The sequence below is a fragment of the Pezoporus occidentalis genome, unplaced genomic scaffold (genome assembly GCF_034315485.1).
Source record: "Pezoporus occidentalis ecotype Australia unplaced genomic scaffold, CSIRO_AGI_Poc_V1 ctg55, whole genome shotgun sequence".
Classification (NCBI taxonomy): domain Eukaryota; kingdom Metazoa; phylum Chordata; class Aves; order Psittaciformes; family Psittacidae; genus Pezoporus; species Pezoporus occidentalis.
In genome coordinates this window covers 1,564,464-1,691,060 of record NW_026915888.1, presented here as the reverse complement: position 1 = coordinate 1,691,060, position 126,597 = coordinate 1,564,464, and the positions used below count along the sequence as shown (strand labels likewise).

At 42.6% G+C, this 126,597-nt stretch overlaps 1 protein-coding gene and 1 long non-coding RNA gene across 3 annotated transcripts; one reads left to right on the top strand and one right to left on the bottom strand.

Annotated features, from left to right (window-relative positions):
• Positions 1-41,893: 41,893 nt before the first annotated feature.
• Positions 41,894-45,570, top strand: LOC134173721 (uncharacterized). Of its 2 annotated transcripts, none has more exons than XR_009968372.1 (4): positions 41,894-42,562; positions 43,125-43,213; positions 44,669-44,803; positions 45,410-45,570. It is a non-coding gene; the product is annotated as an uncharacterized LOC134173721 (long non-coding RNA). The 2 variants fall into 2 exon arrangements; XR_009968371.1 differs by having other exon boundaries at positions 41,897-42,562; positions 44,730-44,803.
• On the bottom strand, positions 44,783-122,576 carry TRPC7 (transient receptor potential cation channel subfamily C member 7). Its single transcript, XM_062638045.1, has 14 exons — positions 122,324-122,576; positions 121,345-121,616; positions 113,224-114,001; positions 91,210-91,392; positions 74,997-75,161; positions 70,755-70,971; positions 64,778-65,011; positions 62,342-62,606; positions 56,536-56,731; positions 54,486-54,707; positions 51,575-51,655; positions 48,683-48,736; positions 47,291-47,366; positions 44,783-46,530 (listed from the first exon to the last, which is right to left on the bottom strand). Coding segments are annotated over exons 2-14 (2,616 nt in total). The 5' UTR covers positions 121,347-121,616; positions 122,324-122,576; the 3' UTR covers positions 44,783-46,387.
• Between the last annotated feature and the right edge of the window lie 4,021 nt (positions 122,577-126,597).

Here is a 126,597-nt window from a genome sequence, read left to right as displayed (position 1 = left end):
TCTTTAGTTAATTACTTTATTGTTTCTATTAGCCTGTAGGAAAAGCAGGAAGGCATCGGGGGGGCTGAGTGCTACAGATAGTCTGGACAGTCCTAATGCTTCACATATTTCAGCTAAAAGTTTGTTATAAACAGCTTCTCTGGAAACATTGCCAACTCTGTAAGGAGGGGGGATACTCCAGAAGATGCACATGGATGCGGTAGCTGTGGGTGCATTTTCTCCCTGCACAAAGTGTGGTTTTGGGCAGCCCTGTGGTGCTTTGCTTGGTGGCTCTGAGTCAAACTGGGTAGAGGCGGAGAAGGAAGGGCTCTGCCAGGGCTCTTGGTGGCTGTGTGCTCATCCTCTACCTCCCTCCATCCCTCAAGTCCATGGGGATGTACCCCTGAGGCATTGGAGGTGTCCCTGGAGGCAGATGGGACACTTGCATCAGTCACTGGGGTAAATCCTCTGGGTGTTTTCCAAGCACCCTGTGTGCTCACAGGCTCAGGAGTGCAAAGAATAGCTTTTTGGCTGGCTGAAGCTGATATAGAGAGGATGAGAAGCCCAGGGACAAATCAGATGTATTTTCTGCAGCACTGTATCCAGGCTTAATCTTTAAAAAGCTAAATTGCCATAAATAATACCTTAATTGCAAAAAGAAGAGCTGATCCTTTCCCTTTGTTCTCTTTAATTTGGGAAAGCATTTAAAGTTCCTGGTAATTTTTCCTCATTAACTTATTTAGTAGTTTTGTTCATGTTTCTTGTTTTCTTCTTTTATTCCCCCTAGGTTTTCAGCATTTAATGACTTGTTTTGTAAGGTTTTATTTAATGTGCACTGGCAATGATGCTGCAAGTACAAACACAGAGCCTCTGACACTGGCTGGAGCTTAACAATAATAAACCTTTGAGTGTTGCAACTTCCTGGTGTGTTTGGCAGATGGGTCAGTTCCAATGGCCCTGGTGGCATCACAGGGCTGGAGAAGGTCTCTGCAACCTGTGCCAGCGCCTCAGCACCCTCACAGGGAAGAGCTTCTGCCTAAGAGCTCATCTCAGTCTCCCCTCGGGCAGGTTAAAGCCATTCCCCTTGGCCTGTCCCTACATCCCTTGTCCCAAGCCCCTCTCCAGCTTTCCTGCAGCCCCTTCAGGCCCTGGAGCTGCTCTCAGGTCTCCCCTTCAGGAGCCTTCTCTTCTCCAGGCTGCCCCAGCCCAGCTCTCTCAGCCTGGCCCCAGAGCAGAGCTGCTCCAGCCCTCGCAGCATCTCCATGGCCCCCTTCTGGACTCGCTCCAACAGCTCCAATCCCTCTTGCCTTGTTGCTCCAGCTCTGGGGCACGACTGCGGGGGGGGGGGGGGCTGATAAAGAAGGAGCCTGCAACCCTCAGCCCCTCTCCACTGCTGCTCCCCGGGCTGGCAGGGTGATTTGCGTTTGCTTTAATGATCCTTCAGCCAAGCTACCACCAGACACGGTACAAATCTTAGTGGTGAGAAGCGCTTGGGGTTCAGCTGCGCTGTGAAAGTCTGGAGCTTCCCCCCTTTCCAGCCTGGTAAATAATGCATGATCTCTCACTTGTGTGCTTACACAACCCCTACGGTGATAAATATCAATGGAAGGAAATGAAAGTGGAAAGGAACGTTATCTTTCTCAGTAATGCAACCATTTACAATCTGTGTTACGATCCTCCTGCTCTTAGGAGTGAGCAGCAGTCGGGGGGATGTTTCTCTTAGCAGAGCAGAATGCAACAAATCACGGGCTGTAACTTCCCAGTGACGCATAAAAGCAGCCTTAAAACCATATAAAGGAAAGAAAATAAAAATAATATACAGAGGTCACTTCCTTTCTTTAATCACCACAAAGGAAAGTGCCTATTTCCAGGTGCCTGAGAAGCAGATATTAAGGACCTCTGTTTTTCCAGGGGCACAAAACTAAGCACTAGACACCTAACCTGGGGATCTTGCCTTTGGTGCTGAAGTATGGGGCTGAACGCCTGAAGAAATCAGCCCAAGTGCTGAAATGTCTTGAAAATACTTTGCTTCAGAGCTTGTGTATATCCAGTGAGGTAAAACTAGCTTCTAACGCTGGGTCTCTCAGGGCATGTTTGCACCCACTGAAGCAGAAGCATTTAGAAGGTTTCTGCATAAGTCTGAAAACCAGGAGCTTGTGTGAATTTGGTCAGGGCTGCCTCCGGATCTTTTGCTGTTCTTTAGGTTGTGAGGAGCTTCATCAGAGGATGGGGATAAGCATCCTGCACCTCCTGCCATTCAGGTAACCTTTGCCACTGCTCAAGTGGATGTCGGGATATAACTCTGGCTGTTTGGGAAAGGTGGGAGCATCCCAACCTCCCTGCCTGCCCTCCCATCACCGGTCCAGCATCCTGCAGCAGCTCGGCTGCACCCGTAGTGAAAGGTTTTGTATCTGTGTGTGGTAGGTGTGTGGATTCCCCGTGTCCTGACAGAAACTCTCATTTTCTTTCTGCAGTAACTCAGTGTGCACAGAAGGGAAAGCACAGCCTGAGTTCCATGCGGCCAGGAGTGGGTGGGTGCGCATCCAGTGGCGCTGTAGGGGATGCAGCATCAGTATATCCACATGTAGAACATGAGCAGGAGGGTGCTTTGGGAGTAAAAGCAAAAGGTGTAATTGTAGAGAAAGGTTGTCTCTGGTACCTCCTTTACCCTTAAACTGATTCCTAGCCACAAGCACTGGTGGGTGCAAAGAGCTGGGTGCAAAAAGGGGCTGCAGTTGCTGCTCTGAGCAGGACAAAGTCTTCTCCCAGCTCATCAGGAGTGTGTCAGGCTGCTGCTCTGGGGCTGCCCAGACGTGTTGCCTTGTGACTGTCTCACTCCTGTCTCTGCAGCGCAACGATGCTCCCTGGGGCTGGCTCCTGCTGCAGCCTGTCGCTACCCAGGAACAGGTATGTGCCTTAACAGTGCTACAGTGCCTGTATTCCCAGCTTTTAATCCCGGTTATTGGGGGTTGAATTTTAGTTAAGAGAAGAAGGGAGGAAGTGTAAAAACTCACTGTGAGGTTGTAGTTTTGAACATGTTTTGGTTTTGGTACTAGCAATCCCTTACCAACCTGCAATACGAATAGAGGGCAATGTCTGTCCCATCCTGAATATACCCTCTGGGGATCAGAAGCCGAGCTGGGGAGGCTGTGGGGAGAACAGCGCTTGTCATCTCTCTCCTATTCATGTCTCTTCTCAAAGGGAATAAAATGAGTCTGTCTGTAGGCTGCTGCACAAAACACTTCCCACCTGTATATATAACCCTCCTCCTGCCTGTTCCACTGCTATGCTGTGATGCTTCATGTTTAATCATAACATTAGCTTCGTTGTAGGGAATTCAGATCAGGAGGGACTGGGGGGTCCCCATCATCATTTGATGAAAGTGTTGAACTCTCAGCTAAAAAATCCTCTGGCATTGCCCTGCTTCTCCCTATGTTAATTTTGCCAGCATTAGCAGGTTGGGGTGAGACAGAGATCATTTGGGAAGCTTCCCAGATCATCACAGGGCTCTTTTATTAGCCGAGCCTGTCTTTGTTCATGGCTTCTTGCTCATATAACTCACCAGTCTGGTGTCAGAGCTTTCTTGCAGGCAGCGGGACATGCTCTGTCAGTGATGGGAAGCTGCGGCTGTGTCTATCAGACGGCAGATGACAGGTTGGGCAGACAGGGTTCCTCTTTCTCCTCTGGTTATTGATTCTTGCTTTGGTTTTGTAAGGTCAATATCGATGGTAACTTTCGAGGGGAGTCAACGCTGAGTAGTGAGGGTGAGTTATTAAACCGAGGTGATCCCATTGGCTTACATGTGGGGTTTATCTTACCCAGCAGGGTACCCCTGCCTCCCTGCACACACGGGTAGCTCTGTGATCAGGTTCTGTGCAACAAGGTGTCTATATTGCAGCCCCTTTCCCGGCTTGAAAAACACACTTAATGATAGTTCTTTACCCTGCATAGCTCTGGAGGATTAATTACTGAAGGTGCTAAGTGCTCTGGTGCTGTAAAAAGGACTAAAGAACCACCTAAACCAGGGTGGAAGAGGGAGCTGAACCCTGGGGGTGATGAAGCTGAAATCCTTACAGGTAATGACAGTCCCTAGAAGGTTAAACCTTTATCCCATTGCTCCCACACAGCATTCCTGCCCCTGCGGTGCAATCCTCACCTCCGAGCAGCATTGGAGGTTGCTCTGTGTGTGCTTCCCTGTTCTGTAAGTTAATAAAGCAAATGTGCTGCTCAAGGTGGGTTATTTATTACTGGTCTCCGTGTGAGCTCAGCCTGCTTGCAGTGTTAGCTCAGAGAAACAGTGACGATATGAACAGAGCTGGATGCTTGGTGCCCCTCGGTGATGGCAACATCAGCTCAGGTTAGAGAGTGAGCAGCACATCACCCTTCTCAGGCTGGGCATAGACCTCAGAGGTTTAGATAAACTTTGTTTTGGGTAGTACCAGACTCTTAGTGCGCCTGGCTACTGCTTTAAGGTATGGTTCCACCTATAGCTGTAACAGAAATGGAAGGAATACGGAGCACAGTGTTCCTCAGCAGGCCAGGGAACTGGGGAGCTTAATTGTGTGCGTGCTGCTTGATAAAGGACAAAGGTTTTATGATTTCTAATTTGCCATTCAAAACAGCCTGACTCAACAAATCACATTGCTCATTGCTTTTATCTCCAAGGTCTTTCTGGTGTCAAGATAGAAACCTGTAAAACACACGGAGCATCTCCGGGAGCGGTGGCTGGCCCATGGCTGGGAATGGTCAATCCTCAGCGGAGCCCAGGTTTCCATCAGCTGAGCTCTCGTGTTCCACACAGAAGTAAGTTATCTATAGGATGGCAGAACAAAAGGATTTGTTTCAATTTTTTTTTTTTATTAAATCCTTAAAAAAACTACCTTTCCCTTCTTTTTATGCTCTCCTAAACCACCTGCAGATGTCCAAGGAAAGGGTAAAGTTGCAGTTCTATTCCTATAGTTTTAATTCCTATGGCACAGCTGATGTGAAAGATTTGCACTGCTCATAATTGCCCAGAAAGGGGAGAAAAAGGCTCAGAGACCTGTACGTCAGGTTTCTGTGTCTGTTATTCCTTATTCTGTGATGGAGTCTGGATCTTGGAGAAGGATTTGATATATATTATCAATGCTCTATATTTAGGCTGCCTTTAATTATGTAAGTGACTACACAATGTCTCAAACCTGGAGCAGACCCAGGCTTGACTCAGATGAAATCAGTTGATTTTTCTCATGTTCCAGATTCCTAAGGCTCCCCATAAACCCTCTCCTTGTCCCTGTGGGAGGTTGCTGACCCTCTTGTTCCTGTGGGAGGTTGTTGACCCTCTCCTTGTTCCTGTGGGAGGCTGCTGCTCAGGCCTTAGTGGAAAGCCAGATTTGCTTCAGGTGGTTTGTGTGCTTGTATAAGCCAGAAGAAAGAGGAAAGCTAGGCAGAGATGGAAAAGGAGATCTGTGAGCAGCAAGCCCAGCCGGCAGCATCTGCTGGAGGGGAAACCGCTCTTACTCATCTCCTCTGTTCTCCTGTTAGCATAGCTTAACCTTGTAAGTCCTCTCCACCCCTTTCATTAAATGATGGCTTGGTGTCTTTGGCTCTCATTGCTTAAGACTGTAATTATGATTAGTCAAGGCAAGGTAGCTGCCCATGGTTGCCAAATGGGATGGGAATGCACCATGCTGGAACAGCCTGTGCTTCAGGAAGCCTTGGAGAGCTGACCTCATCATCGTAGGGTTGTGGCTTGCCTTAGGCATGTAGCATCCTGGTGCCCACTGGCTGCCACTGAGGGAAGACACGAAATACCCTCAGCAAAGATGGGCTGAAGCTTGTGCTTGCTGAATGTGCTTGGAGAGAAAATCTATCAGCATGTGATAGGTTATTTTAATAAGTTAAAATCTTATTGCTTCTGGAACATCACAGAGCAAACAAATTGTTTTAAATTTCATTGCCATAACTTCATGGAAGTAAATTTGAAAAGCTCAAAAGGCAGGATCAGGATAACAATATCATCTTCTTCACATCTGTAACAGTGCTCATGAAAGGGAAACTGCAGCAAATACAAAGCAAACAGGAGTGCTTTCAATCTCAGCCCCTTGAAATACCTACAGTGCCCCCCCTTAATAAGGCATCACCTGCCTTCTAACTGTGCACAGAAAAGTGGTGGTATCAAGTGCTGTTTCTTTTTGAGGTGAAGCAAGAAGATGTTGTTACTTAGTCCTGTTCCTTGCCCAGATAAAGGCAAATACATTCCCATTGCATCTTAATTGGTTCTCAGCCCGTGCTGGTTGGAGGAATACAGTATGGTATTGTCATTAAAATTCATGCTGTATAATCGGTACAGTTCGTGCAGTTTGAACTGCAAGCAAAAGGACGTTTAACTCTGGTTAATAGTGGAATTATCTAACCCTTGGCATCATTTAACCTGCTGTTACAGTTTTAAGTAGAGAGAAAGGTTGAGAGGTTGTGATCATCAAGAGAAAGAAAATTACATTGGGATCAGAAAGAGGAAGGCTGTGATCTTCCTCAAAGGCTATAGCAGGCCTGCCATTAATTATGAATGCTCATTAATTATAACAGATCATCTGCCATAAATCTCTGTAACTGAACTTTTGAACTGAGCTTCAGGAGGGCGATTTTGACAAATGCAGGAGGGACTGCCCCTTGTAAAGTGCTGGGCTTTCTCTCTTGTGGCATCCCTCTTTAAAGTTAAGCAAACTGACTGATGAAGGTAAGAAACTCATTCTTTAGGAGCTCAAAGTCATAAAATTCTCTCAATTCCCTTTGCGACAAAACTGTGAATTGCAATTGGAGGAAAGAGATTTTTCCCTGTAATTTTTTTTGGTTGCATTTTAAAACTCTCTAATTGTTCCCCAAGACAGTTTCCTTTGTGTTGTGCAGTAAACTGATTTGCTGAACTGTCAGGAACCCAAGAAAAAATCTCTAGGACAAAAGCTATCATCTATTCTTAACAACCAAAGGAACACTCTATTCTCCTTACTAAAACCCAGCACAGGCTGTTTGGTTTAACAGAGAGCTCTGCTGGCGTTAGAATACACAAAAACATGCTCATAAGAAAGAGGGGGATAAATCTTGGTATTTTTGTTTAGCATTTATACCTCTTGTCTTCTCGCTGAGGTGCTTCTGCCTTCTCTTTTTTTGTGCTTCAGGACCCTTTGCTGAATGTTTCTACGGGTAAATTTCACCTGAATTTCATAAGCTCATTTTTCCCAAGGGCATTTTTGTGTCCCCATCCATTTCAGGGGAATCCTGGAGAGTAGGGAAGGGCCAGAGACGTTTGCCTGTTGGACCTCAGGAGGGCCTTGTGTGCACAGGCGGTGATGACTGCGTGGTTGCAATACAAAGAAATTGGGTTGTTTTTATCTAGCTTTAACTACAGTTTTTAACTCTTCCAGTGCCAGGTTATTCCTAGAGCTGCTGTCATTGCTTTACCCTGTGTTGCATTTAGCTGCAGCATCACAGATCTATGTGTTATCCGTTCTATAGCCTGCAGGTGTGCATCTATTCGATTACTGAAAGACTCCTATAGAATTATTTTTCCCTTTGATATTTTAGAAACATCTCATAAGGCAAATATGTTGCATTGATATTTTTTAGTGGTTATTTAGAGAAGAAAGTGTTTGGCCATGCTTGAAAATACCACCGGGCACCTATTTGCATGGGTAGGTGCCTAAATAGCTGTGAAAACCGACCATCTGGTGGTGTCTCTGGACTTGGAGTCTCAGGAAATATGTAGGCTACTGAAAAGAAGAGAATTTAAGCGCATATGTTGCCTTTGGTGATCTGCTGAACTCTTAATATCTCCCTAATGTGTGGAGGAAGAACATACAAAAGACTATGAAAAGCACCAAAACCTTTGTACTGCCTGCATGTGTTTTACAGATAATGTCATGGAAGATCAGCAGGAAAAGAGTATTTTCTACCAGTATTCTGCCTTCCAATTCTAACATCCCTTAGAGCCTTACACAATAAAGAATTGCTTACCTGGTGTCTAAATCCCATTGCCAATTACTGCAAAGTCAATGGAGACCTGAAATACTTTTGAGCTACCTCAAACTGCTTCTCTTTCTTAAAGATTTTTATTTTTCCAGCCTTTTCCAATTGAATTTCAGATTTGATCTTTTAATTTATGTGAAACTCCTGGGCTGGCTATAAGAGAAAGTTTTTCCTCAGCATGCCGGAATACAACCCATTCTGATGATGGAAATCAGTCCTGCTTTATACATGCCTTTATCTGGTGCAAAAGACAGAAGCATTAATCCCTGGCTGCAGGATATTTTTTGGCCTGTGCATGGTGTCACTGCTGCAAAGAGATATGAAATCAATTAATTCAGAGCGGGAGACCGTATTTTGCCAGATTTGGGAGGAGGATCCCACTGAGATCTGGGTAACTCCCAGTGCTGCCATGTTGGGTCACTAGATTCAATAGACCCTGAGGAGCAGTGGCAAAAAAGCCCTCCTAAATGTAGGATCTGTTCCAGCTTCTACAGGAGAAAGCCTGGGACAGGGATTTAGTAAAATTATTGTGACTTTCCATGCTGATTCTATAAATACAGGACAATGCACTGATCCTGAACCTCTTACGTGACCGTTTTCCTGCAGTGTTGGCAGTATTTAATGCCAAAATTAATCAGATACTCACTGCTGCCAGGCCAATTCCCTGACATGCACATTGTCAGGTAGAAATCCAAATGTTCACCCACTCTCTAAATCAGTTTATTTCTCTCTGCCACCATCAAAATCCCATGGCACATCTTGTGGGATCATGTGGGAGAAAATCACATAATCTCTCCTTTTCACTCTGATGTAAAAAAACCTCCATGATTCTCAACTGTATAATCATTTCCTATAAAATAAATTACTTTATCTGTCTTAATACTGTCACTCTTCTGTTCTCCAGTGATCTCCTTCTTCCATCTGTGTGCATAGCTGTAATCTTTTCTACACCTACTCTATGTACTCTCAAGTGTCAAAATCTCTCCTCAATCATTTGTGTCATTAGTCTCTTATTCCTGATGGGATAGCGGGCAAAACATCACAGTTCCTCAGGCCTCTGGATCATTCCTGGGCTCGTTTTGCTATCAGGAATAAGGGATGACTGAGTTTTATGTTTGGTCACCCGAAATGTTCTGCTTGTTACTCTTGAAGAGACTGGGTGTTTTTATTGCTCGGCGTGTATCTTGTTTCCACCATGACTGCTGCTGCAGCAAAGCGGAACTTCAGGAGATACCCACATTACCCAAATCCCGGGGAAGTTGACTTACTTTTTCTTATTGAGTAATTCTGTGTGACTCACGCTTTGCCCTCTGATATAATTTTTTACATTCATTTGCAGAATAGCGTTCAGACAATTGAGCTTACTTACTCCAACCACCATCTTTTGTAGCGAGACAGAGCAATCACTTCCTTCTTTCACAAAGCCATTGCAGGAGCAATGGAGGTGACCCGTAAATGAGGAGCATCTTGTTTTCCTGAAAATACAGATTACACTGGGCGAAATGAAATAACTCCGGGATAAAAGAAACCCTCTTGGGAGCTATGCATCTTCATAGTTTAATGTGACAGTGTGCCTCTCCTGCTGAGCCGTGACCTACTTTGCTCACAAAATGCTCTCATTACCTTCCCCCTGTTGCAAGACTGTCATAGCCTCAGGAATTCTTCACCTTGAGATCCGAAGTCTCAATCACTAACAAGCGGTCCTGCCATGGTTTCCTTGTGGATCAGTACATCAAGCGCTGCCCTGTTTATTGTGTCCCATGTAAATCCCTCCTCTTCTCCTACAGTTGCTGTTTGTTTAATTTCTGGTCTCTGCTCCAGGCTGCCCCCAGCATCCTCCCCTCAGGTTCAGAGCTGGGTAAGTTTTGCCGTAGAGTGAGAGATTTGGATGCTTTTTGGGGACTGATTTTTGTATCGGCTCAATTAAAATGTTTTGCTCTGATGGTTCAAAGCGTTTCTCTCCCTCCTCCTCCTCTTTCCTTTCTTTATTATTGAAAAGGAATCCTCTTCCTCTACCCAATATATTCTGTGCATGGCAAACAGGAGACAAGAGGTTAAGTGACAACAGCCGTGGGAGTGACCTACAACATATGGGACATTTGGTAATTATCCGGTTTATGTTATGTAAGACAGAAAATCACACAGCTCTGTTAAAATATGTAAATAGAGGGAAGGAAAATGATGGCAAATGACTGCTCCCAAAGAGAAAGATCCTTAACTGTATGTTCCTATTTTTTTTTTTGCTTTCCAACAAATGCCTAAAATCCGCTTATTGAATTCAAGTTGTGACATGGCAAAAGCCTGGCTTGGAAAGGTATTTCTTTAGTGTGAGGTGTCCCTGCCCATGGCAGGGGGGTTGGAACTGGATGATCTTAAGGTCCTTTCCAACCCTAACTATTCTGTGATTCTATGATAAAAGGTGTTTGGAGCATGAATACCCACAGTTAAGAATGATTTGCAAGCATGGGACTGCAGGGGCTGGCTGTAAAAGGAAGCCTGTGCTGGTCTAGATCTGCTTCCATTGGAGCCAGGGGAATGAAGACAGAAGGGTGAGTTGTGGACTTTCCAAAATCCTCCTGCTCTCAGTGTGTGGTGGTTTATGTCCAAATGAGGCAGGCACTTACACTTCCAGAGGGGTGAAGTCATCAGAGTAGAGAAAATTTACAGCAAGGAGATCTGTAAAGTTCCATACAGAATAGATCTCTAGCAGAGAAAATCAGGACGTTCTGTCCTACCAACAATGAATATTGCGTGGAACACTGCAATGCAGTGCATGGGATGGGGTGAGCCTGCAGAAGACCCAAAATGAAGCTGTTTCCACTGTCACCATTTTGGTTAGAGTTTCTTTTTAGAGCAGAACCTGATGGTTGCTGACCTGTCTCGAAGATCTGCTCTGTATCCCACGTGCAAACTCTTGTCTTAGTTAAACATCACAGCCCTCACTTGTAAAGACTTGAGTCTGTCCGTCAGGTTGTGCATTTGTGACTCACAATTGAAGGGTCTGATAGCAGCACTCTCATCCACAGGGGAATTGGGCTCCTTGGGAGGACAGCTCCGAAGAGCTGTGAGGAACTTCTACCCTGGCTCTATGGGGATCATTGGTACCTGCCTTGGTGCTAGGAGAAACATCTGAAATTGGTGGAATTTCCATTCCTGTGATTTCTATATGGGAAATTACTTACGTTGTTGAACCTAGTAATTCATTGGAAAACCAGCTTGCATGCATAGTGGTTTAAGTACCATGAATTAATATACAAACTCCCTATGGAGGCTGGTCCAGTGTGTAATTTCCTCCCTGAAATTGGAACTTCGAGTTATATTAAAGAGTCTTAGTGCGCATTTATCAGCTTGAAATTTGGATGTGACTATATTGTTGGGAAGTAGAACTGTTGTATAATAATATATGCCACTATTTTTTAAGATGTGGGTCTTCATAATTGAAGATGATGTGTGCAGAAGTGGCACAGTGAAAGTCAAGGTATTTATAGACCATTAACAATACAGCCCAAATGCTCAGTTCTGGAGTATTCTGTTGCAGTAAGGTAGAGCCTCCCATATTTGAAATAATTAAAAGTCACCCTTTGCAATAATTCTCAAACTCTTTACTCAGTGGTTATGAATTCATTTTGTGTTATGCTTTGCCTGCTTATGCTACTGCTTTATTTGGATTTACAGAACTCATCCTTGCATATAGCAAGAAGCTGCCTGCACGGTATCTTCTAGGAATAATAAGCTGTAATCTGCTGTACTCAGGTTAATAAATATTTAATTATTCCCAGTTCCAAATACTCTCTGGGTGAATCTCAGCAGCTCCACTTTCTGAAAATAATGCCTGATTCAAGGACGAAAATTGTCCTCCACGTTATGAGAAAGAAACACAACCCAGCACTGCCCTTCCTCAAGAACCCCCGAACAATTGCAGAAGCATTGCTGCATTTTCCTTCACATGTGATGTACTTGTACCCATTGCCACACATTGTATTGAGAGGAGTTTCTTTGTAAGAAGTACATGACATGTAATAAATAACTCCTTTCTGAGCTTGCAGGAGCCTCAGTATCTTCCATGGCAGCAGATCAAATAACAACGTCCTGTGATGTTCTTACCAAGGAATTACATGGAGCTCCTTGACCAGGAGGCGACTGTGGTGCTGTGATGGAGGAACAATAACCAAATCCCTTTTGGTCCCACTGCTCTGGGCTTCTCAAGGCCAGCCATAAGGATGAGAGGGTATCAGAAGAGGAGGGTGTGGAGTAGACAAGGAACATCTTCCTGGTACCATCCAAGGCCATCTTGATCCTCAAGAAAAATACTTCATCCAACAGCCAGCTGGCTGGGTTAAAAGTAAGTCTGGTGTGATATGCAAAAGCAAGTGGAGGGCACTGGTTTATAGCTCAAAATACAGTCTATCACTGGAGTTCATTTATCAATAGTGTGTCGCATGCTTCTTGCTTCCTCATTTTGAGCTGTTCCTTACTCTCAGTTGCATTCATTGATTTCATCAGGGCTACTTGCACTCTTAAGTACAAACTGTTGTAAGTAAGGGTAAGGCAATTGTACCCTAATCCCTCAACTGCGATGGACTTTTTGTCCATCCCCTAAAATTTTGATGCCTTCTAATCAAAGTGGAAAAGTGAATTGTGTAAAAAATCTTGGGCTTAGTTAAAAGACTTATATATATAATAATTGTGAAGCTATCTCTCAAAATGCTTCAGATTCACTTTTCAATATGCAATTTTCATTCTATTGAATTTTTTGACATATGGTTACGTAAAGCATCTAATAGCAAACTCTATCCATTTCCACCTTCCAGAAGGCAGTAACTTCAGGAGTTAATGTGGGATTATTTTTAGTATGTATTCAAGTTTGTTCATGCTGAAAGGTGGTACTTATCTTTTGTAATTTTAGAGTAGTTATTTGAATAAAAACATGAGTGTGGTTTTATTTTAACTGCCATGTGACATTTGGGAGCTGGTTAAAACCTCACCCAAGATGCAAAAATCTCAGCATTTTTACTTCTCAATGTCTCAGTGGTGCATAACATACCTGTATATGTGTTTGGACCCATAAATGCATTAAATACGAGTAATCTCCTTTATGCTAAGAGAATATTATACCATAAACAATGAAAACATCCATCGGCCAGAAGAAAATGCAATTTTGAGTGCTCTTTGTAGGAAAAGCTTGACGTTCAATTGCCCTTTTGAGCACAAATTCCGTATTAAAGTGTCACCAGGGAAATGGTTAGATAAAAATCTGTGCCTGAGTATTTTCCCTAGAGCTGGGTAAATATTTCTGTTAGCCAAGTAACTGAGCCCTTTTTCAGTTCATAAACTGTGCAGAGGTTGCAAGTTTCTCATGTTTGGGGGTCACTGTTTAGATAAGTCTTAGGCTGTTGTTTCTGCTCTCTGATGGAAGAGTGGAAAGCGAAGGGTCTGCAAAATCAATGTGTAACTTTGGTGGAAGGAGTTTGTTTGTGCAACAGGGGTTTGTCTGGGACAGGCAATGGTCACAGAATGTATTTTGCCCGGTTTTCTTTGTTCTGAGTTTGATTTACAAGAGAGGGAAAATAAACCTCCTCTTTAGAGATAACCGTGGGTCTGACAGGGGGAAAAGCTATGTAGTAAAACTCATAATTGAGTCATGGTGATAATGAGGTTGTAGTTAGGCAATGCCAAGTGGTCCTCCTTCCCTTTGCAGGCAATGCACTATTGTGCATTTTGCTATTCAAGATAATCTGGGTTGCTCCCACTTTGGGGCCTGTATGCTACCTCTGTGCAGCAGCATCTTGCAGAAGAAAACATACCAATATTCAGACTATTGGTGTATTTTACAGCCTCTTTCACAAGTGAACATACAAAAGTGTTTGTTCTCCTGGGTTCGTTGACAGTAACGTTTAAAGAGGAATTTCATGATGCATTTCTCCCAGTCTATAATTCTATTCGGTGCATTTTGAGAGCATTTCCCACCTCATGAGTCCTAATGGACCACAGCCCTGGATGTGCCTGTTCCCTCGACAATAAACTCTTCTAAGTCCCAAGCAGCATTTGGCAGTTGGGATCACGTCAGCGCTGTAGATCACTGGAGAGCAGATTCACAGCAACACGTCACTGTGCAACCAACTCACAGGAACAGGAAAGTTTATTCCACTTTCCCCTTGCAGCAGCTGAGAGGTAACAGCCCCATTACTGTGAGCACAGGCTGTGTCCTTAGGCAGAACTGGCCATCTGATGGAGGAGGCTGGAGCCAGGTCTGCTCAGGGCTCTGCTTGCCTCTTCAATGGTGTCCCAGCTCTAATATGTGCCTTCAGGTCTTCCTTCCAGCTGTTTTGGCTCCCTGCAGATGACAGCAGAGCGGGTGTCTCCAGTTCTCATAATACATGAAACAGCTTTTACTCCATCAGGGATAACCAGGCTTGAGCCCACCACTGGCTGCCACCTTTGGTGTCAGGGCAGAGGAATGTGAGCTCATGAGTTCATTTGAATGAATAAACTCATTTCAATGTGATCCTAATTTCCACACCAAACGCATGTCTTTGCCTAATCCTTCACCTGAATGGAGTATTTCCATGTCTTGTTAGTGGAGCTAATTCCAGAACACTGTAAAGAGGTCATGGACTGAGTGATCTGTCACTGAGTTGAGAGTCGACGACATGCATGGATGCAAAGAAAATCCTCTCAGGAAGTCCTCTTTCACTCTGTTACAGTTATTTTCTCGTCCATTTGGAATTTCTTAGTGAGAAGAAGCTGCAAGAGATGCTCCCTCCCTCTTAGCATTGCTGCTGAGTGTGAAATAAACTTCTGTAAAACTACTTCAATGAAGGAACCATTTCATGCAGGTCATGTGGGAGCTGCTGTGATATTTGTACCTTAATTTCAGTGTCATTTGGATTGTGGTTAGTATATTTAGCTCCAAGCAGGTTCCTGTTTTCTCTTTACCATATATTCTTGCTAAATTCCTTATCTTCAACCTAACATGAAAGCTTCCTTATAGCAAAGCTCTTATCAAAGACTCTCCTGTTCAAGCAATAGAATCTCAATGTTTTGGTTTGAGTTGGTGTTTTTGCAGCCAAATATTTCCCCCGTCTCCCTGCTGGCACAAAAGTCCATGTGAGCTCCCCCTGACCACTGTCAGATATGGACCCTCCAGGACCTGCCATCACTCCTGTCCCCTTCTGGCTCCTGCTTCAGGTAAGCTATGCGCAGTGTTGAACAAAGCCTCCATCTAACCCTTGTTAGAACCATTTATCACGCAGCTCATGGGATGCTAGCCTGCATCCTGACAGCTTGGTTACATTCTCTAACACCTCCCTGACCTACGGCTCATTTGAAGAGTGGCCACTTGGGCAGGTTGGACCTGGGGCTGTCAGAATGCAGCTTTCCAAGTACAGCAGAGAGGCGATTTATCAAGCACACTTGGACAAGCAGAAGAAACACCTCCGTGCACAGCTGTTTCATCCCCACTGCCAAGTCAGGGCATGTAATCCCCTGGCTATGGAGAGAAATCAGGCTGTGTTTCTTCAGCTGCTTTGGAAATACCCACAGGTACAATAGGATCCTTGAACTTGATAATTCTCTGTGTCTTTTGATGTGGAAAACAGTTGCTTTGTATTGTGCTTGTCTTCCTCAGGAAGGTGCCATCTCTTCTGCCCCTTCACCATTCAAAGGTGCATTTTAATCTTCACATAGGGAGTTTGTTAAACATAAAGGTCACCATCACTGGTCCACCCTCGCAATGACGGTTTGTATACACCAAGAGTCAGAAAAACATTCCACTTATATGAATAGCTGCTGTTTTGATCCCTTCTCCAGGGCACCTCTTCTCTTCAGCCCCTGAGCCCTCCTCATCTTGCCAATCTGTTCACTGAATTAGTAATCAATAGACTGAAGCCATCTCCTTTCTTTCCACCTGCATCCTTCCTTCCCCTCAAGGGCTCTGTCACTGTTCCTGCATCACTGCTCACAGAAATTGCTCTGTTCCTGCTGCTGGTCTCTGCATTGAGTTGTTCTGCATTCCTGAAGCACTGTTTAGAGAGGGGTTACCTGAACCTGGAGGAACACCACCATGAATCAGACCCATTAGCTCCTTGATGTGTTATTCTTTTATTCAGCTTCTCTAAATATATTTGATGGGAAGTGACACGGTGAGACAGATCCAAAGAGTCAGCATCCAGATGTCCCCAGCTAAAGCCGTGGTGCAGCACGTGAGTTACGTACACACAAGGAAACAGGCTCCTGTCCCTCTGCTCCTTGCTGCTGGAAATGTGAAGTTAGCCAGGAGTGATAGCAAGACAGGAACGTGCCCCTGCTCCTATTACAAAAAGTCTCAGTACATGTTATTGTCCTGGGTGGCAACATGGCAATCAGCAGGAGCTGCTGGCAGCAGGTAGATGGTAGCTCTTGGGCTTTGGAGATCTACATAACACGTTGCTTTGGTTTTGAGCTTCAAGAAAGCAAGAGAACAGCCCAGGTTCTGCTTTCGCAGGGGAAATGATAACAAGCTCTTGGCAGCGGTGCCAGGATGTTTCTAAATGGATTCTTCCTCCCTCTGCCTTTGAATCTTGTGAGAAATAAATTGGTATAATTTGTTTGTGAATTAACATAATGTGGTTATAGAGATATGGAAGGGCTTTGCCAGGCTTAGTCTGTTTATAACTTGTGAGCAAATAATTTAATTAGTGGGAAGCATTTATACCAAGTGCATGTGAAAACTGCTAGCTGGGATCTCATTCCAGGCTCTGTGGCAGCCCAGCTCACGCTAATACGGAATGAAGCGGAATGATGGGCAACGGGTCAAAGCCTTCCTTAGGCACATTCACTTCTGCTCCCTAATCTGGTGTCTGGTATGTCTGTCATAGCTCCATATTTCAAAGGTCAAGGTGAGAAGTGGTTTTTATCAGTCTTTATGGCAGCATCGGCACTTGCAGTAGGAGACAGGATGCAGAGAGGATGTGGGAGGAAGGACCTGAAAGCAGCTCTTCTGTAATTCACTTCAGGTGGTGATTTTTCTTTCCTCTCTAAAGGCCCCAGACACCTCAGAAATAGAGCTGGTCACAGCATTCACATGCCTCTCTGATAAACTAGGAAACATGGGCGGGGGGGAAAACTCAGCTCTTGTTTTTTTTCCCCTTTAATCCCATGTCTGGCTTTAGTTATACAATCCATCAAGAGGTATCTCCCCAACACCGTTATTTAGGCTGAAGCAGCAGACTCACTATTAGTCTTGAAAGTTCATTAGATAAACAGATTTTGACATTTGATTTGTTGTAGCCAGTGGAAGAATGAATTACCGAGCAAACACTGCGTAGAAAGTATTTAAGCAGAGGAGAAAGCAGTGTCCTTTGCATGGGATCTGATACCAGGGCCATATATTTAGCATGGTCTGTTTATTTTTGTATTGGGTAAGATGAAGTGCGCAGTTTGTATTGTTTGCTTAGGGAATAACTTAAACAGAGCTAAGGATGAAGCATCTGTCGAACTCTTCGGCCAGTAAGCAGTCTAAGATGTTATTTTTATTAAACAGACCCCAACCTTGTCCTTTTACATCCCTGCTGCTGAGAATAGAAGATGCATGAATTATCTTCAGCAGAAGGCACCAGGCATAGCTGTGCAGGAAGAAATGGCTGCTTTGTTTCAGAGCTAAGCATGCATCTAGATGATTTGCGCTGTGAAGGAAAGGAATGAAGGGTAGAGCTAAAGCAGTTGGGCTGCAGAAAAACAACGGGTGTCAAGTGAGTGAATGCCTGAGGTACCACTTCCAAGAGAAGGTGGGGTTGGGCTGGGGGATAAAGCATTTTCCATTAGTGCTGGTACATAGAATCATAGAATAATTAGGGTTGGAAAGGACCTTTAGATCATCCAGTTCCAACCCCCCTGCCACGGGCAGGGACACCTCACACTAAACCATCTCACCCAAGGCCTTGTCCAACCTGGCCTTGAACACTGCCAGGGATGGAGCATTCACAACTTCCCTGGGCAACCCATTCCAGTGCCTCACCACCCTCACAGGAAAGAATTTCCTCCTTATATCCAATCTAAACTTCCCCTGTTTCAGTTTTAACCCGTTACCCCTTGTCCTGTCACTGCAGTCTCTAATGAAGAGTCCCTCCCCAGCATCCCTATAGCCCCCCTTCAGATACTGGAAGGCTGCTCTGAGGTCTCCACGCAGCCTCCTCTTCTCCAGGCTGAACAGCCCCAACTTTCTCAGCCTGTCTTCATAAGGGGATAACACGTCCTCATGAGAGATGTGCCATGGACCACTGTGCTGGGATCCATGAATGGCAAATACACATGCCATGCAGGATGAGGAAACACAGCTGGGTTTGGTATCAAAGAGCAGTTTGGGGCTGTTGGGGCTTTGCTATCTGCATCTCACAGTGCTCAAAGCTGCCTGGCCCCGGCCCTGCCTCCACCTGCCTCTGCCACTGGTTGATTTGGGCCAGAAAAGAGCATGGCCTCAGGATCTGTGGGAAATGAAACACTGTGGATAGGATGTTAAAAATATCCTCTTTAAAATCTTCTAATTGTCGAGAAATTCTGTTTCAAGCCCAGGTAAGCCTGGGAGAGGTTATGGACGTGCTGCTGCTGAGTTATTTTCATTGCTTTTTAATTGCAGTAGCTTCTGGTAGAAAACCACCCTCATCGAGTGCTATTTGAGTGGACACAAGGTATAGCTATGGAGAACCTTTGCCTGTTTTGTTCTTCTTTGCTCTCCCTTCCCTACATTCCCTTCAGACCTGCAGTGATGAAATCCTAGGGTGAGCTGGGGCTCTGAGTTACTACTACCCTGCGAATATTTGATGTAGTGAGAAGACATAGTCAGAAGACAGACATACAGCAGAGCTATTTTGATTCTTTCTAATGATGCATGTGGAACATTTGGGTACCAATTAATTAATTATGCTCTTTATTTGGTCTAATGGGAACTGTGGTACAAACAAAGGAGATGAGGCTGGGACTGAGCAGCCTTTGCTGGGAATCACAGAACAGCAGATGCCAGAGGTTTTGCTGAGAGATTGATTCTATTAACTATTCTGCATCAAGAGTGCTATATATATTTGGGAGCTGGGAGGGTCAGACCGAAGAACAGAAGTGGCAGACGGGATAAGGGGGAAGATGATTAATAGAGATATAAACAAACAGCTTTGTATTAGCTCCTGCTGCATGATTTGAAGTGTGTGGAGTGAAGATGGAAGCAGCAGGAGGTGGTGCGAATGGGAAGGGGACTGAGAGTGGTGTGAGCTAAAACTTGAGATGACAACTAGGGATGTGAAAGCCCTCAGCTCCTTTGCTGTTGGGTCAGGTGCTAATGAGAATTGCGTTGGCAATGAGGATAAACATGAACATGATCCCCAATTCCCTGGAGCAGGCTGAGAAAGAGGGACAGAAAAAGAGGAGCTGTAGCAGAAAAGCATTAAGTAGACACCCAGACAGGCATAATGATAGAGAGAAACTTTTAGATCAGCAAGAAGCAGTGGGGAGAAGCCGGTTCAATAAAAAGCTGATGATAGGGAACCACAGGGATAGCGTGCACTAAATGACATCATTTACCACTCTGCTTGTTATCACTCATTATACCACATTATGCTGTTGGTCCTATTATATGCTGCTTAATGCAAATCTGGCCCCTGCTGTGTGAGGCACAACACACCAAAAAAGTCATTCCTTGCCTCAAGGAGTTCATGATGGAGAGTAAGGAGTGTTTCTATGAGGAGCTGCATCTTCTGTGTTGGAGGCTATGGAAGGCAGTGCCAGGTGGACAGCACGTTTCTCAGGGTTTATGGTTTTATAACAAAAGCAAATTGTATATATATAGTAGAACTTACTGTTGGCTGAGTAGATTACAAAGAGAACCTTGGGAAGTACGGCAGGTTCAGTTTGTTGAGGGGGAATGATTTGGTTTGGTGGCATAGAGATGCTGGAGGTTTCATTTGATTGGAGATTTCAGTAGGCTACGAATCTTCACCCATTCCAGCTCAGAGACAGACCCTGTGTGCTTTAGTATATTTGAGGCTTTCACTTGAAAATCGGCAAGTCTTGGCAGCTGCTTTTGCTTTCACATGGTGGCTTCTTCCAATGGGGAACCCCCAAATTCAGCAGGTGATAAATGCCGGGAAAGAGAAGGATTCAGGCAAAGTCCTGGGATCCAAAATGCTCTCTTTGTAAACAGCTCCAGGAACTCTGAGACTAAGGGAGGAGCAGAAGTCTGCAAGAAGCAATGGCCAGGAGGAATCTGGGATCAGTCCAGCCCCAGGGTGTCCACTGGTGGCTCCTGTGGATTCTTCCAAAGAGGGAACTGAGAAGGACCCATTTAATGTGACAGGATAAATGGCCCTGGTCTAAGCAAAGAATAGAGAATGTGCAAGGAACCAGCTACAGATTCTAACTGCATTTAGGATAAATAAGAGACTTCTGTTTGCAGCCCTTGGTAGGAGGGAGCTTGAAGACATGTGGCTGTTTATAAGCAAAAATTGGGTTTGCTGGCAGGGAGCATCGTTTGTTAGCTTTTAATAGGGATGTATTTGATGATAGCAGGGAAGTGAATTCTCTGCATGGCTTGTAGCTACAGAAGGATGCATCGCAAGCCTGAGGTGCCCTTAACTACCCCAAATAACTCTGTGAAGCATAAAATTAGACCCAAGAGAGAGGAAGTTTCTTCTAAATTCATCTCCTGTGGTAATTGGGGTGTGGGTACTCTTTGCAAGAATGGCAGGGGAAGATACGAAGCTCAGTGAATTTCAGGGTATAAATTAAACTGCACAAAGCCTTGTCACACTTCTCCATACATCAGCGTATGTTTAATTCATACATTTAATGGAGCAAATTCAGGAATGTGTAGCAGTGCAGAACTACGCTGCCCTGGCTCCTGCAGGGACTCCCTGCTACAACCTCCTGGAGGAAAATCCAAGCCGTAGGCTCTGCCATTTGTATGCTGAAATATATGTTGAGGTCAGCCACGGAATGGGCGTGAAAACAGTGCAAGTCTTTCAGAGTAAAGGACTCTGGTGGGAAATCCGTGCCAGCCCCATAGGGCCTGGTCCGAAGAAAACACCCACTGAGGAGATAAAGGCTGAGGCCAGAGTAAAACCCAGTGCTCAGTTCAGTCACAAGGAAATTGCTCTGACTCAGTTTCCTCAACTTAGTTGGGGTTAACTGGTTTTATTTTGAAGAATGGGCTTCGTTCTATAGAACTTGTCATCTTCCATTTATCTCCATAAAGCCCCCATCAGCTGGAGACTGATGTTTCATTGCGCTTCACAATGGCAGAGTTTTCCCCTCTCAACTGTCAGATTAACCATTATAGTTAGTGATAAATACTGTCCAGCAGGGTTAAGTCATTCCACTTGGATGGCTTTGACTTTGCTTTGCCTGTTATTAATTTCCATGCATTTCAGAGTATGCTTTATGCTGATAAAGCTGCTTAAAACGTTTCCTCTAAAGCTATATCAGAGAAAGCGGCGTCTACATAAGCCCTTTGGAATAGCTAATGTGCCATGGCTTTTGCTATAAATATTTGGCAGTTCATTATTTTCACTGAACCTCACAAGTGGGTAGGTATTGATTATTTTACCAAGTCACAAGGGAAAAGTCTTGGATACTTGTGTACATTCTGAATAAGCTCGCAAAGCAATCTGCTGCTGTCAGTCTGGCCAAGTGGGCGATCAACTTCCTCAATTCTCTACCTTCTGCTTCCTCTTGAGTTTCTGTGGTTTTCTGCTTTATGTTGGAAATGAGTTTGTTGCCCATAAAAGGCACTTTACTATAAGGACTGACCAAGAAAACTCTCTTCCATCCCCAAATCCAGAAAAGTTTTTCATACCAGGGAAGAACTTAACAATTGTGAGGTTTACGGGATAACTATGAGGTTTGGGGTAGACCAGATTTAGTGGCTCCATCTGTATGGAGCATCTTCTCACACAATTTAGAATCATACAGTCGTAGAATGGTTTATTTTGGAAAGGACCTTAAGATCAACCAGTTCCAACCCCCCTGCCATGGGCAGGGACACCTCACACTAAACCATGGCACCCAAGGCTCCGTCCAACCTGGCCTTGAACACTGCCAGGGATGGAGCATTCACAACCTCCCTGGGCAACCCATTCCAGTGCCTCAGCACCCTAACAGAAAAGAACTTCCTCCTTATATCCTATCTAAACTTCCCCTGTTTAAGTTTGAACCCATAATCTGCCCAAATTATCCTTGTTTATCATCAACTTCTCACTTAAAACGCCTGCAGCCTCTGGGTGACAAAAAGCTGGTCAAGCATCTGCATGGGCTGAGAGTTGCTTGAGGGTGTCTGTCCACACAGTTACATCCAACTTCAACATTCTGACTGCTGATTGATTCCCTGCTACCACCTCTAACAAGCCCAATAAAGCAACCAAAGAGCTGTCAGTGGTGTGTTTTGGGCACCTTGGAGCAAATGTAGCACGCTCAGCTGCTAGTGAAAGCGCTGTCAGCTGAAGGACACGGTGCGCGCTGCACTGGTGACATGCCGTCGCCTCTGGGGCGGTTTAGTTTGCTGCTTTGCTTTTCCCTGTCATTTCCCACACAGACATTATTTCCAAGGTCTCATGTTCAGTTAGGGAAGTGCATAAAAATCCTTTCCCTGACAGAAAAAGACTCAACACCACGCATGGGCTCCTCCGCGGCTCAGGAGGCTCACAGACAGCCTGGATTAATCCTCACTTTTCAGAGTGGAACATTTCCCTTATTTCTGAAGAATCAGGAAGGAATTTGCTAATTAGGGGAAAAAAAAACCAACCAAGGTCTATCACCCTGGGGAATGTTTTAAGAAATCAGAAAAGTGTCATTCTTCAATGACAAATGACACTTAGTAATGACAAAATAATGTTTCCTAGCAGCAGAGGTTATTTGCTGCTGGTGTTGCAGATGTCTGGAACTCTGGAGGACAAGAAGAGCTTTGTATTGGCAGATCTGTAAAGAAAAAAAACCCGTATCTGCAGCTTCCTAAGGGGAAAAGGAAAAAGTAAAGCATGTGATTCATTACTTAAAATAAGACAGTGGGTAGGAAGTGAGGGAAGATGACTCTCCTCCCTTCAAATGGAAACATGTCCAAAGACCCATCTGGAGTGTCTGGAAGAGCAGGCAGAGCTGATACTGCCGAGTTGCAGCTTTTTACACTACTTTCCACCACACCTTCACTGCTCTATGAAATTGCCTTTGTCTGAGCTCAGTTTGGGGACTGGGTTAGGCTGAACTGGGAGAAATTCGTTTTAGGGGTGAGCAGGAGGACTTAATGTGAGTGCTTCTGGCACTGCTAATTCACATCCTGGATGTCTTGCTCTGATTTCTCAGTGCAGACGAGCCCTGAGGACCTGACTTTGATTATCTGAACCCAGCAGTTCCAGATTACCTTAATGCTGTGCTGACTCCATCTGGGCTGCTCGTGCAGGAGGGGTGCATTAACCACACAGCCGAGCGTGGCCAAAGGCAGCAGAGATCGAATCAGCTCCAGGTACTTGGTGAAACCCTGGGAAATTGCCTAGTCTGGTATGAAACTGCACCGGGGGAGACTGGAGCAGCAGCGTTTGCTCGTGATGGATGAGCCCTAATTTATTTCCACTGTAAGAGATTTGGGAGACAAGGTTACCCTATAAATAATGTTTTAACTGTAATTTTGTTAAATACCCTTCTCCTGAAGGGAAAAAGAAACTGCTGCCTTCTTTCATTATTTCAGGTCATCAGTAATGCATCCTCAGGCCCAATGCTATCATTTATTTTATACAATATATCTGTATTTTTGTGTAATGTGTGTATATATGCACATATATGTGTATATGTAATATATGTATGCTATATGTTTATCAGGAGAAAGATAATTGGTGGAGTGATGCTTGATCCAGCTAATAGGTCCACTAGAGCCATGGACAGCCATCACAGCTGTACCCACTGCAGGGTGGCACATGCACCATCCCTGTGGGACAGCGTGTAGCATCTTCAGGAATGTGTTATCCAGGCATTTGCTTCTAAGAGGGTTTCCTCTGGCTCATCAGAAATGAAGAGATGCTTTCTTCCTGGCAAGGGACGAGCAAAAGGTGACTGAAATCAGACATCACAGACACCAGCATGGAGAGGGAAGGGGACAGCTCTGGGTGCATGTCCCTGTGTCAGTATGGCTGATGCCAGGCTGCGAGCTCAGTGTTCCATGTGGCACGTGAGAGGTGATTTCGTGCCTGAACCTTTTCCTATAAAGCCTCAGGTATGGTTCTGGTCCAATATGGGGCAGAAGAAAGGTGGACAGGTGACTTCCCATCCTGACTCCCTGATTCATTCTGATTCTTTTCACGGGGGGAATGGGGCAAATTCAAAGCAGGGGCCGTTGCTGGCAGATAGTGTGGCATGTGCAGCACAGGGACTGCTGTTTCCCAGGACTGCCTGTCGTTTGTATTCTCTCTGTGCTGGTGATGTATATGCCTTCATTACCAAGTGCCTGACCTTTACTGAGCAGCTTGTCAGAAGCTGAGGTTTCAGCTTGGCAGTTGCTGGCTCTGAAATGTTACCGGGTGATGCGCTGGGAGAAGGGTGAGCTGCAAACACAGCCCTTGGAATCCTCCTCCTTGTTCTGGGGGCATGTAGCAAGGGGCCATAGACTTTTCTCTTTCAATGCTTGACAGTGGCAAATGCTGGCTGTTTCTTTTCCATGTGCCATCACAGATGCCCTAGCTGGTGTTAGGTTTCCCCAGCAAATGGATGGAGCAGTATTTGGTTTCAAGGTTGAATTTTTGATAGGAATTTGGTGCTTGATGCTACCGTATTGATTTTGAGAACAGCCCACTGTGACAAACCTGCATGTATTTTAAAAGAATTATCCTCCCAAAGACCCTTTCTGTAGCCTTATTCCTCAGGTGCAATTTCTGAACAACAAAATAAACATTTCTACTATTGTATGGCAGGAGGACTTTAGAAAGTGAGCCTGAGTCCATAGGGATGTGTCAGCCAGCAAATGGGTGACTGACATCTCAGATTTGGGTTTCTTCTCTTAAACAATGAAAGATATTAACCTAAAATAGATAAGGAGTTTGTGATTCAAAAGAAACAAAGAAAAAAGAGGTATTTGTTTAAGTCTGTTTTCAATGAATTAACAGACATGTTAGAAACTTCGCTGCCTTTGAGCAGATTTGCTGGAGCCCGGTGCGAGTCCTCCCAAAAGCAGCATCATCTGCTTTATGAATGGGCATATTGCAAACCCTGTCTGGAAAAACTGTTCTGACGGGATCATTTGGAGGTGTTTTGGCCAGGAGGACTGCCCAGGGTAATGTGGTGTGGTGCAGGTTTAGTGATGAACCGCAAAGCAATCCAGCTTGTTTGCTGGGCTCATCCCAGAGATGGCTGGAAGGAATGGGTGAGCTCCCTGGGCTGCCCAGGGCAGGTTGGTCCTGTTACCAGCACTCACCCCAGCACCCCCAGGTCTGGGCTATGCCAAGCTTGAAGGTAAGTCCTTGGGGGTCATCTTCCCTGTGGGATTTTGGCAGCTGCAGCACATGGAATCTTGTAGCAAAGCAAGTCTATCTGCTTCCCCAAGCTCAGGCCTGCCTCTTCCCTTGGATCAGATTCAGACAATGAATGATGTTTCTCCCATGCCTCTGAGAGAGAGACATTGGAGAGTGGAACACCAGGAACTTGCATCAATAGTCACTCAACATCTCTCCTGGAAGCCTAACAACTGCTTGGAGGACAGAGAGATGGAGGTACCATGACATGACGAAGGTCACTGATGGCTATAATACATAGAATCATAGAATCATAGAATCATAGAATAGTTAGGGTTGGAAAGGACCTTGAGATCATCAAGTTCCAACCCCCCTGCCATAGGCAGGGACACCTCACACTAAACACAAGGCTCTGTCCAACCTGGCCTTGAACACTGCCAGGGATGGAGCATTCACAATTTCTTTGAGCAACCCATTCCAGTGCCTCACCACCCTCACAGGAAAGAATTTCCTCCTTAGATCCAATCTAAACTTCCCCTGTTTAAGTTTTAACCCGTTACCCCTTGTCCTATCACCGCAGTCTCTAACGAAGAGTCCCTCCCCAGCATCCCTATAGGCCCCCTTCAGATACTGGAAGGCTGCTATGAGGTCTCCACGCAGCCTTCTCTTCTCCAGGCTGAACAGCCCCAACTTCCTCAGCCTGTCTTCATACAGGAGGTGCTCCAGTCCCTGATCATCCTCGTGGCCTCCTCTGGACTTGTTCCAACAGTTCCATGTCCTTTTTATGTTGAGGACACCAGAACTGCACACAATGCTCCAGGTGAGGTCTCACAAGAGCAGAGTAAAGGGGCAGGATCACCTCCTTGGACCTGCTGGTCACGCTCCTTTTGATGCAGCCCAGGATACGGTTGGTTTCTGGGCTGTGAGCACACACTGAAGCCGGCTCATGTTCATTTCCTCATCGACCAGCACCTCACATGATGATGGTAAAAGTGAGACACCCCGACTACAGGGAGATGATATTAGTGTGTTTCTCCAGGCAGTGGTGAAGTGCAGTGTGATGATATTTACAGGTTTTAACTGGATTCTCAGTGCAAGAGATTACTTCCATCTTTAGACTCCCAAAATCCCCCTCTAAACAATCTAAAAACATTCATAGAGAAACCAAGGAATTACTGGTACTAAAAGAAGGTGTTTGGAAAGGTTAAAGCAGTGAGTTGTCCTGCTCTAGAGGGTCAGAGAAACTTTAGGTTGGGTCATAGCTGATTCTTGTCCATCGAGGAAGTCTGAGATGCACCATGCCATAGCCATGTCACCACAGTTCAAGGAAGGACATCCTTCAGTCACAGCTGTATCTGCACACAGGGCTGGGGTCAAGCTCCCTGATTCAGTGCAGTTGTCTAATGGGAAGACTAACACAAGCGGTGGGAAGTTACCTTAGCTGCCAATTCACTTGGCTAAAAAATGCATTCCTGTCTCTCTGGAGCGCTGCTGCAGATGGGAGACACTCACTGAGGAGCAAAGCCCAGAGGTTTGGGTTCAGCAGGTCCCATTACTGCCAGGTTAGAAGCCTGGAAAATCACAGGCTGCAGAACCAGACTTGGCTTAACCTCAACTACAGATGTGCTGCTGTGATGAAGGGTGCTGTTTATGTGCAGAGCCAAGTCTGTTGTGGGACTCTCTTCTTCTTGTCTGGACTTAATGAAAGCACCCAGCAGCGCGGATGACTGAGCGAATCAGCAGTCAGTTAAGTGCATCCTGTCAGCAGAAGGTGATTTTAGTACTAGGCCAGTGGACTCTCACTAATTAAAATAAACATTTATTATTTGGTTTTGGGATTCTTTCCAGGAAGAAAAACACAGTTTGGAAAGGCTTTCAGAGCCGATTGCCTTCTGCAGCCCGGTCTGTGCTTGAGACCAACTCAAGGGGCATCTGGGACAGGGGAAAGGAATGGAAGGTTGAGGAGGAATAAAAGGTGTTGAAAAGCTCAGATGAGCCTCAAAGCTGGAGGAGAAACAAATCAATGTCAGGATTAGAGAAAGAACAGGCAGGGAGGGAACAGAAAAAGGAGCAGAATAAAACTGAAGATGACAGCCGAAACATGATTGATTGGGAGGGAGGGGGAAAAAGACAGCTGAGTGACTGGTGGGAGTAATGGTGCAGATCTGAACCCCAGGAAGTGGGCCTGGACATGCTGGCACTGGGGTTGCTAGGGGTAGGCTGGAAGCATTTGCCAGGATTGATGTTGTGTGGTGGTTGTTGTGGGTGGAGATGGGGGAGATGACACATGGAGGCTTCCTCTAGCTCTGGTTGTGGTCAGGCATCCCATGGCCCCCACCATCTGCCTGCATCCCCCGACAGCCTTCATCCCAAAGGGACCCCAAGTAGAGACTTTACAGTCTCTACTGTAAGACCTTATATATATGACCTTATTCCGGGCCTCTTGCCAGTACATACTGAGCACTTGCATCTTGCCAGCAAACTGGCCTGGGTCACATACATACTGAGCACATGCAGAGCCCAGGGCCAGCCCCAGCCCATGCTGCTCTTGTCCTGCTGTGGTTGCTTGGCAGCAGAGATCAGGTAAATACATCTTCCCTCTGGGAACTGGGAGGAACTCCATGGTACCTCCATGGTCAAGGGAGTGCTCTGACCCCAAACCCACATCCTTTAGGGGCTTCCCTTGCTGAATAGATGAGCTTTCATGGTGGCTGCTTGCTCTGCAGGGACCTGTGTCTTCCCCCATGGCTGCAGAAGAGGCAAGCCAGCATTTACCCATAGTTTCTGCTCTTTGTTTAGCTCCCAACAGAATAAAGAGTGGCTGCTCTTTTGTGGGAGGTGTCACTCTGAGGGCAGAGTGAGGAAAATGTAATAGCTCTTCACACCATCTCTGTAGAGAGAGAGAAAGCAACTCAGTGAAATCACAGTTTTTCTTATCGCTTGATGTTACAGCTATAGGAATCAGGGGAGAATGCACCATTCAAACCAGATTAAATGCTGATATAATCATTCAGATTTTATATTGTCCAATAACCTGTCGAGTGTCATCAAGACTAGACCAGGCAGTGCAAAGTCTGTGATTAGAGGTGTGACATTGCTTGTGCTCTGCAAACCAGTGACTGCTCTATTAGAGCATCTGCTCAAACGTCCTGTTGATGAGGGAATGTTTCCTCCCTCCTGTGATTATTTCACATTATAGGGAAATCAGAATCTGCTTCTGAAACAACAGCTAGAGGCACTGCCTATTTTTAATAGGGTGTTTATGGAAAGATGCCTCAGCACCTCCTACATGGTTCTCTGCTCCCACTGAGCAGCCAGCACCTTGCCGGATGAGGCCCTGTTGTTGTGTTGGCATCAGTTACTGAGGAAACTGCCTCTTTAGAGATGGAGCATCTGTTTCTATTAGCAACAGCAGCTTCTGCTTTTAAGTGTGTGTTAGTGCATTAAAGCTCCTCGTTACTGAATCGTGTTTGTTTGTGGGCATTTGCAATCTGAGGGCTGCATGGTGAGAAAGGGGTTGCCACAGGAGAGCAGGTTACTATCAGTGGGACAGATGGTGGTGGAGGCAGGAGACGGGAGAGCATCATTTCCATTCACCTGTGTAAGAGCTGGGCATCCTCTCTAAACCCACACTCACCCCTCCTATAAAACACAGTGGTTTGAAAGCTGGAGATGAGCCTGGTGATCCACAAGGAGCAGGGTCCTGAGCACTGTGTCCCAGCGCTGCCACGAGAGCCCAGGGCCCTTCTGTGTGTCCAGAAAGCTTCTCCCAGCCAGCAAGGGCAGCCGGATGCTTTGGATAGCAAAGGAGTGAGGTAACATGGGAAAGCTCCTGTGGGGCAGTTCACTTTCAGGAACAACAGGATGCTGCCAGTATGTTCCTGTAGCTGTTCCCGGTAGGTACACAGAGACGGAAATGATTTCTGCCACGATGACTAAAGCAGCGCATGAAGAGCCTGTGTCTTTACCTGCCACTGTCAGAGCTGTGCTCGCACCAACCTGCAGGAGGGTTGGCACGGGATTGAAGCCAAGCTGTTCATTCGCTCCGGTGGGCTGGGCATGGAGCACAGCATCTGCTCTGCCCTCCCGAGGATCCGCACGGCAGGGAAATCCTATGGGGATGCTGGATGTGGGAGGCTGAAACGCTGCAAGGCAAGAGCGGTCCCAGTGAGAAGCTGCTCTGTGCTTTTGTTCACAACGCAAACAGACCAGAGAAAGGAAAGGCGCAGCTTTCACTGGGGGGCAGCCGCAGAGCAGTTGGGAAAGTTTTTTCCTGTTTAGCTGGAGGAGTTCTGGTGCCTGTCTCAAGGAGACCTTTCCTTTGGAAAACAGGCTGCAAGCACCAGGACTAATGGTGTGCGAAAAAGAATAGGGTGGAAATCGCCACTGAGATGAACGTCCAAAGTGAGCCGCAGACTATGTGAGCCACAAGACCATGTGAGCTTGTGTGGTTAATTCTGCTGCCGTAAAGCTCGTATCTATAAAGTACCAGTGTTTTCTCCTCAAAGAAAACTAATCCGGGTGGCAAAAAGGGTGCCTGAGGTGAAAATGCACTGTGGTTCATCTCAGGGTCTGACTTCTCCTCGCATATGAGCATTGCTCCTACAAAGAGCAACCATCATTTTCCTCAATAGAAGAGCTAAGTTCTTCTGACTCAAACAGTTGTGCTGGAATGACTAAATCTAACCAGGCCGGAGTGGTTGTTAGCTTATAGCAAGTCTTGAAAGCTGAGCCAAGCTCATAGCAGTTAAACCAAGTCGATTAATATGTATGAATCTTTGAAGCGGTCAGTCCTTTGCAGAGAATCTATTAGGCCCTTTTGGACACGGTTGTGAGTCCTGCCCAGCTAAGGTTGCTCCATCACCACCAGGCTCAAACTTTTCTCCTTGTGGATCTGTATTCCAGTTTGTTTCCCTGAGAAGGGAGAAAGGGACCACATTTGTGTATTGCCATGGTTGCAAAATCTGGCATTCCGAAAGCGCGTCAGCTCCCTTTGTATGTTATTGGGTCAGCTGTGATGGAATGAGGGGTAAAGAATGTGTCTGAGCCCGTCAGGCAGCCATGGCAGGGGGGTTGGAACTTGATGATCTTAAGGTCCTTTCCAACCCTAACTATTCTATGATTCTATGAATGTTCAATGAGAGAAACATTTAAAGAGCACAGCCAGGAGGGTGCAGAAACCCTCTCCATGATGCTTGCTGTAACTCCTCCACTGTTGATAACTGCTGTCATAGCCAAGATACATTTAGTGACCGCTACCCCATGCGCTGAGCTAGCACAGGACACTTGCTGGCTGTGTCTGCATCTCCAGGTGAAAGCAAAGAACCCTGGGGCTGGTGTGGAAGGAGGGGATGCAAACAACATCTTAAATCCCTCCAGGCAATTCTCTTGTGGGGAATTCTGACAAAACACGGGTGTTCGAGCCATCCTTTAAAAGAGGTACAACACTGCAATGCCTGAAGAGAGCAGGACTGCCGCTGTTTGGGAGGCAGACAGCAGCCGACTCCTGAGGGTTTCCTAATGCTGGTGTGTCCCTCAGGACTGCTCAGCAGGCAGCTTAGGGAATAGTTTCTGGTGGGATTGCTGCAAAACCTTATTTCTACATGCTGTTACAAAGCAGTTGGGAAAAACAGCAAATGCCGCTGAGACTGCTCATCGCACTTCTTATATACTCTCATCCTGCTGTTCAAAACTGGATATTTGTTGGTTTTCTCTTCCAATACTCTTGTATCCTTCTAATCTATTCTAATATTATGCCCTGGTGCTGCCAGGTACGTGATTTTTATCAACAGCCCCTCCAATGGATGCCATTGATGCTCTGCCCAATACAGCAGATGGCAGCTTGGAAAACATAATCCTATGGGGCCCTGCTCCAGAAAAGCACATCACAGAGCTGTACAAGTACCCCAGGGCCTGCAGTGGAGGGGCTGCCTTCTGTGCTGGCTGTCTTCAACCTCCAGTGAGGCTGGAAGCAAAGGGGTTAGGTTGGGAGGACAGCTGGGCTCCATCTCTAATCACCATCACCTTCTGCAAGGAGTAGGAAGCTGTGTTGAAACCTACATGCCTGGAAATAAGCTTTTCCTGAGCAGCCTAATGCTCTGCATCCTGGATGAATGATTATAAATGCGCTTATAATTATTTACCTAATTGCAATATAATTTTGCTAGCACTTCATGGGATTAAACTAACAGCTGTGGGAATGAAGCTGTAATGCAACACGATAGCGGGATTCGGTTGAGAGGGGCAGTGGAAGGTGCAGGGGTGACGTTAAGCAGGCAATGAGGATGCTTGGGTTCTGGCTGAGAGAACTCCTGTTTATAAATGCAGCATCCACTTCCCAGGAAAACATTTTTGATGTTGACTTCAGACATCCTCTCGCTGAGAACGGCCCAGCCTCCTGCTTGCCCAGGAGACAATAGAAGGAAAACAAGCACAATAGGTGCATGTGCTAAACACTTTAATGAGCACTTCCACACCATTCTCCTGTATTTCCCCACATCCCCATGAGTCAATAAGCACCTCATGCAGCTTTCTAGATAGTGCGTAATAAACTGATGCAGCTGTGGACTATCCCAAACATTAGCTCTCATTCACTGAATAAGTGGTAGAAATGCGAATCTGTTCTGTTCTGTATTGTCTCAGTGTAATATTCCTAGTGATTTCTTTGCCTGTGTGAGCTTTCTACAGTGAGATTATACTTAATATAGTTTAGATACAGTAACACAAGTGTATGCTGAAGGTACTGTGACAGATTCTGCATGTGAGCAATGCACAGTTGATGTATCAGCACCTGCAAACAGAAAAGAGTGTGTCTGTGGTCTCTGGTTCATTTTGAATAGCAAGTTGATGGCTGTAAAACAAATTGCCTATGGTTATGCTTCAGCTTCTGCTGTCACCCAACTTCATGTCCTTCTCCAGCAGTGCTCTGTGCTGCTGCTCTGTGATGCACGGAGCACTCAGTATAAAGTGCTGCAAGTTCTGTAGCAGAAATGCAGCATTTATAACAGTTACTTGGGACAGTTTTATCTCCTGCTTTTAAATCATGACTAATACATTGCATTGTATCTGGGTGTCTTTCATCTCCAGCTCTCCCTTAGATATGTGGTCCACATAGACTTGCACTATTCCCGAACCACCCAGTCTTCCGATTCATGCAAAAGAAATTTTAATGATTTCTGTAAATGGAAAATGATCAGGCTTCAGAAATGTGTTTATACTTTAATACTGTTTGCACACAACCAGTAAGAGGATCTGGAACAAGGGATGTGGATCGCAAAGGCTTGCAAGAGAAAATGGATGTGAGTAAAGAGAACTTAAGTTCCACCCTTTCAGACATTAATACATCAGAAATGTGCTGGTTTGGGGTGAAATTCTGCCTCAACGTCCATTCATGTAGATCTGCTGAGGCCAGATATTTCAATAGAGCTGGTCGAGCTCTGAGCTCTGGTTGCACCAGCTCAGAAACTGTTTCGATCATTCCTGCCACTCTGCTGATTCAGATCTCACTTGGCTCTTTCCGTCATGCTCAAGGTTGTACTAAATGCTCATTATTTTTGCATGCTTTGGAAGTGTGTGACTTCAGTTATCATTTGGTGCAAGAATACAGAAGTAAGGATTGCTGTGACTTTTCCAATGGAACAGTTTTACAGAAGAACTTTCTCAGATTGGGAGCACACCCCTAAAAGCATCGTTTCTATTGGGAAAGGTGATTGCTCAGAGTGTGGGAGACCAGGGTACATTTTTCATGCTGCCTTTTCCTCCCTCCAGTGTACACCCTTAAAGCTGCTTCTGCTAATCTGGGGTTAGTTTCTCACTTGGCTGAACCTGTTGGAGGAATTTCTTATTGAAACGGGCATTTGAGCCTGAATCTCTTGCTCTATATCCATGTTAACAAAATCAGCAATGCTTCCCAGCTCTGGGCATCCCTACCTCAGCAATGTCCTTTCTCCTCCTCTCTGGGGATTGGTTTTCTTGCAAAGACAAACCAAGATGCTGAGGCAAGAGCTGTGACAGTGTTATTCTGATCTCAGTGACTGCTGTGATGTACCTGGTGCACTTCCAAGCCATGTCCCACAGCCTGTTGGCCTGGACCAGGTGCTCGTGACACAGGGACCTTCCTTTCATTTCTCTTTGGGATAATAGAAAAACACTTTTAGGAAGTTCTTCACTTCATCCCTCTGCCAAATCAGTGCTTTTGATGGCCAGAAGACTTTGGAGTTCATCATACAAACAATGGGGAAAACTATGATTAAAGTTATAAAGGGCAACGAGGAACAGCCTCATTCTGCCAAACTGGCTTGGTTGGCCACTCGGTATCCCTTTAAATCAGTGCTGGTTTCTCCTATGTCAGTAATATTTTATTTATGTTGTATTACATTTCATCAGTCTCCATGCCAACAGTTCATGCAGGAGCAATGTGTCATAGGACGCTTTAAATCCTCAGAGATATGAGCACTTCTTTTGGATAGTGTCATTAAGTCAGATTTGTTTTGTCCATTGTTGTGCAGTGTCAGAGTCAAGGCTGGACATGTCCCTCTTCTGTCCCATTCCATGCAGCAAGAACTGAAACCAGCGTCAAGTGTCATCCACGACTGACACCAAATCCATAGGGAAATCAGAGCCTTTTGCTAGACCAGATGATAATTTTAGGAAAACACAAGGGTTTGAGTAGAACATCCTTTCCTCAGGACACATATAAACTTTTGCTTGTGGAGTTGCACCATCCTGGCTACACCACTGTTACTGCTCTCATTCCTGTGCAAGTACAACCTATGTAATGATTTTATTGTTTCCCTGTTCATGCTGTTTATCTGAACTCTAGGTTCCTATCTGCTTCTGCTACTGTCAAGCAAATCCCTCTGATGCTGGACTGGAGAAGAAGCCACTGGAAGGGAAGACAGAGGTCAGCTTAGCTCCCTTTTAACCACATATGGGTGGTCAGAGTTCTGATTTATGCTGCAGATTTGCTGGGATCCATGTAAAGTGCCTTCTAGAAGAGTTATCCAATGTCTGCTGCTGAATGTCCATTTGTTCTTCAAAGTTATTTTCCTTCCCTTTTATCCTTCAGTGGGAACGCTTCTCAGCACATATCACCCTGCAGAGCACAGGTAGCAAAATGTATTCTATGAAGGATATTCTAACCCTGTGCTTGTTGAAGCCCTGTGTTTTCCAGGTGAAGGTGTGATGACTTGCTGCTGAGCCCACAGCTGGGACAGGATGAGCTGATTGCTTCATCTCCCTTGGCTGAGAGGCATTGGTACTTGCTACTTCTCTGTCAACATCTACCAGCCTCACTGGTTCAGCTGCTTTTTTGAATGTGTGTGTTATCTATCAGCATAAATAAGGGTCCCATTTGTTATTTCAGCCTTTAATATATGTCTGGTAAAGACCAAGAAACAGTACTTGATCCCACAGGGCCAGCAAGAAGGTAATGACTCTCCTGGAACTGCTCAACTTCCACCCTGCCCTCTCTGGGATGCTCACACCAGCACCAGGGAAATGAAAAGAGCAGTAAAAACAAGTGAAAAGGTGAGTAGAAATAAGAAAGTAAACTATTCAGGTGTAAGGAAGAGAACAATAAGCAGGAAGGTAAAGGCAAAAAGTAATGCAGTGTCAAGGGAAAGAGCAGCAAAAAAGTGTGAGTGTGTTTCTCTGTGTTTAACACAGAATGGATTGTTATATGAAATGCAAAATCTGGGTAAAATAATGTGTCAATGAGGGCAATTTGATGTCAAATAGAAAAGACACAGCCCTCAAAATACTTTAGACCCCTGGGGCCTAACAAATTCAAGCTTTCTCCTACCATATTCTTAAAACACTAAGTCTGCAAGACTCAGGGAACAGTATTAATCACAGGTGTAGCCAAAGGCAGAGATCCAGGAATCACAACTGCCTTCATAAGCGTCTGCACCAGAAAGGGATTAAACAAAATGAGTTTACAGGAGAAACTGTGGTGTTAGCACATAACACCCCACGAAGCAATTTGTCCGTACACAATGCCTCTGTGCAAGAGAAGGGGAAGGAAAAGACAGACCTGGGCAACAGCCTCAGCTTATACACATAGCTGCATTGATTTTCTATGCCAATTAATGCCAGCTAAGAATACATCCCCAGAGACCACACAGCAAGAGCTATAGGCAAAGTTGCCTTGCTTGAGGCTACCTTTGCAGCCTCATGATATCGACCCTCCTTATTTGCTTCTGTTTCTGTCATTAAAGAGCCACAGTAGGAAAAACCACCAGTGTGATGTCCTGACACTTGCAATGTCATTGAGGGAATACCTGTCTGTCTCAGCAAGCCAGATCAATGCCCTGAGCTGCTTACCTTTCTGTTTGGTTTTGTTCTTTGCGAAATAGAATGGGTGGCCTTGCTTATTTGTGCCACTTGGCAATTCCTTTCTGGATCAAATCAGAAGCAGCCCAGTGACTTTCTGATATGGCAGGATTAATCTGGCAATTGAAGAGGTTCCATCCTGGTCCTGACAGTGATGATTTTGTGATACCCTTTTAAACTGCACTTCTTTTCCTGCTCCGCAGGTACTGGGGAAATAAATGAGATCTGCATTCCTTTATGCTGATGGGAGGGCATTTGATGATTCACTGTCTTTGAGGGTGCTAACAGCCGTCCTTTACAGGTCTTGTGTTGGTTTAATGGGTAGTTTGCAGCTGTGGGATCGTTGCTCTATTTTGTAGTTTTGTTCTATTATTAGCTATTGAAGGAATATGAGAGTACCGGAGAGCATCGTATTAAACTACCAGTTCCTGTATTTATGGGCACCACCTGCGGGTTAAAACAGATGCTGTCACTCTGCAGAGTTCCCTTCAGAGCAGGGGAGATATAATGAATATGTGATCAAGGCACCCTCGCTTAGTCCCATTGTGCAGTAATTACAGATGGAAGCATTTCTACACAGGCAGCGTTGGCTCAGGGAAAAGGAGCAGTGCAGAGGGTTTGCCCCACATGGCAGGATACAGCGATGGAAAGCAAAACCAGTCCCAAAGCCTTCAGTAGTTCCAAGATGGGAAACCCTCTGCAGTCATTACGGCCTCTTGCACGGAGAAAGCTACTGCAGGAAGGACCAGCAGTACCCTCCAGGGCAAGTAAATACCCTGTAGTTACCCTCTGGGCATGTAAATACGCTGTGGGTAGCAAAGCAGCTGCTTATTACAGTGACCAGAACCATGTGTATAATAAAAACTCTTTCAGTGACCTTTAGTGATAATTTCAGCTCATTCTGCCATGGCTGCTGGGTATGTTCCTGCTCCTCCAGAGGTTGACTGGGACCTTTGCACCCACTCTGTACGTGAAGGAAAATATATTTACCTTGAAACCAGCAGAGTAAGCTGTTCTTTTGGAGGAAAATTGGAAGCATTGGAGCTAGGATAATGCAGAAATCTGCGGCAGAGCCACTAGTTTATGTTCCTTTGTGTGTGTGGGCAAAAGGGGCAGAATAAATGATGCATCCAATACAGAGCAAATCATTTAGGTACCATGAGGCTTGGCTGAAATACATAAGAACCCTTCCTAAATTTCCACTGCTTTCCCCTTTTTGCCTTGCAGGAGGTGGCAGCATCCTGAGCCCGGTACAGCTCCAGCCGCAGCAAGTGCTACACTGGAAGGCAACAGAAAAGGTCTGAGTGAGTCATTTGAGCGTTGTCATTGATGTTAACTGTAGTTCTGTTATCTGGCTGCAGCCCAGCGCAGGTTGACATGAGCTGGTGGTGTGTGAGTAGTGGGTTTATGGTGAGTCAGCTCTGGAGCCGGGTGGCCTTTATGATGCTGCTGCTTAAGGTTTGATGATAAGAGTGTGCTGTGGTTGATGATAAATATTATCTTCCTCCTTCAAACGATGTGGAACTGCAAAAGTAAACATGAAGCTGGAGGCTAGTGAGAGAAAGGCAAGACACGTCCAGGCGCTGCATCTCTGCATCCCTCGTATTCTTACAGAGCCCTCATAATAATAATGAATAAAGCACTGTTCTTCCAAATCCCTTCCTAAAATAAACCATCCAGATGGCTGTAAGTGAATACCTAGTCATCAAGCTGAGTAATGCTTATTTTGAGTGCATCAACCAAGAAATGTGTACGATTGTGCTGAATTATGCACAGTGCAACTCAAACAGATGCACACGCAGAAGCAGGAATATCACAAGTGTCAGACAGCAGTGGTTCACACTCTCATTCTGGTCCTGGTCTACAAGACTGACCTGAGAGCTATTTAAGGGTGTGTAACATGTAATGTATAGGGAGGAAGAATGTCTTTTTCTTTCCTACAGCTTTATAGGTACTGGAATTGCTCAGAAATAGGTACTCGGTGCTAAGCGAAGTTAAATGTTCTCGCTTTTCTTTTGGGGAGGATGTTGGAGAGGACAGAAGGATTTTCTTGCAGGCTGTGAGAGCAAGGTTATTTGCCTTTTCAGGCAATACCAGGATCCTCTCCCCTCCTTTCCCCTGGAGTGTCCAATTCAAACCTGGGAAAATGAAATCCAGAAGGATTTCATTCCTTTCAGAATGAAAAGGAAAGCGCAACCCAGGTGCTCTGCAAGGGCTGCCCGTGTCCATAGTGTAAATAGAGCAAAACATACATTCACAGAGATGCCTTCCAGCCAGCTCTGCCCAAACTAACAAGCTTGTTTAGTACTTGATCTGAAATGCCTGGTAAGCACAGAGGTGTGCTTGATTGCTTTTAATGGGCACACTTGGTGGGATGGCTTTCAGCAAGCATCCTCACAAGGTCTGTCCAGCTGAGGAATAAAAAAGGCCCATGTTGGCTGGCACCGCTGCTGCATGTTTCCTGACTTTACTCCTCAAAGCTCAAGTAAAACACTTTCTGAAGGGAACCCCCACTGTAGCATTATGGAGGCTGCTTCAATGTGCCCTCCTGGTGCCAGGACACATGGGGGGCTTCAGAAGCTTCAGCTGAGAAACATAGCACCTGAAAACCAGTTTGTCCACTACACAACCCTTTACATACCTAAACTTTGTGCTAAAATGATAGCAATTGCTTTATTTATTCTTTTTATTCTATTATTCTTTTATTAATATTTATTTAATTATTCTTTATTAATTTTATTTATTCTATTTATTACTTTATTTATTCTTTTTCCTGAATGCAATCTTTATTACCTGTGAAATCAAGCCCCTTCCCTAGCTGAAAATATGTGAGCAACTTACTTGTATGGGAGGATTATAGTGGTATAGCAGAAAAATAAGCCTATTAGAAGCCCTTGAGGCATAAATTCAAGCCCTCATTAATCTCTGTGGGCTGCATCTCAAATCTGAAGTTTTATAGGATGTGGGTGGTATTTCCAAAGTGAGTTGCTGGAATTGGTTGGCTTAGAGGATTGACTTAGATGATAATAGTATGCTTCTGAGCCACAGCCCTCTGCCTGAGCAAGATACAGGCTGTGATTTATGCTGTGAACATCACTGATATGGGGCTGTGCCCATAGCATGTAGCTGGCTTGAGGTCCCTGCAGTTCTAGCACTGGAGGGCAGAAGGGCTGTAGGAGCATGTGAAGGAGTGGGACAAACACACAGAGCTGTTGGTAGACTCATTTTGAGTTTGTGTCTCTGCTTTACTCTCCTTTTCAAGAAAGAGTTGAACTTCCTTAGCTGGGGCAACTCGGGATTTTTACTGTGAAATCCCAATTAAAATTGAGGAGTGTGGTGGATGTGTCATCCCAATAACTGTATCAGTCCTTTCACCCAGCTCTCAGAGGAGTCCCTTGCCACTGACAGTGCATCCCTTGCCACCGACAGTGCATCCTGTACTACTGACAGTGCATCTTGGTATCACTGAAAACCTAAATGTCAGGAATAAGGTAATGCTGGCTTTGGCACAGGAGAGGTGCAATTCACTGTCAGCTTTTCCCTGTCTCTTAATTGCATCTGGGAGCATCAGGTTCATTGGTTTAAGCTGTCATAACACAAAGATTTGACTCACTGCTGCAAGAAGAATGGCAAGAAAAAAGCTTAGGGCATTTTAGGTTATGACTGAAGTGTTATCTTCAATCAAAGACAGACTGTGCCTAGAAAGAGTAAAGTCTAAAGGTTAAATTCCAGCTCCAAGAAGGATGCAAGCTGGAGGGATTCCCTGTTAGAATATGAAAAGAGCTGTTGCTGATTTTGCTATCACAAGTGTCCTGGTACCTCAGATCTAGGAATGTTCCACATTTTGTTAGAAATATTACTAAAAATTGAAGGGTGGATGAAGAAATCTCTGCTTATTATGAGAGATGATAACAGCAACATGAGCTTAAGTTTAAAGTTATTTCATTTTGGCTTAGGCAGGTACGGATTGGAGGAGAACCTAATCTTCACCTCTTTAAAACAAGTATAAAGAGCTGAACCTGCACTTTGGGAAGCAGCAGGTGGAGATTTGGCCACAGAAGGTCTGAAACCCAAAGTTCAGCTGAAGCTGATGGAGCTTTTTGTCTTTGTTTTGTGCCCGTGTGAATGAGTGTGAGAGCCTGAAAGATGTGATCCCCTACGGGCAAGGGAGACCTTTACCAAAGTAAAAAGCAAGATAGTGAAGAGACTGAATCCGGAGTGCATCAGTCAGCTGGAGAAACATCGCCTTTCCCCCTAACAAGAAAGCTGCAGTTCAACATTTCTTTGGTTTAATAATACAATTTCCTATGAGCCAGATTCTTGTGGCTTTAAGCATTATTAAAGCCTGTAGGCAGGTTGCTATAACGAGCTGAAGAAAAACCCCTGCAGAAAAGAGGTTTCTTTTCTCCTATAGCTTTGGTTTCACTTCAGAGCATCAGAGGCAGAGCTGCGGATTACTGGTTCATGAGCACAGCCTGCCGGCTCCAGCCGCAACGTGCAGCGGCGGGCATCTCCCTTCTTCATCCGCAAGAGTTTGTTGTGGAGTTCGGGGATGCTTTGGTTTGTTTCCCTCTGGGAACAGACGTGCCCATTGAAATCCCTGTGAGACACCCACAGCCTTTATTCGGAAGCATGGAGAATAGATAGGAAAACACCATGCAGCTCTCTGCAGAGACAAGAGGTCTGAACCTTTACAGGTAAAAGACAGAAAAAAGCTCCTGAAACAATGGTAAATGAAGAGTTTCTGTCCTCTCCGGCTGCCAGGATGCTTGGGGGTCCTTAGGGATTGTGGGGTTATTGCAGGCTGTGGCATCAGTTAACATCACCAGGCACAATGATTCCCATTACCTGATGATGCTCTCTCTGGGCTATACCCAGTGTTTAGGTTTGAGGCTGGCTTTCAACAGACTCTGTGCCACATTTAACCCCTCGTGTTAGCTCTGAGCTAGCCAGTGTGTCTGCACAGCCTAGGGAAAGATTTGCATTATAGGCTTCAGGTTGGATGGTCTTGAGAGTGTGACATGTTTTTTTTTTTTGGGGGGGGAAAGACCAAAATAGAAGTCCCTAAGCTGGGAGCTCACTTGACTGGCTGCAAATGCAGAGCTGGGAAGGTGAGTGTGGTCTGCTGAGTAGCCTGTTGAAGCAGTCTGTCCAGGCTGGCTGCAGGCATGACTGATATCAATCAGTGCTGGTCCTAAGTTCATTTGCCCAGCAACCTTCTTTACAGGACAAATTCTCTTTTGTTATTTGTGTTTGGGATTCATCATGCAGATTTGGCACATTTTCTTGTACAGAAAACCCTTTTGCACAAGATCATCTTTTTTAATTTGATGGAAGCTTTTGCCTTCAAATGAAGACCTCAAAGTTATCACTATCGGTCCCACACTGCCTCAACACACGGGCATGCTGACACCTAAAGCTGTGCCCACCACAGGGGCGGCTGCTGGAGGAGAGCCCAGAGCTGGGGCCAGTGACTGCCACATGGAAATTCATCTCAGCACCAGACCCCCACTCTCCTGCTGTGTAAGCCCTAATTAAACCCTTGCAGCAGAATAATTAATCATTAGTAGGGGAATTAAATATTAGTCTCTACTGTAGTAAACACTGGTTATATATTAACAAGCTCGCTAGCTATCCATTAACCTTTTAAGCCCTTTCAAATCCTCTTTATCATGCTGCAGATTTGAGTTAAATATCTGTCTGAAATGACCTTAAGTGAGTGCCCTTTTACTTGCTATTAAAGGCATTAAAAATTCCAGAGCCAGTTTAGTTATTTTGTCCTTTCTGGTTGTTATCATCCTTTCTATTTGGCTTTATTTAAATTCAGCTATAGGGAAGGCTTATCACACTATTGCTATGGAGCCATTATAACTTCCCAGAGACTGAGGGAATCACTTCCTAAAATGATGAGTGATAACTGAGGCAATGATTCTTTTTTCCCCTTGTTCTTGTGCTGCTTTGCATCAGGCATTGGCAGATCTTACACCTCACACCGGAGTACATGCCCTACATAGATGCAGAACAGAGACCACGGGAGAATGAAGTTAATGGGCATATATAAGACCCAAATCAGATTCAGAGCCACAGTCCCATTTTTGACCTCTGACTTCCAGCTTGTTAAGGTAAATCCCTGGATTTCTCTTGCACCTCTATGCTCTCATTGGAAGCTAGGGCTATTTCTTCTCTGCTCTCTATTCCTTTTTACTAAAAATGTAAGTAAGTTGCTTAAGGCCACAGTTTGTGCAGGCTGGTGTCCAGTATCAGATCTCCCACCTTCAGGGTTTATAGCCCTGCCACTAACAAGGTATCATAATGGACGTGAACCAAGTGAGAGAAGAAGGGAGCTGTGGGACGTGCTGACCATAGCATCTAACTCTGCAGTGCTGAGAGATTTGTAGCCAATGCAAGGGCAGAGCTGCTTTTAGGGGTCAGGCTGGGTCACAAGGAAAGTATTTATGATGTCTAGATAGAGGAAACATCTGTTCTTCCCATCTGAAAGCCATGTTGCAAGACAGTCTTGGTGGCTTTGGCTATGAAGTCATGCTTTCCGTTCCTTACCTGTTTGTTAGTCAGGAAAGCAAATGCAAGCCAAATGAGGATTGGAAAGACCTGTTTGCCAGGTTCCTGCTTGGGGTGGGAAAGGCAGCAGAGGTGTTGCCCTTGATGATGCTGCCTCCTCCCTCTGCATCTGCAACCCAGGGCTGCAGCACAGACTCGGCCCTGGTGCAGGCAAAGATCCGCTGTCAGCTGGAGACGTGCTTGAAACGCTGCCCGCACTGCTCTGTTCTGCATTTGAGGTGATGCCCTGTGTCCTTGCTGAGCGATCCTTAATCTCTTACATCTTTAATCAAGGTATTTTCTTTTGGACTGCTGGAAACGCTTTTCTCATGTGGATTAATTAGAAATAACACCTAGCTCTGACAACTGAATCTGCTGTGAGCTCCGGTCAGGGTACAGGCAGTCCTCTAAGCCATTCCTCATGACACTGCTCTTGCTTCTTACTTACTTTTAATCCCTGTTGTTTGGGAGCTGTAGGCTGTGGTCAGCCGTTCTCAGTGGAGTTACAGGCAGAATCAGTGCAGCTGCGAGAGCAAAGCTACGTGTGAAACCCAACCTCGTGCTGCTGAAAGCACTGGCCTGATTCCAAATGCCCTCGGGCAGCCCCTTTTCTTTCAGGATTTGCACCTCTGCTCAGCAGGGGTTCCTGCCTTAAAACCTGGTAGTTCAGCTATTTGGAGTCGTGGTAATGCTTTCTCCCATTTCCTCCCTTTCTGTTAGCAGCAGCAAGGTGTGAAACTATGGTCTGAAGTCGGTAAATCAACACTGACTAGTTAATGGCTTTGATCTGATCTTCCTCAGGGTGTCTGTTTTAGTTTGATAAGCCTGTGGGATGTGCAGAATTAGGATGATCTCTTGGAGCATATTCACCCTTGTGTGGGTGACTTCAGGTTAGTTTCATCTTTGTGTTGACCCCTCTCTAACATATTTCCCACAAAAAGTTCTAATTCTGTATCTACAAAGAGTTTAGACAAAGCTCCGTTCCTTTGCAGTATGAATTTGTCCAAGGAATATTAAATCCTATATTTTGAAGCCAAAAGTAAGAGCTGTTACAGACTGGATCAAATCTAACCCAGCAGGTGGGTGATGTCTCATCCCCCACCAGTGATGGGAGATGGGACAAGGGACCTGCACATCTCGGGTCTAACCCAATCTGGGACCTACTTTGATTTTTCCTCTCAAGCCCTCTCTCAGGGGTCTTTTAGTAAGGCTTATTCATTTTAACATCTTATAAACAGAGCCTGGAGAACAAACCATGGATTTAACCGTCATTGCTGCTGATAGCACATTACTACATAGTGTGCAGCTTCCTTGGGTGTGTTCCTGGGACCAGATGAGAGAAGTGCTCTGATGAAGTGGGATTTTGCTTGTCATGAATATTTTTATGAGAAGTCTCTGTGCCTTGATAGTTCCTGGAATGCAAATGCAAAAGGGGAGGAAGCAGGTTTATTTTCTATGGTGTTTTTCATACATCTTTTAGTCTACTTTTGAGGTCCTAGAAAAGATTATGCTCGTTCATTGCAAATTCCTGTGGCAGGGCAGCTCTGCTTCACTTACAGAGATGCTACAAGGGCAGCAGGCAGTAGCTGATGGGTCAGGGTTATACATCCTCCTGGGCCCATGTAGTTCACCAAAGCTGTTCACAGTACAGTGTTATTTCTGCTGACCAGAACATGCAATATTCAGCAGGAGAACATGCTTGTTGGCATTGCTGGACTTTCAGCAATGATGGAAACACAGGTCTTTCACTGAGTTGCATTTAAATGTACAAAATATATGTAAGTAGGTAAGCTCATCGTACTGTTTCCACTTAATTTTCTCTGGCTAACTGGCATATAATATCATAAGAAATGGAAATAATGGTGGTTATTGTATCTTCTACCAAGAATATTTCTGCTTAAATTACTAGGGGATGCTAAAAAACTGAATGAGAAGGGTAAAGCAATGTTTTGACCAGGAGCCAAGTGTAGAGCTGTAATGAAATAGATGTTTAAGAGAGTTCTGTGGCACCAAACTTGGTTTTCCAAATTAAAAAAGCTTTTACACAGTGTCTGGAAAAGGGAAGGAAGAGGGGTAAAGAAGTATTACTGTGAAAGATATTCCTTCTTATGGGCAAAACCGAATAGCTTAAATTAGCAGCATTTTCTGGTTTGAGTGGGTTTCTGAACCTTCTCTTCTTAGAAGGCGATTTTACAAGCACATTAATAAGGACAGAATAACTTCAATGTAAGAACCACAACTAAGGAGTCCTGTTTGCAGAATATGGTTGGTCACAACCTTTCATTTCATAGTTTGGTTCCTTTGAAATGTATTCTAGTTTAAGTCTTGTTTCTCGACTCGTTCAGGCTTCAGACTTCCCATGGTAAAATTGCTTCATACAATGATTTCATTGTCCACACGTTGCAGAAAAGAAGCCCATGTGTCGGATAGTCAAAAGATCAGGCAAATATTTGACTCGGTGTGCAACAAAATATTATGAGGTAATTTTATTTTTCCCCCCATTTTTAGGTAAAAATATTACAGTATACAAGATAATCTTATTAAAGGTAAAAATACAGTATTTTGCTTCTTTTTCTAAACAGATCTACGTACAGTACACTTTTTATTTTGTTTTTTTTTGTGTGGTTTTTGTACAAATATAACTATTATTCTATTAGGCTATCTGTATTCTCATCTGGCACTTAAAAACTGATCACGGGGCACCTTCTGGCTCTGCTTGTTTTCCTTAGCTTATGCCTAAATGTAATGTTCATCTTCTAGGTGTCTCTTGTAAACAAGCAGCACAGTTCAGTGGTTCCCAAGTAGTAAGGTGTTCTTTAAGTAGTTGAAATCATGTAGCTAAATGTAAAAACCCAAGCAGAGTTTGCAGTTGTGTTGCACAGAGTCATTGCTTTCCAGTTGTAACAGTGCAATCCAAGTACTTGTATTACTCCAGCCTTTAAAACAGCTTCAATCCCTTCTTTGTCCTCTGTAAAAACCAAACACATAATAATTTCCACAATGCTTTTTCCTTTATTTCTTCTTTTTTCTTCTTTTTGTCAGAATGTTCTCTGTGGAATTGAAGCCTTTTTTGTGTTGATTTAAAGGTTTGAAACTACTGGGCTATGTTTTTCATGATGTATCTCACCCTATGGCTTGCTGTTTGACCTCAGGAACCTGCAAGCTGAGCGCAGTTGCATCACTGTCACTGGATAACTGCTGTTCCTTGAACTGAATACATTAGCACAATAAATGTGATTGCTGGGTATTCCTGGGAAGTGAGTTGCACATCATTATGAATATTTCAGTACACTGTTGGGGAAGCTGGGGTCATCTAAGGATAAGAGAGAGGCAAGGTGTGTACAGAGAGACCATATCCATTTGTGGACTAGGTAATATAGCTGGAAAAGGGGAACAGGAGTTTCGGGCTGGGAATCGTTGTATCAAGTTCTTGCAGAAGGGTGAAAGGATGCTTTACCCAACAAGCTCCATTCATTTTTTTTTCCAATGCTGTCATCCCTCTACAACAAAAGTAGATGACCTCTACCTGCCATACGTTGCCTTGGTCAGTTCAGCAGTTGATTTCTCAGTTGCTTTTCATTAGCCACAGTTCAAAGGTATCTATCTTCAGGGATGCCCATGTAAACATAAAAGGGGAGTACACACCCGAGGATAGGAATTTTCAAGGAGTATGCTTAGCACATTTTGTCTTCAGGCTTCACCCAATTCTGATCAATACAGTCCCAGGTGGTGTAAATGAGCACAGTTATGTTGTCTTCACTACAGTCAGACAGGTGAAGATCTGTCTTTTTTGCCTTTAACTAGAGGTGCTTCCCTATGGTGCATCTATTTCTGATGTCAAAGGGAATACATTTTTACCAGTAAGTCACTTTTGTACCATAAAAGGTTTAACCGGTAATAAACTCACCAAGCACAGCAGCAAGGCAAAGTGCTCCTACCAATGCTTGCTAGTTAGCAAAAGTTGAGTGTGCAGTGCCCATCTTTTATATGGTTTTTGCTCTCCTAAGATGCTGGTTGAGATTGAAAAGTGTTTAGAAACCAGTTGCCTTGCTCTGTTTTCACCCTCAGATGTCCTTGTTTAAGGTCTTCCCAAATTTGTCGCTCAGCTGCTGTATTAGTCGTGCCAGCTCGTCAGTAGCTTGTGACTTTTCCTCTAAGAGCTCATAGCGGAGACTAGAAATATCTTGCTTAATCTCTTTAAGTTCTCCTAAAAGGAGGAAAACGTCTTTGTTAGTAACATTGACCCAAATAAGTAATCCCTATGGTTTTAAGAGCTGAGAGAGAATTAATTTCAGTGCGTTTGCTCATGAATGAGTATGGAGCTCCAGATTACGTCCCTGCATTTATGCATTTAATATTTGTGCCTATAAGAAATAACCTGTATTTGCAGTAGTGGTACTGACAGCGATAGCAAATATGTCCAATGTATGGAAAGTTACCTTTTTTTCTGAAGTCTACTATCTCTTCACATATTTATCTCTTATCTATAGGGGGACTTACAGGAGAGTAACACTTAAGAGGTGATAGAAGGAGGTTCTCTTCCATCTGCATACAAATCCTATATGACATAATGACAATACAAATCCTATATGACATAATGACCATACAAACCCTATATGACATAATGACAATACAAATCCTTGGAGCAGGTAGGCGCAGTACAGGCAGAAGTTGCTTTGCTTCAACACCAAGATAAGGTTGGGTGTTGGCAATAGCCTGGGTGTTGCAAAACAAGGAGAGGTAGAGCTACGGGGCAGAGCAGAACTCTGTAAAGATCCTGTGATATATGTATTCTGCTAAGGAAAATTAAAAACCCAGAATTTATGAGCATAAAGGTGGCTCAGAGTCAGCACTGATGACACATGAATGAGCAGAGGATGTTATCTAAGCTGATGCCTCTTAGTGTTGGTATCAGTAGCAATAACACTACATGCTCTAATATGTGTCAATTATAACAATCCACTTGCCTTCATTAACTTCATCATTTTCTCGGTCAACCTGAGCCTTCAGGACGTATCGCTTAATCAGACGCTTCATTATTTTCTGAGAAGAGAATAGAAACACTTATCTTCATGTGAGCTTAGCCCTGCTGCCTTCATTCTAGACATCCTCAGCAATTCAAACACCTCATTTCACTATGCATAAAATCTGTCTTCAGGGAGTGCAAAGAGAGTTTATTTATTGACTTCCCATTTATTTTATGCTTTCTCTTATGAACTCTGTACTACAACAGATGATTGACAGCCACTCCATAATGAGCCCATGTACAAGGCACTTTCAGGTACTTCATGGAATGCATATGAATGTAGAGTATGTCCCACAGACAGAAAGAAAACACAGATGATCCAATAGCCAAGTTAAGAAATGGGATCCAGAGCCTTTCCTTAGCATGTTGCTGTTTAGTATAGCAATAAAAAGTACTTTACAGGAAGAAATAAGTGGTCAATTAATGATGTTAGCAAACTCTCATGATGAGGGACTAAATATCTGACCCAAAGTTAACAGAGGACTCTGTCTTGCAATTGGGGTTTTAAGAGAGAAAATAGATTTAGTGAAGAACAGAGAGAAAAGAGTTTGAACAGAAGTAGAGAATTTGGTTTAAGTGGGAAAAGTTTCTTAGGAAAATGGCAGATTTTAAGGGACATGCACAGGATAAAAAAATGGAGACATGCAGACTTATAAAATGGGGGATGATTGTTAATAAGCAACAGCATCTATGGAAATAGTAGAAGATGGCTATGGAAAGGAGCTTGCAATGCGATATTGTTCCAAAAATGCATGTTACATCTACCTAGAAGGGCAGTAACATTGGCAGTCTTGGGCTATGCACAGGGCTACAGCTTAAGGCTGCATGGTTGCTAGTTCTTCACTACAGAAAAGACACTCATCAAAGGAGAAAAGAAATCTCAGCTATAATAAACATAAAAAGGATGGCTCTATCAGAGACAGTGATTTGGGTGCGTCCTCTGTAAACAGAGGAGCTCAGTGAACACCCAAGAACACATACACAGATGCATTTCATTGACCAGATGGTCACTGCTAGGGGAAAAGCCTTTCCCAGCATGTGCTCAGTTACTCAAAGAGCAATCACACGTCTCTGCTTTGAGCATCACCGAAAAACACTGCAAAGAGTGGGAAATACCAACTAAGAAATCAGAACACCTGCTCTTTTTTCTTAGTATCCAGGTATGGATTATAACAGTGCAAAAGGCGTGTGAACATCAGAGAAGGATCCAGTCATTTGTATATGTCATGCAGTCATGGAATATGGGATGTCTAAGACTGTCCTTGTATCAAGGAGGCATCTGGCTAATCAGGTGAATCATTAAGGCAACAGAGATGAGGCACAGCGCACGTACGGTGTGTTGAAGATGGCCAAGGTAGTAGAATCCAGAGGGAGGTAGGGTGGTCACCTGAGAAAACATAAATGAAGTAATGTTTGGGGAAAGTAGGGAAATCCTGGATCCAAAAGTAAATGATTTTCTTTTCAGAACAGACTACAGAGGAAACTTAGCCTAAAACAAGGAAGCAGCACACAGCGAATGCTCTTATTACCTGGAAAAACAGGATAACATCACATCTATCTACTCCAGTTCCCATACTACTTCTGTTTCTGATGGACGCTACTCAAATGCTATCCTGTATTAACCACTATGTGTGACAGAAGTCACAAGCTTAAGGCTGCTTAGTTTATCTAATATATGTTGTAGTCAGATTGGTCTACAGAAACTAAAAAGTGTGAGCACTTTGTACCAAGGATCTACTTAGTCATTGAGTAGTTATTTCTGCCAATATCTTTAGGAAAGTAATTCATTTTTGCCTTGATACTGACCTGGGGCTTTTATGCCTCGCTTCTCCCCAGTACTGCTTCTTTCAGTTGGAATATGTGAAATAGCCTCCAGGAAAAATAACCCTGGTTATTTAGGGCAATGCTGAACCAAACTTACAGAGAAGCTCTTGGGAATGAGTGCCGGACTGGAAACAATTAAAATATGTCTGATTTCTATAAGGTTCCCCATTCTTCAAAAGTTAATGGAAATTCTTCAGGTCTCAGAGAGCTTTTATACTGTGCAACATTCAACTACCCACTGTTCGGCTTAAAATAGTCTTCATGGGCTCTAGGAACAGGTCAGGCATTTTCAAATTATAACTGCACCGAATTCAATGTTTTTTATGTATTTATTGGCACAGCCTTCACCTTCAAGCTCTGCATTTGCCATCAGGTATCTGAATACGTTCTAGCACAGGGGGAAATGAGAAGAATAGGACAGAGGTACTGAAGTTGGACTCGTGAGGTTTGAGGATCAGCTTCTGGTTCAACCATAGGTTTTTTGGGTCTGGTAAGTCCTGCTGGACCTTATTTCTTTGTCTTTAGTGTGGAGGCCATGATATCTTCCCACTTCATGTCCCTGGTCAAAATCAGGTGCAAGTTAGCAGTGATCAGAGGGGACAACTACTCACTGGGGCATGAGATCTCAAACCTGGCAATCTATTTTGTCTCTCAGAACAGCAAAGAAATCTACTTCTGACCCTTTTAAAGTGCAAACTATTCCTTCTATTTTGTTTTCCAGACAAATCCTTTCCTTAGTTTCATAGGTGAAGATGTTGTTGACAATTTGGCAGACTGCAGTGCTGCAAATGGGAAAACCTCATTAATTTAGCAGAGCATTTTAGCACTGCTTCATCTTAAAAGCTCGGGTCAACAGGGTTTGATAAAGATATCATTTTGCCTGGACTAGTTCATTCCCAGACCATGGCTGCAGTGTGTTGACTTGTTCTTCCTACTTTTCAAATCACTGCATGTTCAGATGCTGTGTATTTTTGTCCTTCCTCAGGAGCACTGTCTCTGTGTAGTAAAGGTACACAGACTGCAGATACATCACTTGATAAATTCCACCAAAGAAAACAGCTCAGCAAGAAGGTACTGCTTCAAAGGTTTTCCCAGTTGTAGAAGAAAGTTTGCTGGCCAGATTACCAAACTGTTTGTTCTTCTTTATATTTAACTAATTAAGAGTATTACACTCTCCTTATATTATTTGGGCAATTTTTTCCTGCAGCAACTGAAACTTTCTAAGGTCATTTGAAGACAAACCTAGTAGGAGCATTTTTAAAGCAAAATAACAGGTAGCTAATCCTTTTCTATCTAATTTTCACAGTTGCTTCTGGCTTTTTCAACCTTGGAAATAAGGGTCTAATTTACCACAAACATTAGGTGGTCTCATTTAGAAATAATAGCTACAGGAAGAGAATGAGCCCAGCAGAAGCTGACACATCTTCCCCTTACCTGTGGGTTTGAACGGATGGGAAAACATCAGAAATGCTGAAATGCCACTTTGAGTGGGATGTAATCATCTCTTCCCTTTGCCTTTGATGGTATTAAGCCAGCTAACTCTAGGTACCAAAGTGAATGTATCCCGTTTCAAACTTGGATTCTTACACACTCCTTTTATCCTAGCACAAAGGCCTAAACAACTTTTAAAACCAGTAGAAATCTGTTACTGGTGTGCTGTACAGCCTAGGAGCCCATTGTGCTGGCTGCTGTACCAACACAAGACTAAACCTCCTGGAACCACCATTGCACGTTTTGTCCAATTTAGCTTTTACTTTCCTCAACTCTCTTTAATAGAATATAACTCTCTGCAGGCATATCACTTGCTGTCTGGTTCCTTTTCACTTTATGTTCAAAAATAAGGAAAAAATCCCGTGGAGCGCATTTTGCTTCTCGTGTTACCCTATTATGTGTTTGCTGAAGAAATAACACGTTTGCTGGCATGAACACTCCAGCTTGAGACAGCCAGTTGTGTTAGTCCCTGCGATGGTGGGGGTACCCTGTGCCACTGCTGCAGCCACAGGTATTTTTGAAGCATACCACATTGCAGGTTTAGCTTGGTAGGAGAAGTCACTGCCAGAAGAAGCACATGCGGATGTTAGTGCAAAGGCTGGAGAGATGACTTAATGTCATGACAAATGAAATGCTGTCAATGCAAGACTAAAGCTTAGATGATACTCCTTGTATTAAACACCACCGAGAGGAAATAATTAGCATGACAAATCCTAACACCGTGTGTATTTCTATGGGTGACAGGCTGCATTTGTCTCTGAAGTGCCCCAGCCCCATCCCATGCGTGCTAAGGCACAACCTGGCACATCACGGGGTGGCATCAACGGGAAGAAGACAAACATGACCCTTGCAGGGAAGAGCTGTTCACTGACAGATTTCTTCCCTTCTCTTGCTTTCATGCTGTGATTACCTGATATCTTGTGGGCTTGTTGTAAGCGTTCTTCCCAGAAAAATAGTCTGTATTTTGAGAGTTAGAGTGAAAACGAACTTTCTGAAATTATAAAACATCATGATACAATTAAATCAATGATAGCGTCTCATACCCAGACAGCCCCAAACTAAACAGAGCTTTACAAGAACAGCAGGAAATGGTTCAATGAACAAGTAGAATAAAAGCTGGCACATTCAGGCCTAAAAAGCAAACTTTTGAAAGGCAGAAAATGGTCAAAACACACAAAGGACTAGAAGGAAAAAAAGGATTCTAAATTATCTAGACAAAAATGACATTCTCACATGAGTTTTAGACAAGAAGGTGTTGAGAGACACAAACTACATTAACCTTAAATAGATTGGTGATACCAATTTGGAACAGAATTTAAGGAAGAAGAAGAAATACTTATGTTTAGAGAGAACGAGTCAATGTGGTCTAGAAACAAACCCTGAAGCAGAACTGATTTTCACTGGTCTTTTTAAAACCGTACCACCGTTTGCTACCTTTTTAGCTCAACAGGAAATATGCACTTTCTTTTAAATAGACCAGGAGTGTTTTTACCAGAGGACATCACCAGTTTTGTGCTCTAGAAGCTTCTGGAGCTGCACACGACATTTGTAAGACAATTTGGTGACTGTTAGCCACCTCTAAGCTTTTTTGGTCCAAATGCTGACAAAACGCCCCACTTACTTAAAGGAATTAATTCCTGTCATAGACCCGGAGGTGCCAATAGATATCATAGACCTCTGCACCTATATGCAAGTGTATGTACAAGGAAAGCCATCATTAGGGGTTTTTCTTCCTTGACTGGACCAGAAATCCTGAGAAATGGGTGTTTTTTTAAAGATTATTTTTTTGGGCCAAAACTCTGCAGCAATCATGTGTTTTATTATTATCACTTATTTCTTACTCATCAGGTGTGCATGATCTTACAGAGACTGTTTTGAAGGTGATCTGTGAAGAAAATCAACAGGCAAGCAAGAAATGACCGATACCCTTCATTGTTTATGCTAAAGCCATGGAAACTATGAATTTTGCATGAGTTCCATGCAAAAGGGCAAGGCAGACACTTTGACTTATAGGGCTGGGGGAAGGAGGGGCTTAGAGAAAAATGAACTACTTTGGTTTATGCTTTGTGTGGTTAGATTCAAATAGTGTTTAAAAAAGCATTATCTTTTAAAATCCTTTTCTAAGATTATTAAAGGACAAACATTGCTTGTATTTCAACCCACTGCTCCTAATGGTCTTTCAGTAATAAATAGTAGTGTTATGAATTTATAGATTAAATTTCCCCCAAGTGCTCATCTATCCTGGCAATGCTCATTGTGTTGTGCAGCTAAATTATCTGAGAGCATGGAGTAGACCCCATGGACTTCTCCCTTCAGTTTAGGCTCTGGCAGAGACTGAATGAACATCAGACCTGAGCAGCTCTTTTAAATTCATGGAGCATGATCTCCTCCAAGGCCATGGGCTTTGCCTGGAACTGGATGACTCACCATGAGCTGTGTTACTCCTTCAAAGAGCCAAGGGATCCATACAAAGCCCAAAGCAGGCTGCACCTTGCAAAGGCAAACTCTGCAGAGCCTCCTCCACCCTTTCTTTCTTTCTCCTTGGTCCCTCTTATTGCAAGGTTAAAACTAAGGGTAAGGCTGCCAAACGGGTCCCAATGTGACCCATTTCTTCCCTCCCCTATGCAGGGCTGCACAGCTGGGTTATTAAAGCCTGGGAAGATGGTCTGACAGCAGCGTTGAGGGAATAGCGACATGTCCCAGAGCCTACCAAGGAGCCACACTGATCTCTCATGTGCACTAACTCTAAGACATAAGAAACAACACGTTTTAAAGGGCTTTTCCCCCAGGAATGGGTTGCCAGCATTGTTCTCTTGTTTCAAACTCAGCTTGAGCTAAGAAAACTAAATGAAGGCCAGGACACTTTTATGCACAGCTGCCTCCTCACACCTTTGAATCCATCTGAGTTTAATGAGAACACCCCAGCAGCTGTGGCTGAGGTCCTGGGAATGCTTTGGCCATTTGCATTCCCAGTGTAAAGCAAACGGACTTGCCCTGTGAGTAGGATAATGTTTGTTGTAAATTTACGTGCTAGGAACACTTCATCCCAGTGATGCTCTGCACAGTGTTGCAAATACTAATTTCCATCATCTTCTCTAATTTCGCTGGCATTTCCCCAAGGAGGAAGGGTCTGGGTGCTAAGCATACTCCTGCATATCTATCTTGCTTTGTCATGCTGACACTCACTTGGGCTGAGGAAAGCCTGCTGCCATGTAGCCAGGATTCCCAAAGCAAACTTCTATTTTAACGACCAAAGGGGAGGTGGCTGAGGCAGAATCTACCCATTAGTGGCTACACATCACTAGGCAGATGTAAGTAGAGAGGCTGTTAATTATAGCTTTAGGCATTTAGAAGGTGTTATTAAACCCTGCTTAGAAACGTGTTCCCAAACTTGGAATGGCAGTAAACGTTGCAATGACAGCAAAATTAATTTGGAAATCACTTTAAAGGAAGGTGGCACAAAGGCCTGCTGGGTAGATGGGGAGTCAGACAAGCTGGGAGCCTCTTTGTGCCTCTGCTTCTACCCTTCAGCTTTGACCTTGCTTATTTGGCCTTGGGAAACTGCCTCATAAAGGTGCCTGCTTTTATTGAGGTTGCTTTTCCCCTGGTGTTCAGGCAGTGCCCAGTATAACAAGGCCATAGGTCTGGGAGAACTCTCTAGCTGCAGTATAATATATATACTACATATAAAACACAATGATGAGGTTGAGAGTAAGAGGCCATGCTGTCCCTGATCACTGGTACTCCATGCAACCCGCTCCAGAAGGTCCCTGGCATGAATCCTTTCTACTCAGAAGTTGAAAAATGAAGGTATAACATACCCGTTGTTTGGAATTCAGCATTCCCATCTCCAGGTCATTTTCACAGTTTTTGGCCTTAGATTTGCAGAGTTTTATGAGGCACATTTTTATTCTCAGTATGAGATAATAAAATGATTTAGGGCTTGGCACTAGATTAAAGGGAGCAGGTAAAGTCCTTCCTTCGTCAAAGTAGGATAGCCAGAGCTTGGCACGTGCAAACTTCCACTCCACATCTGCATCCTCCTTGGGAAGGGAAAAGGGAAGAAAAACCCAAACACCCAAATGCATAATTAATAAATAGGGAGAGATTTAGCTATGACAAGAACAAACACACAGGCAGGATTTAACCACAATCAGATTCTGTTTGACTGACCAAGACCCATGCACAAAATGCATCTTTGTGGGCTTCTCTGTGGCAATCTCAAAATAAGGACAATTTGAACAAAGCAATGGATAACCAAAAGCATAAATCCTCCCAATTAAATAGACTGTTTCCTATTTCCTTGGGTAAGAAAAAATGGCTTCAAGTTGCAGCAGGAAAACCCCTTCACTAAAAGGGTTGTCAAGCGTTGGAACAGGCTGTCCAGGGAAGTGGTAGATTCACCATGCCTGGAGGTATTTAAAAGACATGTAGCCGGGGCACTTTGGGACATGGGTTAGTGGTGGGCTTGACAGTGCTGGGTTAATAATTGAACCTGATGATTTTAAAGGTCTTTTTCAACCTAGATGATTCTGTGATTCTTTGACTCTACCTTTGGTCTCCCTGCTACTGAGGACTGGAATGAATTAGTATGAGATTTACCAATTTTCCCCAGTCCTCAGGTAGGACGATCCAGGCCAAATAGCTCACCCTTGTTTTGCTTGCTGATAGTTAAAAGTAGTCTTTAACAAAGTTTAGAAAGTTTCCACACAATCACTAAGAATGACAAAGCATTTTTCCAGGAAAATGGTCATCCAGAGTTTAAACTGGGAAGATAATGTAGGCCATCTGTTCAGTATCTTTAGAGATTTTTCTTCAGAAACCTACTACAATAAACTAGGAAAATGCAGTAAGAGGCTGTGACACCTTCAGAAGTGAATCTTGTTTCAGCAGAAGAGGATTCAGGAAGATGCTATATCTTAAATGATTAGAAACCTTTGGATATATTGCTTTCTACATGCAGAAAAAGCTTCTGGGGCAGAGAACACAGGTTAAGGTCTCTCTGACGTTTAGACTTAGTTACAGCACACACAAGATAGGTAGAATTCATTTGCACTACAGTACATGGGTAAATCAGTCAAAATATTTCCAGCTCTGGGCTTTTGCAGTGTCAAGTTCTAAGGGAGATGAGAACAAATCATTAATACAAACCCCGCTGCAGAAGTGTGACATTTAACAAATCAGAAGAGGTGACTCAGCATTAACATTATCCAAATGCCTTTTTTATGCCTTTATTCACATTAGCAGAGAGTTGTTTAAGTCCAAAGCATTTAGCAAATCCAGTCTGTTAATAGTTATACTACTGAACAAGGCTGGGTAAACCCTGCAAACACCATTCTGCAGAAACATATTCATATTCATAGTCAGGGCTGTGTTGATACCCTTTAAAAATTGCTTTTTTGTGAATGTCCATGCAATTATGTTGCATGCCTGGTATTTGGAAAATTGGGAATCTTAAGTATGCATATATGAGCTTTAGACCTATAAGGACCTGAGTGTTTAAGCAGTGAACAGGATGGAAAGACAGTATTACTTTATCATAAGCAACAATGCAGCTAAGGTAACACGTGGATAAATTAGCATAGCCAACACAGGGAGTGAAAAATATCACAAAGCACTTTTGTTAAATACATGTAAAGGAAATTGGATTTACTCACAGAAGGTCGTTAAAAAAAGGAAGTTGAAATTGTTCTAAAAATGATTTATTGTTAATTATTAATTCAGTTTTAATATGGGGACAGACACAGCCTTAAATTTGCACACTGTAAGCACTCTAACCTTGGAATAAGCTACAGCTTCCTTGCTTTTTAACATTTCCATTATCAGTGATAATTAAGTACATTGAGTTTGTAATCTAATTTCTTATCTTACCTCAATTTCCTGATAGGAGTTGTTGATCATGGCTATTAGCATATTAAGCAGCACCACCACCATAGTCACGTTATATACTCCATAGAGTACATATCCAATATTCTCAATGAATTTGTGATCGTACTTCAGCACCACAGATATCACTTCAGATAAGCCAAATATTGACCAGAATAAGGTTTTAAAACTTTCTTCTACCCTAAAAATAAAGGAAACAATCACTTTAGAGAGTTGGCACCAGGTAAGCCTGGCAAAATGCTAATAATAAAAGCAGCAATCCAGCAATATAAATATGATGCCTTGGCACAGCCATTGTAAGCCATTATCCATCACCCAGGGATATGCCAAATATTCCCTGATTTGGTAAGGAAATAGGATTTCTGATTAACACTATAAAATTACAGTGTCCCCATTTTGCTCCATCTGTTCTCTCAGGGGTATTATTTGCCACTTGGATTTTGTGACCTTATTAAGGATGACTTCTTCATGGGCAGCTTAGAGTTTGAAACTTTTAGGGTAAGGCTTTTTACTTCCACTCACTCACCTTTTTCTCATCCAGAGAACACAGGCAGGGATTACCAGGGAAAGGAAAGGAGGAGCCTAGTCTGACCTTCTACCCTATATGCAGTTTCCAGGGCAGAAGAGAAGCATTACATTTTACCCAGAAGAAATGAATGAAATGTTCTGATTTAATATGAAGAACACAGAGTGCAAATATCGCCAGACCATACTCTATTTTCTTTCCACCCTGCTTTGGGACTGTAAAGAAGTCAGATGCCCAAGAATCTGTAGCACAAATCTGTGATTAAGGAGTGGTAGGAGATGTTGCAGAGAGGCTTTTTGACTTGATTATGACCCTTGCTTGAAATTAGAAAGGAACCGAGGAAAATAAGGTTGAAAGATAGGGAGGTAAAAAAGGGGAATAAGCCAAGGACAAGGAGAAGTGGGGCTGGAAAGGTTGCAGCTGGACTGACAGGTCAAAAGAGCCTGATGCAGAGGTGTCAAAAGCTGTAAGGGGCAGAGAGGAGCAAGCACAGCTGAAAAGGAAGAAAGAAGTGATGGTGGTGCATTTTTAATTTACAAGTGATTTTGGTTCCCTGAACAATACTGGGCATGTTAAGAGTTAATTGCCTGCTCTCTCCCCCTACCTGCCAGGACTTAAACGCCCTTAAGAAAACAATGCCACTGACAAACTGTTTTGATGAACCGCTTTGTACTGGGGTGGCAGCCTAATCCTGCTAAATCTGTTTATAAAAACAGATTATAGACACAAACTGTGGCGTATCCTAAGGGAACAATAAGCGTTACATCATTGGCAGTATCAATTACACCATGGATAAAAGCAAGAGAAATTAATTTTGACCCTTTGAAAGGCTGGTGCACAGCACTGGGCAGTTCCTTTCTGCCCAAGCAAACTGGTATTTATCTCCCTCCATATGGTATTCTATGTTCTATTTATAAGTAGTAGTATGGCTGCAGTAAAAATTAGGTGTCATTCTCAGTGAGTATAACTGCATTAACTTGTGGGGAGTAACCTTGGGTGGTGTTTCAAATCCATGTTGCACAACTTCGTTTAAAATGTGGCTTTGTCTTTAGCCAAAGATACCATCTTCTCCTCCCCTCCCCTTGCTGTTCTGCACCAGACTGGGACACCATGCAAAGATAACACTTGTGGGATGAGCTATAACTGTGCTGCAAACAAGTGCCATCACTTTTCCACTTTCTGGACATTTCCTCTTCTCTAATACTCTGCTCTTGTCTCCTGCCCTCATCTGCAGCAAAAAGTAGCTGGCATTAATGTGTCAGATACCCTTGTTTTATGGTAGTGATCTGGCCAGTGCTTATTCTGTACATTCCAGTTAAGGAACACATATAACACCAGAAATCGGTGGCTTTGAAACCCACCACCTAAGTCACTTATCAAAGTAATAAAAGCCATAACCCCCCTTCCTTGATCCCAGCTGCACCCTGCTATTAACCTTCCCTTTTTAATTTGGAAAGGATCCCTTTGCTTTCCTCCCTGCAGGCAGATTTTAATACAACTTGTCATCCCCGCTCCTTTTCGGCAGCTTAAGCATTAACCTTTGTACTGGAGTGATGCCAGGTTCTCCTTGAAAAGTTAATTAAAGACTGTGAGTGGCCTTGTCTGCCCCGAGCACTGCAGAAGAAGCAGGCAAGGGCCAGGGTGCCAGGTTCCATGCACATGTCCATAATCCCTGTTTCAGTGTCAGTAAGGGTAAGGGACCGGTGCTGATGGCGCTGGGACTGGGAAGGTGGTATGAGAGGTGGGCCTGATCTGTAGCACCCCAAAAGGGTGCTTAACAATGCTCCTATGCTGATGGAGGCCTTCTCTTATGGAAGAAACATTTCTAAGGAGAACTTGTACTAATCCATCCCTACCCTCCAAAAAGGCTGGATGGTTCTTTCCCTCTCCCTTTTAGATTACTGCCAAATTGCGTGAGATCTGGCACAGGTAGCAGGGAACATCAGCTGGGGTTACTTTTTGAGAACATGTCACTAAAACACGAGACGAGGATGTCTGAAGCCAAGTTCCCAAAGACTCCAAGATGCTGACGTGCCTCATCATTGCCCAGCTAAGCAATATACCCCCTCCCTGCAAGGTCAGTTGGTGTTTTAGCCTTCTCAAAGGCAGACAAATGAAGTGGCAATGCTCCTGATAGAGATGGGTACACTCCAATCTCTCTCTGCTGTGCCAGAGCTAACTGTTGCAGTGGGAAGAGAGAAGAGAGTCTTTCTTGTTTCAATACACACAGCCCTGTAGAAGTTAAACAAGGATATTGCATCAAGCAGAAAACAGACCATAAGCAACCGTCTTGTTGCGGTTTTGCCTCGCTTTTCTAAACAGCAGCATGCTGTTCATCAAAACAGATCACAGCAAGGCTATGATTTCATGTCAATCTTGTGTCCTTTCTAAGAAAGCTTCATGCATCCTTTCAGATTTACTTCCTTAAACTGACTGGTTGAGATTTAACACTGCCAGAAAAGCGATGCAGTCGTTATAATCTACACAAATATTGCATTTTGATAAAGGCAAATGAGAAGAAAAAAGCCTTCAAGCCTCAAAGTAACATTGGCACCGAGCAATGAGTCACATTTCCCTTTGGGGAAAGGGAGACAGAAAACCTCCTGTTGTAGCCTTCAGCCTGATTTGTGATGCGGAAAGCAAGACGAACACAATCAGCCTTGCCTTCATTCTGATTTTGTTTGCATAGCATGTTCTTAATTACAGGCTGTTTCAAGAGCTGTGTTCTGTACACAGCTTGCAATAAACAGATAAACATAGCTGGGGTTGCTTGCAACTGTCGTGGAAACTGGTCGACTTTTCAGCATTGCAGAACCTCCAAGCAGTTTGAAAGTATACCCTGGTTAGTGAAGTAATCTCTGTATTTAACTGGGTGAAGTCAAGTCCACCGCGTCTTTGGTTCCTTTGCATCCAGAACATTAAAATAGAAGAAATGACAAAACCTTTGCATAATAACTGGGTTCAGAGGCCACTGGGGTGCCACACGCTTACTCCGTAGATGGCAACACAAGCAAAACGGAGCACGTGATCTCAAAAGCACAGCAGCAAGGAAAGATGAAAGCAAAATTCACCAAACATTCACTCTCACTATGAGATCTTAGCAAGAAACTCCCTCTGAGTGTTATCTGGACAAATGTACACTCTTTTCTGCCTGCATCCTGTCCTGGGGAGCTTGGTTCTCTTAAATGTGTGACTCAAAGTTATTTCAGTGAGTAGCTGTTTGCCTAAGGTTTCTCACTGAGGCTACCCAGTGAGCTGTCAATTCAATGCCCTTTGAAACGGGCCACAATCAATTAGCACACAGATTCAGTGCGTCTTTTTTGCTCATGACTAGCCAAGTGACCTCTGAGAATTGGGCCCAATAAGGTGAACAGCCACATTTCCGAGTATAAAACCTGCTTTTTTGTCAGATTTCACCCATCTTCATTAGAATTCACAAACGTACCACCATGGATAGGCATTCAACGACACCCCTGAAGTCACAGCACGGTTATGAGGACACCAAAGCAAGTGTGATCCTTTTGTCACACTGAATTTTCAAAGAATGAACATTTGAGTTCCCTATTCAGCTCTCATACTGAAATCTTTCTTCTTTCCATAAACAAGTTAATGACAGAAGGAGCCCAGCACCTTCAGCAAGACCCATAGGCAGCTCATGAAAAATAGAGAAGGAAACATCGCTAGAGCTGGTAGCTGCCCATCTGCCACTATAACCTTGTAATTAGCTTATTAAAAGTGTTTGAGACTGTACCTCAGGGTTTCTAGGTTGTTGAATGAAGCGTCTGAGAAGGATTTTGGGATGAATGTTAATCTATTCTCTTTGTGTCGCGTGATGAAAGGGCTCATTTTCACTGATCATCGTTTGACGCTCCCGTATGTTTAAATAATCAGAAGAAAGTAAGTCTATCTGAAACCTCTTCCAAATTCTTAAAAGGGAAATCTAAGCTCATAACAACTTGAAGTCCCTCCAGAATAAGCAGTCACCAGGTTGAAGTGAAGTAGAAAAAGCACTGCCTTTTGACAAGACTCTCCCCGATCCAAGCATCCCTTAGGCATTTAAGCAATCTTTACTCCAATGAACAATCATGATTTTAGTCAATGTTTGCTCATTATTTCAATCAAAAATAGTACCTATTGGAAGATCCATTTAGGTAATGAGTGCTAATGAGAGAGTTATTGCACTGCATTGCATCAGAGACTGGAATTAGTCAGTGACTGTTCTCTAGTAATGTGCATGGGGATACCATAACCAAGGGTTACTGTGCCACCAGGCAGTCAAGGATGGTATCAGCTCAACTTCTTATTAAGTCTTGTGCTTCAAGGGCATCTCCCTCTCCTTAAATAAGAAGCAAGTCACATCCCACACACCCAATTTTCTTCTACATTACTACTCAGCACAGATAAATGTAATTGCATCTGGCCTCATAAATCCTTCCATTAAAATGTATCTTGAGGCTACAGGAGAGGTCTAGAGGGCACATTTGGCTCAGTTGGAGAAGGCAGACACCACGTTACAGGGTACGTGTTGCACAGGAGGGTGGTGTGATAAAACTGGCTGCTGTGCATTTGGAAGGAAACAGCCATCTGTGGGGTAGAAACAACACTGAAAAGGTCAATTCTCCTAGAGGGGGTATGAGCTAAACCCCAGCTCACTGTATGGCATGTTAGAGAAGGGGAAGGGAAAACATTACGCCAAGATTTCCTCTTCCCTCACAGACGGGTGTGTGGGAAGGCAAGTCCCCACCACATCCCCAAAGCTTTCACTTGGCTTTTGATGGAAACTTCCTACTCAGGATTTAAAAAACACATCCTAGACACCCTGATTTTATTTGCTTTTTAGAGCAGCATAACTAGCAGCTGGCTCTGCAGATGTGCACCTAATAACTGCAGCTGCGCTCAGGTGGTTATCCTAAAACCTACTTCAGACAGGCAAAATTCTCCCTTTTTTTTACATACATTTAGGCTTGCAGTTTTAAGAACAGTAACCTTAAGTCTAACCTCTTCCCCACTTCTCTTGACTCATTATACTGAATGTCCCACACATTTTCCTGATCTGTTAGTTTGATTTTGAGAAATAACCCTTTCTGAACTACACACCTCCCTGTGATCAGGCCTTGGTGCTGTGGCACAAGGTTCCCAAGTGAAATCTGGATGTGATTTCCCCACACAGCTGTATTAGCAACTATCTGAGCAGACCTTGCAGCAACAACGGACCAGAGCAGATAGACCCCTGAGAAACCCAGCTGCTTTTCCATAGGTACTCACGTTGTAAACGCGGGGTTGTATTTTGCACCAAGGTAGTAGGAGTAGAGATTGAACATTCCAATCATAAAGGCCAGGAACACCATGATGAAGATGACCATGAACTTGAAGATATCCTTCACAGTCCTCCCCAAAGAGATCTGCAGGGGGCCGAAGCTTTCGTTGGCTGGAAGAATGTAAGCAATGCGGGAGAAGCTGAGTACCACAGCTATTGCATACAGTCCTTCTGAAATGATCTGAGGATCCGAGGGAAGCCACTTGTTCCTGGCTAAAACGATACATGTACACTAGGTATTAGTAACAAAAAGAGTTAGGTGGAAGCTGTTATGATAAGTGAGCCCTTTGTCAAGACTGAACCTTGCGTTTGGCCAGGAGTTAAAGGAAAAATAAAGAGTTTTGGAACAAGTCACTGAAGTCAACAAGCCACTGGTCACTGAAGTCCTCAGCATGCTGTACAAATATAGGTGAGAAGAATTAGTTGTGGTTTTTACATGGCAAAAATGAGAAACGAGCGAGTCGCTGGGAGTTACCGAAGTCACACAACAAATAAACAGCTTGGGTTTAAACAAAGTTGATATTTTCTGTTTCCTACTTGTACATCAATGCCTTTTCCATCTGAAGCTCTTGGGATGGAGAACCAAAACCACCACAGTGGAATTTAGCTATAGATTTGGATATATGGCACCGTGTCAATATTTGGAAAGGAAACATTAGGGAGACTGAGATCTCTATCCCTACCATTAGATAAGAAAGTTCATATTCTTTCAGATAGAGCAGATATAACTATCAAGTGTATCATTTTCATGTTATCTTTAAATTAAAACCAATCTTTGCAGTCTAGTCACTCTAATATTTCTACATCAAAAAGCTTCCTGTCGATACCAGATATGCATCATTTATTTTATCTACTGAAAATTTGAACATTTATATTAATATAGCTTGTAAGTTTCCTTGCATCAACTGAGCTTCTTGATGAAAAGATTGTAACTCAGAGCTAAAACATGCAACACAGAAGTAAACTTAGGCATTGTTTGCAGTAATGTGAGCCAAAGGAAAAGCAGCAGATGGAAGCATTTGCAGGGTCTGGTTGTGACATTCTGCTCTGGACCCTTTGCACCTTAGTGTCATGAACTTACTTTAAATGGGTCAGCAGCAAACCACAGAGAATAAAACCACATCATCATCAAGTCACACATGAACAAGTCCAGAGAAGGGCCACGAGGATGATCAGGGACTGGAGCACCTCCCATATGAAGACAGGCTGAGAACATTGGGGTTGTTCAGCCTGGAGAAGAGAAGGCTGTGTGGAGACCTCAGAGCAGCCTTCCAGTATCTGAAGGGGGCCTATAGGGATGCTGGGGAGGGACTCTTCATTAGGGACTGTAGTGACAGGACAAGGGGTAACGGGTTAAAACTGAAACAGGGGAAGTTTAGATTGGATCTAAGGAGGAAATTCTTTCCTGTGAGGGTGCTGAGGCACTGGAATGGGTTGCCCAGGGAGGTTGTGAATGCTCCATCCCTGGCAGTGTTCAAGGATAGGTTGGATGAAGCCTTGGGTGATACAGTTTAGTGTGAGGTGTCCCTGCCCACGGCAGGGGGGTTGGAACTGGATGATCTTAAGGTCCTTTCCAACCCTAACTATTCTGTGATTCTATGATTCTATCACCTCAGTGGCCTCCTGTTTGGCTTGGCAGAGAAGGAAGCTTACACACCAGGCAGGAAGCTGAGCCCATGGCTGTGCACAATGGTGGGAATCCCCATGGATTTTGCTCAGGGTTACATCTGAAGCTTGCAGAAGCATGCAATAAATCCAGTCCCCACACTGAGGTGCAAAGCTCTATTTATTTATGAATATCAAAGAGAAACCATTTCAGCCATCAAAAAGAACGTTTAAAGGCTATGTTGCTGCTCGCATTTCCAAATGCTGGCTGATGATATAGGCTCTCCAAAAATAAAGTTTTTCTCTTGGAGGAGCAGCACTTTATGGGTGTAATTGGAGTTTGTATTCCCATTATACAGGTGTTGGATATAACAGAGGTGCAGAGTGCACCAACAATTAGAAATGCAGCTCCAGATCCTATGTATATTCACACATCTCCCTCCTCTCACATTTGGAAAGCCAAGCAGGTTCATTAATCTGTGATTTAAATTATACTGTACTCACTCTCAGTTCCCAATTATTTGTTGCTCAAGCTATTATATCAGGATGTGATTGACCTGAATGTGGCCTTAACGTAAGATCAGAGACTGAATGAGGCTCAGATCTCAGTTCCTTTCTGTCCCTTTAGGAAGATGGCTGGAATGGGTAGATCTAAGCAGAATAATTTGGTTTGATCAGAAAAAAAGCCACATAAATATCACAAACTGAAAGCTGCTTTCAGCACTGCCACACATTAGCCTTAGGAAACTGGAAGCATTAGATAGCGAAAAGCATCTTACCATAAGTAAAATAAGCAACTTCAGGGGGAAGGGTGACATTATTGAGGTCATCATCTTGAACGTACTGATCTACGTACTGTTGTGCTTCGGTTGCTTTGAGAAAAGCCATGAACCTGGCAGTGAACGATGCCACGAAGATGGAGAGCATCCCAAAGTCCAGCAGGTTCCAGAGGTGCACCACGTATTCGCGTGGACCCTCTTCCCAGATCTCCTTGCACTCTGACCATATCATGCCTGCGGAAAGGACAGACCACATTTAAAGGGCAAACACAGAAAGTGCTTTTTGTATTCAGGTAGACCTGCTCCCTGGCTAACAGTAGCTTCTAAGACAGAAACAAATGACTCTTCAATTGAACCAAACTTCTTGAGAATGGTCTGCATAAACTTTTAAAAATCATCAAAACTTAGAGCTTATGTTTCCTTTTGTGCATTATGGGGTGGAAACGTCAAGATTTCACTACGTGAGTCAATGGTAAAGTAGATTTCTGGTGCTGTCAGAGAAAGCACAGATCAGAAATGAGGACAATAGAAAATCCTACTGCTGATCTATCTGGAAAAAATAGTAATGAATTTCCATACGTTCAAGTCTGAACTAGAACTTTGAAAACACTGAAATTAGGATCTTTCTGACAATAGGCTCACAGATAAACCTAAGCACCAAACCCAGATAATTCAAGCATTTGACATCCATATTCTACTGGCAGTGCTAGAGAGGCCAGGTGAATTCAGCAGGCAAACTGGAGCCAAGAGCTCAGGTCAAATTCAGTAACTTGCCCAAATTTCAATCACAGCAGGGCTTCTGAGCCAGAATCTTGCTTCTGAATAGCTAAAATAGCAGAATATTTAACCCACTGATAAATATTTCCTGCACTCTATTGAATCCTGTTTCCATAGCAGCAGTAAAATTCACATTTAACCAAGCAGGAGCAGTGCCTGCCAATTTCCATGTGGCTCCCTGCAACCTTGTCCTTTCTGTGAACTCTTCTTCATCCTCTTTGCTGGAAGCTCTCGTGGTGTGGCATGTAATTGCATTTGCTTGGTTACTTCAGAGACTCCTGGAAGCACGTGATGTCCCAAGAGATGCAGTTGAAGACTGAGTTATAGGGAAGGAAACAAGTCAGAGTGAATCTAGCCGGAGGATGGAGGAATGAAGAGCTCCTGCTGTCAGTCCTTGCATGGGGAAGGATTTGAGAGAAAAAGAAACCTAAATTATTGATACTACCATTGGCCAAGGAACAGCGGGTGCCCTCCATAGACCTGGAATCTCCAAGCAGGCCCCTTGACATGTACGTTCCTATAGGTTCTGCTCCATATAGATCTGTCTTGGGAGAGAGCCGGAGTCTCCTGAGTGTTGAGCAGAGCCAGAAGGAGGTCAGGAGAGGAGCCTCCCAGCTCTTCTCCTTGAGTCCTCAAGTGCTTGGCAGACTGGAAGCAGGAACTTCATCCCAAGCTGTCATGCACCAAGAGTAAGTTTTAATAATATATAGCTTAAGGGACAAGGTGGAAGAATTGGTTTCTCAGGAAGTGTCCTGGAGCCAGGATAAAATATTAAAGAAACATTTCTAGCTTAAAATATTAAAGAAACATTTCTAGCTTAAAAAAGTATTCCAGAAGTGATACGTAGGAGCCATTCATCCTATGCATTACGCATGGATGTGGTACAAAGGTACTAAAGCCCTTCTGGAAACATCACATGGGTGGTAACATTGCCCACCAAAGCACTTGTTCACTGGTGCCCAAAATGTCTTTTCCGGTTTAAATATTAACTCTCCCATCCAAATTTGTTTCTAATCTTAGTCACTTAATAAACCTAAGTCACAGATTAATGAAGAAATGTCTAAAACTGAGTAGACTGACTAAAATTAGAATCACTCCGTGGAGTTATCACACTATTGGGCTGTAATTTACATCATTCTTTTTGTCAACGGTGTGGCAATCATTTTTTATCCATACATATGGAAAAATGTCCATTCAGGACAAGAAGAAAAGTTACAGTAATTACTTGGTCAGAACTCCTGGGTAATTGTGATACATTGTGAGAGAGTAAGTCGAAGCTTCTCCTTAAGTAAAAATGAGAAGAGAAAAAGCAGCTGAAATTCAGGGGATGGGACTTAAAGATGAGATGTAAGAAATAAGGGAAGGGGATGAGGCCAAGCAGGTTTGCCAGGATGTAATTACATTCCAGTATCAAGTTTCTGAGGTCTCAGTGCTTCTGGGAGAGGTCATTTCCCAGAGTTTGACACACAGAGAGCTGGGATATAAGCAGCTTAATGGTCCCAAGGGAGAGGACCTTAGAGCTCTCTTGGACCACAGCAGGCTGTGACCAGGCATCTCCCTCTGAGTGGGACATAGGGGGACTCTTCACTTGGGCCATTACTTCTGCTCACTGATGCTCAACCTTTTGCTCATTGAGGAATGCTGACAAAGCTGATGTATTTTCACTGCATCCAAGGAAAGTTTTTAACAGGACCATTTATACATATATATAAATATTTATATGCCTACCCATGTGTGTGTATATGTATATATATGTGTGTATGTGTTTATATATACATATATATCTGCCTGTCTTGGTTTAGGTATTTAATTGCAAGTGTGTGTATATTAGCCTTCATAATCAAGTGTTGCTAGAAATCTTGTGATTCACCTTAGGACTGCAAACTGCTGCTGGTTGACACTTGTAACCCTTTAAATGAATACTGTTGACCAAGTCTGACACTCAAACTAGATCCAGCTGCACCTATGTTCTATCAGGAGTTTAGAAAGCAAGGGGGTCTGTTCTGAACCTCAAGACTCCACAGAAGGATCTTCCTTATTCCCTTACATCCCCAGTTTCTGTACACATCACATTTGTCCAATTCTGTATAAAACACTGAAGCCTGATTCTGTATAAATCATTATCAATTCTGACACCATTTCCTTTTGTATGTAGTAGGATGAACCTTGCACCAAATTCTGTTGAATCAGACTTCTATGAATTTGTGTTAAAATCACTTTGCTGCCATTTCTGATGGTGATTCTTTGACTGATCCCAACCACTCTTTTCACAATAGAATCAAGCTACAGGCACAGCCCATCTGGAAGAAAAATGGAAGTGTACAGGAAGTACTGATCACCACCTGCTCACAGAAAGGAGCAGTTTGTCTGAGTTTTATATTCACTGGCCTGGTACATAAAGCACGAGCCGATGATGGTGCAGAGTTGATTTTGAGCCTTCCTGGATCCACCGAAAGGCTGTTGGATTAAGAGAGAGATTTGTGCTCAGACTGTGTCTACCCAGAGCTTAACTGCTACTTTGGCTGCTTCTGCAGTGGGGATTTTATCTAAATAAACCTCCCTGCTTCCAATGCTCACTTTTGTCCCTATTGTGCACAAGGAAAATCACAGCCTTCCTCACTTGAAGGGGAGAGAAAAGAAGAGGTAGCCAAGGCATACGAGCCACAGATGCTTCAGCTGAAATTGCTCTGCCCCATGTATAAAGGGGCAAGTTCTCCTCTCAGAGCATCATAGAATGCTTTTTCTCTGCAATGACAAATTTACAATCTGTAGCTCTTGGATGCTTTTTCATAACAAAGAGGAGTGACACCAGAAAGGCATTCTCCCACCTAAAATGCTATCTGGTTGTGCATGGGGATATTAAATGGGCTACCAGCATTACCTGGCTGATCCAACAATGCTCTATAGCCATTTTAGAGGTGCAAGCTAATGGAAAGTAAAGCAGGATGAAGTGCTTGCCTGGCTGAAAGTCACTGTTCCTGCTCCATTTACTTCATTACCCACCTCTATTACAAGTAGTTGGGAGCAGGAAATGGCAATGGTATCATTCTGCATAATCCCAATCTGAAATTCTCCTACTGGTAGTTTTCTCTTAAGATACACACACATGGATCAATTTTCAGTATCTCCAGCAAGACTAATTGCAGGGACTGCTGTTACAGGTTGTGCTTGCTTGTGGCCACACTATGCTATGATAATGTAACACATTCTCCTCGAATAAGGCTGTTCTGAACACGCATCATAATTTCATGGTTGACAGGCAGATAATGCAGACAGCCAATTTTCTCCCCAAAAAAGAACCAAGATCAGGGACCTGTAAGCTAATTTCTCAAAAACGGCCTGCTATTGTTGGAACCAGTAATGTACCATCAGCATTCATCACTGCTGCCACAGCGTGAAGGAGGAAAGAGAAAGAAGAGAAACAGAAGGAAGGGATTTGCAGGCTGAGAATAAATGAAATTACACTTTTTGATCGTACTATGAAACAAACTGTAGGTAGCACACATACACTGTTGAGTCTGGAGACAGCAACCACAGGTTTTGTCAGGTAGGCTTAAATACAGCTATGTGTATTTAGTAGACAAGAGTTAGATTTATTATACTTTAACATAAACTTTGCATTTCCATTTGCCTCTTTGGAAAATAACTTCTTGGCAGCTTTACCTGTGATATTTCGTTATAAAATTTACATTTATTTGATTATATTTCTACTTGTATATGCATATTTATAATACCTGTAAGATTTTTGCACCAAAAATGCTAGGCAGTCCTCCTCCTTTAGTGCATTTACAGTGCTTTAAGGTCAGGGTCACATATGGAGCTCAACAAATGGCAAAGCCCCTGTGACAGCTATCCACAAACCATGTGCACCAAACTTTCACCATGGCATTGCTGAACCATCACTTGAAGGCTTTATGTAGGGAGACAGGTATAATGGCCAGAGAATATTGCCAGTGCTGATGTAGGCAGCCATTAGAAAATCTCATTATATTCAGCAATCTGTACAATGAATCGCTTTTTCTCTCCCAGAAAAGTGAAAACCTTAGCTTCAAATTAAATGTTTTCTTTTTCGTCTCTCAGGAGCTTACCAGGCAGACAGATACCCAGTGCCTATAAGAAAAGAATACCTGGTCTGAAATCTAATCATCTTGGTCCAATTGTTTTAGTATCATCTTTAAAATGCATCTTACAGACTTACTCTATCCAGTCTGGCATCTATTCCATATTTTCTAACCTAATATCCTGTATGGGGTTCTGATTATTGTGGGGACAGGGAACAAAGAAATGGTGGCTAGGAAGCCATTAGATAGAGCAGCCTTATCCTATTTTTCAAGGGAGTTTAATGCTATCAGTATTTATGGAACAGTGGAATTTGCTCCAAGAGATTCAAGATCATGGTGGTGAGTAAAAATAGATACAGAAGAGGCAGACAAAGATTCTGCAGGGTTGGTAGGCTCAATTTCCCAATAAATCCTTCTGAGCTTGTTTGGATGAGTGGTTCAAGACAGCTGACCTGCCAGGAATAAATTATGCCTATAGGAAAAGTAATATACCTGAAGTTGCCTAAAACTCCCTGGAAGTTTAACCTGTGCATGTGACATACTTTTGCACTTCAAGGGTTTATCCATGTGAAACCCTACTTTATAATTGCTGGATAACTGAATTTCTTTTAGAAGATGTGAATGCTGTGCTGTTCCTTCACCAGTAACAATACATACAATGGATTTAATAAAATCCAACTCTTATAAACCTAACAGTTTTCATCACCAGGTCTCAGAGTTCATTACAAGGACATAAATAGCTTACAAAAAATAAATACCCATTTTGCAGATGAAGAACCGGAGGTTATTCAGTTCAGTGAGGATCATTGAGGCTCATTCATCCTTCATATAAATGGATGTCATGGCAGGGTAATAAAAGAGTTTGGTGGTCACCCACATCCCAGTGGACACATTTCTTTCTGCTCACTTTTGATATAACAACATCTTACAGCAAAGCTATGAGTTTCTATGACTATATTACCTTTGTTAAGATGCAATGATTAAACCAAGAGGCAAACAAACAACACCTATGGCATTCAACATGGAAAATCAGGAAAGTGAGAATTTGCTGAGCATCATTCAGTGTTTTCAAAAGCAGTGACCAAGATCAAAGTCTTCTTCGATCTTGGAGGACTCACAGACCCTTTGGTTTTGCTTACCCAATACCCACTTCATGATCAGCAATTCTGTCCATGAGAACTGAGTTGTTTTGACTCTAAATATTTGTTTTGGGTGATCTGTGATGGTCTCGTTGGGGAGATTTTTCACTCCTTCAAACCGATCTGATGCATTCACTACTAACAGTCCAAGGAAGATTGTGAAAGAAACTGCATGTGCCACAAACTTCATGAAAGGACTTCGGAGGGTCCGACCCAGCTGCAATGAAACATACAAGATATAAGATCTATTTTCCCTTATTTACCTCCTGAAATGATGTTCCTATGGAAGTTGGAACCATTTGACCATGGTGAAAAGGATTCAGAAACGATTTCCAGATTATGAACTAAATGTGGCTTTGATTTGTTCACGTTGTTCTCTGCTATTACTAGACATTATGCATTGGCAGTTTAAATTATGCCCCTTGGATGATTTTCTATGCATGGCAGTATCTTACGTTGCTCCTTTATAAACAAATAACATATCTAATTGTCCTGGCCATATGGCAAGTGGAAAATGAAAAGACAGGGCATTTATATAAGAGACATGCTTGTGTGTATACATGTTATACGAATGTACTCATGTGTGGCAATATAAATCCTAATGATGGGTCTTCTTCCCATCCTTACATCATTGTTATATATTAGAATATTTTATTAATGCTGAATTCTTGGTTCATTAACAATGTGTAGGAAATAGCCTTCAGTTTAAGTATTCTTTAATGTTTGTAATATGCTTTGATACGACAGCCTCTTGTTATTACTACAAAAGCTCAAGATTCACTCTCCAGAACACAAGGGTTTATTTCAAGACATTAAGCCAAGAATCAGAGCTGCAGATCCCTTCACTACAGTTAATATTGATCCCATTCTTCTTGAAAAGCTTGCTTTATTAATTAATTTAAATAACACTTTTTCATTTTACATTTTCTGTGACCTAAGAAAACGTTACTCCAGAAAACTGTCAGGCTAGAAGCATTTTTAGGAGCACAAAGACTGACGCCTGCAGTGTTGGACAAAATAGATTGGAAGTGCCATCCTGTATGTGCCCTTTCCAAAACGCCCTCAAAGCAAATGGGACCTTTTTGCACTATATTACTCATTGATTCATTTCCATTGATGACACAGTATCCTTAAAATTTTCTTAATATCTACTGACTTGATAATAAAACCCCTTATTAACAGGTTCTCTCTTTTCTGAGGCCAGTAAGGATGTGTTTAAGTATGTAGGTGTCACACTCAATCAAACCCCAAGTTTCTTTAATTTTCTCTAGGAATATTATGGCAGATGTAGGAATAAATGAAGTGTGTTAAACCAATCCCAACACTTGCGATGCTGGTTCACTCCTCTGCCATAAAGCTTGGTGTGAGTCCTCAGCAGCTTCTTACAGCTGGTGTTGGGTAGATTTATGCTTTGTAGCAGAACTTACATTCCCAGTACAGAGCTGATGGGGTGATGGGATGTGTTTGAACAATGTCCTAATTGTTATGTCATAATCTCATATGTTTTCCTGTCTGAGAGAGTTCAAATTGCAAGAGTAGAGAGGGATAAGTATATGGGGCTTTACCAACAAAGGCTTAAGAAAGTGCATTAGCAATCTGTACAGGACTCATTTCTACCCTGAATTCACTAAAAAAGCAGCAGCACTTATTGAACTATGAATTATCTCCAAATACTTAATTTTTTGCTGCCTATAGAAACTTTAAAAAGAGACCTGAGATTAAAGTAGCTTAGCTTTGGTTATCAGAGAAATAATCACATACATTACAGAACCAAATGAATTTTGTGGGTAATTTCACTCGGTTCTCTATTGATTTAACAAAAGTCTGCCTTTAGTCAGTGTTACATCAGCATTTTATTCCCTGTATTACAATGGAAAGCTTACAATTTTTTCTTGAGCTGATGCTTTTCAACATCTTCTCAGAAATCCGATTTTTAGCTAAGAGTTACAGGATGCCAATGCATTGACTAGAATATTCTGTATGGAGCATCAATTCCTCCAGTCAGCCTAATGCTTTATGACAACAAGATGTATTTTTCAATCAATATGATACAGTTAAACTCAAGGTGTGTAACTACTTGGATGTATCAATTTTTCAATTATGGTTAAGAATCAAAACATCATCTTCCATCAAATTGGGATTGCAGGGAAGTGCCTGCCTGTCACTGTTAAGACAGAAACACTGACAGTGTGAATACACAGGTTCACTCTTCAAAGAATAGCCCATTTCATGACTTAGTACCCTATCTATATTATAGGAATATAGTGAAAGGTGCAGACATGTCAAAATGAAAATATATAAAATGTGATATGGAAACCAAGTTTTCCAAATGCAAATTAACCCAAGAGACAAGAACAAATAAAGACAGAACCATCATAAAGAAAAAAGACGTTAATATTATCAATATTATGCTCACAGCAAAGCATAAAGAATATTGCAGTAAATTTATGTAGCTCAGCTGGGGAGGGAATTACCCAGAGTAGAAAGATAGAGATCGAGCTTTAGGTGCAGTGAACTATTCAGGTTTGGTGCTTAAACAATGCTGAGTCTGTCACAGTGAGAGCTGCAGTCCATAAATCCCCAGCATGGCTACATGAACAACCCAGGCAATGAGAGCTGTGTGTAAGCAACCGCTGCCAGTGTTATAACATTTGAATGTGCCCTTCAACTGGGCAGAGAGGCAAGAAGCTCTTGAAGCTCTGCACAGTCCAGTCTCACTTGCTCTTGCTATTACATTTTTGGGCAGCAGACGGTGCAATTTTTCCGTTCTATCTCTTATCTATTTTGATCACCAGTGAAACACGTTTTGGACACCGACATACCAAGCAACAGTTCATTTCATTGACGTGGTCTCCATGAGATGGATGAGTCAGCAGAGATATTTCAGGATAGGATGGGCTGACACTCTGCAGGTCTTGTCAACAGTTTGTGCATCCAGAGGTGAATGAACCCCTGACACTGAAATTGGTTTTGATAAAGACAGCTCTGTGCAGAACAAGACTTACAAGCTCAGCTGCAAACTCAATTCCTCTAACAGAATGTACTTTCCTTGAAGATATTCTGGAGGATAGCAAGCATTAAACATGTTTTGCCATCTCAGATGTTCTGCAAGGCTGTTTGCAGAAGGGTTTTCTGATTGCACTAACATAAATCTTTTCAAATTACAGCCTTTCCTTAATACCCACCCGTGGATCTATAATTTCTTGGACTTGACAAATTTAGAAAGGATTCCCCACTGGCTTTTAAAGGAAATGGAAGAAGATGCTTTGAATCCTGAATACATTAGCAGTGCCAGGGTTCATTTTGATCAAATTTAAGTACCTCTGATAAGCCTCCTGCTGAAGACCTCTACCTTGTAATGGATGATGTTGCTGGCTATTGCTGAATGCAAAATGATCTACCCTGCCTCCCTGTTCTTCCATAGCAAGAGCAGTATCACTCAGCCACACACGTATTTATCCTGAAGAACAGATTCTTTCAGGATGGAAACCTCACTATGGATTTCATACCACAGACCACTCAAGCTTTTAACTAAGCTAATAGTTGGCTCTGGTTCTTTGACCTCTAGGTCTTGGCAAACTCTTCTGCTCTGTCTGATGCTGTGAGCTGTAGTACAGCCCTATTTAGGTACGTGGCAGATTTCCAAGTCTCATCATCTTTTCCCTCAAAATCCTAAAGATTGTACGACTAAGTCTAGACTTCTCTGCAGAACTAAGCAGTCCCCTGGGGCTTGCCAAAGTTTCAGGCATGTGTGCCATAATAATGCTCCACTAACTAAAAATACAAGATCAGAAAGAAGAAGGAAAAGGAAGAAAGAAGCTTTGAGTAAGGCTTTAGGTACTTAAAAAAATAAAAGTACATAAAAAGGAATGAGAGTTTAAACATCAGAGTTAACTGAAAGGGCAATAAAAATCTTCTTTAGTCATTTCCCATTTTGGTGGTTTTTCCATTCTTTTTTCATCCAACTGCCACATTGTTATCTCCTATCTATTTCTTGCTCCTATTCTTTTCTTGTCACCCAGCATCTTGCCCTCTTCTCCCCTCATGCCACCTGTTTTACACATAAATATGAACCTCAAACCATGTTTAGTAGCTCCATTTGTGTATATCAAGCAACACTGCAAGCTTTCTTTCCTCTGGGGCAATCTTAGAGGATAGCAAGAACCATTTCCCAACCATATTACAGAAAAACATGTGACTTCATTCACACCATAAAAGCCATGCACCTTAATGTGTTTGTACCTTGCTGCAGGGAGCGATCCAGTAGGCTATGGCAAGGAAGGGCAAGCCAATGGAGACCCCAAAGACGGCCAAGAACTTCACAGCTATAGATTGCTGCCGTAAGCCTGAGAGGTTTTCATACCACATGGTGAGCAATTGCTGCTGGCAGTTGGGATGAGCAACAAACTGTAAGAGAAACAGAAAGAGAAGTATCAGGAGCATTGTCTGAAGAGGATGAGATTTCAGTGAATAACCTGATGAAATTCCCAGTGGAACAAGGCAAGGCATGTCTTTGTTGTCCGACATAGCTTAGGGTTTCACAAGCAGACAGCTGCAAACCAGGCACCCAAAATCCCCAGGAACTTGGTAGGAGGTGTTTGACTCCTGCTTCTTGCCTTCTCTAGATAAGGGTTTTGGCAGACAGCAGAAGGACTAGACCAAAATCCAGCATCCATCAGTGGCCAGCACTGATAGAGTGCCTCTGTGGGCAAATTACCTCTTGAGGTAAGACAGGCTACATGGAGATTCAGAAGAGGAACAGAGAGGCACTTTGATGTCAAGCTGAAAGAAACCTCTGATAACTTGCTAAAGAGACCACTGAAATAGTAGTTCAACACAGCGCTAGTATGATATTGTTCTATTCACTGCATATGGACCCAAAGTGAACCATTCCACCCAGTTCTCCTTCTCCTGTAAACTGTAAGAGGTCTGGCTGGTATTCTCCTACTTTGAATGCTTTATCTCAGAGTTCCTCTCAAAAAATGACAGCTCATTCTTTACTGATCAGACAAAATGACAAATTGAAAAGCAGAAAGAAAAGCTGTGGTGCTCTGGTACAGAAAGTACATGTTTTGTATCCTGCAACTGAGAATGTTCTTCAGTTTATTGTTCAGAGGGAAAAGAAAAGGGGAGCAGCAGACAACTGAAAAGGGCAATTTCTTAATAGCAAAATTACAGAATCACTGGATCCCCTGGAAGAGTTTTATAATAAAACATTAAACTTCTTCATTTCATATTGTTCTTCAGGGTGATTGAATTTAGGATGTGACTGCCCTTAATCACAAAGGAAGATAATTAAAAGGCAAAAAAGCTGAAAGAAAAGACAAAATATAAATAAGCTGCTAATGCAGCTGATTGCATTAGCAGAACCCAGTGTTTCATTTATGAGTTGTGTGGCTGAATAAATGTTCTTGGGAGGGAAATGTAAAACCCTCCACTATTCCAGAAACCATTTCTGGAGGTGAAGGGAAGGATGAAGGGGGAAGAGAAAGGAAGAGAGAAGGAAAAGCAGAGGTTAGTAAGGGCCTTCATGGCTGCTGTTGCCCCTGCCTGGCAAGGGGGCCACAGACCACATCTGGCAGGTGCCCCATTGCCCAGCTTCAGCCCTTTAAGGTGCATCCAGGCAGGGGAATTTCAGCTGTAGCCTGTAGTTTTATTTGGACTGAAAAGTAGAGAATGTTCGAACTGTGTTTTCATCTTCACTACCTATGAACCCATGATCAAATAGCCAATTTAATGGACCCTTTTCTAGATGTTTGCATAATAACAAAACCATTATTGCGAGTTTAAACGATCGGTCCATTGCTAGTGCAGAATGAAATACAGTTGCACAGTAATTAGGATTGCCATGGAATAGCACATTTCCTTCTGTAACAGCACATTAGCAGCTATTTAAAATGTGCTTCTTCAGATGAATTACGCTTTGGGGTCTGCATTTCTCAAAATGAACAAAATAGAAAAGACTTCACCCCTTCCACTGAATAAATCGATCAGAGTGAAGATGTTTGATAGGTGATTTTAGCCTCTTTTGTCTTCAGAATCTTTTCCTGGAAATGTTAACATTTTAATACACTTTCTTACGAGCTGCTTTCAAAAGAAGAAGAAAGCTTCCTAAAGAGACATTCTATAAATCATCAGTCCCAACCCTTCTGAGCATCCGAAGTTTATGGTTGAGGTGATGACAGCAGTCTTGCAAGGAAGCATTTCCTAACGCCCAGTGCTCATGTTTGCACTATTGTTGATAGGGCTTATTGTCTTTCTGGCAAATGGACAGAAAGATGAAGTGGAAGGAAGCAAAGCACAGAATCGATTCCCTTTGTAAAGTTTGTTTTCAGATATGATCAATTCAACATGGAAAGGAAAATGACACCGGTAGATGTGCAGACGTCTGAGTTGAAGGGTCAAAGCAACAGCCAGGCTTCCACCTGCTCTTCTAATTGTTCATTGCATCATGCGAATTGATTCAGACAAAAAAATTCAGTTGGCCTTGGCCATCAGAGAGTCATAGGCTTTTTCTGGTTGGCATTTCAGAGAATTCATAGGACTTAATATGTTCAGTTTTTCCCCTCTGTCTGGGAACAGCTACAATGAAAATACAAATACAGGAAAATCAAGCAGGAATTGCCATAAAACTAAGTTCAGTGGAACAATTTATCTTGTTCAAGGCAATAGAAGTTGGCAGTATGCCATAGAGCCTTTATGCTGTTCATCTTACTCTAATTATTACAAAAAAAAAAGAGAGAAAAATAAGAACAGGATAAGAAAGAGCATCAATGAGTTTTGATCTGTTATTTGCTTACAGCAAGCAGTACAGTTTTTCATTATGTTTGCTCCATCAGATATTCACAGAATCCTAGAATGGGTTGGGTTGGAAGGGATCTTAAAGCTCCTCCAGCTCCAACCCCTGCCACGGACAGGGACACCTTCCACTAGAGCAGCTTGCTCCAAGCCCCTGTGTCCAACCTGGCCTTGAACACTGCCAGGGATGGGGCAGCCACAGCTTCTCTGGGCACCCTGTGCCAGCGCCTCAGCACCCTCACAGGGAAGAGCTTCTGCCTAAGAGCTCATCTCAGTCTCCCCTCTGGCAGGTTAAAGCCATTCCCCTTGGCCTGTCCCTACAGGCCCTTGTCCAAAGCCCCTCTCCAGCTTTCCTGCAGCCCCTTTAGGCACTGGAGCTGCTCTAAGGGATCCTCTTAAGGAGCCTTCTCCAGGCTGCACAAGCCCACCTCTCTCAGCCTGTCTTCACAGCAGAGCTGCTCCAGCCTTCTCAGCATCTTTGTGGCCTCCACGTCCACTTGTGCTGGGTGCTCCAGAGCTGGATGCAGTAGTCCATGTGGGGCTAACAACAGTGAGCCCTTGGACAAGGCCAGCCTTCTCTCTATTAACATTTCAGAAACTGAGCTTAGATCTCATCAAAGACATTACAGAGCCATTCAACTTTCCCTCTTCTCTGGGAACAGGCACTGACACCAAGTTAAAGATTACACTAATACTTTGCTTAGTGTCGCAGGCACAGAAAAGAATAGAGTTTGGCACAAAAGCTTCAAGGCAGAATGCTTCAAGTTGTAATGAAAACTGGTGATGTGCTGCATTTCAGATGCCTAAATGCTGCTATGCTTTTTCAAACTTCCCATTAAATGCTATTCTCCTTTCTGTAGTACTGGAAAACCACACTAGGAAGTTTTTAGGGGCAAACTGTGGCTCCTCCTGTGCTGCAGCCCAGAAGAAGAGAAAGGCAGAAAGCTTTGCAACAAGACCCCTGTGGCTGAGGCTGTGCAGAAGGGAGAGATATCACTGATTGAAATGGAAACACTGGCAGTGGAGGGGGTTGTGTGAGTCCAAAAAGAGCCATTTAAAAGCATTAAGTGCTTTATCTCCTGAACAGAGTGAGTCCCTTCCAAGCTGGTAAAAGTAATGCATCAGGGTCTGGGCAGCTCAAGCAAAGGGTTTTCCAGGGCTGCTGCATTCAGGAACCACAGTGGGCGCTTTTCTGGTCCCATGGCACAGGGCCCCCAGTAGGTGGCAGTGATTTTTCCTTATACCGTGCATACATCTCTGATTTAGGAAGAAAATTGTACTTCCCTTCAGCAAATTTCATTTTTTTTTTTAAGTTAAAAAAGGCTAAAAAAAAATTAAATAAATAAACCCACCCGTCAATCCGAACAGCGGGCTCAAATAATGAAGCTGTCAAAGTGGCAGTTTTGAGAGCCACTGAAAGACACAGGAAAGCAATGACACCTCCAAAAGCCACAGTTCTGTGTTACAGGGGATTAAATGAGCTGAATATTTGTCTCGAATAGGGAAAAAAAAGTCTCTCAAAGCCTTCAGTGGGAATTGAAAGGGCCCAAAGGAACTGTTTTACACACAGAAATACAGAGACCACTGCGGATACCGCATTGAATGATAGCTCTTCCACATTGCTATCTAATTTGATGTATGACAGCTCTTTCTCGTAGCTTGTCATGGATATGCATTATGGAAAAGCTTTACAGCTCATGACAGAGTGAGGATTTTTTTCCTCAGCATCCTTGTTCAAAAATGAGTTTCACTACACAGACAATAAAGTACCTTTATATCTCTATAGCTGTAGAGAAATAGAAAGTTACTTCTGATAGAAATCACTGCAACAAAGAGACTTTCATTTTTTACTTTCTATTATATTGGACAAAGAAAGAGTCTGTGACAAGTACCCTCGTCACTATTGCTGGTCAGTGTTAGGCAACTGCAATTGCATAAGCTATCAGTGGGGAGGCACTATTTAAACCCCCTACCTGAAACACCCCACAGCACTTACCTGAAGGGCATCTCTCTTCTCCTGTGGCACCTAACAGATAGGCTGCAAAGATAGAAAACCCCAGGAAATTCCTGAGAGCCAGACAATGCTCCCACATCACACAGGAAAGAAAAGAACAGGAAAAGATACCTATCCTGGACAGGAAAATGCTGTTAGCAGAAAGAAGTGAACTTATGGATAGACAGGTAAAAGGCCGAGGTCAGCCTCAGATGATTGGAATTAATCATGCGGAAAAAAAAAACCCAATATCTCTTTTATTACTGAAATAATTCCAATTCCCTTACGAGCGCAGAAATCTGCCACTGAGGCAAAGGAATTAATAGCTCAGACAGGATCATCCTGCTTTGCTAATGCACCCACCGCTAAATAGCCGGGGGCTGAGGCAGGAAGGAAGAACTCATCAGTGACCCACTGAAAACACTTTCAAACCCTGCACATCAGCACCAACACAAACCTGGGACTTTAACGTCCTGCTCTCACAGAAGTGCTCCTGTCCTGTCCTCCCCAGCTCGTCCCTTCACTGTAAGCCTTAAGGCAAACAGTGGCAAACAGCAGCAAATAAAAGCTGTCATTCAGGTGAGCAGCGGTGTGTTTAATCAGAGCAAGAGAAAAGGAGCTGCATAAATAGATGTTCAGGAGAACACTGGTCGTGCCGAGAGATGCTGGCGGGGACAGGGACAAGCCATTTGTTTTGCCATCATGTAAATGTGCTCATGCCCTTTGAAGAGCCTTTCTGGGCTCACGATTACACATTTGTGTTTTGATGTAGCTCATCGCTTCTGCAAGCCTCCATTGAGTAACACGTTTTAGGCTGCAGCACCTCCTCACAGGAACCCCTGCCTGGGTGTGGAGTGCTTCAAATGGCAGAGATCCTGGTGGAAATGCCAATGACTCACTGGAGTCAATCCTTACCCCTTGTGCTTCTGAATTACAAGGGGAAATGAGGACAGCCCCAAGTGGATTGCATACATGGCTTTTCCCATGTTGCTAGGGATGTCACCAGGCAATACAGGAGCAGAGCTCCTGCAGGGAACAACGCACTGCAAAAGCCATGTGGGATCTGAACCACACACCTTGTGTGCTCTGAAAAGATGAAAGTATTGCTGTCTCTGCTTTTGTGTGTTCAGCATCATCCTTCTTCCAGCAAAACCTTCTTCAGAGGGTGATATGAAATCACCCTTTTTTCAGTGGCTTGCAGAAGATGCTGTGGGAGTATCAGCAAACATCAGCAGGGGTGGAAGAAACTGAGGGAGAGATCGAAGCAGGATATTACTGCTCTTCCTCAAAGGGCAGAAAATACACTGCCATTTCACCAAAGAGGATCAGATGAATTAAAGGATAAACAAATGCCCACATGCACCTGACAGAAACACCCAGTACTGAAAATATTAAAACAAAACCTTATTTCATTGCTTTTAAACCACTCTCCACTTTCAGAGATTCCTTTGATATTTTAAGCGTTTTTAAGACTTGAAGCCTACGTAAAGACTTTGGATTTATACTGAATAAAATACCTTTTTTGAACTGAAAAATGCTATTTTTGGGGGTGAGAAAAAGAAAAACCCAACCTTGAATAAAGAATAAAGGAAACTGTGTTGGAACAGTTTTTGATCTGGCAAAAGACCTCCCTACTTGCACAGTCATTTCATGCAGTGCAGAGCAGGAAACAGAGCCCAGTGGAAATCACTGAAGCTTCCTAGGAAATATGGAGTAGAAGAAAAGGCCAACATATGCATCTGCCTTTTCCTGTTTTCTCCTTGTACTCTGCTCTGTGAACCTCCAAGTGAACAAAGAACCTTTTCTTTTGAAGAAGTTATTCTGAGACACCTGTACAGAAGCAGATGGAATATAATATATTTATTCCATGATCTGGAGTGCAGAAAAAACCCTGCCTTTTGCAAGTGCTTGTGCTATTAAACTATGACAAATGAGGTTGCCAGATGGTAAATACAGTTAGAAGTTGGCTCACCATTTGCTGTTGTGCCTCATAAGAGGAGCAAGTAAAACTGTAGAAAGAAATAGAAAATTACTTACTCTATTATTTATGAATTAAAAAATAATAAGTAAAATTCCAGTGCAAATACTCATGCTGTGAGGCTGTGACCTTTTCACAAAAGAGAAATTATATTGCTCTAATTACAGTTAAATTCTGTCTGTGGCCACAGGCCCAGTTCTTCAAACACTGCACCAGAGTAACCTTGCAAGGGAGGGTAAATCAGCAGGTTGAAATTCCATCATCAAAACACAAAAAGGAATTTCATGGAACCCTGTTCAACTTGGGTAAAAGAAAATTCAACTGATCAAGACTTGTTTCAATGGGATCTGGCTGCTGCATAGAAATAAATATGTGAGGAAAGGTCCTCTGAGATGCTGTGGTTGCTGCAGACACACACAGAGGACATGAAGCAAGGAAACATCTCCGCCCTGAGGATTTCTGCAGCTTTCCCTCTGTCCCTGGGGTTCATTTGACTGTCTAATGGCATCAGACAAATATTCATGTTCTTGCTCATCCTGTCGATGAGCATTATGACAGTCTCGGTGAACATTCAGACCTGATACCTAGAATCTAACATAGAATCATAGAATCACAGAATAGTTTGGGTTGGAAAGGACCTTAAGATCATCCAGTTCCAACCCCCCTGCCATGGGCAGGGACACCTCACACTAAATCATCTCACCCAAGGCCTCGTCCAACCTAATCTTGAACACTGCCAGGGATGGAGCATTCACAACCTCCCTGGGCAACCCATTCCAGTGCCTCAGCACCCTAACAGGAAAGAATTTCCTCCTTAGATCCAGTCTAAACTTCCCCTGTTTCAGTTTTAACCCGTTACCCCTTGTCCTGTCACTACAGTCCCTAATGAAGAGTCCCTCCCCAGCATCCCTATAGGCCCCCTTCAGATACTGGAAGGCTACTTGGCAGCAAAGGGAAAAGGTTTATATTTGTAGGCAGAGCCCAGATGAGCTGGAATCACCAGGAAAAAAAAAACAAACAACAAAGAGCAAATTGTGCAACCTCCTTCTCTGAGTTACTTCTAAGGCAAAAAGCCAGAAACATTTATCATGGTTTTAATAAAAAATTATGCCTCTCATAAGACCTTTCACCTGCACCTTTCTGAATGAAAACATCTCTCTTATTAGAGACATTTGGCGGTGCTTGTATCAAATCCCAAGATACTTGCATATTTCCCAGCTTTATGGAAATCCAATACCTGGATCCGCTTGCTGGTTGGCCTTAATCATCTAATCCCAAACTCTGATTTTGAACATTTAAATCCTTAGCATTAGTTTACACCTGCATCTCTTTCCCGTGACTCAGTCTGCTCTACAAAAGCAAGTGTGTTTGGGATAGGTCTTTTGCTCTCAGCTAAAGCAGTGAGTACATTAACAGGATTGAGATCTCACTTTGCAAGGGTGACAAGAAGACAGAACCAGAGCAATGAAGGTCACCCCAGCATCACAATGCTTGTGTAATTGCCTCAGAACACCCATGTGGTGCAGCTCTGAGAAGGACATGGTGTGGTCCTGCAGTGTGGATGGAAACAAGATTCAACCAGGCACCAGATTGTTAAATAGGTACAAAAGAAAACCCAATAAAACCAAACTAATCTAATAGAAAACAAAAATAATGGGGTAAATGAAACTGCCAGGACCACTTCAAATGCAATTTGCCCATTGAAATAAATGCTCTCCAGTGATGAGGGAAAACACAAAATTAATAATCCTACTAGCAGTGGAAGGAATGGAGGGGGATGCTTTCATCATTCATGTAATACAAAATACATTTGCATTACATTTATATTTGATATATTTGAGGTGTACAACTAGAAAATGTAGAGTTTAAACAAATTCTTTAACTGGTTCAGTTTAAACCTTTTTCTGCCTAAAGTTCCTTTAGGATTTAATTTCCCTGAGACAAGGATAGAGTCTCTTTCTTGTGTGAAGCATTCTGTTGCAGGGTTGTAAATAAGGTGCCTGGCTCTTCAGTTTCACATTCTAGTGGGTGCATGTTTTTGGGAGAGATTTATTGCTAATGCCCGTTTTCTCCTCTTTTTACATGAATGAATAAATTTTATCACTGAATTATTTACCTGAAAAACAACCAAATGAACCAATGAATTGGAAGTCGCAGCCCTTAACATTCCAGGGGTTTCTGCAGAATCAAAACCACTTGAAAACCCTGATTATTTAAATATTCATCTGAAAACAGCCACAATAAAAAGTTACCAAACAAGCAGCTCCCTTTGGTGTCTCAAAAATATACAACCACAGTGGGCACAGAAGGAGAAACTTAACATGCATTAGCCTCTTCCTCCCCAAGAGAGTTAGTAAACTTTTTACCCTGTGCTATGTGGTGAGGAAACCGGGCTGGTGCTCAAACTCAGATGCCTCCAGTGTAGATGGCTTTGCTCCCAGCAGAGCTGCTGGAGAGAAAGACTCACTCACAGGATGAAACTCCTCTCAGCATGAGGTAGAGAGTCCCCAAAGCATACTCAAATGTAGACATCTACATGTGTGTCACAAGAATCTCAGGTAGGAGAGCCATATCCTAGGCCAGTATCCATGCAAATTTGAGCATCACTTAAGAAGATTTCCTCAGTTACTTGAAATTCTGAATCTTACTATTTTTTTGAGGGGTTATAGCCATCCCCATTTGACTTCCCATCCAAAATGCACATTAGCAGGTCTACTGCCTATGGGAAGATGGATGAAGGCAAAATTGGTGGCAACTAAGGTCAGGTTTAGAGCAGACCATATTAACTGCTCTTTTCTAAGATAAATTTATTATTTATAAAGGTAATTTTAATTCCTTTCATCTTTGATGGACATCCATGCAATGGATTTGACGCATTCCTGTGCTCTCTTGACAGTGTCTTGAGGGACACCTAAGACCTTGCGGCACTTTGCAAATGAAAATAGTTAAGACTGCATATTACAGTAGATTGGGAATAAAGCAAACACCACTCAGGGTGGAGAAATGATTCATTTAAGCCTTGAGAGGACGGATGTATGGGCAGGAAATAACTAAATGAGATTCATCTTGGGAAAGAAAAGAAATTAAAACATCTGGGCAAAAGGAAATAATCAGAACCACGGATTTTAGTGGGAGGAAGGAACCTTGCTAATGAAATACTCAGAGGCATAGAAACACTTTCTGTGAGGAAGTAACTCCTTCCTTTGCCAATATCCTATGTCTGTAATATGCTATTAAAAATGTAAGAAGAAAAATTACATGGATAAGCTTAAGAGTCCAAAATGACCCTGTTTCCACTGCTCACATAGCTCTTAGATTACACTAGTGCACTATTGTCTGGTTCTCCAGTGATGGAAACAAAAGACACTTTTCACACCACCGCAGTCCAATCCATCAGTGACTCCATAAGACCTCTGTTAAATACTCCTGAAGCTAAAGAGCGGAAAAGGATTAACCAGGACTTACAGAAACAAAAGTAAAAAGCCAACTTCTTGAGTTCTCCTCCTTGAAGCTTCACATTCAGATGGGAAAACATAACCATGTCCTGCTTCAAGCCGTATCTGTGCATGTTACAATCACTGTGGTACAGAAATATCAATGTCTGTCCCATGGAAAACTCCTGATTTTCCTTCAAAAGACAAAACACCCACAGGAGAGATTTTCTGCGACCTACAGAGCTCTGAAAGCTGAGGAGCTGAAACACCCCATTTGGGTTACTGAAATGTAGCATGCCATTTGTGCTAAGGCCAATGCACAGGCTGCACGTGAGGCAGTGGGAGATGTGCTCTCTCTGCCTTCCCCATCAATGATCCCTCCCCAGGGCACACCACTGCAGGAATCTGCAGGATAACTGCAAATTGAGAGGACACGGAGCTTGCAGAGGCATAGCCACCCACCATGGCACACATCCAGTCCTTGCTCTCCCAAAGGGAGGTGTTTCAGAGCTCCTGGTCCTTCCTAGGCTTCTCCTGCTCTCTCTTCCCTAGCTTATTTTCTTGTGCTTCTCTTGCAAACACCAAGCTTTTACAATTCACCTTCCTAAGGATGTACTAGCTGAGCTCTGCCCCAGCCTTTATGGGCAGTGTCCCTGCACATTCTGAGGGGCAGAGCTGTCTCTTCAGCAGGAGCAGGGCTGGCTCTTTTGCCCATTCAGGCATTAACCTTCCCTAGCTCCCATAAGGGGTGGAAATGCTGCAAATGGGGTCACATCCAGTGGTGAGAAAGACTCTGGAAGGCAAGATAACATGCAGGGTAAAACCACATCCTTGGAGCAAACCAATGGGGACCACAGGTTGTTGCAGCAGTTGGCAAGAACTGGGACTTCTTATGCCCTGAAGAATCTGAGTCGCATGACCAATGCAGTGAAAAGCTATACTCTAATGCAGCCATGACTATTCTGTTTGAAGCAGAATAGTTAATTATTAATAATACAGTTATGAGAAAAGTTCCTGTTCCAGCTCTCTATTAAATAGGATTTACTCAGCCATCTGGTGTTCTGTTTAATTCTTATTAATTTTTCTTTTCTTTTCCAAACCAAATTTGTGTGTCTTAATAGTAAGTAAATGAAAACTCGTGAAAGAGAAAGGTGCTCCAGCTTTGCGATGGCTATGAAGTGAGGTGCTGAGAAAACAGTGGTGGGCACACAAGGTTTGCAATTAAAAGAATACAGCCCCAGTAATGCTGACATTGGGAAAGAAGGAGAATGAATGTCACCTCCTACAGAGATGCAATAGCTTTAGAGCTGTTGACATATAAGCCCCCTGCCAACATTAAAGGGTAATAAGAAAAGAGCATAGCAGTACAGACAAAAATGAGCATACAAAATACAAAGGGCTCTGTAAAGCTGATATACATGAGTAAAATAGTGTATTTTTTCAGTCAAAGACAGAGTTGTCCCAGCCTCTGTACCTATGCCTCTCACGGGTACAAATCACATGCTGGCTTAATTAGAAATGGGTTTACACAAAGGAAAAGCCTGTATTACCCTTATATTTCCACTATCTGATTGAAAACAAACCTGTTTAACTGTTTCAAGAAAAGAAAAAACATTATTCTGCAGTTTTCACCCAAGAACATGAAGTAAGCTCTCACTTAGATGCTGAAAGCCTGCATGAAGAACAGATGAGAGTATTCATAGCTCAAGAAGCTCAAGATTAGTTTTATTTTCTTTCCTTGGGACCAGAACTCCAATTTACCAACTCAAGCTATTTTTGGCTATAATCCACCAGTGTGTATATATATATATATGTATATATATATAACTATAACATAATTCCTGTTTCACCTTAATACTGCTTTTAATTTTGCCATTTCCATTATAGCTGCTGGACTCCTCCACAACATTTGCTCTCACACTGTGACAGCTCCCCAGCCCTCTCCTACGACACCCAAAGAAACCACCTGAACAGGCTTGCTACAGCGTCAACAGCGTGCCCTGTGGCTCTTCATGCACCCAGCCTTTCTCCTCCCTTTGCCCAAGGCTCTGCACAACTGGAGGTGAAAGAAATCAGTTCTCGAATGGAGAATGGAATTACATCAGGGGAGACGAAGGTTAATTTGCATCAATCCCGGTGACATGGGCTGAAAGTCCATTTCTTGGGAAGAATCCAGGGCTCAGTAAATGCTCAAATGTTTGCAAATTATTTCTTTTGCCCTTGACAAACTGTTCCTGTTATAATAATTTTTGAGAAATTTTGAATCAAGACAGATAATTTGAAGGAAGAAATGATGAGCAGAGGACATTTGAGTGGGGTTTTCCTAGAATCCTGGGGTACAGCGCTGATTAAGTTCTTTCAGAAAGAATCAGAGTAACATAGCACTTTTTAAAGAGCACTTTGTCAACTACTGTAATTGTAGCTTTCTCCTTGCTGCGAAATATGTACAGAGTTTCTAAATTCTCCAATAACCTCCTAGATAAAGCCCTTCAATTATGTTACAGCCTCAAATATGATTTCTTCCCAGCATCTCATATGTGCTAGTAGCGTGCCTTACAGGATAAAATAAAGGAAGCAGAGAGGCAGACAAGTGAAGTCTGGAACTTTTGATGCTTTCTTGAATGACTTTCCAAGATTCATCTCAAACGTTGGAAATGAGGAAAAAAAGACAGTGATCAATAAGCCCATCCTTTCAACAGAGAACTGCCGTTTTTGGAGTGGCAAAGAGGCAACAGGGAACTCCAATGAGAAGTGCAAAGGATCATTAGGGCCTGGACAATAACCTGGTGTAGGTACCAGTTGCAGGTTTAGAGGAGATAGGAAGGCTTCAGTCCCCTTTTTACCCCTGATGTGCATACAAGGTTTTCCTGTACCAGTAGAGCACAATCAGTAAACAAGTCTGTTAACATCCAGTGCAGGGGCAAGTTGCCCCTGGACTTGGGATTTTCAAGCAGGAATTTGACCTTCAAAACCAGAAGCACAAGCAGCAGCATTTGGGGCTAAAAGCTACCATAAGGTTGGTGGCTGCTCCCTGCAATGCAGACATGACGTGCACTGAACATGCAAAGGGTTTGTAGCCTACACCTCCAAAGAAGTGTGACTTAGTGGGGAGCACAACTGCTGAATTCAAGGTCAAGAACACACTGTACTGGAACCAAAGTTAGGACTTAAAATATAAGCTGCACACATAGCATCAAGCTGCATCCCTAAGTTCAGATGGGCACAAGGAAGAAGGCAGCAAAAAAGTCATAGCTGATTTAAATACATAAAAGGCATATTTCCCAGACTCTGGAAATAAGTGTGATAAAATGCAGACTGCATCAGCAGCTGTAAAAATAAAATCATGGATATTAAATAACAATTTTCAATATAAATTGTTCTCTGAAAATTTTCATCAAAGAAGACCTACTGTAGGCACTTCGAGTGCTAATATAAAAATGTGAATTAAGAAGCTGATGGTAGAAATAGACTTTTAAAAACTTCGAATCTTTATTACAATTTCAGATGTGAATGCAAATACGCAGCCTGGGTACTAACTTAATGAAAAAAAACCCATAACAATTAACACTTCTTATTTTCTCAGACCATTCTGAAATACCTAAAATTGCCTTGTCTAGGATTCTTCTTGCTGTTCATGGGAAAGAACCAATACAAAATACATCAGGAGCTCTGTACTAATCTAAGTAAACATCTTTATTTCTCTGGCTCATTGGAAGCTTGCTGAGCTGGAGAATACAAAAGTGACCATCTGAATGCTGATGCTAATGATGGAGGCAGGGAGCAGGGATGGCAGGCACAACTGTAGTCCCTTCATTACTCCTACCCTGCCAACTGAACTTCCAGGACAGTAAAAGCGGCAAACACAATAATTTCTGTGTCATTCGAGTCCCAGAGCGTGGTCAGAAACTTGCAAAGGTCTCCATATCCCTGGGACTGTTCCTGGGTGAGCTACAGCCACCCACATCTCAGCTCCAGGGCCTGGCCTGGGCAGGCAGCACTGTCAGGCCAAGTGATGGGGTCTAGGGTTCAGGTGCTGGGGGTGGGAAGTCACTTGGTGCTCTTGCCTTTCACACTTGGAAGACCATGTAGGATCTCATGCCTCAGAGTCATTGCATTAGCTTTGAAAGAGACTTGAAATTTACTGAATCTGTCCAAGGATTGGTTTATTAAATATGTATAGTAATTCACCCTCCATCTCACCACTCTATTATGGGGTTGATATCTATTATTATTAGATATTTATATTATAATGATCTATATTCTAACTATCTATGTTATATTTATTTCATTTCTTAAAATGAAAACAGATCTCAAAGTCTGGTTGTATACATGAGCCTAAATATCTCCCAGCTGGAGAGAAACTTGTACCTGAAATGTACAAGTTTCTTCTTCTTCACCTTGCCTCTTAAGGAAACCATTACTATATTACCGTAACGCAACCTCTGTTCAGCAACTGTGATCTGTCTATTATCCTGTCACATCCAATCACCAAAGCCATTTATCCGAGCGTGTCTCTGCCTCCCACAGCTGGAGCAATCTTACTTTAGAATTAGCAGTTAAATGTTCATCTTACATATAGATGTATAATGCCTGCTGAAGAGAATAGTCTGAAAAGTGCTAATCTGAAAGTCAGCATGATGCTGACAAATGCTTCTGCTCTGTAATTAGTTTAGTAGCTATTATAGGTGAGCAACAAGCTGCTGTGATCCAGAAAGGATGCTCAGCTTTCCTGGGTATAGGAAGATATTTACATATAATAAGATCAACTGTATATGACCTACCACAGATGCTTTAGGTCAGTGTTCATGCATATATGCAATGTTAGAAATGGAGGAAATGCCCCTCTGAAACCAACTGAGCTAGGATGAACGTGCTCAAAGCATCATGATAACTAACAGCAATTTAGCTCTGGCTTATGGCCTTTGTATCTAACGTACAACTCAAATATTTAGAAGAATAAACAAACAAAATAGTGCAGGAGACTTCATACATAGAAAAGGCTTGAGGTTCTGACCAACTTAATGATAATTCTTAGATTCTAGGTCACTGGGGACTATTCCTTGATACTGGGGGCTTGATTCCTTTCAGGTGCTATCAGTCACTTTTAGTTGAGCTCATTTTCTAAAAGCACCAGAGCAAGTGTCTCAACAACTAAACTTCACCCAGGTTATTGAAAGACATCTCAGAGTGAACTAAGCTGTTACACCCAGTTTGGGTAACAGAACGATGCAGAGACACAACATCGCAGGAGGAAATATTTGGCTCCATACATGTGCTCCTGCATGAAAGGAGCTCATTTCAAGTAAGAGTTTTAAGATTCTCTTTAATTAATGGCTTTCATAACAGGAAAAGACCTTCTTTAGCCAGCACAGCAGCACAGTCAAGAGGCAAACTGAAGCAGGTGGTGGGTTTGGGAGGGGAAAGAGAGAGCAGATGTTAGCTTGAAAATTTGGAATGCTCTTCAAGTCCCATAGCAGAAGCCCAGTTGCCATCAATGCATATTGTAGGAGCAATTAGCTGGGACCACCCAGGGCTAGGATTTGCCAGAATCAAATTTCCCATTCATACAATATACTTCTCTAAAGCTAAATGCTCGTTTAAAACACTTCTAAAAATCATTCAGTCTTCACGGTTTTCCTTAAAATATACATCTTCCTTCTGCTTTGTAGGTTTGGGGAAAACTGAACTCTTAGAATATGGTTCTGAAGCTTTAGGAGAGTGGAAGCTGGGAATGTATCAGTTTGTATAAAGTTTAGCTACTTTCAATTTTCCAAGTTAAACAGAAATTGATTTCTGAAGTTTTGATCTAATTCTGACTGAAAGCCACAAAACTTATTTTAAAATGCTAGCTTCACCCCTTCGTGTAAATCACAGTGAAGGAAGGAAGAGCCTCAGTTTGGTATGGTAACAACTTTGGTCCCTGCTGAAGTCTTCAGAAGTTCAGGGTCGTGGCCAGCACAAGGATGCACTGTGCTCTATGGGCAGCTCCTTTGGGCCATCTGTACATTCATGCCTGTCGTTAAAACAGATGCCATATATTTTATACCAAAAAATATACCTTTTGCAAATAGCCTTCTCCATATTGAAGTATATGAGAAAATGCAAATCAAGCCATAAACTGCTAAAATTCTAGGAATTGTCCTGGTCCCTTTGAAATCCATCTGTTATTATTTATTATTTTTCAAGAGACATCAAGGAAGCATAATTTAGATGTGAAGATGTATTCACCAAGAACCTAAAGCAGTAGCTTACCTTTTTGACCTCGTATTTAATAGCAAGTTTAATCCTGCTCAGACTTGGCCGGTGGTGCTCGGGGTACAAATGTATGTTCACATCTCCATTCAGAATAGCTTCTACTTCTTCAGTGTCTCTGCAGAGGTCCAGCACCCCCACAACAAAGTCCTTGCATTGCATAGATAGCTTCCTATAGTCATTCTAAGGGAAAACAGAGAAAAATAAGCTATTTAATTGTCAAATAAACAGAAAAAGCAAGAGGGAGGAACTGTGATTTTTCTGTAGAAACCCCCTAGATGGGATAGTAAGAAAGCACTTAATTCCACCCAGGATGTAGCTAGCTTTTCACATACAGAAACTCCTTCAGACTCCACTAGCAATGTTTCTACTAGCAGCATAGTTTACATTACAATAGAGCATGCTTTACAGAACAAGTAAATAATGTATAGGCAAACACTGACATTAAGCAATTGCTTCATCTCTCCCCTCTGTGTGGTGCATCGTTTAGAAATGTGAAAACATGCCCAAACAAAGGCCCTGATAAATTTTAGAGCTTAAATTCTTTGCTAGTAGTTCTTTCTGTAGTAACCACCAAGGAGCTTCAGGTGGGTACAAGAAGCTGAAGCATCAGATACAGATGTGTTCAAATGAATTACCTAATTGCAATAGGAGTTTCAGTTTCAAATTTATTACCTAATAATTTGGTTAAAGAGTCCTAAAAGAGCATCCAGAGAATCATTTCTGTCATAACACTTCTCCAGTAAATGGGGCTTCAGAAACTCAACACGATTTCCTACGAAATCATTTCACCTTGCAAACCCAAATTATACTTATGGGAAAAGAGACAGTATGTGGCTGACTTGTTAAGGAGGTTTGAAGAGCAATTTCAGGGTCTTACATTAAACTGTGATTGATCTTCACATGCTGATACTTAAGAAATGAGGAGAATGCCACTGTCTGGGTGAATGCAGCAAATTAGAAAACAATTAAGGCTACCATTAATATCCTAACAAAATGGTGATATTAAAGACTTGAGGTAACAAATAGAAATAATAAGCATAAGACAAGCTCTTACTGACTTGAGAGAGCTTTTCAAATTATGTTTGATGAGTTAATTAAATTCAGCAGCTTATCTAATTAAGGCAGCAGCCAAAAAAAGAAAGTAGTTAAACCTGGCTTGGATGGAATGATGAAAGTAACCTGGTTTTTACACCTAGATGTTCTAAATTATTAATTCCAACATTTACACATAGCAATATATTAGCCTTCCTTGTTAGGCAAAGATCTCAAAGCAGTGTGCAAACATTCATTAGTTAGGTATAACAACAGTGTCTAAGATATGATGTTATTAGAGGTGGTTAAATGTCTTTGGACAGTTTTTCCCCTTCAGAACTGAGATGCTCTTGCTAATGAATATTTTAAGTAAGTTGGTTTAATGACTTTGTCATAGGTTTGAGGTTCCTTCTAATGCATGTGTGCGTGTCCCAGCTTTGCTTGCTGTGCTATCCTATATGCTGAAGGCTATGAATAGCTGTTTCCTAGTCAGAGGGAACCAGAAACCCCTTCAGGGCTGGGATTAAAGCATTCTCACAGGAACTGAAAGAGCTAGGGAACAGCCTGAGTTTTAGGAGTGAGACTTTCTACATGGTGGAACTTGTGTGTTTACAGCCTCTTGTCTATCAAAAAGATTGAAATCTGGGTTTCCCTTTTCCTCCTCGAGTGCTGTAATCAGACCACAGGTTTATACATGGGGATCAGCAAGAACTTCGCATCTTCATTAAAAGGAGACATCAGAATGAGCAGGTGTTAACCTCTGGTAGAGGAGGTGCATGCCCCATTGCAGAAAGTGGGGCACCAAGCCTTCTATAAATGTGCCAATTTAATACACTATGATTTAAGATGTCCTCAAGGTTCACATAGAAAATGACTGCACATTTGCATCTAAAGCTAGGTGGAGATAGGGTTTGCAGAGTGAATGCTATAGAGGGTTAATTCAGGTCTGAAATGTAAATGAAAGACAGATAGCACTTCATGGATTCAAAGCGCTCCTCTCTAATCAATTCCATGCTTTAATCTTCACCATACCAAGATGAATTTCAATAAACAGAAAGCTTATTTGTTCACTGAGAGAATAGATGCCCAAACAAAATATCAGCCTGGAAGTAACTACAGGAATTGTAAAGGACAGCAAATACAGATACAACTGAAAATGGATGCAGGCTGGGAATGAAATGCCTACCTGCCACAGGTGATGGAGACACCTAATAAACCCAGCTGGCTTATAAACATAAGGGTGAGAACTCTGTTAATATCATTCTCTATGTATGTACAGGTCACAAGTTTCTCTTTTAGCCAGAACATTTTAAGTCATTTTCATCACCATTTCAACATCATCTGAACAACTTGTATGTATTAGCTCAGATGATTTCTTCTCGGAGAAGAGAAGGCTGCGTGGAGACCTCAGAGCAGCCTTCCAGTGTCTGAAGGGGGCCTATAGGGATGCTGGGGAGGGACTCTTCATTAGGGACTGTAGTGACAGGACAAGGGGTAAAGGGTTAAAACTGAAACAGGGGAAGTTTAGGTTGGGTATAAGGAGGAAATTCTTTCCTGTGAGGGTGGTGAAGCACTGGAATGGGTTGCCCAGGGAGGCTGTGAATGCTCCATCCCTGGCAGTGTTCAAGGCCAGGTTGGACAAAGCCTTGGGTGAGATGGTTTAGTGTGAGGTGTCCCTGCACATGGCAGGGGGGTTGGAATTGGATGATCTTGAGGTCCTTTCCATCCCTAATTATTTTATGATTCTATGATTTTTCCTCTTTCAATTCTTAAGGAAAGTTTAGTTAGCAACTAGGAAAGTGCTTCTAAGGCAACTGTAAATGGCAGGCTCCCAGCTGGCAAGCTCCATCAAGACCCAACTCTTTTCCCATCTCCAAGCCTCATGTTTTCACTGGTTCTGTATATTTGCAGAGACTATGAATGATGTTTTCGTTCTAAATTGTTTACTCCCATGTTTAAACAGACAGCAGCAGTAAGAAACTCAACCCAAGGTACAGGCTTTCTAAACTAAACTAAACTAAACTAAACTAAACTAAACTAAACTAAACTAAACTAAACTAAACTAAACTAAACTAAAACCTTCCAGCCAATCTGCAGCCAGGCAGGACAGCAGCTTACTGCTCTCAGACAACTGCTCACGTGTGAAGACAAGCCTCGATGATCACGGAGCCTGCTGTGCCTTCTAACAATTCCTCTTACAAAGGCATTTGTCATCTTTGTTCTGGCTTCCTTAATGCTCGTACTCAGCACAGAAAACCCCCTTCAGTCTGAGGGTGAGAACACAGCCGCTCTGTGACTCTCCTGATGTGTCTTTCCCTTTGCAAGCACAGGCTATCGGCTGTGCCTTTAAGAAGCTGAGGTTAGGAGGAGCTGCTCCTGACCCCGGTGTGCACAGTGCAGCTTTGATGACCCAAGCAGAAATGACCTAACAAACACTGAACTGCAATTCGTGATACACGGTAAAAAACTCAAGGAAGCCAAGAGGATTTCCAAGCACGCAAACTGCATCGGTGTATGTGCCAGCGCTGTGTAAACCGTCTAGTTCACACACGTGGAAGCATCTGAGATGCTGCAGTCCCTGCACGAAGGAGCGCTCTGACAGTGGAGAGGCTCACTTTGGTGGCTGCAGCCCCAGGGCAAGGGGGAGGCATCGGGAGGAAGAGGTGAAGGAGAACCAGGACACGTTTCCAGCTACAGCAAGGTTTTGAAGATCAGAGCCCCGAGGACTCCTGGTGGCTGTCAGGAGGCAGAGGGACAGGCAGCCGCTGTGTCTTGGGGTGCAAAGGGACAGCCCCTACTTCACCGGGGTTCAACCCCTGAACCAGGCGCATCATGGCCTTCCTGATCTAAACGTTTCTGGGGGGAACCCATCCTGGTTGGAATCCTGGGGTCCTCTCTCCCATCACCACAAGAAACTCATCCTGGAGACCCAAACCCAGCTCAGTCTTCTCTGCAGTGCTGCAAACCCAGACACAGGCAATGACAACAACCCAGACCTTCCCAAGTACTCCAATTAGCTACTGCGTTGTAGGAGTCTCAGGCTTATGTTTCATAGAACAGATGGATCTTTACAGTAATGAAAACCACAAATCATGCATGAGGGATGCTGGGGCCTCATCCTGACAAGCTGAATGCTGCCAAGCCTGAGGGAGGAAGATGAAGGACACAACTAAGTACGCAAGAGAGCCAGTCTGTTTCAAGTAACACATGGAACAGTATTTTACCTCCTATAGAGACAGTGAGCAGACAAGGATCAGGATAATGCTTGAGAATGTTACAATGTCATTTTTTAAAAACTAGACCATAATAAAAGGATTTTAAATAAGCCATTTCCTGCTTCTTCTAGCACTGTTGTGCGTGTGGAGTTAAAAATGTCTAATTTTGCTGTTCTGAAAAGGCTGATGGTACTTGTCATTCACTGCAATTTCTCTGAGTACCCTATTATTATCTGTTGATTATGTTCTCAATGAACTCTGTCATGTCTCCACATCTGTTCAAAACCACCCAGATTTCTTCAAAAAAGAGCTGTTTCAGGTCAGAGGGATGCAGTCGGACTGAAAATGTTAAGTGAAATGAGAAGAAGTAAGAGCAGCAGCCTGTCTTGGCTAGCTCATTTAAAAAGCAATCCCAGTCAAGGACTGGAAAGGAGCATCATCCATGGGAGCCTACGTCTCAAATGCCAGCACTGCAGGTGTATTTTGGATGGCACAAGCCTGACCTCGATGCTGCAACATACAGTGAGCAGGTCTGAGCTTTGCTGACCCCCTCAGTGCAGATAAGCTTTCACCAGAAACTGGAGTGGGGCCAATGGTTCAGACACTAAAAGGATCAAACAACCTTCTATGCAATTAAAAGCTAACTTCCAAGTCCCAAATACAGGAACACACTCGGGTTTATGTTTAAGTCCTGCTGATGCCAATGAAATGCTTGTGAGCATTTTTCAGTGCACTGAAGCAATCTTTCAGGCTCCAGGAATCTCAAAGTGGGATGAGCTTGTCAATCACCCTGCAGGTTTTCTGGTTGTAATCACTGTAGATTATTCACTGCACAGCTGTTACTGGAAACGGGGCCGCAGACCGACAGGACAGCACATGACACACAAATACAGCATGACAAACACAAGTGCACTGCTCGTGAAAATCACGCCACATGTCTCCATTTAGAACATTTTGTCAAATTCATCCTAATAGTTGCTTCCCAGCAACGCGTAAAGAGCAGGGAGAGAACCACAACCCATCAACAGATATTCCAGCTAGAGATAATGCCAAGATTCAAAGGTTTTACTACTATCCTCTATACAACTAATTGTTCTATGTTCTAATATTACTGCTATCCTGTATGCAAATACTATGTTCTATCTGTAGCCTATACTAAAGCTTCAGGTCAGACTTCTGATCAGTGAAAACAGTGTCACAAATAAGCTTCTGTTAGGGTAAATAACCATGTATCTGGCTCAGGGTGATTTAATCTGCAAACCTTTTGTTAGGGAAAAAGAAACCCCAAGCCAATGCAAAAAACCCAATGCTGCTTATCAGTACACAGGAGGGTTTTTGCCAAATAAAAGAGGAAAAGAGGAGCAGACACAGGATGATGGCTATACACTAAAGCTACCGTTTCTCAAGGGTTCTGCCCATGGTATATTGTCTCATAAATCTGCTTCACTGGAATTTGAGGGTTTAAGCACACAAATCCAGGACTTCTGGAACTAATGGACGTGAACGTCCAGCATCTGTGACTGGGAATATCATGGCACCAGAAAGCCTCTGCGGGCCCTCAGTGCGTTCACAGATTAACTGCATGGCACAGATCTGCTGCATCCAGCCTCCTGTCTGTGAGCGATGCAGGAGCTGTGTACTTGGCAGTAAATCTGGCGTTTCTGGATAGCATTAAACTTGCTGTGCAAATGAAAGCTGTGGGCAAGTTGCACAGAGCCTCTCTTCATGTTCCCTTGAAGTTCTTGGTTCTTTGTGTTTAATCTACATCACACAAGCACATCTATCACAGAGAGAAATACTGCATTGCGAGGTTAGCATTTTGGGAAGTAGCAGCAGGGAAAAAAGAAAAGGAGAATTCCATAAACATGAACAAAGAGCTCCTAGGAAGAAGACAAAGGTGAAGGGAAGGAGGGGGGCAGAAAGCCGGTAATATTAAGTGCTAGATTTGAAATTACATTTTTAAATAAACCATCATATCAAATATTCCAAATGCTTATAAATATTTACTAATTAGATCTCTCATGAAATATGCACAAGGCAGTTTAGAAGCTGTTGGGCAAATTTCCTCCTGGGTATTTACACTGCCTGTGACTGGCCATATGTTTAGGAATGAAAAAAAGCACAAGGACCTGTGGGAGGTAAAGCGCTGAGAGGAGATGCTAAGGAAAGGCCCTGCACTGATCCTGCTCGTGTAACCACATTATCTTCAGGAGAGCACAGAGAAACCCTTCCAAAGAGCTCTGCTAACTGTGCACATAACTGCGGACCCATCTGAATGCAGCTGAGTGCATTTCTATTGTTTCCAGACTCAGTGCCTACATGCACTGACTGTGCCAAGGCTGTACAGTTAATTTTTCAGGAAGCACAACATCAAGTTGGTTTGTGTTCTTTTGCTTCTTAAGTGTTAGCACATCAGTGAGTTTTTCTGAGCTTTGGGTGTACTGGGTCATACTCAATGGGCATGTGTCTGAAAAAACGAAGCCAAGGGCTCATTTAAAGCATTTCACAGCTCAGATGAAGGTTGCTAAGTATGTCTGGAGGTAGCGACAGGTTCCACTGGTTCATTTTTCCAGTGATCCAGACCTTGACTTCTTCACCTCAATATAATAAGCAATCTGTTCAAATACAAGAGACTGACATTTGAAATGCATGTTTTTGTCGCTTTCCAAGCTACTTGGACCTTTCTAAATGGAGCCAAGATAAACATGGCAACTGTTTGCTCCCTGAGGCATGCCAGGCTGCAGCATGGTGGAGCAGAGGGGCAGTGCCTCCAGGTAAAGAGTGATTTTAAACCCTGTGACAGAGCGTCAGCGGACACCAGGAGATGTGTCCAATAGAAGAACCCAAGGACAAAACAGACAGTGCCGTTTGTGTTGACATTATTTTTGGCTGAAGCAGTCCAGGAAACAACAGTATGTTCTGCTGTTTGGACTGAGGAGTGAAAACTTTGTGGTTTCCAATGAGCCATGAAAACAACATCCCTTGCATCATTATGAGGATTTCAATGATAGTTGCACTGACTGATCTACCATAAGAGATGGTTTTGATGCCTTTTCTCCTCAGTAGGTTAGGCTTTTTAGTTGCAATTCATCTTTTCCTATGCACTGCAGAAGCTGATTTCTGAGAGAGGATATCCCTTCGACAAGGGGGTAGAGCAGTAAGAAGCCAATTAAACCACTGACTTCAGACTCCACTGTATACCTATTGACAGGTAGATACACCAAATCCTTAAAGAAGCCAAGATAGTGTTAATAATTTCTGTGGTGGTTAGAAAATCCCTTGAAATTCATTACTGTGCTTTTACATCATCCTTCACAGGTCTAGGCATACATGTAACCTTTAACCATCGCATTCCAAGGAAGGGGAACTGAGAAAAGCAGCAGAAAGGATACGTTTGCTCCTCACTATTTTATTGCTGCTCTTTCGTGCTGTACCTGTTATGTATCTATCAACTCTACCAATCACTGCTTCTAGGAAATAGTCTGATTTTGTGATAAACACAGTTTTTGTGAGACCCAAACTAACTTACACATTTTGCAAGACTTTCCATCCATAAAAGCATTGGAAATTGCAAAATTCTTCACTTTGATATGCCCTTGAAACAATTCTTTAAAATATCAATCTTTTGTTTTTTTTTCTCTTTTAATCTAAACTTAGCAGATGGTCTATTTGGGGCAGTAAAGTCAGAAATCATAGAATCATAGAATCACAGAATAGTTAGGGTTGGAAAGGACCTTAAGATCATCCAGTTCCAACCCCCCTGCCGTGGGCAGGGACACCTCACACTAAATCATATCACCCAAGGCCACGTTCAACCTGGTCTTGAACACTGCCAGGGATGGAGCATTCACAACTTCCCTGGGCAACCCATTCCAGTGCCTCACCACCCTAACAGGAAAGAATTTCCTTCTTATATCCAATCTAAACTTCCCCTGTTTAAGTTTTAACCTGTTACCCCTTGTCCTGTCATTGCAGTCCCTAATGAAAAGTCCCTCCCCAGCATCCCTATAGCCCCCTTCAGATACTGGAAGGCTGCTATGAGGTCTCCACACAGCCTCACACACAGTCCTGGCAGAAAGTCAAGGACTGAGACTGATCATAATTCCTCACTCTTCAGCCAAAGTTTTAGGTTCCCTTGCATAAGAAATTTCAGATTCAGCCACCCTCAACCTTTTTATTACTTATACTGATTTTTTCTATTTGAAACTTGTAGGTTTCCTGCTTCTATGAACTCTCCCTGCACTGAAATTCCTCGATCATTTGACTTATTGAAAGTTCTCACCCTGAATAAAGTACAATCCTTTTTAATAACTAAGAGGTTTCCATTAGAACACCTCCATCTCCCCTCCTCCTTTCCCACAATGTTACCTTCTTCCTGACAAGTACCATTACCAAGCATCTCGGTAGCACACATGTGTGCTAGAGAGATGTAGAAACACCAGTGTAGAACTAACACTCTGTTCCATGTCTCTGAAGATATTTAAATCTGGTTCAGAAAGAAAGTGTGTTGGTTGACCATAATTTCTTCAGATCTCTGGTGTTTAAAATCCCCAGGTTTCATAGTAGCTTTTCAGCATAAGATGGCTTTTGATGCTGGATGTGCTTCTCTTTCCGATCATCTCATCTGGGTTTCAAACCCACGTCACAAATAAGCCACATGCTTTTAATTCCTTAACTAATTAAAATGGGGGGGTTTACCTTCTTGAAGCTTTTCCCAAGCTCATTTAAATGTTTATACTGAAACACCTGTTTTCAGAAGATAAAATACCAGGTCCCTGGATGTCGCATAAACAGGACAGGCTGTACAAAGGTATTAACTAAATGCTTTGGCATGCAAAACACAGGGAATACACACGCTCAGTGAAGGAGAGGGTCTGTCTCCCTGTGTCTTGTCAACAGCTTCTCTTCATTAAATACAAACTACCCATTATACTCTGCTAATTCTCTTGGTGAAGAGGAGCTTAGGATCTGTTACTGTCAGCAGTGAAACCAAGCTCATGATGATGCAGTGCGAGATTCCACATCCCTCTCCATGATTTTCAAACCTTTGCTTGTTCCTTGTGTGGAAACATGACACTGAGAAACGGCTTTTCTTATCTCTAAGGATACAAATGCCCCTTGCATCGGAGGAAGCTTTACCTCAACCTTACTTTTATTGTCATGCAGAAAGGATTCCTCTTTTCCCCCTAGAGGCACTGCACAAGGAGAGGAGTCCAATGCAGGGGTGGGGTTAACACCTTTCTCTTGCCTTATTCTGTTTTCAGCAGAGCACTGACCCGCAGGACGATGGGCAGCAGGTCTACAGCTCTGATGTGATAGGTGTATTAAAGCACAAAGGTTATAGCTCCTCATTTCACATGCCATCCATACTTTTTCTCTCTGGCATTTTCCCATGTTTATTACATTCCTGTTCTGTCTGCTAAAAGCTTCACTGGGGAAGATCCACATTTCCTATACAATTTGAGACTGAACAGAGAGTTTCCTTGCACTGAATGCATTAGCTGCTCTCCTTCAATTGTGTGGCTCTTGTCAGCTCAGCCACTTGAATCCCCTGTTTTCTGAAAACCAGATGGGAATAACAGGGAGAAAATAATGGTTTTAAGCTTAAAGCAATTATTTTCTTAACACAGGTATGTTTATCCCCTAAGCTGAGCTAAATTGGGCACTTTCAGCTTGCTTAAGAAACAGGTATGTTTAAGGTTCAAAGGTGCTGAGTACCCTCTCTCATGGGAGATTTAGCTACAGATTGCACCTGTGTATCAGGAGAAAGACTCCTACACCCAGCCTGCAAGTGAATGCTGACTTAACTGAGAGCCATGGGACAACTCACCTTGATAACTAAAATAACCATGTTTTCCAGATCTCAAACAGGCAACTACCACAGTTCTCAATGTCCAGCAACAACAGCTCCTTGGAAAACTAGTCACAAGCATCAGAGGGGATCAATTTCTGGTCTCTACGGCACCTAAGCAGCAACTGAACACTGCAGACAAATGTGATCCCACCTGTAGAGTCCTGGCATAGACCACTCTTGACCATATGGACATCACCCTCCCTCTAAGAAGAGCAGGCTTAGAAGTGATGTTGCAGCACTTTCTTAAGCAGAAATATGAACATAAAGAGTACCTGATTACATTTCTCTGTTCTGAAATGAGGCCAGATCCTGGGGCTTGAATAGTGACGATGAAATGACACACTTGGCAATGAACAATTTCCATGCTGCACTGGTGTAAAGTTCCCTACAACAAATGATATCCCAGGAAATTGCCATTTTTGGTCATGTAAATACCCCAAAAACATAGACACTAAAGTACCTAGCACCATTTTGTGGCAATGTGAGCCTGTTTGTATACCGTCCCTGTTTATCCACTATTCAGTGGATAGTCTGCCTAGGCGCAGTGAGGATGAGTTCATTATAATTATCTACAATAACAACAATTAACAACAATAAGGGATAAACTAAATCACTTCCCATCTGCATCCTCTTTAATGTTAGATTTGAGATCCTCAGAATGTTACATCATTTACATTCATTAATATGATATTAATTCCCTGCGGTGCCTTGGATAAACATACCTGACTCCATTCTCCCATCTGCTGATCTAATAGCATTATTCAGAGCAATAGTCTTAATTATGCTCATTTGTATTTCCAGTAGATATCCTTGCCCAACATGAATAATGAGCAGCAGTCTTTGGAAACCAGTCATCCTGCTCATAATAAAACCACCCTGCTCCTAACTGTTCCCTAAAAACCAATACTCAATTCTTGGGTGTTTGGCATTACTAATTAAACACAAAGCTTACCGATTGTACTAGACTAATATTATAGTACTGCTAGCATCATTTTCCATCTGTTTACCTCCCCAGTAATTTGACTTTGTCTTTCTGAGAAGTGTCTTCATCTTTGATGCTTTAGAGTATACCCCTTCTTGGTACCATTCATTGCTGAGCAGAGGAGGAAGGGTAATTGTATTACTATGTCATTTTACATCAGTAAGTGCTCTGGGAAAACTCTAAGATGCATGGTGAGTATGCTAGTAAGGGCAAGCTCAAAGTCACACAAGCTCTGTACTCATTACAGAGGATCCAGTGACTAGGGTGGAAAAAGTATGACAGAAGCAACCCTGGAAATAAATGAATCTTTCAGAGAGAACGGCTGGCATAATAGGAAGGAAAGGGCCAACATGTCTTTCCTTTCAAAGCAGCCAGCTGCAGGTGGCAGGAGCCCTCTCTGCACTACCCATCATAGGTGCACCAGCCTGAATGCCAGGATTCATTCCATCCTGTGCTCTTGGTGGACAAGAAAGGATAACACTGCCACTGTTAGCTAAACACAGGCAACAGGCCAAATCATTCCCCCTATTTATCACACTGCTATGAGCAGCTGGCAGCAAACCCAGCAGAGAAACGTGAGCTGCTCCTCTCTGGTGGGCTATGACTGAGCATGGTTCCAGTGGCTCGGCTCCCCTGAAGCATCCTCCATCTGCCTGCATGAACAGAAAGCCCTGCAGCACCGAGGCTGGGCAGTCAGCAGAGCAGTGAGAGGTGGCACGGCAGAGTTTGCCTCCCTTTTTGCTTAATGACTGGAGAGACAAGGGCAAACTTCTGTGGGATAGCCCCAAAAGGCTGTGATAGAACATAAATCCTACCTGCTGACTGGTTAGGTGGCTGTGAGGGACCTATTAATCCAAGATGCAATCCATTATGTTTAGTGTGAGGTGTCCCTGCCCATGGCAGGGGGTATGGAATTAGATGATCCTAAGGTCCTTTCCAACCCTAACTATTCTATGATTCTGTTCTATGATTCTACGATTCCTCATTCATATAGAGAAGAATCCATGAGCAGTGGTCAGCCTTGGAGCAGACCCACTGGTTAGTCCACCAGTTTCACTGACCATGTACCTATCAAAGGGTAAGGATGAAATCATGGCTTCAACAAATCCAAAAGAGGAAATCATGGTCAAATAAGCAGTGATTTTGCCAACTACTGGGGATTTTCTCCCATGTTAAAGCTGTTATAAAATACAAAATGTGAAAGGAATAACATCATGGTAGGATGATGATTTTATGTTAAATTAAATTTTGAAAGTAGTTCAAAACTGTTTGTTGCCTGAGCTGGGTTTGTGACAGTCATTGTGTCTGTTAGATTCATCCTTCTGAGCAGCTGTACTCAAAAAGCTGTTGTAGAGTTGTGCTTGCACACAAAAGACCAACACAAGGCAAGCAAATCATCTTCATTCCTAAAACCAGCCATTTCTAAACCCAAACAATTTTCTTAACTCCTTGTCTCTGATGAGCTGAAATAGGGTAACGTTTCACTCTCCCTAAAATTGCTCCCAAAAGCCAGTTAAATGCCACTTAAATCGTAACACTGGTTACCTGCTGCTTTTTAGTCAGCTATCTGTGGTGTATATGGCTTCACAACACACATGGGTACCATAATAATTTAACCTTATTTTACTTGCTTTTATATGACAGCAACTCTAAGTTAAAATAACCCTGTATTTAACCCACAAATCTCCTCCACACACAACAGATCATCTCAAAATGCCAGTTATATCTTTTCCTTGTACTTAGTCAAGGCTTTTTACATTCCTGATTAACACAGCACAAGCTTTATTACACTTCACCCTGTCCACAAAATATTCAGAGACTACCTGTGTCAATGGTAAATTACTCCCCTTGTATTCAATATCAAAGGTTCAGGTTGAAAAGCAATGAAAAGGAGATCTCTTGGCTCTGAACCTCTATCTTCTAAATGTATTCAATATGCTCCAAGGGACCGTATGTTAAGAAGTCACACACACAAATATATTTCCTGAAAATAATGGCTCACTAAACATAGTTGCCAGGAGGCCTTGGGAATTCAGAATGCTTTATAGAAGTCACCTTATATAACAAAAAATAATGTATAAATTCCTCATCCTACCCAGGGTTTAGTAACTACAAGGAAAATGTGGGCTTAATATAATCGCTAAACCAGGCGACAAAAGGAAGCCGTTTATGCAGGGAGAAAGCACTGAAAGCCACAGTGCAACCCATTTACTGCAGTGTTGAACCTTCTGATTCAGTAATATAGTGCCAGTTGTTTCTGGCAGGGGAGAAACAGACACATTAATATTGGTGGATGTCCCCTCTTTTGCTACAGATTCCTCCCAGGATTATTTATGTGTAAGGGAGTTCACTCTGCGCTTACCAACTCCTGCCCTTCAGGTCCCTTAAAAATATGTCCACTAATAGGGATTTCTCAACATGACAGAAACGCACTCTTGATGGAGGATGGGCTGCTTATTTCTAAGGAAACATTGAAATCCCAGGAGCAAAATGGCCTTAAAGCAACTGAAATTCGCTCATTTCCAACTGGCTCCAGATTTTGCACTTCTCTTTCTAACAAATGTCTCCTTGTTTGGCTTAAAACTTATTTACCTGAAAATGCTTCTGAAATGCTTGACAGGGGTGAGGCAGCTGCTGTGCTGCTTCGGTATGTGAACCATTCCCATTGCTCTCCCCCTCCCACCCAGCTTGTGAATCCCCTTGTTGTGTCCCTCTAATTATTATAAGGGGATTCCATGTTACTTTGTATTTTCATGATCGTGACCGTTGCTCACTTAAACTGGAATCCTTCGTAGTATTAGGGATGCCAAATGTAATTAGACTGGAACGAATAAGCTATAAGGGCTGCAGTTGCAATGCTGTTCATCCTCAACTAAGGACTAGAAATTACTTCCCAAGGTAATAAACATCGTGCTCCTAGCGTGCAAACTGGCATTGCCAGAAGTCTCACTGGCTGTAGCATCATGGGGGGGAAAAAGGAAAGTATTCCCGCAGTTTTCTCTGGAAGATTCAAATATCCCCAGGTTTGCTTCTCTTACACCTCCAAATGCCGAAAGTTTCCTCCAAACAATTTTTTGAGGAGGGAAAACCCTTAAGGCATTGATTAAAATATTACATTTTCTTACACTGATGCGTTGTCTCTGATCTGATCAAAGGCAATGAGTTGTGTCAGAGTGCTGGAAGAATCTTTTTTCCCCCTCTACTCTTTCAAAAGAGAAGACACAGATTGGTTCCTATGGGAAAGCAAAGAGAACACTTTCCTGCAGAGAGTATTTTGTCAGCTTTTAAAGATGTTTTCCTTGTCTGTTTTGACCAAGGTTAGCTGGAAGATTTTAACAACAATGTCACTCAATCATCCATAAAGTAGGTTAAATGACCTTGGAGGCAATGGCCAACTTTATGTTCCTGCTCAGTGGCTAGTGCTGGTACCAGTTACAACTTTCATGAATAACAGGTCTTATTTTTGCCTGGTAGATGGCAGAGTTATACCTTCACTATGAATCACAGCGTCTACTACCCTGCTTTACTGTGAACAGACACAGACAGATGCTAACATACCTTCACAGCTACTAATATATTTCTTCATGACAGCTCCAGGCATCGCAGCTTTGGCATCGGTTCTAAACCACGCTGAAAAACTTTGGAGATTTTCTTCTCCTGCAACATTTGAAACCCATTTTGCTTGGGCAATGTGCCAGGCAGAACATAGAAAGAGCACTTACAATAACAGCCCTCAAAATGCAGAAGCTATTTCTTAACACATAAATATTTAAGGAGAACAATACGAGAGTCACAAATTTGGTGGGGTTTTAAGGTTGGAAGGGTTCTCCACATCCATTTTCACACTCTCTGCTACACATCCATGCAAAACAAAGCTTCAATTAATTAATCTAGCTCTCGAGACAAACTTGATGTAGCATCTATTAGTAGTGAATTCATCTCTGAAAAAGAACAGCACAGAGAACAAGTTCTTTGTGCACAGAGCGAGTCCCATTCAGTGAGCCAAACACAGATTTCACTACAAGGCTTAAATACATTCTCCTTCTCCCAGGCTACTTCCATGATAATTTTTAATTTCCTCTCTTATTTTCATACCTAATTTGTTCCAACAATAAGTTCAAATTTTAATAACGGGAAATTATTTTCCTGCTTTAGTGGTACTTGATTCTTTCCTGTATTATGAGGTGGGTAATTGGATGTACCTGCTTATGCATTTGCTTTGCACAAGTGAAAATTGAAAACAAGAATCATAGCTTCTAAATGCACGTGTTGGCAAGGCAGAAAATTGGATTTTAGGTGAGAGGAGGTAAAAAAAAGGAACAAAATGTTCTTTTTTTAAGGCTAAATCCCACCAAAGCACAACCCTGACTCCATGTCTAAGAAAATCATTAAAGACTGACGTGGAAAAGTTCATCTCCAAAAACTTGATAGAAAGATTTTAGATTACCAGCATCTCTTTAGAAATAACAGGTTTCACCATTTCTACAGAGGTTACAGCAGTGTAAATGCATTTAGCAATGTATACATTTTGTCCTTTCTCAGGTATCATGTATATTCAAGTAAAAAAATCAAAAACTGAGTCACCTTTCTGACTTTGCCTATGAAGATGGTTTCAAAGGCCGCAGGGATCTGTCTCCCTTAGAGAAGCCAAGGGTACTGAAGGAGCATGGAGCCAACAGCAGAAGCAGAGAACAAACTAATTAGAACATCAACTTTAATACAGAAAGGGTTTGAAAGGGATGTTCTGGCCCAGCCACATCAAAGTCCAGTGCCCTCAGGTATTAATTTGAGATAAAGCCAAATAACCCAGTGGCCTGCTCTCTCGATTCCAGCTTTAACAATGAGAGTCAGAAGAGGTAGCAGAGGAGAAGGATGCAATTGGAAGAGATGGTTTTTAACCCCTGAGCAGCTGCTTTTTGGAGTGATTGTCAGAAAACCCACACAAGGAAGAATGGTAGCTGTGCACAGGACCTGGTGTGAGAGATGATCCCTTGGAAGTAGTGAGCATTCATAGATTCAAAAGTATTTATAATAGCAATGCTTAATTTTCAAAAGAGGAACTGTGTAAGATTGATGATACTTGTGCAGAAGAAAGTAAAGACAGTAGTAAAAGGGAGTGAATATATTCTGCTCACTGGCTGGCTTCTCTTCCTAAAACCCCACAAGGTGAAACAGCAATAGAAAAAAGGAAGAGGCACAAGTAAAAAGACATCTCTTAAAAAAAAAATGCATGCCTTCTGTGGAAGAAAAAAAGATAAAAAGACAAAAAAACCCAGAAATTTTAGAAAATTAGATAAAAACCTAAAAAAAGCCAGATAAAACCATGAAAGATTCAAAGAGCATCTTGATGAAATAATAAATAGGAATCATAAAAGGTGTTCCCACACATATCAGAAGCAAGACTTCTGTCAGAGTATGTTGAGGGAGAGATTAGGAAGGGATAAAAAGAACATTCAAGGAGGAGCAGGTCAGAGAGGAAAAATTAAGTGATAGATTTCTAAGATTGTTCATGTGGCTAATTGGAGAGGTTCCCACAACTATCTCATTTCTTTAATGAGAGGTGAGTTTCAGGGGCTGTTTCCAATGAGTCAGTTCTGAGAGCAAGCAAGTCTCAGAGCATGTTGAGTTTGGGTGGGAAGCAGAGCTCCTAAGTCCAACCTCACTGTGTTACAGCCTGATGGTGTTCAAGACTCCTTTATCTTTCTAAGTCCACTGCTAGTCTCTATTTTCATGAAATACTTCCCCTTCTATTTTGTTTCCCAATATTTCCTGCCATTTCCTATCTTTATCGCTCATTTCAAAATGCAATGATCTAATAACAACTTTTTTAGCTCCATGCAACATATATTCTTCATGCTAAAATAGGTCCAAGTCAGGACCACAGAGTTCAACTTTTATGGTTAGCTCTTTACAAGATTTCTTCAGACTTCGTATTAATGTCATATCTGATTTTCTCTAGATTTATTACCATTACCTCCTATTTTCTTACAAATTTAAAAAGAAACTCCCCTACTTATTTTGTATTTAAAGAGTCAGACTTTCATTAAGTCAAATTTCACCAAGTTTAGCAATCAGGATGGGAAAAGGAAGCAGTTTACAATCTCTGATGTGTTTGCCCTCAGCAATGCCCACAATATGCGGAAGGCCTGACAAAGGAAGAGGTTAGGAGGTTTTCTTCAATGCTACAGAGCCACAAAGCCTAAAAAGGTGCAGCTTCTTAGCAAGATGCAACCAGCTATTTCAGTGCTTATTACCTCGCAACAGCAGAGCAGTGTCAACCTCAAAGAACCTGGTCCCAGTTTCTCATTTGCAGAAATAAAGCCAGAAATACTGAGAAAATCTACAAGGTCGTTTCTCTTTAGAAGTTCAGGCACATCCTGTGAAGTTCACAATTTGCATTTAGGTAACAAAAAGGAGCTGACTTACTGGAGCAAGAACTGTGCTGCAGGATGCCAGATCCTCCCTAGCACACACAAGTCACTGAGTCTCCAGGGCCGTTTTGCCACTCTTTAACCATCATAAGAATTTAAGGATTTGAGCCTCAGCTGTTTGACATCACCCTAATGAAACAACAAGCAGTTCCTAGCAGGCACATATCTCTAAGCATCTACATGCTTGACTTGCAGCCATTGCTTCCCCACTAATAGCAAAGCAGCCAGTTGTGGTCCATCAGCCAGCGGAGCCTGAATATGATGCTCACCTGCACACCAGAGCAGGCTCACAGCTAAGATTTGCTTTTGGATCCCAACATTTTTCAAAGGACAACAGTTAAAAAGAAAAGTGACAGCAAGAGGCATATAATTTAGAAATGTGTTATGCTGTAGTTACCTCTGAAGGGTTTCCTACCCACCCCATTTCTAGGCTAATTGCCAGGATATTTAATGCATTTGAATCGTTAGCATTTTCAGTAGTACCAACCAGTTCAATACCTTTTATCTTATTAAGGGAAAGGGGGGTTATTTATTTCTAGACTCATGGGCTACATCTTTAAAAGTGATTTGTTTTCTCTCATTAATAAGAAAACATTTTTGCATCATTTTGACACTGGAAAATTTGAAAGGAAAAATGAAATTACTTCTATGTGAATGCAACATTATTCCAATTTTTTCCCCCTCCTCTTCAGTAAGCATTGCAAAAGCTGACATTTGCTTGAAATAATGACACAGCAACATAGATCCAAACTATAAATTTGTTCTGAATACTAGGATAGATCCACATCTTCTATGACCTCCTCTAAGCTTCAGTGAAAGAGCACTGATTTACCTCAGTAGAGTATCTGCCTCAGTAAAACCACTGGCATTGATCAGCTCTGACAGCTTCCCTCTTTCTTCCAGCTCCAAGACTCCACTGTTATTCTTTTCAGCATGTGGGAAGCCACATAGCAGCTGACTGTGTTGACCTTGGTTTTGAGCCAAAATCAGCAGATTAGGAAATAGTTCAATAGGGTAGTATATCCACTCTGAACTGAGAGCCAGAACATCTACTCTTGCTGTTAAAGACCTATTGATCAGCCTAGGAAAGTCTGCTGGGGGTCAGTGTGATCTAGTAGATGTGCATATTCCCATTTTCACCTTAGTAACACTCCCATACTACTTTGTGGTGTGTAATGCTTATGCAAAGACATTGCTAAGAACTGCAATGTAAGACATAGCAATTTGGGGTGAGAACAATCTATTCAGCTTTTGCCGCCTTAAAAACGAAAGGATAAAATGATTTCCACCTAGTAATCTTCACCGGAGTCTCTCTTAAACCATGACCAACCACAGCTAATGCAACTTTTCTCCTTTAAACCCATTCACATGGCTGTTTTGTTTCATCTTTCAAGTCTACAAAGAGGCAACTCACCTAAAAAATTTCATGCTCTCTAAAAACATGGTGCATGTATTAGCTCCCCACTCTGCTGTGCTGAATGATGCTATTGCATAAGAGACTTAGGGCAGCAAGCAGCAGGTGAGAGGCACTGCATTTATATTTTAATTAGCTCATGCTAGGATTTTCTTTAGAGGTTACTTAATTACTATTTGTCCACCTACAGTATTAAAATCTTACTCATGTCCTTCGCTTCAAGGACTTTTTGTACCTCCTGAAAACTGTATTGCCTAGGACTGTGTATAAATAACCATTCCGAAATAATCCCAAGTGATAATTTTATGAATCTGTCGAGCGCCAATTGTAATGACGGAACTTTGGTGCTAAAAGTTAAAAATTCGAGGAAATTATTATTTTAGGCACAAAAGGAGTCCTCTGGAGCTTGTCTGCTTCCATAAATCTTCATAATTTGTGGGCTTCTTAAATACATTTTCAGCATTTTCTGGAAATGAATTCTCAGAACGTCACGTTGCAAAAACCCCTCTCTTTTATTAATACCCTATTTCACATCACATTTATGTTAATAAGAATAAATATTTTTGCATAAATACATGATTTTTTTTTTCCTACAATGAGAATACATTATAATCTTGAGAAGCTTCTTATTTCTGGAAACATTAAAGGAATGTGACAACTTTGAAGTAAAGTATTGGTATGGATACTTTTGAGGTACTTCAATTCCATATAGAATCATAGAATAGTTCGGGTTGGAAAGGACCTCAAGATCATCCAGTTCCAATTCCACTGCCATGGGCACGGACACCTCACACTAATCCATGCCACCCAAGGCTCTGTCCAACCTGGCCTTGAACACTGCCAAGGATGGAGCATTCACAACCTCCCTGGGCAGCCCACTCTATAGAAGTGTGTTGCTCAGAACCTTCCAAAGAGGCAATGAAATTGGAAAACCTTCCTGGAAACACAGTAATTTAGCAAAGTATTTCTAATTTGTTTTCCAGTATTGGTTTACTTGCACCCATTTCCCAGTGCTGGGGAGATACAACCACCATGGGACTATTTAACATTTGATTGCTTGTTTGCTCCTTGAGGATTCATGTACCTGCCAGTGCTAGTCTAGACCATCTTGGCAGCTCTATGAGGAAAAAGGCAGGACTCTCATAGAAATTAATTTACTTTTGTGCAGCAAGACACTTATCAGAACTGACAAGCGTGCAGTACAAGACTGCTCATGTTCCACACTATATATATTTTCCTACTGAAAAGTGGCTGGAACATTAATGAGATATTAAAGTTGTTAACTATGGGTGTGAGCCCACAGTGCTTTCATGCAGGAGTAGCCCTCACTTGAGCAGCCAGATTTGATGAACCAAATAAGGTTGCTTCACTAGGACTGAATGCCATGCAAGTAAAAACTCCCTTTAAATTATTGTGTCCTTGAGATTGTGATTCACATGGGTAAAAGGGGTTTGCAAGATTTTGCCTTAATTTTATTGCCAAAAATGTTCAGTGGTTTAGGTATTTTTTCCTGTTAGAGACTTATTACAGAGTTTCAAAGGGAACCACCTATGAATGTGCTTTCTTCTCACTTTTAAATTGGAGAGCAGAGAATCATAGAAAAGACCTTTAAGATCAAGTCCAACTGTGAACGCAGCACTGCCAAGTCCACCATGTTCCTAAGTGCTACATCTACATGTCCTTTAAATATCACCAGGGATGGTGACTCTACCACTTCCCTGGGCAGCCTGTTCCAATGTCTGACAACCCTCCTGTTGAAGACATTTTTCCCAGTAACCAATCTAAATATTCCAACTTGAGGGGATTTCATCTTGTCCTATGGCTTGTTACCTGGGAGAACCAACTGACCCTCACCTCACTGCAACCTCCTTTCAGGTAGTTATAGAGAGCGATAAGGTCCCTCCCTCAGCCTTCTCCAGATAAACACTCTCAGTTCTGCCTCACACTTCTGCTCCAGGCCCTTCACCAGCTCCACTGCCCTTCTCTGGCCCTGCTCCAGCACCTCAATGTTTCTCTTGTAGTAAGGGGCCCAAAACTGAACACAGGATTCAAGGTGCAGCCTCACTAGTGCCGTGTACAGGGGGATGATCACTGCCCTAATCCTTCAGAGCATATAGCTACAAATCCTAAAATGGATGCTTTAACACTTGAACAGTTTTCTAAATTAAAAATAATGAATTCCTGGCTGGCATCCTACACTAGCTCACTCACAACATAGATTTTGTTACCCCAGTGCCCCTGATAGTGATTGTAGATGCACAGTAGTCATAAGTTAGAAAACATCCTTATGTTGATGACTGAGCCACTGAAAATGAGTTTTTTCATGACTAATTTATTTTAGAAAGGGACACAATGTTATTTATGTCATCAAATGACTTAAAGAAAGAATGAAAATGACATAGGACATTTACAAACTCATTATGGTAATGCAAATCTTAAATAACAGTTCTGCAAGTTCCACTGTTTCGTAAGATAATAAAGTTCATAACCACCTCTTAATCATTTCTCTCCTCCTTTTCCATGAAATTCCTCATATAGAGATGCAGTACTAAACCATTAAGATGCAGTGCAATTTATATTATTTTACAGAGAACCAGATTTGCTTAATTTATGCCTTTTATCTTTGTAAGAGAACTAGAAATTTATACCCTTTATCACTGCAACAGAACTAGATGTACTGGATTCTTAAGCCATTAAACCAGCCTCTAGAGCTCTTCCTCTAAAATAGATCGGTCATTAAAAAGACTTACCTTTCTTACAAAAAAAAATGAGTCTCCATTTTTGTAATAATCTGATTTTTATTCCTGCCACAAACTAGAAATTCTAATCAATCACAGCCTGCAACATAGGAACTCTGAGAAATGATGTCTCTGCTATCATATGCAATATTCAGTTCCAAACACTTATTAGCTGGAGAATGCAGAGTGATCTGAATGTGTGTAGTTAACACATCTGGCAATTTCTATAGCTTCTGGTTCCTCCCCCATTCCCTCAAATGGCAAACCAAGACATGATCAAACATGTAAAACATACAGTACCCTGAACACATTCAGCCCAAGGAAAAAGGCACAGTGGGAAATTACCTTAAATTCAGTTTCAATGTTGGCTAGTCTGGCCAATTCATTGCTTAGCTCTAAAGCAGTAAGGACAGGGTCTTCACTGGAAAGAGACAAATAAGCAGCACTGGCTAATCCTTTGTAGGCATTCATTCTTGATCGAGAGTGACTAAAGGAATCTTTCCTCTGCTTCTCAATACATTCATTGCACTTGCAAAAATAGTCATGTGGCCTTTCAATCCGCGCACCTTTTAGAAGTAAGATGTGAACTATTTCATACTCCTGGCAGTGGGCAGCAAGTATGATAGGGGTAATGTCATGGGAAAACCGAGTTCCATCTTCATCATAAGCATAAAAATCGTCATCTCTCAGCTCCTGCTCAAGGGGGCTGAGTGTGAGGCGCTGTCCTTGGGCAAAGGCTGGATGGTTCAATATCGCTTCTACAATGCGCACGTATCCTTTGCTGATGGCTAGCAAAAGCGCATCTCCAACCCGAGCAAGGTTCTCCTTTTTGAGGAGGAGCTCTGTCACTTCCAGATGCTCATTGCCTACAGCTAACTGAAGGGCGTTCTGTCCCATATAATCGACGCAATTGAAGTTCAAGGTTTTGGATTCCTCCAGCATTTTTCGCACAACAGGAATGTTGCCATATTCTGCAGAATCGAGAAAGCGTTCCTCCTCTGCAGTCAGGCTGGTGCCTTTCTCATTGAACATGTAGGCTGGGCCCCGGATGGCCTGCCTCCGGCCCTTCTCCCGAAGGGTTGTGTGCCTGCGATGCATGTTTTTATAGTTGCTGTTTCTCAACCTGCAGAAAACCAGAAAGGAAGGCTGGTTATATTCCTGGAGAGTCATAATCTCACATAACCTGAAATAAGGTTAGAAATGGCTCATTATGATCAGCTCTTGATGGCTTTTTATGATGTTGGCCAGTAGTTTAAAATCATATAGGAGACATATACCCTATGTACCCATATATATAGGAATGAAGATTAGGTTTTTGAACAACAGACAAGTTCTGACTTGTACACCCTTCTGGATTTCAACAAGAATACACAGTACATTCTTAACTTCAGAAACAGCCCTCCCCAAAAGTGTGAACACATTGTTTTCCATTTTTATTGTTTAGAACTTTATTATACAGTAATTAGGAGTGATACCCAAACACGATATTTCTCCCATTTACTCTTCTTGAATTCCATCCTTGAGGGCATGAGCCCTAAAGAAAATTAGCAGGACTCCCGGTGTCAACAGACCTTGCATCAGGCCAATAAACAATGTTCCATAAACTTAAAAAGTGTGCTTCTAATTTTAAACACACGGCAACAAGGATAAATATATCACACATTCTGCTGAGATTCAGCTGGTGCAAGCAAACCACCTATTCATTCACTGCTTTTTTCATGTTGTGTTATACCATTTTTCTGTTTCCTGATCTAGAGCAGTTTAATGAATGACTAATTTTCTCACTGAAATACAGTTGACAGTTTCTCTAAATGCAAGTATCCAAATCCAGGGGCCAGTCTTGAAAACCATAGGAATAACTCCTGATTTAGTGTCACATCATTCTTCAGTAAGCATCTTTCAGAGAGCAACTGCAGAAAGACAGGAACACAGGTTTATGGTCTCAAACAGAGGGCAGTTTTCCTACTGATGAAGTGACTGAAATGCCTTCACTTGGAGTTGGTGACAAACTAATCTTATTCTGCCTTCTCTGGAATCCCCAGAGAAAACTATGCTATATACCACCAGGCTTGAAGAGGAGTTTACGAAATTACCCAAAATCCTAAATCTATCTGTGTTTTTAAAACGTTCACACTTTGCATTCAGGGCCATCTTGATGTTGCTCTTTTTAAATCTTATTGCAGTAACCTCAACAAAATCCTAGTCCCTCTTTTAGAGCCTAAGCACATGGAGTTAATCACCATCCTAAACCCACAGAATGGGCAGTCTGAGTAAAGAGGTGAAAACAACACCTCTTTCACAAAACCCATTTGCACTCAGTTCAACAACAAGTCCTAAATCACTTGGGTAACATTTTCAGGAGCCTCTAAGCTGCAATGGGCAGATGTAACAAGCAGGTGTTAATGCTCAGCGGGGTGGCAAAGGTTCACCTTTCCATGCTCCATCTGTTCTCCAAGGCAGTTTTGACCTTCAGTCAATGAAAAGTTCATGTTGCTCTGAAAAAATACTACTGGAGTTTGAAAGTGTTGTTGTGAATGACGAGATGGAAAGATGCCAGTGGATTTCAATAGTATGTAAGAAAACAGTAATGGAATCAAGCAAAACCCCAGGAAAACAAACGGTATCAGAAACCCAGGCTACCTAAAAAGTGCCAGGACACACAAAATCTCAAGGTGGTGGTTCTTACGGAGCTAAGACTTATTCATGCCTCTATTATTTTAATTCATCACTTTTTTTTTTTACAGATTAGGGCAGAAAGCAAATATTGAAGAAATTCAAACAAATGTTACAGCACTTTTTTAGCAGCTACTTTAAAATGTAAAAACATCCTAAGAGAGAAATTCTGTGACCATACAAGGTTGAAAGAAAGGTTCATTATTATGAACCTCTTCCCCAAAGCTTTGATGCGTCAGTATAACAACTTAATAAAAGCTGGAAGAAACTGAACATATTATCCCATGCTCCACTGAGAGATAAAGTGTTGTATGGATGTTCAAACTAATCCCTTCTGGTGTGGTTGGAAGTTGAAGAAATTCAGAGATGAGGGACACAAGAATAATGAAGGCGAAATGGTTAAATCAATTAATTCCCAAGACTGCATGAAGTGTTCCATAAGACAAAACAATAACAGCTAAAAAATCATAGCATTAATGTATCTGACAGTGACCAGGAGACAGCAGGAAAGCAACAAAATTCCAGGGATAACGTTGGGGCCCCTTAGAAATCAATAGTATAAGTTTCATTAATTTCAGTAGAGTCCAGATTTTGCAAGCATGTATTCACATATATGAACCTACACATCCTCTTTCATGTCCCCAGCAATTAGTTTTCATCTCAGAAGCAGTCCCGGTGAAGCCAAAAGGACTAAGATGTGCTTAAAGTGAAGTATTTAACCATATGAAAAAGTGCTTATCTATCATTTAAGTTTTAAACCTCCTCTGAACTCTGAGTTCCAGTAAGGACTCTACATAGAAACAAACACTTCTAAACTGTGACTTTGTTAAATGGGGACTAATAGCACCAAAAAGCACTTCACACATATGCAGTCTTGGGATTTCCTTGATGATAAATGAAGCCTCTTAAAATGTTCAGCAACTCCAAAGAATGAGCTGGTGATGGCTTAAATAACCGTTGTTACAAGTGGAAACCAATCCCACCTTCTGTAGCTACTCAGGATGACCTGTGAGTATGGCAGGATTGCACACATCGAAATATCTTAGGGCAGTTAATTACAATAGCTGTGTCAAGCTGGAGGAATTCCACTGGGCTTTGCTGGTGTTCAGAAGCCATGAATAGTATGATATTTGGCAACCTTATATTTGTTGTTATATTTAATGGTCATTACTGGAAGCACCTCCAAAAGATGGACAATTTCCAGCAGTGAGGAACCTATTACATATTTTGCCTGATGCCCAAGTATAATTCTTGATACTTTGTTATTTTAGAAAAAGCTTTATCTCTTTTACCTCTAAAAGAGAACCCAAGTAGGTGGGACAAGTAACCTTATACTCACACCCAAAGTAAACATAAACCTACATAAAATATTACCATTGTCACAGATATAAGGCTTTTGCTTGAGAAAGGAGGCTTTATTTTGGCCTAGAGCTAATTCACACCTGCTTGTTGTATATGTAATAACATGCCAAAAAATAAAGACCTTTGTTTCACTTTCTTCAGTTCAGAGAGAACACTGCTTTCACACACAGTTTCTAACAACAGAAACTGCATCGGAAAAAGAGGTAACAGTAAAGCACACCTGCCCTCACAAAGGATATTATTATACAACGTTTATCTTGCAATAAATGTTCCACAGGGATGTCCCTACAGCACAGAGTTGTTCTCCACTGCCTGCAGGTAAGGACATAAGCACCATAACTCAGATGAATTATGACCCCGAATCTTGCTCATGGGCAGAGAAGATCAATATCTCAACTATCACACTTCATTATCTTTATAGAGAACAAGAGATGAATAAAAAATTATACTTTTAACTTTGAATAATTTCACGAGAAATGATCAGCTATCAACTCCTGTGCTAAAAGAAAGTTGTAATTATGTTTGACCTGAGCACTGAATCATGATAGAGACGTGGTAGTGCAAAGAGTAATATACTCAACAGCTGAAGATCTTGGAGACTGAACCCTACTGTAATGCCATGACTGTACTCGGCACCTTTTTCTATTCTGCTCTTCAGTTATGCGCAGGCAGGTTTAGAATTAATCATATTTACTGAGCATGTGTAATGTGCCCTCTTAAAATGAGGTAATTGCAACTTGATTGTATATATCCTACCATTTTTATTTAAAGGTACTCAGCATTGAAATGACTGAATTTGCATATTTCCTTGAGACAGCTACTGATCAAACTCATCACACACTGCAATTAAATATTGTGTTTGTCTAGGAAAGAATGCCGACGTATGCAGTGTTGTTGCAGACAAAATGGTCTGGGAAAAGAAAGCCAAGAATATCAGGGCCTAAGTACTGCTTTCAGCAACGTGCATCACGCTTGACACAGCTGATGGAGCCATAAGATGCCTGGAGCATTTTGCTGTGGGGAGTGGAGAAGAATAGCAGTTAGAATCATAGAATCACAGAATAGTTAGGGTTGGAAAGGACCTTAAGATCATCATGTTCCAACCCCCCTGCTGTGGGCAGGGACACCTTACACTAAATCATATCACCCAAGGCCACGTCCAACCTGGTCTTGAACACTGCCAGGGATGGAGCATTCACAACCTCCCTGGGCAACCCATTCCAGTGCCTCACCACCCTAACAGGAAAGAATTTCCTTCTTATATCCAATCTAAACTTCCCCTGTTTAAGTTTTACCCGTTACCCCTTGTCCTGTCACTACAGTCCCTAATGAAGAGTCCCTCTCCAGTTTCTGAAAGGCGGTTTAGCTCTTACAAATCTTCCTCTGGGAGCATCTCAGTTTCTAATTAAAGTGGCTAAGAGTAGGTCCTTGCAACCTGTGCTGACAGTACTAGGCGCCAAGACACTCACCATCTGAAAAGGGAACATGGCATCACATGAGGTTTGTTCCTAATGTGGAAGCTGAAACTCACCTGTCTTGCAACAACACTCACTTAACTGTTCTGAGTGCCAGATGTGTAGGACAAGGCTGGGCTGCTCCATATGGAAGTTACCCTAGAAAATGCTCATTCTCCTTGCTCTTCCTTTCCACAGGGCTTCAGATTATGCCACACAGGACCTTCTGCTGCCTCTCTAGTCCTACACAAGAACCTATGCAGGAGTAGGGCTAAGACCTAGAGCTAAGGCTTGAAGAAAATGTTCAAAGGCCTAAGTGCTTTAAAAGGCTACATATGAGTTTTTACACATGGCTTTGAAACAGAACTTTAAAAGCATGTAGGACAGGCTGAATAGTCTCTGCTTGAGTTTTTTAACATCTGAAGTCTGAATTAGTTTTGAAATCAATGGGTATTAGGTACTTTACTTGTCTTAAAGCTGAAAAATTGAGCACAGCATTTACAAAGGCAGCTTTGGGAACTTATGGTCTCTGACTACACTCTGGGTCTGCTTTCAGTCAGTGGAGAGAGGTTGGCAAGAGTTTTCCTGTGCCCTTTCAATGGCCCCTTTGTCCTGAAACTACAGAAGAAACTTTGGATATGTAACCGTTACTATGCCCCTCGTTGGGTGAAGCAACCATCAGAGTCGGCTTTGATGAGACATTGACTCTGTCTTGTTGAAAAGGAAACCTAAGTTTCTGAACGCCGTTTTGAAAGCATTACCCTTGGTTCCTGCAGCACCTCAGAAGCTGCCAGATTGACACTTCACTTATTATTTTTCTTTCTACTTACATCAATATTTCTAAAAAGAATCAGGGCACAGAAAGGCTGCAGACTCCCTGAGGCCCCTTTGGAATTGACACAGCTCTTATACATCAAATGGACCATTTCCCTCTATTCACCCTTGCTACCCTACATTCAATAGGTGTTCCAAATACTGAATAGTTGTATATTACACCAGAGGTCTCTGAAACTCTTTTTTTTTCTCTAATGTCTTAAATAACCTAAATGTTACCTGAAGTCAAGATGCTATCCTTAAAACCAAAAGTTTTAAGTACTCTCATTCACATATTGCTTACTGTGTATGTATACAGATGCAGTATCTCTTGCTGATTAACAGCAACTTTTATTTTTTAATGCATTTAAATACTTAACTGCCATTTTATTTGATCTTGGGATGTCTAAATTCATTAATTCAGTACTATTAGCAGCATGGGCATTCTGCTACATGAAAAGTTGCATACATATCTAGGGACAGTTAATAGATTCTTTTAGCTCTGTTCAGGCAGATGCTCATTCACTTGCAGAGTAGTCCTACAAAGCAGTTTCAGGAAATAATATCCCGTTCCCACCATTCCCACTGCTCACATAGGTAAAGGAAAATGATATTTCAAGGTCAAACTTTTAGAAGAGGCTTCCCTCTTTGTGGAAGTACAGGTGCAGGCAGCAGAAGTACAACTTTCCAAAGCCCTTTAAGAAATGGCAGCACAAGGTACATTCAGGAAGACAAGTGAGGCCTCTCATGTGATTAAAGGATGCTGATGAATGACACACACTGCCACTCCCATCGTCTTCTTGTCACGAAGCATAAGTTCTGAGGGCAATAACCTAGAAACACTGAGGACAGACCACCAAATCTTTACCAGCATCTAAATTTTCATGTCCTCCCTGATCTCGGTTAGAAAGCAGGCAGCTCTGCCTCGTGGTTTGAAAAAAGGAAATGGAACTTGGCTTTCTACCAGCTCTTTTTTTCAGACAAACCCATCCACAGCTTCCCAGTGGTCTCGCTCTCTCCCTTCCTATAAACTAAGCATCAGCATTTTATTTCTCGTTCCAAAGCAATGTCATGCACCAATACAAGACTTTCACAGCAGGAGAGACTGAAAAATAATCACCTTGGTTGTTGAATTCAATTTCTTCTTGTGTTATAAGTAATGGGTTTTTTAATTGCTTCCTTCCTTCCTTGCTTCCCCTTGCTATACCATTGTGGAGATGACTGATTATTACAACAGTATAATAAAACACATGTGAGACAGATATACCAAAGACTATTTTTACATTCTCTCCCATCGTCCATTCATTAATATGTCTGGCCACCAAATGAATTGCCACAACATTAATGAGTCTTCCGTCTTTTGGTTTTAATCTGGTTTTGGGAACTAGGAATAATTCACCTTCACTGCTGAAGCATTTCAGAACTCAGGCTCAGATTATACCAAGAACACAACAGAGGAATACCTGTTCATTCATAAAATTTTACTATAGATGAAAGCAATGAAAAATATTTCTAATTGTGCAAGCAGGGGGCACTGTAACGCTGATTTTCAACAAACAGTTCTATTGAAAAGAGAATAAAAAGCTCTGAAAAGAACTGGTAATCTCGGTTTGGGCTGGATTTCATTTCTCCCTGCACCCTTTTCATTGCTCACTTCATAGTTATTTCAAGACAAGAAAAAACGTGGAGAGAAGGACTCCTGACGACTGTTAGACCCAGCAAGCTGCAACAGGCATGATACAGTGTCCTGTATTTATACCTCTCATTTTATCTCATTTCACCTTGGACACACTGTTTTCAGGAACAATAAAAATCCCTAAACCTTTAAGCATTCACCCAGATACAAGAGAAGACAACAGCGTGACTCCAAACCATGCGGCTGCTAACAAACAAGCCCTTCAAGGTACACTGAGAGCGAGCATGCTTGCACAAATTCCAAGGGTCGAAAGCCAAACCAATTTCACACGCAGCCACCCGCTTCACTCCCACCAGCCCATACCGAAGCTTGTAGGAGTCCGAGTCACACCGAGACACCTCTAACCCCAACGAAACTTCTCAGTGCATAACTAGGGAGTGGCATTAGAGCCAGGGCACTTCTCGGAGGACCTGATGGAAGACCCGGCTCTGAAAGAGGCAGAGCCCCGCGGCTGCCCGGCGGTCTTACATGTGCGCATCGGGGCCGGGTCCGCTTCACTCCAAGGGCGCGGGCTCTCCGCGGGCGCGGACCCCTATGGCGCTGGCGCTGTCCCCGGTGCTGAAGCGCCGCTCCGCGCGGCCGAGGCGGTGTTTCATCCTTATCCCCTGGGCGCCGCTGGGGCAGAGCTCCGCTGGAGCGCTCGGGATTCGCTTCCTGGATTAAGAGCCTGATGCGGGGTTGGCATGTGAGTTGCGTTGTCCTCCCGTCTTCCCTTCCCCTCTTCCTACTCCGCTGTCCTCCTGTAGGCGTGGAATTGAAGGGGTTCGCCCCCTTCTCTGCCGAAGGTGGGCGAGTGCCCTTGCTCCCTCCCAGGGGCTGCCCCAGAGCAGGAGCGGCTACAGAGAGCCTTCCTGGAGAGGGCAGGGCTGCCCGCAGGCTGCCTACTGGGGAGGGGGGCTCCGTCGGGGGCTCTCCCCCTCACGCGTCGCACGCCTGCCTCCTCCGGCTGTGCCGCCCCTCCGCTGGGAATGGTTATTGTCTCTTCTCCCTCTCTGCCGTGCCCAGGTTGAGATCTGCCTTACCTAGGAGAGCTTGTCCCTTCGAGGGTGGCCGAAGAGGGGTCTGTACGTGTGTGCGGTGGGAGTGGAGGGAGGGGGAATGAAACCAACACGCGAAATAATCAGCCCGTGCAATCAGTCCCGCTCCCTTGCTCGGCAGAGGAACGCAGCCGGAACAACTTCAAACTGCACCCGGGAGCGCCGGTGCACCCTCCTGCACTCTATCCCGTGCTATAAGAGCAGGTATTCTTCCCAGGACCTCTCCCTGGAGCCCCCGAGATGCTCCCACCGCCTCCCACACAGCTTCAGCCACACAGGGCTCCCCAAGCCCATGACCTTCCCTGTCCTTCCCTATCCGTGCACCCGCATCCCATCCGCTCCTCTTTACCTGGCCGCGAGGATCCCCACCTCACCCCACTGCAATTACAAACACCGCCAGCCCGCCTCACCTGGCGTGTCTCCGGGAGTTTAAGCCTGGAGGAAACCTTGCGCTTGGAGAGGTGACGGTGGGAGGCAGTGCAGGGCTCTATGAGCAGCACACGCGAGAGGATGGCAGGATGTTGATTTGCCCCCAAGTTCTCCCTCTCCCACTCCGTCACAGCAGCGGGTGAAACGAGGGCACGGATCAAGAGGCGATTTTGCATCAACTTACAGTCCCGAATCAGTAATCAACTCAGCTGAGGATGTTAATTGAAGGAAGAACATGAGGGAAATGATGGACACAGGCACTGACCATTTTAGCAGAGACCACTAAGGTCTTGGTGGGGTTTCTGTAGCAGCACTACAAGAGCATCCCAGACCATACCTTTCAGAAATACATAAAGACAGCTGGTGTAGGGCTTCCCTCCCCCCCCATCTCCAGGCAGATAAGTTGTCTTCACGAGCCTGAACTGTACTCACAATTGTGAGCTCTTGCATTAGAAGTATTCATTTATGTTTCCTTTCTAAGGCTTGGGAATACTTTTTAATTGGGTAGTTGGGAAGTGGAGATCCGACAAAACCGGTATTTTTTCATTGATTTTGTTCATAGTATTGCCAGGTTATCTGAAAAATATTCCTTTTGGGGTTGAACATGTGAGTGATTTGACTAAACATAGGTAGTCTTTCACCCCCATGTATCATGAAAAATTCAGGTATGGAATCCATGTACTGTTGCTACTCCATGTGTCTGTACAGCTGCAGTGACAACACCTTCTGATCCTTCTTAGTTCTAACTCCACTGGAAAATATCCACCACTTATATTTCCATACACATCTTTCATTCTAAAGAAAAATGCTGAAGCCCCAGCAATGTCTAGCACTCAGAGCTATCAGAACCTGCTTAATAATCTTAATAATCAACAGCCTACCCACTCCATAAATCTGCAGCTAATAAAATACTGACAGCACTCATAACTGCAATTGAGCATGTCAGATTAACACATGTGAAGAGCAAAAGGGAGGGGGAAAAGGGACTGAGGAAGTCCACAGCCAGTTATTATCAAAGCACATTAAAAATATCCAACGTACTGTTGTAGGTTTCTGGTAAGGCACATCTCAGAATTAGTGGAAACAGCTACAGAACCAAGAAATCTTACACCTGGCACACTTAAAAGGCATTTATCACAAGGTTCTGAACTTCTACAAGTTGCCTTTCATCTTGATTAGCTTTGCATTTTGCTATTGCAAGAGTTTCACATGAAAAGACTCTGCTGAGGAATCTATTTCTAATATTATACAACCCCCTTCTGACTGAAGTCTTATTGACTAAAAGATTACAGAAAACTTAGTGGTTTTTTTTTTTCCTGCACATCGTCAACTATCTGCATTATTGCACCTTCTACCAAAAATGTTCTTATTTAACTGGGGCAAGAACAGCCCTGGTATGAAAGTACGAAGTTATTTACTTCATCTCACCTGTATCTTTAAAACTAGACAAAACACATAGTAAATGTTACATCTGACCAAAACCAAGCAAGCATGAATTTTTTCTGACAGAACAATTCCTCTGCATAGAAACAATTAGGCAGTTTTAGAAGTCATGGAATTGTAGAGTCATGTCGTGACACTGAATGAATGAAACATGGAGACTTCAAATTCCAGTCAAGGTTTGAAGTTTCGAAAGCCTCCGAGTTCTTATGAGCTCAATATTCTTTAGCCTCAAATATTATTGTATCCACAGAGACATTGCAGAAAGAGAATTGGATGAGAAGGCTTTAAAATGAATGTAAAGTTCTACTTTTGCTAGCTCAGGTCTGATGTCTCAGAGAGTTACCCATATGCCACCAAAAATATTGAAGATAGATGTTAGTATATAAGCCTGTCTTGCATAATCTTTAAAAATTCAAGAAGATAATTAAAACACATACAGTATGTATTTCTAATTCTTTCTGGAATGGTCCCCACCTGAACCAACTTAGACCAGGGACCAAAGGCAAAATATTGCATTGCATCTTTATGTTACTTTGACTATCTCATGAATTTCCCATTCTCTAGAGCTATTGGTTGCAATGACTGCCAGCTTACAGGAATATCTATGAATAGCAACCCCATTTACTGCACAATTTCATCTAATATCCTTCCATAGGAAAAAAAAAAGGTAAAATAATTACTAAAGTGTCCTCCTATTAGAAAACATACTAAGCAGAATACATTTTTGATTGCTCACTCTCTGTCTCACTGTGAACCATTAACTTTGAGATGGTTTTATTCACTCCAGTGACACTTTTTGCTCTTTTAACTACTTCTTTTACTGACCTAACTACTTCAGGATAACTTTACTAAGACTGGCAGCAGTCTACCCCAAACAAAAATAGATTTGATCATAAATAAGTGATATCCCTCAGGTAAGAGAAGCAGCAGGGGTACAGAAGTGATGGGTTGATTTAAGATACCATCAGCAATAGGACTGGTCTGACAAGCGCCTATTTCTTTTAACCCATTTTATTTCAAGAACAATTTATATGATAATCAGATCTGTGCGATTTTTTGCCATTAAAAATAAATGATCCTTACATGTCAAAAAAGAACTCTTCTATTAATAAATTGGACAGTTAACATTTGAATCAGAAGAAACTCTGGAATACAAATAAATGTGTTTAATTTCTTATTCCCATTATAAAGTTATAAATATGGAAAAAAAATACAAGTTAAAAAGCTAGGGAAATTTTAACTGGAAAAGTAGAAATTCTGTTTCTTTCATTTAATAAACATAACCTGTGCCCTACCTTATATTACAGACTCATTTCCTTCTAAAAAGCTGTAACTAGGTCATGTCAAGGTCATATCACAGTGATATTCCTATACATATCTTGGTAGATATGGCTGCAGAGAGCACTGTACTTCCATTTTTTGATGTTCATTTTAACAGCAGCGAGTGCCCTTTATTCTCTGTTAACCATTACCAGGTGACTATTCTTTGCTGCTTATAGAAGTGCATGTGCATGTGTTTGAGGTTTTGCTGCTGTTTCCCACCCAACGGTTGATGCTGAACCTCTGCAGACCCCAGACATTACAACACCTTTTCCTTCATTTTCTTTTCATACAACAGCAGCTGGAGAGATGGCCTTGCACCTTTGGTAAAGATTTCTGAACAGAAGTCCGTGCAAGGCTACATGCTTACCAATACCTTAGCAACCCTTACCCTTTCTCTTCTCCTCCAGTTTTATTGCTTCTTCCCAAACTTTACCAAAGCTTTCTAGAGCCTTCCCAATTTTCTTTATCCTATTTCTATTTCTTTAAGTGTTTGATATATTTTTCCTTATCTTTTCTGCATGTACACCATTGTTTCCTTTCCCCTGAGGGTGCAGGTTAGGGAGGAGTTGCCAGATGGCCACTCTTACACTTGGGCATATACTCATTTAGCCTTGAACTCTTCTCATTTCCCTTCGGAATGCCTTCCCTCTGCTGTCTTTTCTAATCAGATTTTATGCAACACTTCCTGCATGCTTCCCAAATCCATTTGCTTACAAACCCCATGGCCATTTTTCCCCATGATACTTCCTCTCTCTGGATCCCACTCTAATTGCATTTAAAGTCAGAGCAGATACCTTACCCTCACAACACAGTTCAAGCTTAACATTTCTACTGATGTGTCCTGAATTACTATATCTCAAATATTACTCCCTCCAGAAGTATCATATAACAGGACAAACCTGGAAGGATTTAGTCAAGTGAAGTTTTTCCTGAGGAAGGAAGATAAAGAAACTGAGGAGCTATAGTGTAATATCTGTCTCCAATATAAAAAAGTGAGGTTTTATTTTGTGTCCAGATACAGTTAATTCTGTGTTTCATCAGTTTGTTTATCTCCCTGATCTTATTTTTTTTTAATACTGCTCAGTTCATTTTGTTGTTCCTCTGTTCACACTACTGCAAATTGGCAGAATTTCAAGGAAAAAGGATTTTATCCTAATTTCTAAGAACTTTTACATCTGTTAAAGCCAAATCTTCCTTTATGCTGTGAAATGAAGTAACCACCTATGGGAAGAGAAATTCACAAGGTACAAAATTGCAGACAATTGTGTGATTACTATAGAGAGAACTCAGAGTAAACATGTGATTTTCCCATAGTTTAATTTCCTTACAAGTATTCCCATGGACAAGATTATCGATAAGACTCTTCTCTAAAACATTGTACATACAGGAAAATCAACAAAGACTTATTACTACTTGATTTTCATGAGAATCAATGCACTTGATGAACAACTGAAAGCAAACCCCTGAAAAAGAAGGTTTTTTTTTGCTG

Coding starts and splice junctions, on each gene's coding strand:
- TRPC7 (XM_062638045.1), bottom strand. Junction 75,162..91,209: donor TTAAATACGAGGTCAAAAAG/GTAAGCTACTGC, acceptor TTTCTCTTACAG/TTTGTTGCTCATCCCAACTG. Junction 56,732..62,341: donor TACAACCCCGCGTTTACAAC/GTGAGTACCTAT, acceptor CTTTATTTTTAG/GGTAGAAGAAAGTTTTAAAA.